The sequence below is a fragment of the Macaca mulatta genome, chromosome 11 (genome assembly GCF_049350105.2).
Source record: "Macaca mulatta isolate MMU2019108-1 chromosome 11, T2T-MMU8v2.0, whole genome shotgun sequence".
In the NCBI taxonomy this organism is placed as follows: Eukaryota; Metazoa; Chordata; class Mammalia; order Primates; family Cercopithecidae; genus Macaca; species Macaca mulatta.
The window spans coordinates 72,322,227-72,444,122 of record NC_133416.1 but is presented as its reverse complement, the minus strand read 5'-3'; the positions used below and the strand labels follow the sequence as shown (position 1 = coordinate 72,444,122).

General features: G+C 36.8%; 1 protein-coding gene and 1 long non-coding RNA gene across 3 annotated transcripts; one reads left to right on the top strand and one right to left on the bottom strand.

Annotated features, from left to right (window-relative positions):
* The first annotated feature begins 3,247 nt into the window (after positions 1-3,247).
* Positions 3,248-36,340, top strand: LOC107000914 (uncharacterized). 2 transcript variants are annotated; one of them, XR_003720690.2, is made up of 3 exons: positions 3,248-3,379; positions 6,433-6,588; positions 35,847-36,340. It is a non-coding gene; the product is annotated as an uncharacterized LOC107000914 (long non-coding RNA). The 2 variants fall into 2 exon arrangements; XR_003720691.2 differs by lacking the exon at positions 35,847-36,340 and adding an exon at positions 10,502-12,663.
* On the bottom strand, positions 28,594-107,205 carry LEMD3 (LEM domain containing 3). Its single transcript, NM_001258094.1, has 13 exons — positions 105,679-107,205; positions 65,746-65,783; positions 60,782-60,848; positions 58,206-58,273; positions 38,349-38,428; positions 38,117-38,262; positions 36,871-36,972; positions 36,641-36,743; positions 35,800-35,978; positions 33,407-33,488; positions 31,097-31,202; positions 30,932-31,010; positions 28,594-30,709 (listed from the first exon to the last, which is right to left on the bottom strand). The coding sequence occupies exons 1-13, from the start codon at positions 107,192-107,194 to the stop codon at positions 30,546-30,548; spliced, it is 2,730 nt and encodes a 909-aa protein (NP_001245023.1). The 5' UTR covers positions 107,195-107,205; the 3' UTR covers positions 28,594-30,545.
* Between the last annotated feature and the right edge of the window lie 14,691 nt (positions 107,206-121,896).

The window sequence follows — 121,896 nt, the reverse complement described above, 5'->3', positions numbered from 1 at the left end:
GGTATGTATGTATCTTTGTGCATGTTCCAGGTATTCACACAATACTGAGACAGATCTGGACTATCCAAAGCTGGACCACACCCATCACATTTGGCTATGGTAGACCAGTTTGACATGTATAGCAAGTCACAGGCTGACAATCAGAAGTTTGAACCACATGTAGTAGGTGGCTCTGCAGAGTTATATAAACAAAAACAATATTATAGGATCTTGGAGTTAGAAGAGACAGGGAAACTGTCCAACTTAATAATTTTACCAAGAAGCTAAACATGGGAATCAGATTCATCAACCAAATCCATAACTATGATAAATTAATTACACAGGTACAGAAAAATTAGAGGGATTGTGACCAGATTATGACAGAATCAAAAATGCAGTGGTGTGATCACGGCTCATCACAGTCTTGATCTCCCCGGCCCAAGCAATCCTCCCACTTCGGCTTCCCAAGTAGCTGAGACCACAGGAGTGAGCCACTATGCCCAGCTAATATTTTTTAAATTTTTGTAGAGACAGGGTCTCCCTATGTTGCCCAGGCCCGTCTGCAACTCCTGGGTTCAAGCAATCCTCCTGGACTGGTCTCCCACAGTGCTGGATTACAGGCATGAGCCACTACACGTGGCCTTAAAATCTATTTTTAATTAATAAGTGGCATATGTATTAGAAAAACTGATGAATCTTACTGTTGGGATAGTCTTTGGATATTCTTTTGAGTTGAGCAAAACAGTGAGGATTTCTGACTTAATGGACTACCATCTTAGTTAAAATACTGGAACAAGCACTTTTAAAAATAAAAAGCAATGTGTTGATTCAAAATCTCAATTACATTGTATGCTGCAAACTTGCCAGACAGTTTAGGCACTGTGACAAAATTCTAGATGGCAAAGAGCTACTTATCTTAATATAAAAATTTCCAGATATTTGTATACGACCCTAATATAAGTCATCAGAAATTAGACTGATATGTCAGCTGGGACCAAAATTAAAAGAATATATGTTTAAATGGCTCAAATATAAACTTGGTGTTCGAAATTACTGGCAAGGGGCCAGTACAGTGGATTTTGGTCTTCGAAGGCCAGTTCACTACAAGTATTAGATAAGCCAACACATCACTGAGGAAAAAGAAAGCATACATGTATTTCCTGGCAATAAAATCCACTCTTCGCTATCCAGCACAGTATTTTTTAGAAATCCATTGATAAAATGTGAAATTAGAACCTGTTGTATTTCCCAAGAAGTGCCATTAAAGTTACTTCTAAAATACGAATCTATAAAAAGCAGGGGTTTTTTGAAAAACAATACTATGCAGAAACAAATTTGAAACCGATATCACTGCTCAAGTTACTATTTACAAATTGCAAATTTAATAAAGTTAAATATTGTAAATATCTGTCATTAATCTGAACTGACAATTTTATAAGTTATATGAACCCTGAAGATTTTTTATAGACAAAATTGTCTTTGAAAATCGATTTTGCCACCAGCGCTGCAAATGAAAAAATGAAGAGATAAACCAGAGAGTACTGAAAATAATCTATGCTTCACAGAGTCAGGTTTCAACTAATTTATGAGTCCTAGTTTGCCATATCTTATTTGACAATTTAGTCTATTGGTAGCAAAAACAAAAGCAAACTGAAATCTCCTAAGTAATCTCAGCTCTAAGGAATTATAATTTATGTTCTTCCATTCCAGATAAAGTTAAGAAGCAAGAAGCTTTGACGACTACTCATCACAAATGTAAAAGTCCATGCAATTTCCCATTTACCTTTATCCCTACCTTTGTACTTTCAAATAACTGTTTTAAAATAATAATCTGATATTAAATTCCCCCCTAGTATTTTCCACATGATTCAAGAAGATTATCTTATGAAATCTTACTGTAACGACTTCAGAACTGCCACTTCCGATAGCTATTAGCCCTAAACCAAATAAGGCAGGAACAGCACTTTTCATTCATATAGTTTGACTTGAAATAGTCCAGTGTAAAACTTCAAAAATAGACTTGGATGCCATTTTCTGCTTAAAAACAAAACAAAACTGATACCTGGCAAACTAGGGGTTCTGTTCGATTTTGGCCTGTGAAATGCCAGCCGAGCCCGCGGTAGTCTGGCCCAGCAGCGGGGTAGCAGCGCACTGAGGGCGGGCGGGCGGCGGGTGCGCCCCTCCCTGCCGCCTGCCCGGCGCCCCTGTCCTCCCCGAGGCGCGCGGCGAAAAGCGCAGGCCTGGCGGGCGGGTTCCCACGCCCCGGGCCCGTTATCCGAGCGGCAACCCTGGCAGGGCCGACGCACGGAGCAGAGGGCTCCGGGATGGACCCCTCCCCTGCCTCCCGCGGGCTGCCCCGCCAGAACCCTCTCTCGGGGGCCCGCGCGGGGCGAGAGGCTCCCGCGGGTTCAGGTTCGCTCCCGGGACAGGATAAGGTGTCAGTGAGGCTGCCAGACGCCTCCCGTCGGCGGGTGTGGGGGAAGCCAGCCCTGACCTCCTTCCGTTCGGCCCCTCACCGCTGGCGCGGGGCGCAACCCTTCTGCTCCCCTTCTCGGCTGAGGCAGGGGCTGTCTCCGCAGGCAGCCGAGGGGGCGCAGCAGGCGCGGAATGGAATCCGGGCTCGGGGTCACACCCTAACGTGGCAGGGTCGGGATGGGAGGGGTGAGGCGAGGAGGGGAAGAGAGGGTAGGGGAGCCCGAACTTACCGGACTGCGCACTTCCCAGAGCCGCGGCCAGGCAGAGGCAGAGGCAGAGCGAGAGGGGGCGCGGGAGGGTCCGCCGCGAGCTCATGGAAAGGCCAGGCAGCTGCCGCCGCTGTCCGAACCTCGCTCCCTCCCTCCCAGGCTCCGGGCGACGGACGGGGCGGCAGGAGGCATGACGGGAAATTCCTGGGCACGGGCAGCCGAGTCCAAATATGAGCATAGGAGACGAGCGAGGGAGGACCACGGAGCGCGCCGGCCGCGGACGGGGCCCGCTGCCCGGGGCTCTGCGGCCGCCAACTCCCTCCTCCTCTGCCCTGTCCTCTTCCTCCTCCTCCTCCTCCTCCTCCTCCTCCTCTGCGCCGTCCTCCTTCTCCTCCTCCCCCTCTTCCTCCTTCCCACGGTTGCCGGCCGCCCTCTGCAAGGGGGCATCCCTTTCCAACTCGGGACCTCAGAGCACAGCCGAGCGCCCACCTGGCGTGTTCCACCTGAGACCGCTGAAGGAGTGGGAAACAGACAAATCAACACGAAGAGACCGGACAGCGAGCCAGGGACTTGTGGGAAGACGTGTCAGGAGTTGAGAGCGTTGGTGGTGAGGGGATAAAAAGTTGTGGGAGAGTGAGGTAGGAGCAGCGCTGCCAGTTAGTTACTTGGCCATCCTGTATATACCGAACAAGCACTCACTATAATACGCGTTCCAGGTGAGCTGGCCCTCTTTAGCAGAGGAGGGTGAGTGTGTGTGTGTTCTTGGCCAAAATTGCAAAGGGGCTCGTCCCAAACTTATATTTGAACACCATATATGGAGCCCAGGCAGGCTGGCTGAACAATAGTTTTTCACAACAAAATGCTTAAGTTTACACTGGTGTTTCTATCCACGTGGCTCCAATCTCTATTCATGTCCACCCCCCAACCCCCTCCACACACTTGTTTTGTATTTACCGTAACTTGTCTAAAATGCAATGCTCTAATTCATTCAGAAGGTGCCACCTCTGATGAACAAAACTTCAGTCCTATGTGTTTAATTACAGGCCCAAGCCTGTAATTGCCTGAGTTTTCCTTGGCACTGATAACTCCTTGGGTAATCAAGTCCAAATGGCCTTTAACTTTTCAAGACAACATAATTATGTCTTAATTACTATATTTTTTCCCTGAAACTAATGGGACAGGACCTGGAGATATAGGGTGTTAAGTAGTTACAAACATTTTAAGATGCTAGATGATACAGAAATGATTTATTGATCCAAAATACTTAAGGGGTAAATGTCAAACAGATTTAGAGTGTGGATTATTTCATCATGAACCAAAGTGATGGTAATTTGTACATCACACTATTTGTTTGAAAATGCTATATTTGAAAATCAAAAACCTTGTTTCAAATCAAACTCAATTCTGGCAAAGTATTAAAACACATACACCAAAAAACAGTCCATTGCAAGTGGCTCACCTCAAAACATCTGGCACTGAAAAAAACCACATCCTGTGAATTAAATATAGCAAGTGGGCAAATGTCATCCTTAATGCATTGGCAATTATAATGGGACTAAGGGTAGATGACCCAGATAAAGTAATGGTGAATAAATTGTAATGCAACGAATACAGAATTTAAATGACACATAAAATGACTAATTAGGAAGCTAGAACCTAGGTAGTTGGAAATACTGAAGAAACTCTTCAGTATTCCCTCCGTTTCCTCTTTTTTTATAGCCTTGTGTTACATAAGTGTCTGTTTTTCTACTTCCCCCACAACACCTTGCAAAGTTCTTTGCCCGTAGTCCAAATGTTTGTTTAAAAACAAAAATAAAATGGACACAGCCATTTGTAGAAAGGAATATAGGAGCTCCCTAAGTGTAAAACATATTCCAAAGGCTTGCAATAATTATGGCTATATTTAAAATATTTTAGTGAAGAATCTTACATGCAAAAATATAAAATTATAAATAATTATAAATAATACAATATCATTACAACCTAATTCATGTTAGTAAAAATACAGAGTTCATTGTATCAACATAGCTGACATCACTGTCAGCAATGCCAACTGCTAAAGGCTTGAATAAATATGCTAAGCGTGGCAGAAAAGAACAAAAGTTACTAAGTGCGTGATAAGAGCTAGACTGTGCTAGATGTTTTTTATACCTGATATCTCATTTAATCCTTACAACTATATCTGAGATTATTTTTATCCCTATTTTACAGCTAAGGAGGCTGAGCCATAGATAAGTAATATGCTACCAGGAAGAGGTGAAGTAGTATTAGAATTAAATCCTCATTCTAAGTGTATATATATTTTACCATACTAATCAGTCTTATTTTCTCTACATTAAAAAAAAAGTGGCGTTCAAAAACTGTATTCGTTGGGCTCTTGTGGTTTTAAGTAACTGGTATGCACTCAGGTTACCTCAAGTAACCGAGGTAAAGAATACATGTGGAAATAAGACCAGAGGCTTACCTGGCGTGTCAGATCATCCTTTGTGGGCATGGTGGGTGGGGCCTGTGCCTTTGATAGCTAGGGAAACAGGAAAGGTACCACCCCCTTGCCCACATTCCTATGAGTTTTGTAGTTTAACCATTGATACTTTAATCATATATTTTACAATGCTTTTTAAATGTCTTCTTTATTATAGCCTTAATAACAATCATGTTACCATATTCCGTTCAACATTGATTTTAAGGCAAAAGACCCAGAGGAGGTAGCTGCTTCTGGCTGCTTCCTGCACCATCCCTCCCCCAACCCAGTGGTGTGCTGGTAAACATTTAACAACCAGATCTGGATGAAAGGGGTAGGGGCCCTTATCTACAGCATTAACCAATTCACATGGTACAAATACTCCCACCAACCAGATGTCTCTGAAGGCAGGGTTGGGAAGGGATCCACACAACCAGTTTTCGGGGCCATAGAGCCAGCTCTGGCATACCACAGCTGCAACTCATGAAATGTCTTCAGAACACAGAATAATTCAAGTTGCATAACCACAGCTCTTTGTCTCTCTGCCTGTGTTTCCACTTCTGTTCCCACAACCAGGTGCCAACTCTCTCCATACATCTCATAAACAAATGCCCCGCGGGGGAGAATCTGATTCTATCACCATTCTTATATTGAGTCTGTCTTATAAGCCACTGAGCAGCCTATAGAATGGCCGCCCCCGATCCAGGTGCTAGTTCTTCAGTTGTGGCTAAGATGGAAAGGTCATATGCCAACAGAACATGGCCGCCCACCCTAAAGGCCTGTGTTGCTGTCTTTTTATAGGGCTGTGCTTGGGGCAGCCTCTTTCAAAAAGAATAGGTGAACATGACAGGCATCTAAGCTGTAACCTCCCCAAGGTGCTATTCTCAGCTCTTTAATAAAATCTCCTCAGACACTGCACAAAGCCTTGGGACAGCCCCCACTTCACATACCCCAAGAAACATCTTAGGTGGATGCCAACAACTGCAAAACAAGTGCCACTGTTCTAAACCAATTAATGCTCAATTGGACAGTAACAGTAATACCTCTTGGGGGATGTAATTCTTCAAACTACACTCAATACAAACTCCCCAAATTCTGTTTTCACACCATGAGTACTGACTGGCTAAGGGAGACGCCTGAATTTTTCTCTCAGATTCTGAAAAATGATCTCCATTGCCATGACACCGTCCAGCCCCCAGTCACCAAGTGCGTTAAAATAATAAGCACTCACTACCAGCAAATCAGGTAGGACTCATAAAGCAGAGAGAGAAGACCAAATTAAAGTGACCATTTTCCTTCTTTTCACAGTAAAGTGATGTGCCTGCATCTCCAATGATGGTATTTTCTGTTTGACACAGTCGAAGCTATCCCTTTTGTTGATAAATTCTGGAGAAAGTTGAAGTCTATACTCCCGTGATTGATGTGCTGCCTGACTCTGCCAGATTTTGCTTTGGATATGCTGCAGTAAGTAATAAATATTTAACAAGATTTTCCATATTATAGAGAATTAAGTAATCGTCTCTAGACCAACAAAGCTGCTTGGCTTTTGGCAAGGTTTTATAACATAAAGCGGAATAGGCAAAAATCAACTACACACACAGAGAATAGGGCAAGGGGAAGAATTAACTTTTTAAGTGGTACAGAAGCATTCACTCAGTCTCTGTTCCTAAGTGCTTCTTGTATTGCCAGCATCTCACCCTATGGGTATGTATGTCCAATTCTAAAGGTGTGTATTTTTCAAACAACTTGGCCCTAACTGCAGATCAGTTCTTTTATCTATTGTTCAGACAAAATGGCTACAATCTGGTCCAGTGGTAGAGGAAACTCTAGCTGTGTTAGGTTTTCTGGGAAATGGCATGTTGTTTTCCAAAATGATGACTCAAGGGATTTTCACCCTGCAAGCTGCTGTTACAGCTCAACGGCCACATAAGAGTCAGGACCACTCAGGAGTCAGGGACTTGGGCTTTGGTATCAGATACATCTATCCAAGTGTGGCTTCTACTATGAAAGCTTTGGGACAATGGGCAAGTAACTTCTCTAAAGCCTTGATACTTGTGTCTATAAAATGGAACAGTGAAGGTACCTACCACATACGGTGCTTAGCACTTAACCCCGTGCTAGCGCATGGTAAGTCCTTAATACATATCAATATAGTACTAATATTAATTTTTGTTATTGCTTCCCGACTTTCAATCACTACAAAGTCATTCTTTGCCTTTAAAGCCTTATCTGATATGATTTTCCTCTGTCTTAAATGAGTCATGACTCAGTTTCTCTTCACAGCTCAGAATCCTGCATTTGTATTCATAATTACTTCTTAAGGAAATCTGTTCAGATTTAGTAATCTCTTCAACATATTTTTCTTCAAAATTTCTTTTTATATTTACATCTAAAGTTACTAACAGTAATTATTTTTATAATTTTAAAAAATTTTTAACTCCTTCAAAGCAATAATATTAGAAGACTACACACACATTTAATGATTATTCAAACTATTTTGTGAAAACCACTTTAAGAATTGCCGTCAAAATATATGATGCAATTTTTAAAATATCTTCAACAAGGGAAATCATCTTTGCAGTCATTCATTCATTCACTCAAATATCAACCAAATATTTGCTATGTGCTAAATAGACAATAAACAAGATAAATCAGTAAAATATTTAGTAAGTTAAAGAGTAGTAACTACTGATAAGATAAATAAGGCAGAAAACATTGCTAAAAGTGCTGGGGAAGTGACAATAATGACCTGAAAGAAGAAAGCAAGCCATTCAAATATCTGGGAGAGGAGGGAACAGCAAGCAAAAGGCTGCACCCAAGGTGAAAGCAGGCCTGCTCCGTAGGAGGCCCATCCTGGAGGCCAGGTTAGGAAGTAGATGGTAAAAAGGGTAGTGAGGAGATGGGGAGAGCATTAGGAGCTGTGGTCTGGGAGGCAATCTTGTAGGATCTTATGGGTCATTATAAAGACTTAGGTTTTTATGGTGAGATGGGAGGCTATCACAGCGTTTTCAGTGGAGCAGTTACATTACCTGACTCACATTTTAAGAATAACTCTGGCTATTCTGATAAGGCATGTACAGACCTTGTTAGGAGGTCTTGAAATAACGCAGGTGAGACAGGAGGTGATTTGGAGTAGAGAATATTCAGTGGTGGTGGTGGAAAGTGATTAAATTGCAGATATATTTGGAAGGAGAGGCCCATTAGATTTGCTGACAGACCCAATGTGGAATGTGGAAAGGAAAACTTAGAAGTTTAAATTAAAAATTTTAAAATGTGATATATAAGTACATGCTGACAGAAAGTCACTTTGGAAAGCAATAGGAGTCATCATAATTTCTTGGGTGGAAGAGAGCTTAATAAAAGTAGCTTCTAGCCAGGTGTGGTGGCTCATGCCTATAATCCCAGCACCCTGACAGGCCAAGGCACGAGGATCACTTGAGTAGTTTGAGACCAGCCTGGTCAACACAGGGAGACCCCATCTCTACAAAAAAAAAAAAAAAAAAAAATTAATTAGCCAGGTGTGGTGGCATGTGCCTGTAATCCCAGCTACTAGGGAGGCTAAAGTGGGAGGACCACTTGAGCTTGGGATGTCAAGGCTGCTGTGAGCCATGATTGCACCACTGAACTCCAACCCAGGTGACAGAAAGACTCTGTCAAATGAAAAAAAAAAGAAAGAAAGAGAGAGAGAGAGGAAGAAAGAAAGAAAGAAAAGAAAGAGAGAGAGAAGAGAGACAAGAGAGAAGAAAGAAAATAAAGGAAAGAAAGAAAGAGAAAGAAAGAAAGAAAAGAAAGAAAGAGAAAGAAAGAAAGAAAGAAAGAAAGAAAGAAAGAAAGAAAGAAAGAAAGAAAGAAAGAAAGAAAGAAAGAAAGAAAGAAAGAAAGAAAGAAGAGGAGGAGCAGGAGGGAAGGAGGGAAGGAAGGAATGGAAGGAAGGGAAGGAAGGAAAGGAAGGAAGGAAGGAAAGGAAGGAAGGAAGGAGAAAGAGAGAGAAAGAGAAAAGAAAGAAAACAATTCTAAAAAGTGGGCTGTGGGGAAGATCGAAAGAAGAGTAATGTTGGGAAGCTCACCCAGGCTAGTATTGCAGATACCCAGACTTGAGATGATGAGGACCCCTAGACTAAATGGTAGCAGTGAAACTCAAGATGAACAAGGAGATATGGTAGGAATAAAGTTGTTGGATAAAATACAGAGTACCCAGATACATTTGAATTTTAGATAAAAATCAAAAACATTTTTTAGTATAAGTATTGCATGGGGCAAACTTACACTAAAACATTATTCATGGTTTACCAGAAACTCAAGTTTAACTGGGCATTCCATATTTTTATTTGCTAAACCTGGCAGCCCTAGTGAGAAACTGATAAACTCACTCCCACCCCGCAAGTCCCCATATTTCAGTCAGAGGCAAATTCTGAAACAAACAAAAAACTTGTGTAATGTGACCAGTGTGAAATGGAGAGAAATTCATTGTTAGTCCAGCTCTCTTGAAAATCTTGAAGAGATCAGTAAAGATGTCAATTTTCTTTACAGATCTGTTTATTTTCCAGCCAGAGCATGAGCCTTATTAATATTGTGGCTACACTCTATTCTCAATACAGGTTTGATACTATGCTGTATAATCTATATGAATGTGTATATGTGTGCACATGTGCACGTTTACTGTATGGGTTGATTAGCAAAGGAATTGTAGGGTCAGAGTTCCTGCTGGAGGGAATATTGAATAGGAAACATGGATTGGAGGACCCACAGTCAGCTCACCCATCATCCCCCAGTGTACACACACAAACACACACACAAACACACACACACACACACAGAGGCAGGGATATTTTTCCCAATGTGGTCCTCACAGGCCAAACCTGTGGCCTTATGTGATTGGACAGTGTATGGTATGGGTGGGAAGGAAGAAGGGCTCAGACTATAAGGCTCCTTTCAGTGGAGGAGTAGGGACAGTTGAAAGATTCAAAGAAGGGGATCCATTTGGAGTCATAACTTGAACCTAGAGGCAGGTCAACAGAAGCATTCAGGAAGGTGACTGTGTGAAACCATAAGACCCTTGGGTGATGCAAGGGGAAATTCAAAGTAGAACTGCAAAACTTTTACCCTTGTCTCTCCTACTTTGTAATTCCATTCTGGAATTGCCTTAGCGGGGCCTGGCATCTAATTTTGTGGAGACTGAAAGGTCAAAGCAGCAAGGAGAAGAGGTATGGTTTCCAACCACTTGTAGATACAGGGAAAGACTGTGATTCACAATTGATGATTGACAGTAACCAAGAATAGCCCACAGTAAAGCTAGAGGCCACAAAAGGCCTGCAGTCCACATCCCTGGGGAGTATTATTTCTTATCTTTCCTGGGTTTTTTTCTTTTTCTTGGCAGGGTCTGGCTCTGTTACCCAGGCTGGAGTGCAGTGGCATGATCATGGCTCACAGCAACCTCCATCTCCCAGGCTCAAGGGATCCTCCCACCTCAGCCTCCCAAGTAGCTGGGCCCTCAGGCGCATGCCACCATGCCCGGCTAATTTTTTTTTTTTTTTTTTTTTTTTGGTAGAGATGGAGTTTTACCATGTTGCCCAGGCTGGTCTCAAACTTCTGGGCTCAAGCGATCCTCCTGCTTCGGCCTCCCAAAGTGCTGGGATTATACCAATTGTGAGCCACTGTGCCTGCCCTGTTGAGGGTATTTTGGAGAAGACAAGTGGAAGAGAAAGTAAAGCCAACCTTCATGACTGGCTTGTGGCCTAATGAGAGCTGGCCCTGAGCAAAAGTGAGCCATGCTAACTTTTGGACATGTGGATAGTAGAGATATAGGGGAAAACTCGGCAGGACTTTGATACTGACTGAATTCTCAAGAGTAATAAAGAGATTTGCAAAGGAAGTGAGAGTCTGCCTCCTTTTGTGACTCCTCAAAGGGTAAAGGATACTTAATACATGCTGGTGACTGACCCTTTATAGTGGTAGAGGGAATGATTAAAGTGTAATTTATATGTTTCAACTCTCATAGAGAAAACAAATAGACCAAATAAACCATCAGCCACTTATCTTTTCATGATAACATAAAATGAAATAAAAATAAGAAACCTTCTAGAAACCATTTATACTCTGTTCCCAGTGATAACAGTTACAAGAACAAGTAAAATTGGCTCATGTTAATGAAAATATGTAACTGTATCACAACCAAAGCTCTGAAAAATTCAAGACATTTAATGGAAAGAGACCCAGAAGAGACATTTACTACAGTATCTGAAGTAAAAGCAAGGCATTAAAGCAATCAAAACATCTTCCAAATGAATCAAATGGAAGTCAGCTAATTTCATGTTACTTCATATCAATAAGGAAAAATATATTGGAAACTCCGTGTATTAAGTAAGCATTGATATTAGCAACATGAATGAAATAGTTCTAAACTATTTCCAACTTTGCCTCTAAAATTCCTTTGGCCTGATGGCATAACGTATTATTTCCTGTTCTTCTACTCTGTGGGAAGTAACACACCCATTTCAATCTTTGTCACTCTTTTTCCTATATCAACATTCATGGGAAGAATTATTTGGAGCTGCTCTGATGATCCTCCCTAGGTTGAGACCTCAAATCATATCCAGAAACTGTATGGCAGTGAGTCTCAAACTTAAAAATCAGAATTACTTCGAGAGTTCGTTAATATCCTGGGGTCTTTCCCAGACACAGTGATTCAGCAAGTCTGGTGAAAGGTTCAGGAATCTGCATATCTAACAAATACTCCAGGTAATTCTAAGACAGGTTGTCCATAGATCATTCTTTGAAACACTCTGGTTTAGAGTAACTGTAATAATTTTCATGTCTGCTTCCCAATGGGGATGAGGGCATAAGTTTTAATCTCTCTTTTCTGTAAGGCCCATAACAGGGGTAAGAAAGATTAATAGGAAAATACATGAGTGTATATATGACACAGCTTTCATGACCTTTCTGAAATACATGGCTTATTCATAATCCAACTAATCAGAAAAATCAAATAAGTAGAATTTTCAGTTTTATTCTACAATAAGTGAGGTTCATTATGAAATGAGGCGCTGTAAGTTTCTGAATTGTTTCCTAACTCATCAAAGATTAAATTAAGCTGCTTATAGTTTTTAGTGCTGTGAATTTTTTGAAATTATCTTTTAATTCAGTTATAACTGTAATATTAAATTTACCAGGACACATTTTTAATAATTATTCCAGGAAAATAGGAATTAACTATATCAATCTAATACTAGAATATGATATACTTTATTATACCAAAATATAGTACAAATTTTTTCTGAACACAATGAAAATAGTATGCCTTCTCTAAACATTTTTAATTACACAGAGAATATTTCTTCAACCAGTATCTATGTATGAAAAGGTTCTGTTTTATAGCTAAGTTGTGTTTTGAGTACATTGTGCTGTCCTTCGGAAACACCAAGAAAAGCAATTTTGATTTTTTGATGTTATTAAAGCATAGTAGAATGTGAAAATGATAAATTTTTATACAATTAGAGTTTTATTTAGATATAATACCATGTAATTTTTGAAAATGTGCTTTTATTTCAACGTTATGTATTAAAATGTGGCTAATATTAAATGTGAAACAATGTAGAATTCATAATAATAAATAAATAACAGAGTAAGTGGCCAATCAACGAGGTTCATGGCTAGTTCGTTGGGTCTGCAAACGGGATTCAACAACCCACATGGTGGCTTATGCAAATAATCGCTCTTGCTGTCTACTTCTCTCTTGTTTATATTGCTCCCTATTATTTTCTAGGGATGTCCGCCATACAATCGAGCCATATTGTTACAAGATGTAATCACATGAATTAATTTTTAAGACTCCTATGGTTAAAGATTATACTAGCTTATATGTTTAGAGGGACATTAAGGAACATTTTAATAACACAGGACTAATTGTAGACAGTCAGTTTCAAGATTTAATATCTTCTATTGGAATGCACAGACTGGTCATTGCAGTCAGATTGACACCTCTGTACTGAGTGACACTACCCTAGTTCCAGTGATAATAATTCTTCAACACTGCCATACGTGGTATCCGATCTCAATGTTATTCACATTGAGAAACAAGTTACATTTTGATTTTTGCCTTTTTGAAGCAGAAGCACCAAGCATAAAAGAAAGACATTATGAACACAATAGCTGAGGAAAACAATAAGATGAATCATTTAGCAAAGATGAAAGACAAGGTATATAATTTCAAAGCAAATGAAAAGGATATAGTAGTTTCAAAAGAACAAAAACAGTTAATGAAAAGCAACAAGTTTCAGAAATAAAGGAAAACATCAAAACTTCTGGGCATTCAAAACTGCACTCAAAAGGGATATACCAGAAAATTCACCACTAATGTGATGTTTGCTGTGGGTTTTTTCGTAAATATCTTTTATCAGATTTAGGAAGTTCCCTTCTACTACCAGTTTGCTAAGAATTACTTTTTACAAAAAGATATACAAATATTGGATGTTGTCAGATGCTTTTACTATATCTATTTGAGACGATCATATTATTTATTTCATTTGTTAGTGTGACAAATTATACTGATTTTCTTTTCTTTTTCTTTTTCTTTTTTCTTTCTTTTTTTTTTTTTTTTTTTTGAGATGGAGTCTTGCTCTGTCACCCGCGATCTCAGCTCACTGCAACCTTCACCTCTTGAGTTCAAGAGATTCTCTTGCCTCAGCCTCCCAAGTAGCTGGGATTGCAGGCACTCGCCATCACACCAAGCTAACTTTTTTTGTATTTTTAGTAGAGATGGGGTTTCACCATGTTGGCCAGGCTGGCCTCAGACTACTAACCTCAGGTGATCTGCTCGCCTTGGCTTCCCAAAGTGCTGGGATTACAGGTGTGAGCCACCATGCCCCGCCAGATTTTCTAATGTCAAACTGCATTCCTGGAATAAATCCAACTTGGCCATGATGTGTAATTCTCACTCTATTTGCTGAATTTGGTTTGTTGACTAATTTGGTTTGTTTGGGATTTTTGCTATTTTCTTTATTCAGTGAGATTGGCCTTTGAATTTTCCCTTTTTGTCTTGTATTTGCATCAAGATTATGCCAGTCAGGAGTGCACCCCTTTTTTCTATTTGCTGGAATAGGGAATATGTCATTTCAAAAGGAAGCACTGAAGAGAGAATACATTTTCACAAGTCTTATGTGTGAGCATCGTTAAGGGGCATCACAATGAAGAACAGCAAAGGGATGTTAAAAATAAGTCATATTATCAAGTTGTTGCTCTCACAGACCAGTTTAGAAATAGTAACAGTGATATTACATGGCAGTCATTTTGCATTATTTCACTGAGTTCTCTTGATAACACCATTATTACTGTTTTAAAAATGAAGAAACAATCTATTTACATAACTTGCCTAAGGTCACACCACCATCAGTATGTGTCAAAGCTGAAATCTAAGCATGGTTCTGATTCTAGAGACAATGCTCCTAAGCACTTATCCCTCTTTTCCCTGCCCCTCCTGCCACCCTGTCTCTCAATGGAAGGATTGGGTGTGTTTCAGAAGTCCTTTCCTATGTCTGCTAACAATAACAACTCATGGCAGGCAAAATAAACATAGCCCTTTTCCGAAGTGCTGAAGTTATAAAAATTCTCATTGTCTGAGATTAATTGCCAAAGGTTGGCAGTAATTCGAAATATATTAGCAGAGGAGATTAAATTTTACAAACAGAATAAAGACAATTATGAGAATCTCAATTAAGGTAAACATTTAAATACGTAATAAATATTCATGGTAAATTTTGTAAAATACGTATGTAATCCAACAGATTGGTCTCCACTGCTAAATTTTTGAGCATTTCTTTCCAATTGTGTGTAGAGAATACACTCAATTTATTTTAAACATATAATTTTTCACCTTTTAACAACTCTAATGTAGAAATAATACATTTCAGAATCAATGATATCTTAAAATTGTTGTCAAAATTACAAATAAGAAAAGTGCTGCCTACCTGCATTAAGGTTCATTTCTGCCAGAGGGATGGATGTTTTCTTCTTTCTGGAGGGAACTATGAACTGTGAGCACTTTATTTTTTTTTTTTTTAAGTTTTTAAATTTTTTTCAGAGCAGGAGTGAAAGTTTATTAAAAAGTTTTAGAACAGTAAGGAAAGGAAAGAAATGAAGGAAAGGAAGTACACTTGGAAGAGGGCCAAGCAGGCAACTTGAGATACCAGCCAGGTACACACCTTGACCTCTTGACTTGGGGTTTTAAATGTTGGCATACTTCCGGAATCTTTTGTTACTTCTCCCCGCTCCTGAGATCTTGGTGGGAAGCTGCTGATCAGTTTCAGGTGCTTTTCTTTTGCTTTTTGCTTTTTTTTTTTTTTTTTTTTTGAGATAGAGTCTCATTCTGTTTTCCAGGCTGGAGTACAGTGGTAGTATCTCAGCTCACTGCAACCTCCACCTCCCGGGTTCAAGTGATTCTGCCTCAGCCTCCCGAGTAGCTGAGATTACAGCCGTGTGCCATCATGCCCAGCTATTTTTTTTATTTCTTAGTGCAGATGGCGTTTCACCATAGTGGCCGGGCTGGTCTCAAACTCCTGACCTCAGATGATCCGCCCACCTTGGCTTCTCAAAGTGCTGGGATTACAGGTGTGAGCCACTGAGCCTGGCCTCAGGTGTTTTCTATCTATTAGAAAACTGCCTTTCCCTGGCAGTTATTACTTATTACTTTAACAATTATTCCTTTGAGAAATAGTTAACAACCACCTGACCATCACCTAATGATCACCCAACACTCCTGGCCTATGTGGCGGGGAGAACCCTCTCCTGCCCTGCTCATACCTACCAGCTACCTACTGAAACAATCTTTCCTGATGAGTCAAAAGTTTTCCACATCATTGAACACCATTTCCCTCTGAAAACACTTCTTTATCTTTCTACCTCACTAGCTCCTCTAGCTTAGCCTCATTTGCTGGCTCTTCCTCCTTCTCCCATCTTGAAATGTTGGAATACTCAATACTCTCCTCTGCTTTGTCTGCCCTGATTTCCTTGGTTGATCTCATCCAGTTATGTGGCTTTAAGTTCCATCTGTACACAGTGATTCCCAAGTGTATAACTCTATCCTCGTCTCATCCTTTGAGCAATGGCTTTCTGCTCTACGGCTCCTCTTGGATGTCTAACAGATATCTCAAACTTAATATACCCAAAACCTACTCTTTTTGTTTGTTTGTTTTTTGAGACAAGTTCTCTGTCACCCAGGTTGGAGTGCAGTGGATGATGCAACCAGAGCTTGCTCCTGTGAGCACTTTAAATTTTCTTTTTGCTTAAGCTTTTCAGATGATGCTGGTAGTAGCAGTTGAAACCACAATCTGAACAAGGACTGGTTGGTTTCTTTGCGGTTCCCTTCTAGAGACAAGTCTACTTCTCATTTACCCTGACCCTACCTTTATGCTAGGGTCTTCTACTACAATCTACACCTTGAATGTCATTTTTGTTGTTGTTTTCTTTCTTAAGGTCCAGAGAAAATAATGGTGCCTCTTACAACTGACAGTGTCTTATATGAAATATATTTGAGGCCAGGTGCAGTGGCTTATACCTGTAATCCCAATGATTTGGGAGGCTGAGGTGGGAGGGTAGCTTGAGGCCAGGAATTCAGACCAGCCTGAGCAATGCGGCAAGATCCTGTCTCTACAAAAATAAATTTTTAATTAGCTTGGCATGGTGGACATGCCTGTAGTCCTAGCTACTTGGCAGGCTGTTTGAGCTCTGGAATTTGAGGCAACAGTGAGCTATCCTGGAGCCACTGTACTCCAGCCTGGGTGACCAAATGAGACCTTATCTCTTTACATATAAAAAAAAATTATATATATATGAATTATATAATGTATATGTAACTTAAGCAGTTGATAGACACTATTTTCCACATCTTAAATAATCTTCAAAGGCACTATTTTGATGATTTTCCAGAATTCCATATGATAATCTGTTATTTACTTATTACCATATCTGTAGATTTAGTTGCTTTTAATTTTTAGTCACAATATAAAGAAAGTTGTGATGAAAATCATTTTCATCTATCTTCATGTTATCTCTGGTAATTTCTTCAGAATAGACTCCTAAAAATTAAAATATAAGGTCAAAGGGTATGAACGTTAAAATTTTTTTTGTTACATATTGCCAAATTGACCTTCAGAAATGCTCATCGCGTTACGCAACAACCAACCGTATGTAAAGGGCCTATTTTCCCTAAACTGAAGTCAAATTTATCCAGTTTCCTATAAAAAACACCTTCTCAATTGTTCTTTAATTTGCCTTTATTTCTGTGGCTGAATGTTTTATGTATTTATTGGCCATTTGCAGTTGTTCATTTGTGGCTCATCTCCTGATGTCATTTGACTACTTTTCATTGAGATATTGGTCTTTCTATGTTAGAATATTTTTTCAGAATATTTTTGCAATGGGCCAGGCGCGGTGGCTCACGCCTGTAATCCTAGCACTTTGGGAGGCCGAGGTGGGCAGATCATGAGGTCAGGAGATCGAGACCATCCTGGCTAACATGGTGAAACCCCGTCGCTACTAAAAATACAAAAAATTATAGTCTAGGGTGGTGGCCGGCGCCTGTAGTCCCAGCTACTTGGAAGGCTGAGGCAGGAGAATGGTGTAAACCCGGGAGGCGGAGCTTGCAGTGAGCGGAGATCACGCCACTGTACTCCAGCCTGGGCCACGGAACGAGACTCTGTCTCAAAAAATTAAATTAAATTAAATTAAATTAAATTAAATTAAATTTCAATTATTATTCAGCATTAGGTAAAAATATAGACAAACCTGACAAAAACAAGCAATGGATAAAGGATTCTCTATTTAATAAATGGTGCTGGGAAAACTGGCTAGCCATATGCAGAAAATTGAAACTGGATCTCTTCCTTATGCCTTATATAAAAATTAAGTCAAGATGGATTAAAGACTTAAATGTAAAACTCCAAACTATAAAAACCCTAGAAGAAAATCTAGGCAATGTCATTCAGGACACAAACAAGAGCAAAGATTTCATGACGAAAATGTCAAAAGCAATTGCAACAAAAGCGAAAATTGACAAATGGGATCTAATTAAACTAAGAGCTTCTGAACAGCAAAAGAAACTATAGTCAGCACGAACAGACAACCTACAGAATGGGAAACAACTTTTAGTACAACCAAACATGTAACATTTTTCTTTATCATTTCTTGATCTCTGTGCTTAGACCTATATCAAATGTTTTCCTCTAATTTTTCTTTTGCTTATTTTATGACTATTTCTCAAGTCTTTATTTCTACTGGAACTTACCTGGGTATATGTAGAGGAGTATTAACAAATAAAAGTTGCAAAAGTTTGTTACTAATATACATATCATATTAATGATATACAGTCTAATACGAAAATAGAATCGAAGTGATTGAGAGTCAGAAAAAAATCTAACTTGCTTCCTCATCCATTCTCTGCTGAAATCTGTGATACTCTTCCCTAAACCAAATGACTGTGTTTGCCTAATGGTATTATTCATGTTCTCCTTGTTCCCAGCTAATTGCTTAGAACAGTGCTTTCCCACCTTGTTTTAAACTTTAATGGCACTCAAAGAAAAGGATAATAATTGTACCATGCATTGGTTCAATAAAGGAAGCTGCTTACAACCTGCTGGAGGCAACTAGGCCTTGAGCTCCACTATCCCAAGTCCTGCCACCACTCTAAAGCTAATATTTGGGCAAATCTGTAACGCATTCATGGCATACCAGTTGGGACATTGTGTTCCAGAATAGTTCTGTTACTTACATGTTCCTAATAGGATCCCTGTTTCAGTGATATGTTACTGGGTTCTGTTAATCAAATGCTGGTAGTGGTATAGAAGAGCCCAGTGGAGATTATCAAACAAAATGAGAATCCTGAATAAAATAAGCATCAGGAAACCATTGTCCTTTTGTCCATTTGTCCTGTAAGGAGAGAAGCCTGCTAAGGAGAAGAGACTGAATTTCAAGAATACAACTAAATATTTGTTGTATTATTGGGACACAGGAAATCTTTGTGAAAGATATCCTCTGTCAGTCAAGTTTGTATGAGGAAATTGAGTGACTCTCCGTGTGGAAGTATCAATTCATTAAGATCTTCTAAGTTATTACAAGCCAAAGAGCCTGTGCCTCTTCTAAGGAAACAGTTGCCGGAGCCATAGGCCCTGGCAATAGTAACATTAGGGCTCTAACTTTCCTCTTAATTTTTTTTTTTTTTTTTTTACTTTTATTGAATGATTCACTTTTCTCACTAATTTTAAAAGCCACCTTTATCATATACTAAATTCTTACATACTAGAGTATCTTCATAATTCAAGTGTTTATCAACTATATAACCTCACATGGAGGTTATATGGTTATTTGTGGAATTACAACATAAAATACTCTCTTACAAAAGTGCCCTTTAAAAAGTCAGTGCCTCCTTGCATATCCTTGTCTGCTTCACAGTATGATCTATTTCTGCCCATTATATTAATGTCTATGTCAGTGTCTTGCAGATTGTCATTAAAAACACAATATAAGTTCAATGAAACTCCACTAAAAAGTGAACTAGCAAACTTCTCAAAATTTGGAGGATTTCACAAAGTCAATAAAAATGACTTAAAACTGCTCAAATTACAAGCATTACCAGAAATGTATCAGGGTCTGTCCAGTTAGCAATTTAAAAAAAGTTGGAAATGATAAAAAACAATGACAAGGAAGTCAGACACAGTGGCTCAGGCCTGTAATCCCAGCACTTTGAGCAGCTGTGGTGGGTGGATCACTTAAGCCCAGGAATCCGAGACAAGCCTGGGCAACGTGGAGAGACCTCGTCTCTAAAAAAATTAAAAAACTTAGCCATGCATGATGGCACACATTTGTGGTCCCAGCTACTCAGGAGGCTGAGGTGAGAGGATTGCTTGAGCCCAGGAGACAGAGGTTGCAGTGAGCCAAGATCACACCACTGCACTACAGCCTGATCGACAGAGCAAAACCATCTCAAAAACAAACAAACAACAACAAAAATGACCACAGGAAGAGCCGAAAGGAATTATATGATCAGAGAGAGACCGTTTTCAAAATGAAGCCTGGGATATTATGCAAAATGATTCTTTGATTATAGAGCAGAAATCAAACATAAACTGAAAATTATCGTTTCATGATTTCAAATAATTTGTCAAAATGCCAGCTGGCTTTTTTGCAATAATTGAAGCATATCCCACCAAAATTATTAGGAAATTGAAGGATCCAGAATAGTCAACACGATCTTGACAAAGAAAAACAAAGTTGAAGGACTCACACTTCTTGATTTAAAAACTTGCTAGAAAGCTACAGTAATCAAGACAGTGTGGTATTAGCATAAGGATGGACATATAAATCAATAAAATATAATTGAGATTCCAGAAATAAACCTTCACATTTACAATCAGTAGATTTTTGACAAGGGTGACAAGACAATTCAGTTGGGTAAGGAACAGTCTTTTCAACAGATAGCTCAGTGCTGGGATATCTCATGGGATGTCACAAATGGATACCCACATACAGAAAAATGAAGTTGGACTACTACCTCACACAATATTAAAAAATTAACTCAAAATGGATCAAAGTCCTAAATGTAAAAGGAAAAGCAATAGAACTTTTAGAAGAAAACATAGGTGTAAATCATTATAACCTTGGATTAGGCAATGGTTTCTTAAATACTCAAACCACAAGCAACAACAAAAAATAAATTGGACTTTATCAAAATTTAAAACATTTGTCCTATAAAAGACATCATCAAGCGAGTAAAGAGCCCACAAATAGGAGAAAATATTTGCACATCGAAATCTGATAAGGGACTTGTGATCTACAACATTTAAAGAACTCTTACAACACAGTAATGAAGGCTATACCCCAATTAAAAATGGGCAAATGATCTGAATAGGTATTTCTCCAAAGAAGATATATAAATGCCAATATGCACCTAAAACATGCCCAACATCACAAGCCAGCAGGGAAAATGCAAATCAAAGCAACACTAAGACACCATTTCATACCAACTAGGATGGTTTTAAAAAAGATCATCAGTATTGAAGAGTGTGAGAAGAAACTGGAACCTTCATACACTGCTGGTGAGAATGTAAAATGGTACAGCTGCTTTGGAAAACAGCCTGACAGTTCCTCAAAATGTTAATCATAGAGTTACCATATGACTTGTGGGTTGCCACAACCTTCACTTCCACTCCTACTTATACCCAAGATAAATGAAAACCTGTATCTATTTGAGAACTAGTATATGAATGGTCATACCACCATTCTTCATAATAACCAAAAAGTGGCAATAACCCAAATGTTCATCAACTAACAACACATAAATAAAATATGGTGTATCTATACATATTATTCAGCTATAAAAAGCAATAAAGTACTGATACATGCTACAACATGGATGAACCCTGACATTATTCTAAGTGAAAGAAGTTGGCCACAAGGGACCACATATTGTATGATTACGTTTATATGAAATGTTCAGAATAGGAAAATATGAGGACACAGAAAGATTAGTTGTTGCCTAGGAATGTGAGGGTTAAGAGGATTGGGAGTGATGGTTAAGAGGTATAAAGTTTCTTGGGGTGATGATAATATTCTAAAACTGATTGTGGTGCTGGTTACACAATTCTGTGAATACACTAAAAACTACTAAGTTATACACTTTAAATAGATGAACTGTATGATACGTGACTTATATCTCAATAAAGTTGAGATAAATACACCTAATATATCTCATAAAGACAAATTTTTAAAATTCTATTTATGAGTTGATTAAACCCAGCTGAACATAAAATTAGTGTACTCACAAATGGATGTGAAGAAGTTTCTCAGTATGTTGTACAGAAAGACAAAGAGATGGAAAATATGAAAGAGGGACTAAAAAAATGGAGTGATGATGGAGTAAGGAAGTCTAACAACTAACTCCCCTTACTAACTCTACAGAGCCCCTTGTAGGAGCAGTGCATCCCCAAAACCATCTCTCTGTATTTCATTATCACCCTTTAATCAACCTTTGTGCCCATATGCATACTAAGGTGTTTTTTTTAAAAAACTATCATCCAAACTTGTGATCAAAAACCAAATGCTGCAAGAATCTTTTCCACAAATCTATGTCGAAATTTCAAGCTAATGGCCACAGCTTTTTTTTTTTTTTTTTTTTTTTTTGAGACAGAGTCTTGCTCTGTCACCGAGGCTATAGTGCAGTTGCACAATCATAGCTTACTGCACCCTCTATCTCCCGGGCTCAAGTGATCCTCCTGCTTCAGCCTCCCAGATAGCTGAGACTACAGAAACACGCCACCATGCCCGGTTAATTTTTTTTTTTTTTTTTTTTTAAGTAGAGACAAGGTCTCACTATGTTCCCCAAGCTGATCTTGAACTCCTGAGCTCAAGTGATCCTCCTGCCTCAGTCTCCCAAAGTGTTCAGATTACAAGCATGAGCCACTGTACGAAGCCAGTCCACAACTCTTAGGAGGAAGACTAATTTCGCATTCAGAAAGAGACTAATTTCACCTACAGTGCAAAAGAGGTAGGAAAAAAGGAAAAGAAAACTACAGATGAGACAAATAAAAAATAAACAGCAAAATGACAGACTGAAACTTAACCAATGAATAATCACATTAAATGTTAAATGTAAATGCTGTATATACTCCAATTAAAAGGCAGAGATTGAGTGATTATCAGACCAGATCTTTTAAAAGGATCTAATTAAATACTGCCTACAAGAAACATAGTTTAAATATAAAGATATGAATAAGTTTAAAATAAATGAAAAAAAGATATACCCTTCTACCACTTATCAAAAGAAAGCTAGAGTGGCTATCTTAATATCAAAGTAGATTTCAGAGCAGAGAATATTATCCGGGATAAAGATCACTTCCATAAAGGAGTCAAAACACAGAGGATATAATAACCCTGATTATTTATATACATAATAAGAGAGCTTTGCAATACATGCAGCAAAACCGTCAGAACTGCAAGAAACAGGCAAATTCCCAATTATAGTCAGAGATTTCAATAATCCTTCTCAATAATTATCAGGTAGATGAAAAATTAGTAAGAATACAGAAGACTTGAATAATACTATCAAACAACTTCATCAAATTTACATTTATAAAACAGCCCACCAAATAACAGCAGAAAGCACTCTTTTTCAAGTACACATAGAATTTTTATGGAAAGTTTGTGTTGTGGACCATAAAGTAAGTCTCAGCCTTAAAAGGATTCAAATCATTCAATGGATGCTAAAGGAATAAAATTAGAAATCAAAAGTGTAAGTAAAGTTACCTGGAAAATCCTCGAGTATCAGGAAACTAAATAACACATTCCTAAATAACCCAGGGGGCAAAGAAGAACTCAAAAGGGAATTAGAATGTATTCTGGACTGAATGCAAATGAAAATACAACACATCAAAATCTGTGGGATTCTGCTAAAGCACTACTTAAGAAGAAATTAGGTCCCTGAAAGTTATATTGAACTCCCTAGAATCAAAACACAAACTTAATCTTAGATGCAGAGTAACAGAATAAAGTGTATGGGTTGATTCAAAAAATATATACTGAGCACCTAATTTCAGCCAGACACTATTTGGGGACCTAAAAATCAAGCAAACACCACAAAAATAAGACTCCCTATTCTTATGGGGATTGCTATTGTAGCAAGGGATATAGGTAACAAACATATAAGATACTTTCAGATATTAATAAGAAAATAAAACAGCAATTTAAAAGAGAAAGGCCAGAGAAGATCTCTATGAAGAGATGTGAGCTGAAACCTGAATAAGGAGGAGCAGGCCATTCAAAGATCTGGTCCCAGGGAAATAATGTTACAGGCAGAGATCAGCAAGTGTGAAGGCCCTGTAGATAGGAAGTATACAGGAGACATAGAAAACCAGTGTGGCTGGAGAAAGTTAAGTGAAGGAGGCATAATAGGATAATTATCAGTAAAGCCAGAGAGCAACATCAGAAAAGGCAGAATCAAGTAAAAGTTAGGTATATAGAAGACAGGCAAGCAGTTTAGTTCGACTGGAGCACAGGTAGATGGATGAGGACTGGGATTTGGCTAGAAAGGTACAGGTTGGTTTAGACTTGTACTCATGGTAGCCACTGTCTACGTGTGGCTATTGGCTACATGTGGGTAGTACAACTGAAGGACTCAAGTTTTAATTTGATTAATTCAAATTAATTTAAATTTGAATTTAAATTTTAAAACTTTTAAGTATTTGGGAAGAACTTGGGTATGTGAATCTACTGTTTCAACTGTAGATTTTATGATCTCTCAATATAGATCAAGTATTTCCAATTAAAATGTCAAATCTGGATTAAGATAGGCTGTAAATAAAGTTGCCCACTGTATAGGTTTTAGCACTTAAGTCATATATCCCAGGGTCACCTTAGCTATAATATATACTCCAGATTTTTGAAGTATGTAAAATAACATTTTTAAAGACAGGTTCAGATAATTTGAATATATAAGGTTAAACATACTAAAATTAATTTTACCCATTTTATACTTTTTTTAGTGTGGCCATTAGAAAACTATTAATTACACAACTGACATATTTCTTTGAAATAGCACCTGTCTAGATAAAGGCAGGCCTTGAAATCCAACTTGAATTTCACTATTATTTAGTATGAAATAGTCACTGAGATTTCAAAATTCCACATTAGTGTTTTGTTTTTTTTTTTTTTTTTGTCAAGAGAAGTATGGCAACATTTGGAACTATAAAAATAGTACTGCCCTTTAAAAGCTGTATTTTTAAATCACTTCAACAAAATGAAGTCACCAAAAAAAAAAAAAAGAAGAAAAAGAAAAAGGCTTTCAGGCCAAATGACTTGATTACAGTTACACAGGCTGTCTAACATAAAGCCTCAAACAAATTTCTAGTTTTGAGTGTAAGATAAACCATTTAAGAACAGTTCAAAACTGTTCTTAACAGTTGACAAAAGTCAACTTTAGCATGTATTCCTTCTTTTGACAGCCGCAGGTTTCTAGACCTATACAAAATCTCATTTTTCTACAAACTAGGAAAATTTCTAATCAATATCAAACAATCACAGACAATGGCAGAACATTTTAAAAGTTAATTCTGTTTTGCGGAGAGGAGAGATTCTCAAAGACAGTCCCCTTTTGCCCTTCCTCCAACAATGTTCTGCAGTAGACAAAGAGAAGTCAGAGGGATCATTTTGCCTTATTTTGTCAATTATAGGACATCTTATCTAGCACCATAACTGGCTTCCTGCTCCCCTCCTCTAGTGCAGTCAGCCCTGTGTATCCACAAGCTCTAAATCTGTGGATTAAACAAACTGCAGACAGAAAATATTCAAAAAAAAGTAAATAATAAAAATACAGTATAACAACTATTTAGATAGCAATAACACGGTACTAGGTATTAAAAATAATCTAGAGATGATTTAAAGTACATGGAAGGGTATGAGTAGACTGAATGCAAATATTATGCCATTTTATATATATGGGATTTGAGCATCTGTGGATTTTAGTGTCCACAGGGGTCCTGAAACCAATCCCCTGCAGATACCATGGGACAATTGTAATCTATAATTTGGGGAATGTCATCACCAGCCAACCAGCTACCCAAACCAGAAATGTGATGGTCATATTAGATTACACTTTAACTTCACATCATTGAAACACTTTCTCAAATTCTACCTTCTTAATTTAGTTCAAATTTTCCTTTCTACTTCACCCCATTCCCAATCCCCATCTAAGGGCCACACAGGTAAGTATGGCAGAAATGGGATTAACCATTTGGACTCGCTAGGTCATCTAACCCAAGGTCATGGTTCTAACTCCCAAATTGTACCTCCCTCAGACAGTTCTCAAAATATCTCAGAAATGTAGATCCCCCTTCACTTGCTAGAAACAACCACCTAAATGTTTTGTAGGCAGGTCAAACTCAACGTAGCCAAAACCCCAATTTATCATTTTTCCTATCCAATCTGTTCCTTAAAATGTTGGGATTTTAGATTTCCCATGCTAAATAATTAGATATCAGTTTATCTCTCAATAATTAATCAAGTCTTTCCCATTTTCTTATTCTTCAAATCTTTTCTCTATTTTTCATGTCAATAAATCCATATCATCCATTTCTTACCTAAACTCCCCTTAATATCCAACATCCAATCTTCATGTGACCTACAAAGACTTCCATGGTGTAACCATTGCCTACCCCTCTTATCTATTTATGTCCTTAAGCTTAGTGATTCAGTCATAAGAAACTGCTTATGGTTTTGTTTTTTTGTTTCGAGTGAGTCTTGCTCACCAAGGCTGGAGTAAAGTAGTGTGATCTTGGCTCACTGCAACCTCCACCTCCCACATTCAAGCAATTCTCAAGCCTGAACCTCCTGAGTAGCTGGGACTACAGGTGCGTGCCACCATGCCTGGCTAATTTTTTTTTTTTTTTGTATTTGTAGTAGAGACGGGGTTTCACCATGTTGGCCAGGCTGGTCTTGAAATCCTGGCCTCAAGTTATCCGCCCACCTCGGCCTCCCAAAGTGCTAAGATTATAGGCCTGTACCACTGTGCCCAGCTGATTTATTTTATTTAGATATGGGGTCTCATTCTGTCACTCAAGCTGGACACAGTGGCATGATCATAGCTTACTGCAGCATCGAACTTGTGGGCTCAAGCAACCCTCCCACCTCAGCCTCCCAAGTAGATGGGGACTAGGAAGTGTGAGCCACCACGCCCAGCTAACTTTTTCTCATTTAGAGATGGGTCTAAATGTTGCCCAAGGCTAGTCTTAAACTCCTGGCCTCAAGTGATCCTCCCGTCTCAGCCCCTCAACTAGTTGGGATTACACACATGAGCCAACACACCCAGTTCTGCTTTTAGTTTGTGCATAAACTGGGTTGTTTCTCATCAATATTTGTTCATGTGCTCTCTATACCTATATTGCCCTCTTTCCAGTTTCAGGAGCATTCTCAGGTCTCCAGTGTCTACCCATGAAAGAAAAAGTAAATCTGAGTTACACAGGCTCTGCTGGTTTTAAAATCTAAGAATCAATAAAATGTGTCTATCCTGTTACCCCTAGTAGAGGTTCTCAGGCATAGAAAACCACCATGAGAATGCATTTCTAGTCATAAAGTTTAACCAATGGGGCTTAAAGGTCAAGAGCATTCTGGACATTCAGTTTATTTAAAGCACAACTCTGGTTCCTAATCATCTCAGTTCTTAAGTATCTGTTCTTCAGCATCCTTCCCAAAAGAGTGATTGCCAAAATTCTGCTTGATTTAGCACCCTGTATGAGTCAGCTGGAAAAAGTGACTTGCCAAGGTAACTCTAGGGGAAAAAAAAGGCAAAAATGCCATGGAGGGGACTTACAATAATGTGATGTCAAGAGGAGCAGGGAGGAAGAACTGCAAGATAAATCTTATTAAAGGAAATGTTCTGGGCACACGACACATCAAAACACAGTTCACTTGGAAATCATAACTTACCATTCAAACTGTGAATACAAGGAAAATATAACAAAATCCAACATCAGCCTTCAATATTCACAAGATATTCATGAATCTACATATCAATGAGTATTGATTTTATAATTACACAGATCACATTGCTTTTCATGAGCTCACCACAGTAACAGAAGGGAAATTTTATCATTGTATCTATAGTAATTGTATACTAACTATAATTAATTGTATCTATACTAATTAAGAGTGTTCAACTGAATGAAAATAGGGCTCAGTTGTTGCCTCACCTGCCCTGAAGTCTTCTCTCTATATTAAGATGCATAAGGTGCCTTTCTTTACTCGCAGAATTCCTCTGCCTGTTTCGCTCTCACTGTATTGTCCACATTATCTTTTATCTGCTCTGTGTTCGTCCTCTAGACTGTGACCATCTTGAGGACTGGGTCATGTGTTTTTCATCTTTGTATCCCTAACGCGTAATAGTACTTGGCATTTGTTAGTAATCAGTAAGTGTACCACATGACTGACTAATCTAGTCTTCTTTTTACTTGATTAACATATCAAAAAGTCTAAACCAATGCTAAAGTAACTAACTAGCCTATGAACTGTTTGTTAATAGTTTATAATGCAATAGAATTCAAGCCAGAATGTTAAAAGAAAAAGAAATGCTTCCTTTTAAAGAAAGTCTTGCTTGAAAAAGTATCTAGCAGAACTAATGCTTTGTGATGCAGCTGATTGACATTCTTGCCCCATTTTGGTTCAAATACTTGAAAGTTGGATGAAGACATTTTCATGAGAAAAACTAAAATGCTAAGGGGATGGGTAGTTAAAATTAACTTTATGGTCTTCATTCATCTTTATAAGCACAAATATTCATAGACTGTCAAACTGATTTAAACTAAAGACACCTATTTTCAAGGGTAAAAAATAAACACAGACACAGGGCACTTAAAAAGTTTTTAAAAAGCCAAGACACATAAAAAAAAACTAATAAATTTTTAATTAGAATTTTTTCCTTTTTTTTAACAGGACAAGTAACAGATTACATCAAACTTCAGAACTTCTCAAATACCTAGTTATTATACACATTCCCATCTGTCTTGCAGGGAGGGATCTTGGTCGGCTTAACAGTTTCAGGTAAAATAAGTTGCATAATAGTATATATTACAATAATAAATGTACAATGTTTACATGAAATATGTTTTAGAAGCAAGAAAAAGATGCATCTGCATCAAAGGCGACCTTTTAAAATGCCACAACTATTTTTTACATTCATTCTTGCAACAGGTTACAAGATGGGGGTCACTAAACTCAGATAAATCACTAAGATGCACATAAAATACAGGAAGATTGGTTACTTTATATATTATATATATTTATATTTTCACACGTTAGCATCTGAGACATAAACTGAGAATTTAAAATTTATTCTCTTCAGATAACAAATCATTTTTTATTCTTCATAAACAAGGTGCCCACAAAAGCACATAGGTAAGGCACAATAGGGCTTTCTGTTACAGAATAGTGTGCATCATGTTTACTTAGCCAGAAAACGTGCATTATCTGTGCAAGTTCATGCTGCAAACCCAACGCATACAATAAAACGAAAAGGAAACTGAGCTTTAAATAAAACCAAAATTGGTACAATTCCAGCTGCTTCACATATTCATTTGGACTGACAATTATATATCAACAGGTTATTTTTAAAAAGCCAATTGTAGATTACAAGTAAAATTTACTCAGCAACTATTTTTATCTGAAATAATAAACAGTAATAAAGTAAGTTTACTGAAACAAACTAAATACTGAGGCACAAAGCAACGGTCAATCGTGCATTTACTATACTGCAAACTTTCATGACCCAAAATTGCAAGTATAATTTGTCAAATACACATTCTGCTGCAACAATGTGCCCTGCTTTAAACTTGACATACAACAGAGGCACTAACATATCATTAAATTATAAATAGATTGGGAAAATGACTTAATCCCAATGGTACTATGTCACAGCCCTGGTATCTATAATAAATACAGCTTTTCACAAAATATTTTTCCAATATCTGCCAATTTCTTCTTTATTGCTCACATAAATTTAAATCTATTACAACTGGTATCAGAACTTTCACACAAAATCATACTCAGACATTTTTATATAAAACCTATAAAAGATATTTTAAACTTGTATCTAATACTTCCAGGTGTTTGGCTGTTTGATCTATGCAAAAGTACAGCCATATGTGTATATCTGTGTGTGTGTATATATACACATCTATATATATACACACACATATACACATACATATATACACACACATTAGATTATGAATAAAATAGAAAGCTTATTTTACTGCTTTAATGCAGACATCTTCACAAAACAAGACTACTTTCACCACCACCAGCATTTATACATATATACAAAGCCAGTTTAAGTACATATACATCCACTTACACATATTTGTAACCACTAAGCCCAAATTAATTTTCCCATATTCCAGCTGTAGCAAATGAATCACTTATAAGCAACAGAAACCTAAGGTTAAATTGGGAAATCAACAGTTTTACCACATTAGCCTGTAGGAACTATGCAGGTGACTGCAAACAAAAATTTACAACATTAGTTCACAAGAAAGTATGGGACTACAAGAAGCCTTTTCATCATGCTTTTGTGTGGTTATCCAAACACTTCTTGGTGCAAAAATACAACCACCACATCTGAAAATGCTTAATAAAGTCAATGTTCCTCATGCAAAACTTTAAATGCATTGGCTTAACTGAGCTCCAAAAACTGAATGAAATAATTATCCTACCTACTCAGCATTGCTGCCTCACTGCTAAATCCCTTTGGAACCTTAAGACTTCTGGAACGTTCAGAGATGTATTCATCAATAAAAATATTACATACAAAAAGCACTTAAAAAGGAAGACAAAAAGCCAAACAGGAATTTTCCTATTATAAGTAACAGTCTTAGAAATGGAAGGAAATCTTTTCAGGAACTTCCTTGAGAATTGGTTAGGCCAGTCCGAAGACGAAGATGAGACATAGAGTTCATATGTTTATTTGATGGCTTCAATGGAGTGTTGGAAGTGAGAGCCTGGGGAAAGCGATGGTGGTATCTATCTAGACGTAAATATTTTACTGTAACCAATTTCCCTGTTGTAAGATAAAAATAATATTTTAGATCAGTAAAACTGTTTAATATTTGCAGAAAATTAACTGTGGTAAAAGACATATGAGCACAAAACATAACTAAAGTCATCTAAAATTATTACTCAAAAAAATGCTAACCTAAATTCTTTTACTTGAAATCTGGTATAGTTTAAAATTAAACTATAACTATCTTTTCAAAATGTTTATAATACTCAAATTTCTTACCATCAAACCAAGAGCCATGCAATGCTTTAAAAGCCTTTCCAGCATATTCTGGAGACAGACATTTAACATATACACAACCCTGGGATATTAAAAAAGAAAGAAAATAGTCTTAGTTTAATAGCAACAAATCCAAAACATGAAATTCAATACTAAAAGTTACTTTACCTCACGTGAATTTTTGTCTACTGCAATGTGAACAATGCCATCATTATCACTGCATTTTTCTAAAATTGCTTCTTGAATTGCCAAATGCCACTGATCCCCTATTTCCCTAAAAGTTAATGAAAACAAAAATCAACAACCATATTCCTACTCGGTAAAAATTCTTCATTGTCTCTTACAACATATATATACTACTAGAATTGGGATAGTTTTAAAACCACATATGATTTTAATTGGTATTAAGTAAATGTCTGTTGACTAACAGGAGGTGGATTTAAAAATAATAATTCAGAAGTCTCAGCCCTCCTCTCACTTTCCAGTAAAAGAGTGCAGAGAACTGGCCGGGTATGGTGGTTCATGCCCGTAACCCCAGCACTTTGGGAGGCCGAGGCAGGCAGATCACGAGTTCAGATTGAGACCATCCTGGCTAACATGGTGAAATTCCGTCTCTACTAAAAATACAAAAAAAAAAAAAAAATTAGCCGGGCGTGGTGGTGGGCACCTGTAGTCCCAGCTACTCGGGAGGCTGAGGCAGGAGAATGGCGTGAACCCAGGAGGTGGAGCTTGCAGTGAGCCTAGATCATGCCACTGCACTCCAGCCTGGGCGACAGAGTGAGATTCTGTCTCAAAAAAAAAAAAAAAAGGAGTGCAGAGAGCTGAGGCAATAAAAGACTAGCCCACCGCTGCAGAAAAAATGGATTGGGTCATTCCTACGTTTAAAAATCCTGTGTACTTACAATTATTTCTGTTTTCTTTCTAGTGTTAATAAGTACTTTAAATGAGTTGTGAACTTATTAAAGTTGTAAAAGTTAAATGTTATTTATTTTGAGACAGGGTCTTGCTTTGTCACCCAGGCTGGAGTACAGTGGCGTGATCTTGGCTAACTGCAACATCTGCCTCCCAGGCTCAAGCCATCCTCCCACCTCAGCCTCCCAAATAGCTGGGACTATAGGCGCATACCACCAATCCTGGCTAATTTCTTTTGTATTTTTTGTAGAGACAGGGTTTTGCCATGTTGCCCAGGCTGGTCTCAAACTACTGAGCTCAGGTGATCCACCCACCTCGGCCTCCCAAAGCACTGGGATTATAGGTGGGAGCCACTGTGCCCGGTCGAATGTTATTTTCTTTAATTGTAATGATATGTTCAAATTCCTAAAGAAAAATCTTAGTAAATACTATATTTGAGCTTCTCTTTTCCAAAATAATGATACAGGACTAACATTTTGTACAGTCACCTCACTATAACGACAGTTCTAAGGTTTTTCTGCTGTAGTAATGGACATTTGTCTTGCTTGTGAGACAAAGATGGTGGGAGAGAGAGGAAAGTGACTTCACTTTAAATCACAAATTTTCACCTTAGGTAATAAAATAGTGGACTTGTGAGTTCCTAAGATACGAGGTGAGATTTCCAACAGAGGTATCATCATACTGCTAATTGTTTCTATCTCTGCAAAATTAGAGGCGGTGTCTCTGTGTGTGTGTGTGTGTGTGTACGTGCGCGTGCAAACAGGTGTGCATACTGCTTCCTCACATTTCCAATTCCTCACAAATTCCAAATAAGCTGTCACTTATTTGGAATTTCATCAATGAGTGATGAGACTCTGGGGGTATTTTATACATACTGTAATTACCACTGCCGGGACTTTTAAAACAAAAAGAATTTGATCTGTAATATCACTCCACTGTCGAGACTTTTAAACAGAATTTGATCTGTAATATCACTGCATAGATAAGCAGTACCCTCAGGAAGCTAACTGTAAGAATTATTACAGCTTATATATGAAATACTATGAATTCTAAGATAGTCACTTTTGACTGTGCTATTCTCTGGAAGCATGTTGTTTGAATTATAAAGTGAGAAGTTCTTCAAATATTACATTGACAAGTGGAGACAGGACTTTGTAGAGAAGCAGGTGTATACATCTTTACAGGAAACGTTTTACAATTTGAGATTTGAAATTTTTAAGAAGCAGTGATTTTTTCATCTATATTTTCTACTGAGGCAAAAATATTGACAGTCATGTATAATGACATGAGTCATTAATTTGCCTCAAGCATTTATCTATTTATCTGTTATGGGGATTCATAGGGAATACAAAGATTTATAAAAGTGTTACAAATCTTTATACATTAGTGTCCTTTGGCCAAATCTTTGCTTGGAATTTAATGAAAGAGAAAAACATAACGTTTTTGTAGTAGAGATTCAGAAGAAAAACATTATCAATTACAGACACACCATTATAAGAATATCATGCATTTTCCAGCCAAATATTCAGAATAAGAGTTACATGTACCCCTGATCATAATACTTACATAACGGGATCAAACATATTCCGAATCTTTAGACACGGTGTCAAACTATTTGGCGGTGAATTTCTTCTATCTAAATGAAATGCTACAAAAAACAAGTTAGATTTACTATTTGTCATTGTTCCAATTTGTTGAAAGGTATTCACTTATTCAGTTCATTCGAAAAATATTCACTGCATGCTTTTACTAGGAGCCAGACCCCTGGTTAGATGTTAAGGTGAATAAGACAGATAGTCATTGCTATCAAAGAGTTTACAGTTTAATGGGAGAGACAGATGATAAAGTGTCATGCAAGAAAGTACCACTGTGATTATTAAGTCCTAAGAAAGGAAAGTATAGACAGCTTTTTAAAAGTAACTTAACCTCATATGAGAAAATAAAAGTTCCCTGAAAAAGTGACATTTATGTGGGAACTGAAGAGTAAAAATTAGCAGGGTGAAAAGGAGTGTGTAAAGGAAAATTTCAAGCAGAGGTGACTGCTTGTACACAGCTCCTGGGGCAAGAAGGAGCAAATGTGGCTGGAGTAGTAAGAATAGAAAGATAAATCTACAGAAGATGTCAGATTATTTAAGATGATGTAGGCTACAAAAAAGTATTTGGGCATTATCGTAAGAGTAATAGAAAGCCACTCAAGTGTTTTTAAGGAGAAGAGCATGAGATCTGTCTTTTAAAACTACAAATTTTAAAATACATTGTTATGTGGAGACTCGGGTAAAAGCAGAAGTGAATGCAAGGTGACCAGTTAGAAGGTTATTATTATATTATAGTTGTCTAAGAAGGAGAGGATAATGATGTGGGTAAGACAGGCCAACAGTGCAGGTGACAAGTGGATAGAATCAGGGCATATTATGAAGTAGACATGACATGACCTGTTGAAAGACTGGACAAAGAGGGATAAAGGAGAGATTAAGAATTACCCCTAAGTTTATGCAGAATCAACTCGGAAAAGGTATCATTAACTAGACTAGGAACACTGGAGAGATCAGGCTGGTGTACATGTTGAATCTGTGGTGCCCACCTCCTAGTAGAGAAATATATAGTTGGGTACAAAAATCTGAAAACCAGACTTCATTCAAAATAAAAAATTGGGGAGTTATCCCAATATGGTAAATTAAGTCACAGCAAGATGATCATCTAGGAAGAGATGGCACAGTGGGAAAAAAAAGATGGCCTTGAGAAACTCTAACACCTAGAGGTGAAGAAAAAGAGGATAATCTAGAAAAGGACTGAAGAAAAGTCTGAGGTAGGAGGGAAAAAAAAAAAGAAGAAGAAAGTGGCATCCCCAAATCCCAATGAAGAAAGTTTCAAGGAGGGCTGAACTGTCAAACACTGTTAAGAGGTCAAGTAAAATAAGGAATTCTCTATTTTCAGTTTATAGGGAAACTGAAATGCATGCATCATTTAGAGGAAATAGTATAATCGTTGGCAACATCAAAGCATCATTTTTTAATTTAAGTTCTGGGATGTATGTACAGGACATGTAGATTTGTTACACAGGTAAACGTGTGACATAGTGGTTTGCTGCACCCATCAACTCAAACCCATCACCCAGGTATTAAGCCCTGGATGCTTTAGCTATTTACCCTGACAGAGCATCACTTTTACGCCATGTTTAAAGAAGCCTCTTTTTCAAGCTTTTTCAAAGCGAAATTTAATGGGAGAATAAAAAAGGAATGACTGGACTTTGTATTGCATGTCCAAAACAACTTACTTACCTTTTCCACAAATACTGTGTTTAGCAAATATTGACATACTTTTATAGGAAAAAGTCATAATCTTCTGATGCACTGTTTTCTGCTTTTCTGTGTAGCAAAGGTTTGGGTACATATGGCAGCCAATCTTCAAAACCCCCTACAAACTTATCCCTTCCTTATTTATACATGTTTTTGAAACTATGTAGGCATTAAGAAAAATATAGAAAGATACCCACAAAAGTTACTTGGCAGGACGGATATATAAATAGAAAGGTCTTAGTAAGAGGAGGCAGGCAAAAATTGGAAAAAAAAAGAGCAGTTAAAAAGTTATAACTTCACTTATATACATACAAGTTATATATATTATACTGTATATATAACATAAATTATGTGTTATTTACATAAAGAAATTAGATGAAAAGAATGCAGTTAATATATATAATACTAAGTTGCTTTAAGTGAAATAGGCAAGATTCAAGGAATATTCATCTTTATTAAAGATAAACCATTTATGTTTGCATTAGCAAGGACAAAAGTGTGGAAGGATACTTAAGAAGCTAACACTGATTCCTTCTATGAAATGGAACCAGAAAGACAGCTTTGCCTTCATACATCTTTGAATTGTACTGTTTCACTTAACACATTTTTGTCATTTTGAAAAACTGGAAGAATATTACTTTTTTGATGTTTACAAATACATACCTTGACCTTGCCATACTTTAGAAGGTATAACTAATATTTTGTCACAGGATGCAGAAGGCTGGATCCACCGCCAAACCAGAAAATCTGCACCACCTATTCTTCGTGTTTCCGTGCGAACTCTAGACTCATTAGCAGCAAGGAAGTCAACAGCTCTATCCCAGACTTTCTTCATTTTTTTCCTATCAAGTGGACAAAATGGCAAATTTACTATCATCTTGGCTTATGTCATCTTTTTGAAATATTAGTATCTGAGGTAATGTTAACTCTAGCTGTTCTTACCACTACTCATGGAGTTTGTTCAAAGAAGATTTAGATGCCTATACCTCATCTCAGATTTACTGAGTTTCAATTTCCAGAGCTAGAGCACAAACATCTGTATTTTTTTTCCCCCAAAGCTCCACTGGCGATTATGTGCTGCTAGGGTCAAGATGCTGCTTCAGGATATGGAATTATCTATTATTTTCAAAAAGTTGTATTTAGTTTTTACTTTAAAATCTTCATTAATAATAAAATTAGTACTTAATAAACATTAGTAAAACACCAGCCACTGGCTATCATCTATTTCTTTATCAATATGAAATTAAAGGAAATAAGATGGAGACTAACAACAAAGAATCAAGAATGCCTAGGAATGAGAATGACTTAGAAATCCAGGTGTCACTCAAAATCAGGAGAATAATAGAAGAGAATTTAGAAAGAGAGTATAAAGTACAAACAAAACAAAACCTGTGCAGTAAGTCAGTCTAGTTGAGAAGGGTCACAGCTCTCAATATGATTTTCAATACTGCAGAAAGCACCCATATTTTCTGATTTACTTGAACTCATAATGCTTTGAACACACCTGTCATGAGGCTGTATTAAGGAATCGCGTACATGTGGAATAGGCATGTAAGGCTGTAAATCTTTGTTTTCCTGGCAGGCTTCATTATGACTTCGTAAAACATCTAAAAATAAATAAAATTTACAAAGGAATCAATAACTTGACATAATGTTGTAGTTTAATCACACAATGACTCTTGCAGAAATACTTGAGATTCTTAGAAATAGTTGAAATTCTTAGAAATACCATACCTATAATCTTCACCACCATATCATACATCTGTCTTGTTTCTTCCTCTTCTTTTGTCCATCGATATTTCATGTAACGCAGAACGACACAAACCATCACTACACCTGTAATATTAATATACTTTGTGTTTTAAAAATTGTGGTCAATATCACTCAATAATATTGCAGTGATTATTTTAACTGCCACAATGGAATGAATCTTCAAGACAGATGGCTGAATTAGCTATACGATTAAAACTACATAAAAAAATTTAATACTGAACATTTTCCAAAGTTTCACTTCTTTCTAGAAAAAAGCATTTCTTCCATTACCTTGACAAGTGAACATTTAAATTCTAACTACTATTTAAAAAAAAGTAAATATAACTATGTTTCACAAACTTTTTTCCTTTGTAGCATAAAATGACTAGAAAAGTGAATCTCGTAAGACTAAACATACTAAATCTTATAAAAATCATCTTAAAAAAGAAAATGAATTTTTCTTTTGTTGTTGTTGTTTTTGAGATAGGGTCTTGCTCTGTCATCCAGGCTGGAGGGCAGGGGTACAATCATGGCTAACTGCAGCCTCCAACTCCTGGGCTCAAGAAATCCTCCTACCTCAGCTTCCCAAGTAGCTGGGACTACAGGCACATGCCACTATGCCTGTCTAATTTTCAAAATTTTTTGTAGAGGTAGGGTCTCACTATGTTACCCAGGCTGGTCTTAAATTCCTGAGTGCAAGTAATCCTCCTGCCTCAGTCTCCCAAAGTGCTGCGATTACAGGTGTGAGCCACTAAAGCTGGCCAAAATGAATTATTTTTAAAGAAGAAAGAAATAATTAAAAAAAAACCTATCACCTAAATCCCTATTATCAATTTAAAAATGATAAAAATTTTAATTTAGGTAAATGACATTTTAAAAACTAAACATAATTTTAATAAACTTAATTTATAACACTATTATTTAAAAATAAGCTCAATTTTTATATTTTTCAATTCTACTTTCTAAAGTAGATTTCTATGTATACACTGACCACACTTGTTTTTTTTGACAGTCTTATGACAAAGTTTTATTCCTACCTCTCCTTATATTACTGTATTCTAAGCCCTTAGAATGATCCTGACATTATTTTTATTATATTTAGAGAAGACATCTAGCTGTGACTTATGTGGCAACAATCACAAAAATGAATTCTCAACTCTGGCATTTAGTGAAATACACACAAAAATTCAGACTGCAATTTATCTCCTTTCTTACCTTTACAACTTACCTAAGCATAACAACAATAATCTGTGAGTTACAGTAACAAAAGCACGTCGAAAACGACACCAAAAAGACATCAGTGGTCTTGTGGACTGTAAAAACTGCACATCAGTTATATTTGTCAATTCTTCCTCAGGGCCAAAACCAACACACCTATGTAAAAATAAGTAAGGTAGAATTTAAAGTCAAAATCACTTCTCCCAGTACAAAATGGTCAAAGTGGAAATCAGATCCTTTACCTTATTCCAACATCTTTTCCATTTTCTAAGATCCACTGCAATGAAGTGTTAAATATACCTTCATATTCAGGACCTAAATCCTAACAACAAAAATAGAGAAAAATAACTATTCTTAATCTACATTCGACTCTCTGTAAGGTATCCCTTATAACACACTCTATATAACATTTTATTTTAACTACATAACATAAAATATTCATTACTGAAAATTTAAAAAGAATGAGAAAAAAGAAAAAAAAAGTTAGCATTTTCCCACTACTCCAATATAATCAGTGTGAATATTTTGCTTTTTTTGTTTTTAATTTTACATATTTGGGAACTGAGTCTCTCTCACTCAGGCTGGAGTGCAGTGGAACAATCTTGGCTCACTGCAGCCTCTGCCTCCTGGGTTCAAGCGATTCTCCTGCCTCAGCCTCCCAAGTAGTTGGGATTACAAGCGTCAGCTACCAGGCCGGGCTAATTTTTTTTTTTCTTTTCGTACTTTTGGAGAGACGAAGTTTCACCATGTTGGCCAGGTTGGACTTAAACTCCTGACCTCAAGTGATCCGCCAGCCTTGGACTCCCAAAGTGCTGGGACTACAAGCATGAGCCACTGCGCCGGGCTTGGAAGTTCTTTATTATCATTAGTTTATCAGTGCCATCATAAGAGTGAATTCACCACTTTTTAAAATGCCATACTATTTACAAATGAACAAAGAAATGGCAAACTCTTCCAGATACGGATGTTTCACAGACATATTCTCAACACATAAAAGCAGTAAGCCTATCAACTAAAGAAAAACTGACTGGGTTACCAATTATAAGATTTGAGCATTCAAGTAAAAAGTAGAATTTTGAAAAACTAGCATTCATCTTTGTGATCTGGACAACTTCACAATATTTGAAGACCTTTCCAATGAGATTTGTGTAACATTCACAAATGCAGGTTTTTGATATGGAATAATGAAATGTGACCAATGCATTTGAAAAATTCTGATTTTTATAAAAACCAATCACGCATATAACATGCATAGGTAAAAGATCCATTCAAAGTACAAAATAAACAAAAGGATTTTATGAGACGAGAGTACAAAAAGTTCACTGATACAGTTTGACATTCCACATTGCAACTAACATTTAAGAAACTACTACTTATAGAGGTTTGGTATCATATCAAAGAAGAGTATCTATCTACAATTATCTGAAAAGGCAACTAAAATACTTTCCAATGTTTTGACTACATATCAATGTGAGGCTGGATTTTAATGACGTACTTTAACTAAAACATCATGACAGGTTGAATACAGAAGCAGATAAGAATCCAGTCTCCTTTTATTAAGCTACAAATTTAAGAGATTTATAAAATATATAACAATGCCACTGTTCTCATTGAATGTTTTCATTCTGGAAAAGTCACTTTTCATAAAAATACATTATGTTAACATATAATAGATTCATTTTTCTTATTCTAAATACATAAATTTTTTCAGTTTTAATTTTTAATATAAACATGTATTTGTAATACATATGTACCATTAGAAAGTAAATATATCTTTCTAATATAAACAAAAACATATAAAAATATATCTCCCACAAACAAAAGCCAGAGAGTCCTCAGTAATTACAGGGAACCAAAAAGTTTAAGAACTGCTCTGTGTGGGTAGAGTATTTTTAAATTAAAATAGTAAAAATAAATGTGGTATCATACTACACATACTATTGTTCTATTTGCTTTTTTTAATGGAACAAAATATTGTGTCAATGTCAGTATACATAGAAAAAATCCTATTTTTTCAACAAAATAGTACACCATTGTATGATTATTCTACACTTTTAATCAACCCCTTATTAATGAACATTTAGAGTATATCCAATTTTTAAAATTTATCAAATATAATACTGCTATAAACACCTTTACCATGTGCCAAGTACTATTTTAGAAACTAGAGGTGCAGCATAAACAACACAGTGAAAATTCCCTATGTTCATGGAGTTTGTATTATTAGTATGTCTTTATGTCCTTTTTAACCAAAAAATGAATTTATTTATTTTTTTTTTTCTGAGACGGAGTCTCACTCTGTCAACCAGGCTGGAGTGCAGTGGTGCGATCTTGCTTCACTGCAACCTCTATCTCCAGGGCTCAAGCAGAGTCTTGTGCCTCAGTCTCCCAGGTAACTGGGCTATTACAGGCATGTGCCACCACACCCAGCTAATCACTGTATTTTTAGTAGTAGCAGAGACAGGGTTTCGCCCTGTCGGCCCGGCTGGTCTCAAACTGCTGGCCTCAAGTGATCTGCCTGCCTCGGCCTCCCAAAGTGCTGAGATTACAGGCATGAGCCACCGTGCCTGGCTCATAGAGGAAAAAATGAATTTCTAAACACAGAAATAAAAAGTCATTACAATCTCTCTTAAAAAGAGATTCTTCTAAGAAGTGCCCTATTGTATTTTATCAACAAATTCTTCAGCAGCATTGGAAATTGTAAGGTTTTCATTTGATCAGTATAGTTTACTTCCTAATATAAAACTGATCAGTTATTCTAATGTATCAAATTTGCAAATGTAATACAAAGTTTTATAAAGCAGAACTAATCTTGTTAGGCATCGTTACATGAAACTACTATTGGGATTTTTAAGATCATGAAGATAACTATAGGCCATCTGTCTTTTTAAGCTTGGGTGTTTATTATAGCATTTACAAATATCAAAAAAATTGCAATGTATTTAATGATTGAAAAAAGGTTTATATATGAGATCATTTCAATGGATATTATGAACTTAGAAATAATCATGATGAGAGCTAAATAGCTATCTGCTTAAAAAAAATAAAACTACGTTTAATTTATATATATATAGTCATACCTCAGTATTCATGGAGGATTGGTTCCAGGATGCCCCATGGATACCAAAATCCACAGATGTTCAAGTTCCTGACATAAAATTGCATAGTATTTGCATATAACCTATGCACATCATTCTTATACTTTAAATCATTTCTAGATTACTTATAACACCTAATGTAACGTAAATGAATATAGACAGTTGTATTTTTTAAATCTGTATTTTTTCCATTGTATTTTTTTTTCTTTTTATTCCCAAAAAGATTTTTGATCCACGGTTGGTTAAATCCGTGGGTGCAAAACCCATGTACACGTAGCGCCAATTGTATTTATAATTATAAAAATATATGTACTCATATGAGTAGCATAAGAATGAGGATACAAGTGATTTTTATTCGCTTTAATATTGTATTAAAATATGCAATAAAGTTACACAAAAGAATTTCAGGCAGTTAGTTTAAATTACTACTAGAAATCACTTTGTGTATAAATGAAAATCTACAAAGGTTATCAGTGCAGCTGAAGACAGCATTATTGCATTTAGTTTTCTTTGTAATGTTGTCACTACCATACATTTTTAAAAAGGATTTTGTGTTCATTTGGTTCTTCAAAGACACAGATGTCACACAGTACCCTTGAAATGCATGCATATATTAAAAATGAATGAAATAAATGTTGTATTTACTTGTACTTATATACATGCTGTTCAGCTTGTATTACTATGATTTGCCTAGTATCATGGCATGCTTTGCATTACTACATATACTACTGGACAAGTTTAATCTAGTCTTCGAAGACTAGACTATAAACATAAGTTTCAGATAACATAAAAACAAACTCCCAAGGTTATTAGTTGCAAATTTTAAATATAAAAATTTTAGGAGGCTGACATTATAAATATTACTGTTCTCATCAAATATCCCTTAAAAATTAACAAGGACACCCACAGATCTAAAAAGTTAAGTACGAGGAGGAATGAAGGCCTTAAACCTCTTAGTTACAAAATAACAAGGGTAAGAAAAGACGATCTGTTGTTATTTTCCCTTTTTCTGTTTTCCTTTCCCTTGTTAATGTCACTTGACATCCACTCACTATCTGGAATACAACGAAACCACGGAATGTTCATTTTATGGGTACACATTCTCAATAAACAATTGATTATTTAAAACCTCATTAAGGATTTAATAGGCTGTTGAGGTCTAAAATATGCCATTATTTCCACAAATATATATATATAGCATTCTACAGTATTAGAAAATGGAATTTTTATAAAAGCAAAAATTGAATTATTTGCTTGTGCCAAATAGTTGATGCTAATACTGTAGCATACATAGCATATACCTGATTTTAACAGTTTAAACTGTTTTATTATTCACTTTTTGTAGCCACCTGGTAAGCTGTGGGTACGGCAGGGGTTGGTCAACTTTTTCTTTTTTCCGTGAAGGGCCAGAGAGTAAACGCTTTAAGCTGTGCAGCCATATAAATTTCTTTCTTTTTTAAAACCAAGCTTTAAAACTGTTGTAAAACCACAGCTCACAAGCCATACAAAAACAGGCAGGCTGGATCTGGCCCATAAGCCATGGCTTGCTAACCTCTGAGGTAAGGCATTCCAGCATCATAAAACAAACATTTTCCAATAACTGATGACAAAAATCAGGAGGAAACTAAGTTTTTAATTTTTAAGGCACAACTTTTATTACTATTGTTTATTACTATTTACTTATAGGCAAGAGCTCAGTCAGTATACCACTGACTGCTTCATGTAAATCTTTCTAAATTCGAAGTATATTTTCCCAAATCTTAAATCTAACACATGTGTGTACTCACACATACCCCCATGACCTCTCCCAAATGTTATTTTCAAAATAATGGGTCAAAAATGTGTAAACCCACATCAGATGCTCTGAACTTGGACTACAGTTTCCAAGTACAAAAATAATATTGTTTCATTAAATAAGGCAACAAAACTTTAGTTAGTAAGAAGGGAAAAAGGCACTGGTATAGGCAGAAATCAAGCAAAGACTAAAAACCTACTATGGATAATTTATGAAACTGATAATTTACATAGTAATAGCTATGCAGCTTTCCAGCTGGTGAATATTCTAGTGAACTGTGAGATGATATACACTATACATCAGATGGCACCTTTTAAACTTAATTAAAATATAACACACAAAAATCCACAATGCTGAATAGGATATCACTCCTGATTCAGTAAGAATTGTATGATCTTTCACCTGCTAGAATAACAGAAAAAAACATAGTCTTTAGAACCAAGTGGACCCAGGATCAGATGCTGGCTCCATTATAGATTAGCTATATGTACAACCTTAAATGGGACAAGTGAAAATATGCCACCTATTCAGATGTATCTACTTTGACCACCTTTTCCAATCCTAACCCTTAATAGCATCAGTTCACTGCCCACTCAATAGCTGGAGCTAAGGATTATGAATCCACTCCATCCATCTAAGAGGCAGAACAATATATAGAAAAGAGCAAGTACTCTGGTTCTATTCCCAGTTCCATCACATAGTAGCTGGATACTCTAGTTATTAGCCCCTCTATGGTTTAGTTTCTTTATGAAATTGGTCTAATACCATCTATCTTGTTGGATCATTCTGAAATTAGAATTAACATATAGAAAGTACCACATTGTACTTTATAAACTTTAATTATTATCATAAAATTTCCCCCTCACTCCACTTCTCAGAACACTCATTTTTCCACACAGGTTTTATTAACAGTAATTAGCATTCTAGGCCATAAAAGTCTATCCAGCCCCATAATTTGACACATTTGCAGCTGTCTACTTTCCTATTTTCTTCACAAATCTTAAACATATTCATTGTGTTAAAGGTTAAGCAGGTTTTGAAAGCAACCTAGGAACGTAACCCCCATTCATTACATCATTCCATAAAAAGTTATACAAAGTTACTACCGTTTAACTTAAAAACCAACCATGTATTTTCATGGAAATATAAACTATGTATTTCTTAAATGTTCCACCAGAGGGACCTCTTAACTTTTCACAAATTAAAATAAGCTTTCAATATCAAAAATGAGTTTTTTAAAAAGCTCAAGAGCAGCACTGGAGTAGTTAGAAAAATAGTGTTTAAATTATTTAAATTAGTTATTAAGTTTATTAAATTTCCTTTGAAGAAGAAAATTGGATAAAGTAAGAATTAAACATAAATAAATTCAAGAAAACAAAAAACATGTTACTGAGGCTTATTCACTCATTTTCTCCATCAAACATTTACTACACTTATTGTGCTTAAAATGTACTAGAAGTTGTGAAAAAATTAGCTTATACCTGTAGGGACTCTACACATTCTTTGCTTTATTTATTCCTCAATCTAAAAATTAAATGTGTTGCTGGTGAACCTACAGTGCAAATATATGAAAATATGTAATAGATCTCTTTTTCCATAAGCAGAAGCCCCTCCACATAGATATTATAATCCTTGTTTGTTACACCTTTGTAAAGAGTTTCCTCCATATTTATGCCAGAATATGGACAAAATAAAATAAAATAAAGGCTAGATTGTGCTAAAGCAGTTATTTCAAATTGGGAAGTAATACAGCAACATATATCAAAAGCACTTTTAAAAGTTCATGCTGTTTGAACAAGTAATTTCCTTTTTAGGATTATTTCCTAAGAAATATTAGAAAATTACTATATGCAAAGATTAGAGTGATTTCATAATATTGAAAAACCACAAACCAATAAAATAAAATCATATAATGAAATATTCAATGATAGAAAACATTTTCAAAAATCGTTCAGTGGTTTTTGAAATACACACAATAATTTCAAGGGAAAGACACATGAATATTTATAGTATAAAATATTTATAATAAAGTAATATTAGCTTTAGAAAAAAAAAATTATTTCTTTATTTTTGAGACAGGATCTCACTCTGTCAACCAGGCTGGAGTGCAGTGGTACAATCAAGGTAATCCTCCCACCTCAGCCTCCTGAGGAGCTGGGACAACAGACGGTCTACAGAGTCATGTGCCACCACACCTAGCTATTAAATTTTTTTTTTTTTCGTAGAAACAAGATCCCACTCTGTTCCCCAGCCTAGTGTGCAACACTTGGGCTCACATGATCCTCCTGCCTTGGCCTCCCAAAGTGCTGAGATTATAGGTGTGAGCCACGGTGACTACCCGGTATTACTTAATTTTACGTTGAAAAAATAAGCATTATTAAAAATAGTACTTTAAGACTTTTATATAGACCTTAAAGCTATATTTTTGGGGGCAAAAAACCCTGTTTAAAGCTCTCTCTGTTTTGCTTTTGGCAGTACAAACTGCGTCTATGGTGATGACAAACCACAGCAGGTTTTATAGCATTTGAAAAACATGAAAAATGAGATTCCAAAAAGAAAAGGTAACAAAAACACACAAACATAAGCCTAACTACATAAAAAGAGTATTAACATTTTACATAAAATAATTCTTTAATTAAGAATGAAATTAAATTAATCCACAATCTTGTAAAAATATGCAACAGAAATTCTAATAAATAAGACAAAATCTAATATGAAACATAAAATAACTCAAGACATAAAAATATTCTAAAGGCTACAGAGTTCACTGGAGAAAAAGCATTTAATATAATTTAACATCTCTTCATGATAACTCTCAACGAACTAGGTACTGAAGGACACAATAAAGGCCATATATGGCAAACCCACAGCCAACAGCATACTGAACGAGAAAAAGCTGAAAGCTTTCCCTATAGGAAATGGAATAAGACAACAGTGCCCATTCTCACCACTCTTATTTAACATAGTATTGGAAGTCCTAGCCAGAGCAATTAGGTAAGAAAAACAAATAAAGGGCGTCCAAACTGGAAAGGAGAAAAATTGTCCCTATGTGCAGATGACATGATGTTAATGTAGAAAACCCTAAAAGTTCCACCAAAAACCTCTTAGAACTGATAAACAAATTAAATAAACTTGCAGGCAGAAAATCAATGCTCAAAATCAGTAACATATACCAACAAAAAACTAGCAGAGAAAGAAATCAAGAGAGCAGTTCTACTCACAATAGCTACAAAAATAAGTAAATGAATAAAATACTTACAATTAAATTTAATCAAGAAGGTAAAAGATATCTAAGAAAAACCACAAAACACCAATAAAAAAGACATCCCATGTTCACGATTAGAAGATTATGAAAACAACTACACTACCAAAAATAATCTATAGATTCAATGCAATTCCTATCACAATACCACTGACATTCTTCACATAAGTAGAAGAAAACAATTCTAAAGTTCATATGGAACTATGAACAGTCAAAGCAATCCTGAGCAAAAAGAACAAAGCTGGATGCATCACACTATAAAACCTCAAAATATACTACAAAGCTATAGTAAGCAAAATAGCATGGTACTGGCATAAAAGCAGACACACAGACCATCGGAACAGAATAAAGACCCCAGAAATAAATCTACATATTTACAGCCAACTGATTTTTGACATAGGTGCCAAGACCATTCACTGGGGAGAGGACAGTCTCTTCACTAAACAGTGCTGTGAAAACAGGCAGAATGAAACCAGCCTCCTTATTTCTCACCATACACAAAAACCAACTCAAAATGGATTAAATAATTTAAGACCTAAAATTATGAAAGTACTAAAAGATAATACAGGAGGAATGCTTCAGGACATTAGTCTGGACAAAGGTTTTTATGGAGAAGACACAAATGCAAAAATAAATGGGGTTATAGCAAAATAAAAGATTCTGCACAGCAAAGGCAGCAACAGAGTGAAGAGACGACTAGTAGAATGGGAGACGTTTGCAAACTATTCATCTGACAAGGGAATGATATCCAGAACACACAAGGAACTCAATGGGCAAATGAGCTTAACAGACATCTCTTAAGACATACAAACAACCAACAGGTATATGAAAAAATGCCCAACATACTAATCATCAAGGAAATGCAAATCAAAACCACAATGAGATATTCACTCACCCCAGTTAGAATTGCTAGCATCAAAAAGACAAAAAATAACAAATGCTGGCGAGGACAGAGAAAGGGGAACTCTTATCCACTGTTGGTGGAAAAGTACAGTACAGCCATTGTAGACAATAGTATGGTGGATCCACAAAAAATTAAAAATAGAACTACCATATGATCCAGCAATCTCACTACTGGGTATATATCCAAAGGAAAGGAAATCAGTAAGTGAAAGAGGTATCTGTACTCTCATTTATTGCCACATTATTAACAACAATATGGAATCAACCTAAGTGCTCATTAACAGATGAATAAATAAAATGTGGTATATATACAATGGAATACTATTCAGTCATAATAAAGAACAAAATTATGTGATTCACAGCAACACAGATGCACTTGAAGAACATTACGTTAAGTGAAATAAGCCAATCAGAGAAAGACAAATACCGTATGTTCTCACTTGCGGAAGACAAGTGAGTTAGAAGTCCAAGTTAAGGACTACTAAGAACTTGGCTTATTTTACCTTTGGGGAAGCTAAAAAGTTGATCTCAGGGAGCGAGAAGACAATAGTGGTTACTAGAGGCTAGAAAGTGGCAAAGTGGCAGGAGGAGGGGGTGTAGCCAGAGGTTGGTTAAACAAAATTATAACCAGGTAGGAGGAATAAATTCTAGTGTTCTACAACACTGCAAGGCAACTATAATTAACAACAACTTATTACATATTTTCAAATAGCTAAAAGAGCGATTTTTGAATGTTCCCAACACAAAGAAATTATAAATATTTGAGGTGATGGCTATGCTAATTACCCCACTGGATCATTACACATTGTATACATGTATCAAAATATCACACTATACCCCATAAATATGTACAATTATGTTAATTAAAAATAATAAAAGTGGCTGGGTGCAGTGGCTCACACCTGTAATCCCAGCACTTTGGGATGCCAAGGCGGGTGGATCACGAGGTCAGGAGATCGAGACCATCCTGGCTAACACGGTGAAACCCTGTCTCCACTAAAAATACAAAAAAAATTAGCCAGGTGTGGTGGCGGGCACCTGTAGTCCCAGCTACTCGGGAGGCTGAGGCAGGAAAATGGCGTGAACCCCGAAGGCGGAGCTTGCAGTGAGCTGAGATCGCGCCACTGCAATCCAGCCTGAGCGACAGAGCGAGACTCCATTTCAAAAAATAAAAAGAGGAAGAAAACAAAAAAAGTTACAGTTCATTAATAACTTTTTTTTTTTAAGTAGATATAAGCAGTTTCCAACTTAACTCATGAAAGGGTGCTTCCAGTAACTTCTTTGCTGCCAGTCTCTAGTAGAACTAATCTTATACTCTACTGCTGCCTGGCTTAGACTTTGACTTACCCCAACCCCACGCCTGTGCCCCTTCTTTTTAACATGTACTATTACTGACCCACAGCTACAAGAAAATGGTTGGGAGAAGTGAAAAAGAGGTTAATAATTCTACACTAATCCCTCCTCTTCTTCAGTTCTACCTTAATTACTAGTCAGGTCCTATCTTGTCCCCAGTCCCTATCCCATTTCTTCAGTCCTTCTAACACAATACAGTCAGTCCTTTTATCCATGGGTTCCACATCCATGGATTGAAATACTGAATAGAGTCAATATAGTCTATCATGAATCAAAAATATTTGGGAAAAAAACAGATGATTATGTCTACATTAAACTTGTACAGTCCTTTTTTTTTTTTTTTTCCTTATTATACCCTAAACCAGGGGTGTCCAATCTTTTGGCTTCCCTTGGCCCCATTGGAAGAATTGTCTTGGGCCACATATAAAATACATTAACAATAGCTGATGAGCCAAAAAAAAAAATTGCAAAAATTCTCATGTTTTAAGAAAGTTTACAAATTTGTGTTAGGCCACATTCAAAGCCGTCCTGGGCTGCGAGTTGAACAAGCTTGCCCTAAATGATACAGTATAATAATAACTATTTACATACCATTTACATTGTATTATCAGTAATCTAGAGAAGATTTAAGGTATACAGCAGGATATGCATAGGTTATACATAAATACTACAGTATTTTATATAAAGGACTTGAGCATCTACAAATTTTTGTGGCCATGGGGTCCTGGAAGTAATCCCCAGATACCAAGGAAGAATTAATTATATTTAATATGCCTTAAGAGTCTCAGGATTCTTCTGTAAAGCAAATGAAACTTGCTCCAGGAATTTATGACCAATCATAACACAGATCTGTGGTATTACCTCTCAGAGATCAAATCTCAGAGGTTTAACTACATAACAAAAAGAAAATAGGAAAGAAACACTGAATGGGATAAGACAGTCCTACTATTAGAAGTAAAAACCCATTCAATTATTTTATAAGGAACAGTTTGCTTGCTTTGGATTCCCACTATGCCTTTCTTCATGGAATATTTTATTCTATGTCTCCTTTAGCCTCCTCAATCCAATCCCTTTTCTTGCCTGCACCCTGACATTCGTCCATCCTATAACACTGAGCCCTATAATCATAACTCCTTCTTAGTCAAGATCTTTTTGAATTCTGATTCTTTAACTGTCTAGTCTATTAGCTATTACACTATCCATAAATTTTACTGTCATTAATGCTCTCATCTAGGTCAAAATTGAAAATAAAGACAATAAACAACCTTAAGCAAAATTTCTGTGGCATGTTATTAGAGATTACTCGCTAGAGTGGCACTGATTTAATTAGAAAACACAGAAACTGAGTTTATTGGGAAGCTACTATAATCATCAGGCACTGAGCTAGGCATTTTACATACTCAAGCCTCCCAACAACTTTGACAGGTATTAACAGCAGTCCTACACTCACAAAGAAACGGGTTCAGAAAAGTTAAAGAGACTTTACCAAAATGCAATAGCTTCTACTGGCAGTGTCAGAATTTGACTCCAGATATAATCTCATTATTAAACTGTCTTAGGATCTTTTTGGTACCTACATATAAGTCATGCATTAAGTTAAAAACTCAGTCAATATTTCTCTTTGCTGACGAGCATATCACAGGAGATTATTACCAAAACTTTGCTGAAAGCCTTAAAACATATACTACATTTTTAAATTTTAAAAAGTGGAGGAGTGACATCAGCAAGATGGCAGAATAGGAAGCCCCAGACCCTCCTTCCCTCAATGAGACACTGATTCAACAAAAATACATGGACCAATTCCATTTAAGAAAAATCCAGCAATTAGTTAAAAGGTTCCTGCACCTAGGCAAGCACAAAACCACCTGTATCAAAGCTGTTAAGAAAATTCATGTCACTCACTTCCCAGACACTCCCATCACCCTACAGGGCAGTGCAATAGAGAGGAAACTGCCAACTCATGGCTTCCCCCTCAGAAGGAAAACAGAAGACTAGAATATACATCTAATGGTCTAACTTTTGGAGGCAACTGGTTTCTGTCGTGTCTGAATCTAATAGTTGAAAGATACCAAGTTAAGGACTACTAAGAACAAAGGCAACAGCACTCACTCACCATTGTCCCTACCCCCAGCTCGGCATAAGAAAGTTGAGAAAAACCCCAACTCCTGGCTTCTCCCTGAGGAAGAAAAAAGTTAGACATGCATCCAAAGTTCTGACTTCACAGGGGCAGGGAGCGTTGCCTGGCTGTCTTCTGCCTCACCTGATTCAAAATGCTGACAGGACTCAGTATACTCTTGACACCTGGGGGCCCCTAAGAAGAAAAAGGAGCTGGGCCGGGCACAGTGGCTCACGCCTGTAATCCCTGCACTTTGGGAGGCCGGGGAGAGTGGATCACAAGTTCAGGAGATCGAGACCATCCTAGCTAACATGGTGAAACCCCATCTCCACTAAAAATACAAAAAATTAGCCGGGCATGGTGGCGGGCACCTGTAGTTCCAGCTACTTGGGAAGCTGAGGCAGGAGAATCGCTTGAACCAGGGAGGCAGAGGTTGTAGTGAGCTGAGATCATGCCACTGCACTCCAGCCTGGGCAACAGACCGAGACTCTGTCTCAAAACAAACAAACAAAAGAGTTGGATAGCTTATGGCAGCTCCAGATAATCTACAGACACCAGGGATAATCTACAGATACCAGGGATCAAAAGATTACAAGCTATGAGGAAATAAAACAGCAAAATTTCTCTAATTGGAAATTCACACACAAAAATCCAGAGAGGACACAACCACAACCACAGAAAAGATATGTAAGAAACCCAGAATCTCTACACAGACATATTGGTAAAAGACTTTCCCTGCACAAAGTCTACAAAGGTGGCTGGGTTGTTTTTTTTTTTTTTCTGTTGTTGTTAAATGCATGAATCCCAACACAAAGTAACAAGGCACATGAAGAACCACAAAAACATGGTCAAAGAAACAAAATACACTTCCAAAACATATCCTAAAGAAGTAGAAGTCTAAGGATTACATGACAAATAATTCAAAAAAAGCCATCATAAAGATACTCAACAAGATCAGGAAAACAATGCATGAACCAAGTAAGAATATCAACAAAGAGACAGAAAGTATTTTTAAAACCCAGAAATTTTGGAGCTAAAGAATAACTGAATTTAAGAATTCATTAGAGGGGTTCAAGAGCAGACTGTATCAAACAGAAGAAAGAATCAGCAAACTCAAAGAAGGTAATTTGGAATTATTCTGTCAGATAAGCAAAATGAAGAAAGGATAAAGACAAGAAGGTCTAAAGAACTTAATGTGACACCATTAAGCCAACCAATATAAGCAATATAAGTAACATAGAACTTTCAGAAAGACAAGAAAGAAACAGGCAAAAAAAAAAAAAACCCATGTATTTGAGGCCCAAAACTCCCCAAACCTGGAAAATGGGCATTCAGACTCAAGGAAGCCAATGAATCCTAATGAGGATAAACCAAAATAAGTCCATATTGAGACATGTTATGTTCAGATTGTTGAAACCCAAGGAGAGGAAAGCAGCCAAGATGCAAGCTACTCATTACATACAAGGGAGTCCCCAAAAGACTTTACAAGGCAGAAGAGAGTGAAATAACATATTCAAAGTAATGAAAGAAAACAACTGCCAACCAAGAATACTGTGTGTGTGGGCGAGGGGGTCAGGGGAGTAGTATATCATACTATTAAAAATGGCATACAATGTGAGACTTATGAATTGTTTATTTCTGGAATTTTCCATTTAATATTTGCAGACCATAGTTGACTGGGGGTTACTGAAACTGTGAAAAGCAAAACCATGGATAAAGGGGACTACTACGTATCCAGAAAAACCACCCTTCAAAAATGAAGAAATAAAGACTTTTTCAGAATAAAAGCCAAGGGAGTTAATCATCACTAGAATTGCTTCATAAGAAATGCTAAACTGAGTGCCAAGTTAAATGAAAGGATGCTACCTAGCAATGCAAAAGCATATGAAAATATAAAGCTTGCTGATAAAGGTAAATATATAGACAAAATCAGAATATGTAACACTGTAATGGTGGTATGTAAATCACTTAATTGTGATATACAATTTAAAAGACAAACGTGTAAAAAACTTTATAAAAATATGTTGATGATACACAATATGCAAAGATGTAATCTGTGACATCAATAATATAAAGAATGAAGAGAGATATAAGTAGAGACTTTCCATGTGACTAAAGTTAAGGTGTTATCAGGTTAAAATATCATTGTGAATATAAGATGATTTATATAAGCCCCAATAGTAACCACAAATGCCTACAAAAGACACAAAAAAGAAAATGAGAAAGAGATCACAGCTTGTCACTATAAAAACAAACAAACAAAAAAAGACACACAAAAGAGTAAGACATGAAAAAGGGGACAAAAAAAGCTATAATACAGAGAGAAAATATTTAATAAAAAAGGCAATATAAGTCCTTCCCTATTACTAATTACTTTAAATGTAAATGGACTAAACTCCCAAATCAAAACACACTGAGTGGCTGAATGAATTAAAAAAAAAAAACCTCCAATTTTATCATGTATACACCTTAGATTTAAGCACACACACAGGCTGGCAGCCAAAAGATGAAAAAAGATATTCTATGCAGATAATAACTAAAAAAGAGTAGGGGTAGTCATACTTATATTAGACAAATTGTTGACTTAAAGGCAACATGGTGAGATCCTGTCTCTACAAAAAGTTTAAAAATTAGCTGGGTGTGGTGGCACGTGTCTGTAGCCCCAGCTACTTGGGAAGCTGAGGTAGGAGGATCACTTGAGCCCAGGAGTTTGAGATTGCAGTAAGCTATGATCTCACCACTGCACTCAAGGCTGCGTGACAGGCCTAGACTCTGTCTCAAAAAAAAAAAAAAATCATCACATGAGACAAGGAAGGACATTCATTATATAAATGACAAAGGGGTCAATTCATCTGAAAGATTTAACAATTCTAAACATATATGTATCCCACATTAGAGTACTTGATTATATGAAGCAAACAATGACAAAAGTGAAGGGAGAAATTACAGCAACACAATAGGATGTTTCAATACCCCTCTTTCAATAATGAATAGAAGATCAATAAGGGAGCAGAAGACTTGAACAATGATTATAGATCAAATGGATCTAACAGAAATATACAGAAAATTCCATCCAACAGGAGTAGAATACACATTCTTATCAAGTGCACATGGAACATTCTCCAAATTAGATCATATATTAGGCCACAAAAATTTTAACATATTAAAGACGACCAAAATCCTACCAAGTATCTTTTCACACCACAATGAAATGAAACTAAAAATCAAGAGCAGAGAAAAACTGAGAAATTCACAAATATATGTAAATTAAACAACATTCTCCTAGAACAAGCATTGGGTCAAAGCAGGAATCAAAAGAAAAATTATAAATTTATTAAGATTAAAAAAATAAAAAACACAACCTAACAAAATTTATGAGAAGCAGTAAAAGCAATACCAAGAGAGAGGTTTACAGTGGTAAGACTATGTTTAAAAAAAAAAACTCAAATGAGAAATCTAACTTTACATCTCAAAGAACTAAAAAAAGAACATACTAAGCCTAAGGTTAGCAGAAGGAAGGAAATAGTAATAAAGATTGGAGCAAAAATAAATAGAGAATTTAATGAATCAACAAAACTGAGAGTTGGTTTTTCGAAAAGATCAAAATTGACAAACCCTTAACTAGACTCAGAAAAAAATCAGAATTCATTTCTGAGTTTATTATCTATTTTATTAAAGAAGAATTAATGCCAATCCTATTCAAATTCTTCCGAAAAATTGAAAAGGAGGAAACACTTCCAAACTCATTTTATGAAGCCAGCATTACTCTGACACCAAAGCCAGACAATGATACTATAAGAAAATTACAGACTAAAATCCCTGAGATACAAAAATCCTCAAAAAACCCTAGCAAACTGAATTCAAAAGCACATGAAAAGGATCACACACCAGGATCATATACCTCAGACACAAAGATAGTTCAATATACAAAAATCAAAATTGAGTATGCCACATTAATAGAACAAAGGATTAAAATCACATGACCATCTCAATAGATTCAGAAAAAGCATTTGATAAAATTCAATATCCTTTCATGATAAAACCATTTAATAAAGAGGAATAGAAGGAAATTATCTCAACACATTAAAGGTCATACATGGAAATCCTTAGCTAATATCATACTCAATGGTGACAAACTGAAAGATTTTCCTGGCCAGGCACCGTGGCTAATGCTTACAATCCCAGCACTTTGGGAGGCTGAGGTGGGTGGATCACCTGAGGTCAGGAGTTCAAGACCAGCTTGGCCAACATGGTGAAACCCCATCTCTACTAAAAATACAAAAAAATTAGCCAGGTGTGGTGGCACACACCTGTAATCCCAGCTACTCAGGAAGCTGAGACGCATGAATCACTTGAGCCCAGGAGGTGGAGGTTGTAGTGAGCAGAGATCATGCCACTGCACTCCAGCCTGGGCGACAGAGTGAGACTCTGTCTCAAAAAAAAAAAAAAAAAGATTTTCCTGTAAGATCAGGAAGAAGGCCAGGGTGGCTATTTTTCCCATCTCTATCTGTCATAGCACTAGATATCCTAGCCAGAGCACTTAGACAAGAAAAAGAAATAAAAGACATCCAAATTAGAAGGAAGTAAATTTATCTCTCTAAACAGGTGACATAATCTTATACATAGAAAGCCCTAAAGATTCCACCAAAAAAATCTTGTTAGTTGGCTGGGTGCAGTGGCTCATGCCTGTAATCCCAGCACTTTGGGAGGCCAAGGCAGGAGGATAACTTGAGTCAAGGAGTTTGAGACCAGTCTGGGCAACACAGTAAGACCCCTGTCTCTACTAAAAAAATAAAATAAAATACATATATATATATATATCATATATATATATATATATATATATATAATTAGAATAAATAAAGTCAGCTAAGTTGGAAGATATAAAATCAATATACAAAAATCAGTTACATTTCTATACACTAACAACAATCAATCTGAAAAGGAAGTTAAGAAAATAATCCCATTTACAAAAGCATCAGAAAGATTTAGATATTTAGGAATAAACTTTACCAGGGAGGTGAAAGACTTATACACTGAAAACTACAAAAAAAAAGCTGACTGAAATAAAAGACACAAATAAATAGAAAGACATCTCATGTTTGTGAATTGTAAGACTTAATATTACTCAAATTACTATACTACCCAAAGCAATATAGCAATACAAAATCCCAAAAGCGTTTTTTGCAGAAATAGAAGACATAATCCTAATATCCATATGGAACCACAAAGGCCTCACGCTGACTTTAAAACATATGACAAAACTGCAGTAATCCAAACAGTATAGTACTAGCATAAAAACAGACATAAATGGACCAGTGGAACAAAATAGAGAACCAGAAATAAAGCCACTGATGTATGATCCAACAATCTTCTACAAGGGTGCCAGACTACGCAATGGAGAAATGACAATCTCTTCAATACATGGTGCTAGGAAAACTGGATTTCCACATGCAAAAGAATCAAACTGGACCTTTATCTTACACCATACACAAAAATCAACTCCAAATGGATTAAAGACTTAAATGTAATACCTGAAACTACAGAACTCCTTGAAGAAAACACAGAAGAAAAGCTTCTTGATGTTGATACAGGCAATAATTTCTTGGACATGACACCAAAAGCAAAAATAGAAAAATGTGCAGTAAAAGAAACAGTGAAAGAGTGAAAAAGTAACCTATGGAATGGGAGAAAATATTTGCAAACCATGTATCTGACAAGCGTTTAATATGCAAAATGCATAAGAAACCCCTACAATTCAGTAACAAAATAACCGAATTTAAAAATCAGCAAAGAACTTGAACAGCACTTCTCCAAAGAAGATATACAAATGGTCAACAGATAGGGTATTACATATATGTTGTATATATGCTATATGTACACACAGATGTATATGTATAGAAATGGTATATGAAAAGATGTTCAACATCAGTAATCATCAGGGAAACATAAATCGAAAATACAGTGCGCTATAAGGCAAATAAATGGTAAGGATGTGGAGAAACTGGAATCCTACTATACTATTGGAGGGAATGTAAAATGGTACAGTCAGTATGAAAACAGTGTGGAGGTTCCTCAAAAAATAAAAAGTTGAACTACCATATTATCTATCAATCCCACTTCTAGGTATTTGTCTAACAGAATTAAAAGTAAAGTCTCAAAGAAGTATTTGCATTGCCATGTTCATTGATGAATTATTCACAATAGCCAAGAGGTGGAAACAATCTAAAAGCCCATCAACATGACTGGATAAAGAAAATATGTGTATACATACAATGAAATGCTACTCAGCCTTAAAAAATGAAGGAAATACTGTCATGTTACAATATGGATGAAATTTGAAGACATTATGCTAGGAGAAATAAGCCAGTTACAGGACAAAAATTGCAGGATTCAACTTATATGAGGTATCTGTTAATCACACTGATGGAGGCAGAAAGTAAAATGGTGGTTGCCAGGGATATGGGGCAGAGGAAAATGGGGACCTGCCATGCAATGAGTATAGAGTTTCAGTCATACAAGATGAAGAAGTTCTAGAGATTTGCCATACAAGAATGCACATATAGTTGTACTGTATACTTAAAAATATGTTAATAGATTTCATGTTATGTATTTTTTACCGCAATTTTAACAAGAGAATGGGAGGCATGAAATTTGTATGGCATGACTTGTCCACATTCAAATGCCAGCCACCTTCCAGGGATCAACATTTCCATTTGCAAGAACTCATATCTTTATGAAATTATCTTTATGGAACTGGACTGACAACAAGCTTTCCTATATGGTTTTCAAATTCCACTTTCCACTTCTGAGAAATCAGAATGACATTTATCCATCTTTAATCTTCTAGTACCTTTCCTTTCATTAAGATTTTCCAGAAATTATTTACAGTACTTGAGAAAATTGAACAGCAAGTTCTCTTAGTATTCTGAGAAGAAACTGATCTGGGACAGAAGATTTTAAATAAATGGTTAGATGTTTACCTGCTTTCTTACATGCTACTACTCACCTATCTCAATTTCCCTCTGACCAATGTTTCTTTGTACCCTTTCCAAATTAATATGCATTCTCTCATAGAGAATGTTCTAAAACAAATTAAAAAAAAATTGAACAGGTGGCTCACGCCTGCAATCCCAGCACTTTGGGAGGCCGAGGCATGCGGATCACCTGAGGCCAGTAGTTTGAGACCAGACTGGCCAACATAGTGAAACCCCATCTCTACTAAAAATACAAAAAACATTAGCTGGGCGAGGTGGTGGGTGCCTGTAATCCCAGCTAACTTGGGAGGCTGAGGCAGGAGAATCGCTTGAACCCAGGTTGTGAACGTTGCAGTGGGTCGACATCAGCCATTGCACTCCAGCCTGGGGAACAAGAATGAAACTCTGTCTCACAAAAAAAAAAAAAAAAAGTTGCACAATTTCACCTTCTCATAACTGCTCATATTACACCAAACAGTAGGTCCAAGCTTTTAACAGTACAATTAAAATAATCAAATATATGATTCTTACAAGTAGCAATGATTTATATAATTTTTTAAAATATAGCTATTAAAATTCTAATTTCACTGCTTACTTTTAAATACGCAGCTGCCTCTTGAACAGAAAGCGTTCTTTGACTAGAACTGCCACATTCATGATCTCCTGGAAAGATTAGCATATCATTAATTTTGAATCAGTACTCTCTTAAACACAAGAAAACAAACAATTCAAATATTTTATATATTATACAATTATAGGTTATATTATTATAATCAGTAAACAAAGAACATGAACAATATTATTTATACTTTCTAGAAGCGATTCCAGTAAGAATATAAACAAAGAAATTCCAGTAAGAATATAAACAAACAACTACCCTTACATTAACTACAACTTTTAAATGCATTTCAGTCCAAACGGGAACATATCTTTTTCTTATAGTCCCAACTAAATTGTAAGCTGTTATAGGAACTATGTCACACTGATGCCTATCCACAGATCTTGGCACACAAGACGCCCTCCAGAAATATGTATTATTCCTAAAAGGGAAAAAATTCAGCAAATTCATTGTGCTAACTTATTTTACGCATCTATTCTTAAAGCTAATCATTTAAAGGTTCAAGTAAGTTTGAATTTATTAATGAATTAAAGTATGTGCATTTTCAGAGTATAACTAATCCTATCTTTAGCAAGGGGTGTACATGCCTTAAAAATTGTTATAACATAGCCAGGTGTGGTGGCGTGCATCTGTAGTCCCAATTACTCAGGAAGCAGAGGCGAGAAGACAGCTTGACTCCAGGAATTTGAAGCTGCAGTAAGCTGTGATCACCCTACTTCACTTCAGCCTGAGTGACAGAAAAGATCTTGTCTCAAAAAAATCTTAAAAAAAAAATTGTTATAACAGATCAACAGGGAAATCAGGTACAAGTTTCCACCTATGATCTGGTTTCTACAAAGGGATGTGCTACATATAAATCACTGGAAAACTACATTTATCTTTTATTTTAATTGTTGATAAGAAGAGAATTCAGAGCTTTTTCTTTAGACTGTAAGCGGTTATTAGAAATAAATTATCCTCATATTGAACTCCAATTGTCACGTTTTCCCTTCCCTGTGTCTTTCAAGTAGTTTTGTTAACATGAAAGTAGAATAATTAAAGTAAAATCCTTGGCAAATGTTTCTAAAATATAAGTTGCCATGTTCTTATTTCAGTTTTGTTCAAGTAATTATTTTAATATCAGTAGCTATAAAAAGGGGAGAAGTACCTGTTAAATGAACAAGTCTTGAAAGTTTATTAGTGCATCCTCAGAGATGTAGATCCCATAGATTTAGAGCAGAGGTCTGCAAATTACAGCCCATGGGTCAAATCTGGCCTACTGCTGGTTTTTATAAAGGAAGTTTTATTGGAATACAGCCAAGCTCATTCACTTATGTAGTATTTATGGCTGCTTTCATGGTATAACATAACTGAGTGGTTATGACAGAGGCAAACTAATCTACAAAGCCTAAAATATCCACTATCTGGCCCTTCACAGAAAAAAAGCTTGCTGACCCTTACTCAAGGGGAAGGAATCTTATCTTTAAAAGCACACCAGATTATGCTGATTTAGCTGGCCATTAACCATACTTGATAAAACAATGCTACAGAGATACCTGTAGAAGCCTGTGTTAGCAATATCCCTGGCTAGCACAACTAGCATATACTTAACCTATCTCTGAGTGCTACAGTATAGCAAATAAATGTCATTAGCTTGCAGTGTGTGAATGACAATCAAAGCAAAGAAGGCTTTTGGCAATATAATACAGAATTAAAAGCTTAAAAAATTGACCAGAATTAAGCACCTAATGGACAAAACAAAGATAGATGAGAGAATGGGAAACTGTCAGGATCCTAAATACTTCCATTCAACCAGAAAAGTTCCACATTTACCTATAGGCTGCTACCAATAATCTGGTTTACACAAAAGATCTGCTACATAGAAAAGTTTGAAAACTGTATTTTTCTTTTCTTATGACTGCTTACAAGAATCCAAGTCTCTTCTTTCAGATTATATGTAAAATAAAAATTTAAAAAGAACTAAAAAAAGGCAATAGATAAGCTGCTACTGCAGTTTATATGTGCTAAACTTGATACCAATTCATCTATAATAAGTTATTCCAATTTCAGACAAGCTCACTACCTTAGAGCTCTCAAAGAATTGCTACGAGCAGAATACGAGGAAAATGCAATGAATCAGGAGAGAAAACTGCAGGAGAATAAATTTACTTTATCCAACAGAATGATACCTATACAACAAATAAAATCTGCATTTGTATATTTAATCCAATATTTTAGTTAATTCATTGCTTACCTAATTCCTCTGATACTTAAACTTTCAGGATTTTTTGTTACTATTAATGCAATAAAGAATTTTATCAACTTTATAACTATATGATATATATAAATATGTATATATATATATAACCTCTAATACAGATGGAAGACAGGAAAAAAGCCTTGATTAAATACACATGTAAAAATCAAAAATCACTTTGTATAGGTAATAAAAACTTCTAAAGAAAAATATTCCACAAATATAACACTGGACTTGGAAAAAGATTTTCTACTAATAACATGCTACATACATTTTTCAAAACATTTTTAGCAACTACAAAAGTTAAAACAATTACCTGCAAGCTGTGCCAATCGATCATGAAGCTTATACAATGTGTTCATCATAAGAATTTTTTCACTTTCCTAAAATTAAAAGAAGTTATTATGAAATACCCAATTCCAAGAAAAAAAATACACCAAATAATTCTTATTCAAAAAGAAAAAGCAGTAAAATTTAAAATCATAGAAGCCACACAATCTGAAAGGCAAATTCATATTTAAGTAATGGGCACCATATTTTTAAGAAACCTTAATCTAAGACTCTATTGCTCTAAATATTTCACTTTCTGGAGAATGATTTAAAAATTGGCATAAAGTTAGTGCTAAAAAAGGTCTCACAGACAATAAACTCCATCAATCACCAAAGCAATGTTCCCAACCCCCTCTACACAATGTATTCTTATGTAAACTGCTCATATGAGACTGTTTTCTTCATCAAGGCTGCCCCCCTTCATGTCTTGTTTTAATCTAACTCAACCACATAAAACTAAGGGAATGAGGTGCCCCTGTATAAACTTATGAACCATTAAAATGAAACAAACATTCAACAAACATCTACTAGGAGTTAAGAACTGTTCTCTCAGCAAAGCGAGAGTCCCAGTGAACAAGATGGTTCCTGTTCTCAAGGGCAAAAGACATATTAAAAACTGTAAAGTAATACAGAAGATTCTCTTCCCTCCTCCTTCTGTAAATACAGAGGAAGGGAGGGAGGGAAGAGAATCTATTGAACAGAATATGTGAGTTTGGTTTCAAAGGAAAAAATAACAGATCAGCATTCTAGGCAATCGGAAAGACCCTTAGCAAGGGCATGAAGGTATGAAAGCATTAGTTATATTTCTTACATAACCAGTAGCCTAGTTTGATTCTGCAAACTACTAGAAAAGTTGTTTAGTATTAACTACCAGACAGCCTTGGATAGGAACACAGAGAGTTTGACTTCATTCTGAAAATTTAGCAGGAGAGTAAAACAGACTTGTACATCAGGAATACTATCCGGCCAGAATGTAGAATGTATAGACTGGCCTGGAAGCAGAAATAATTGTATAAAGAGTCTAGATAGAGAATTATTGCAATGGTACAGCCTAAGCACCTGCCAAGTAGTCTAAAGCAACAAGACCCCCAATTTAAGAGCAATTACGATCAAGAGGGACTCATATAAATGATGGAGGAGGGTAGGTTGGGGAAGGGGTAATAGCTTATTGCACTATCTAAAATAAATCCATGATTCATCAGGGGGCTCTGTCTTTATTATTTTCTGTCTTCCTGAAGTTTCCAACAAAACAGATTTACTGGATGAACAGATTATGGAGCAAATTGAAGCAAGATATAAAAGGCTGGAAAAATAACATTTATATGTCTAATAACATGCAACCTCATCCACTTATTTTGTGGTGTATGTTCAGGGACAGAAGAGAACATGTTTGCACACTATGGGTGGCATGCTTTTGTCATTGCAGATTTAATCAGTTATACTAAGAAGAAAACTCATCAAAAGTGCCAAGATCCTACCACCAGAATAGCTGGTTTTATGTCAGATGGTTGACTGAGATAAGTTACTTATTCATTCAGTTTACTACTTGCCTTCCTATATATATATATATATACACACACATACATATACACATATATATATATATAGCCTCAACTTTATCTTATTCAGATTCTGAATCAAGCCAGTCCTTACCTTCACATAAGAACAAAAATTCAAACTGCAAAAATTAGATATCAAAAAGTAAGAGTAGGCCAGGTGCGGTGGCTCACATCTGTAATCCCAGCACTTTGGGAGGCTGAAGCGGGTGGATCATGAGGTCAAGAGATCAAGACCAGCCTGGCCAAGATGGTAAAACCCCGTCTCTACTAAAAATACAAAAAACTAGCTGAGCGTGGTGGCATGCACCTGTAGTCCCAGCTACTCAGGAGGCTGAGACAGAAGAATCACTTGAACCTGGGAGGCGGAGGTTGCAGTGAGCGGAGATCAGGCCACCGTACTCCAGTCTGGTGACAGAGCGAGACTCCGTCTCAAAAAAAAAAAAAAAAGTAAGAGCAGGGGCTGAAACTCAGGATTCTGAAATCTAAGCATTTTGATACATTAAACCACAAAATCATTTTTAATAAATAACTTCAACATAACAGGATGAGTAGGTGTTCCAATGATAGTGTAGCTTATGGATTGTGACACATAAAACCAAGGTGAATCTAGTTAAATTTTGGGATTAAAGTAACAGAAAGTTTCTTTCTTTTTGTTTTATATGTCCTATCATACCCTTCCTCACTCCCCTTTCAAAAACAAAACAAAATTTAAACATTTGGCATCTGTCTTCTGATTACATCTTTAATAAACATAAGAGGGACCTGGGAATAAACTTTAGCTTTTGATTCACAGATATTACACAGGACTAGATAAGTACAAGCAACAACACTTAACCAGATGGAACTGATCTCATACTGGATAACACACACACTGTTAAATTCTCATACAAATAACGTAAGAGCTCAGAAAGCTCAACTATAGTTTTTTACAAGAATTATCGTTCCAATGAAAATTTATTTAAGGCCGGGTGCAGTGGCTCACACCTGAAATCCCAATAGTTTCAGAGGTTGAGCCAGGAGGACTGCTTGAGCTCAGGAATTTGAGACCAGCCTGGGCAATGTGGCAAAACCCCATCTCTACAAAACAATGCAAAATTTAGCTGAGTGTGGTGGTGTGCACCTGTAGCCCCAGCTCCTTGGGAGACTGAGGTGGGAGGATAACTTGAGCCCAGAAGGTTGAGGCTGCAGTGAGTCGTGATCATGCCACAGCACTCCAGCCTGGGTGATAAAAATGAGACCTTGTCTCAAAAAATAAATAAACAAACAAACAAACAGAGAGTTTAAATGACCATGTATATACTAGAAGGGCCTTAACTGCTATCCAAATGGCCAACTAAATTATAATCTAAATAGGTGTTTATGATATATATATATACACACACATACTATTTACTATCTATCTATCTATCTATCTATCTATCTATCTATCTATCTATCTATCTATCTTTACAGTCTTGCTTTGTCACTCAGGCTGTAGTAGAGTGCAGTGGCATGATGATATATGTTGTTAAGTGAATGAATACATTTTGAGAAAGAAATAGAAAGGTTTTGGTTCAATTATCTTTAGTACAAGTACACTAAACTAGCAGTAAATCTGAAAAGTATACAAATCAACTTTTAAACTTACTTATTGGTTTACAGTTTGATTATACTCTTCTTCCACTTTGACTGCTTTTCAGATTGTCTCCTAATATTTCAGCTTAATGTCTAACTACTGGCTTCCCTAATCATTCTGCAAACTAGTTAAAGTTCCACAAGTAAATACATAAAATAAGCTTTCGAATAATCTTTCATTAAATAAAGGCAATTTTATAATTTGAATTAGCTACTTTATAATTGTCTGTTTTAGTAAGGGCCAGATTATTGTTTTTCATTTTAGAGGGAGAAAAATCCATAGGGTGACTCTATCCAATTTTCTCATATATTATCACCATTAAATATTTCCCTCTTTAACCCTCAGCCAATTTTCTCTTCAAGGATATTTTAACTGTTTGCATTATGTCTTTGATTAAATAATAATGAATTTTGACACTTGTGATATGGTTTGGCTCTGTGTCCCCACCCAAATCTTACCTTGAATTGTAATAATTCCCACGTGTTTTGGGAGGTAGTGGTGAAAGGTAACTCAATCATGCATGGGGTGGCTTTTTTCCCCATGCTATTCTCATGATGAATAGTGAGTAAGTCTCACGAGATCCAATGGTTTTATAAAGAGGAGTTGCCCTGCATATACTCTGTTGCCTGCCACCAGGTAAGATATGACTTTCACCTTCTGCCATGATTGTGAGGCCTCCCCAGCTGAACTGTGAGTCAATTAAACCTCTTTCCTTTATAAATTACCCAGTCTCGGTAAATCTTTATTAGCAGCGTGAGAACAGACTAATACAACTTGGCAAGGGGCCCTGTACAGAATGAGCATTTAATATAAGTAAACAGCCACTATCTTCATTATAATTATTACTATTATTCAGAAGTTCAGAACTTCAGTTTCCTCCTTGGGGAAAATTAAACAGAAAAAATAGTCTTCTATTTCCAATGTTCAGTAAGTATACTGTACCAAATTTAAATTATGACACTGTAGCACTGTTACACTTAATAATGCAACTGAAAAAGCCAACTTTGTTTTAAACAATTATCACCACAATAGAATATTACTAATCATTTCAGAGTTCCACTTTAACAACAGAAAGTAATATTCTATGGATGTGATTACACATTATTACACATCCTTCAGTACAACAAATAATGTTTTCTATGCAAGTCTACATAACAGTTCCTATAATTAAAAATTAACAACTAATTACGAGCTTAAACATCTTAATCTCTGAAGTCCCTGTAATGATGGGTAAGTGAAAAATATTTTTACATAAATAAGATTTAGGTTAAAATTAGTATTATAGCACTCTTTAAAAAATTAAAGAAATAGCCTGAAGGACATGCTGTCTTTCTAAGTCCTTTTGATGGTCGAATAGGCATGCCAATATGCAGAAGATCCAAAGAGATAAAATGAGGGCAAAACGGACAAAAACTGCTAAGGTATCCAACAACTACAGGCAATAGGTATACTTTTAAGTGTAAGATAAGATCCACTGATGATATGCCACTCCCATTTTACTTGGCAGTTGTCTTTTACAGTAAAGCGATAAACAGTTCAGCTCTTAAGAGAAAATCTGTGTCAGATTTAATTATACTACAGTTAAGGAACACTCAGAATAAGAAAGCCTATTGTTTTAGACTAAAATAACCCTAAAATTACTATTTTTTACTTGATAAAACCTATTGTTTTAGACTAAAATAACTTTAAAATTACTTTTTTTAGTTGATAGTATTCTAATGCTTTTATCATATAAAACATGACATGAAATTATCAGTACTATGATCATTTACTTACTTGTATTTTTCCAAATGTTTCACCAAAGGGGTTTTCTACTATCAAGGAAAGAAAAAAAGAGAAGTATTAGCATCACTTAAGAATTAAAATCCCCCAAACAAACTCTCTGAAATGCCAGCATGTACTTTGCTAAAACTGGATATAAATATGCAAACCAAATGTAAACAAACTGGTGATAATAATGGTTTGGGAAGTAATTTTTCAGACTTACACTTATCATTCTCACTCTGAATTAGTGGTTTTTCTCATAATCACTGAGATCAGGTGCTCTGGTGTCACAGAAGCTGAGTTCATGTCCCAGCTCCACCTCTACCACTTATTAGTAATGTCTCCTTGAACTAACATCTAATTAGCTACTCTAAATTGTAGTTTCTTCTTTAAAGGAGTATGGATAACAATGATACCTACCTTATACAGTTGTTGTCAGAATTAAATGAGATAAACAAGATAAAATGTTTGACACAGTGTCAAGCACTTAATATGCACTCAATACACACTATTCATTATTATTACTGTTAATGACTATATCATTTGTTTCCACCTTAACTTGATTTCACTTCAAAATATAGAGTAAGAAGCAGTTAACTACTGAAAGAAATCTATAAGATGCTTTAAAACTGAATAATTCATTTAGAATTCTGACTTCTAATGATTTTTTTAAATCCACCTTCCTAATCCTTGCTAACATCTGAAAAAGTGGCAAGAAAAAAAAAATACAGATCGAAGTAACTAAGCATTAAGTCTCAGTATTAAACAATTCCAAATGCCCAATAAAATATTACATAATAAGGAAAGGATTTACCACTTTCTATCCAACCCCTATGCCCCTCCTTCACCTCTAAATTAAGATACAAAAATGTTTATGGCTGAATATGTAGCACCTCTCAGGGTTTTTATTCAGAATCTTCTCCTTATCATTTTGTTTATTTTAATATCACATACAAAAATATTCAAAGCTTTCAGATACCTGTAAACTTTTATATTTTATATAGACTATATATCTGTATACTCCAGGTTACGACTAAGACTAACTGATCTCACAAAGTAGTTCACACTGACCAGGTTTCCTTTCTGAGATGCTTTTCTATTTTTATTTGAGAAAACAGGAAGTCCCATAGGAACCAGGAACTGCCTGATTCTAAGAAAGTTCATGTGAGACCAGCTTAACAAGGTACAATAAAAGAGCAAGGAAAAAAAAATGTATCCTGTTATCATCATAAGGGATCTTGCTAATGGATTTTTAAACGATGTTTCTCTATACATCAAAGGATTTTAATGTTGGGAAAGAAAAAGTTTTGAAAGATATTACAGAAAATCAAAAGTACTCAAAAGGGGAATATGGAGAAGAAATAATATAGCTTCAAGATTAAACAAAATGTTAATGATCAGAACACATGGACTAAAAAGATACCCTTTTTAATAATACTAATTTTTCAATGTAAACATTGAACAGCTATATTTAGCTCAATATACTACCAAAAAAATGCCTTATCATTTGGCCAAATGACAATAAATTAGCCAAACAATATGAAGTGTAAGAAGTATTTGCTCTTTATAAGAACAATTCTTAAAAATATAAGTGTGCAGTTCCAAAAAGAAGTTTTAATGTCTATGAAGAAAAGCCATGCTAGTATTGCTTTTTTGATTATATGCAAAATTACTTTTTGTTAAGACTATCAAATGGAAAATCAGCTCTCTGAGTAGCTCCATAAAAGCGTAACTGTAAATTATGAATGTTCACCAGACTGCTCTACTGTGGGCTTCTCAAGACAGGGAGTGTGTTATACACATGTGCATGCCCAGAACCAAGCATAGTACTAGACACACAGTTAGTGCTTGAAAAATGCTGGTAGTGCTATCTAGGCACTCTTCTTTATTTCACTTTGTGCTTTAACACTGAAGCAAAAGTGTTAAATTCTGCAGGAAGCTGGAGGAGGGTATGTTCTGAGCTACTAAGAAGGGAGAGGGATAGGATAACACAGAAAGCTGAAGAGGAGGAAAACAATTTTGCTGAAAATATTGCTCTGCTCCTAGTATCCTTCTAGATTTCTGCCTCTTGCCTTGTAGTCTAAAATACCTGGAGTATAACATACCTAAAAAAGCCAAGAGTATACTTTCCGCCCAACAAAACTTCCGTTAAATTTTTTTTCCCAAAATGCTCATGATAATCGCCACCTATTAAATGAACAGAGACCTATTAACAACAGCAGAAGTAAAACATGTCATTGGGGTTAAGTTTTTACAGGAAAACACCACCCCAAAACAGCAACTCTAACAAATTAAAAGCCCTCAAAGTTTTCAAAGTATCTTTACACATTTTTTTCCTTTCCCCAAATCATTTCAGTATTTCTAAAAACATACCAATATCTTCTATCACATTCAAATTACCTAGTCTTTAATGGAAACAACACATACTGTTACCCCTAGTGAAAATATGTAATACCCTATCCCAATTAGGTAACTGAAGAGAAGAAACCTTGTTTCAAAAGCATCCCACAGCAAAAATTTGCCACTTCATTCATTATTCAGTCAACTAGGGAGAGAAAACTAGGGAGGGACCTGAGAGTGAATTACAGCTCTTATCTCTTATCCTAGAGCAATGATAATGACGAGATGGTACTTCAAAATTTACTCTTTCATCCCCTAAAGGCAAAGCCTTGAAGCCATTTTTGATCTGTTGTCCTCCTTTAACCCTACACTCCCAACAGTCTCACTATTGCTTTTTTGGACCTTTCTTCTTCAATACTTTAATTCAGATTATTTCAAGCCTCAAATATACCAAACTTTTCTTTGTAAATGTCCTTAATATTTTGACTTCTTTTCCCTTTAAACTATCCTAATAACTGTAAAAATCAAATTCCTTAAATGTTTCATTAGAACCCTCAAAATTTTCCAATGGTTTCTAATCACACTTTGTTGCAAGGAACGAATTCTTACCTTGTGATAATTGCTTATAAGACACACAATGCTTCTCCTCCAAATCCCTCCCTCCACACCCCAACAATTCCAAAAATGTTACTAGTTTTACTGGTCTTTTCTCAAATGTAAACAGGTTTCCATCCTCTTACATAGAAATAAAATTTATCATCTGTTATGAATTCTCAGATAAAAAGGAAAAACTTGCGAACACATCTATACTTTTATAAACTTCAAAGTATATGCTTTCCTAGCTTAAGAGTCCCAAGCATATGCAGAATAAATGATATGCTACTTATGACTCAGGAAAACAGGCAACAGTACATCCAGGATGCTTTCCTACGCTTTCTTCGGGTCAACAGAGCCAGCTTCAGTCTGCTATGACAATTTTTTGTTCTGTATACATGGAACCACTGTCAATTATAGCACACAAAAATATTCTCTCAGAAGACTGAGCATTTGATCTTTCTGGTCTTCTTTAAGCCTGAATGTTTTCTCCATTCTGCTTTGAAGGTTCAGTTTGCAGCTATGCTACAACCATGAAGGATGCCTAATCACTGCAGTTTATCATGACCTCCCTCTCAGAACCCCCCTTCTCAGAATCTCAGTAATTTACTACCTTTCATCATGATTTCAATATTTGTTGTTCAACTCCTCACCCCCAACCCCAACAAGACTGCAATATCGCCACGTATCTCAATGCCTTTGCAGATACTGGGTACTATGCACATGCTGAACAAATAGAAACTTGAGGGTATACTACAGTCTCCGAGATGAGTAGTTTCGTCAATGCCAGAAAAGTACTAGCCTTGATCACTACAACCCTCTTCTCTGAATAAAATGGAAATTATGTTTATTGAGTTCCTAATACGCACCAGGAATAATGCTGCTGCCATGTACTCAAGAGGTACCTCATTTCATCCTCGTAACACTACCATTCAGAGTAGATATTAGCCCCATTTTTGCAGACAGAAATATTGAGACACGTTGAGGTTAAGTTGCTTCCTTGAGGTAAACAGTTTAATAAGTTGTGATTCAAAAATAAGCAACTCAAACCTCTTTATGTCTGACTCCAAAGCCTACCTAACTCTCATCATAGAAATAACTATAGAAAATAAAACATTGGTTTTATATAAAGAAAGCATGCTCTAAAACTTTCCAATTTTGAATCATTAATTTGGTTATTTATATAATGCATCAAAAATGACAAAAATGGGGATATGGGAGGAAAACACTGCTGTTGAAAAATATATTTTCTCTTAGATGAGGAAAAAATTCTCTTCAAAACAGATTCTCCAATTGTAGTCTAGGGAAGTATTTTCCATGATATATAAAAATATAAAGTATTCCGTGACTTCCATGGACAGAATTATTCACTCTCCTTCTCTCTGAGGCCATGGCACTCTGTTCATATGACTACTACAGAGTGTACCACATGGCATCAGTTTAAAAAAATTACAATTTCTGATTTAGTACCATACTACATCTAAACGATATTTTCATTTGGCTTCATCTTGCAACATAAAATATTCACAAACATATAAAGTGCCTACTATGTCCAGGTATTATGCTAGTTACAAGAGATTTAAAAATAAATACATATAAGCCCTGTCCTCAGACATTCAGTCCTAGAGGGCAGCAATTCTACAGACAGGAGTTTTAAAGGCAGTCTCTAAAACTCCATGACCTTAAGGCTAGTGTGACCTTAAGGACAGTTTCAATAAAGTCATCTAGGCAGTTATATTCAGATGCCTGAATGTGCAGTTATCTCTCTGTATTACATCTTTATGTAAACAGACATTCAAATTCTCAAATCCCATCTTCTAGCATTAATGGTGTCAGCACCGCATAATTTTATGTGAAGAAAGCAAAGGGGTTGTGGGTGAGGGGGAACATTTCCAACAGCTGCAAAACATTGCACCTGTGTGGCAAACAGTTCTGCATTTCACTATTATCCAGACCAATCTAAAAATGGACAGGATGAACAAGACAGGACATGTTTTTGTAACACAGCATTTTGCCCATTTGTTTTCTGAAAGTTCTCTAATTGTTTCATGGCTTTATTAAATAGATGGTCATTCTAGATGACAGGAACAGTTCACTTGATGTATACTTAACATATGAATATTGAGTTTACGTAATCAAAATAGGAAAAGTTTTATGGACAAAATTATCTATTACTGTCTTCCATAAAACTTGCCTAAGGTAAACTTTTGTACCACCACCCTTGTATTCATTAATAACCTTTCAATTGTAATCCCACCTATTGATCTGAATTTCGATATACAAACCTAGATGGGGATAATCAGATATAGAGAAGGGAAAGGGCAAGAACACAAAAGCTTCTCCACTTCTGCCTTCTGCTCTCCTACAGAACTCCCAATTTTCACCTGTCCTTGTTTGAGAGGCAAAAATCCCATGCTGTTTTCAAACAAACTATGCTTAAAAATAACAAAGTACACACTGATTTTGTAAAAAAAAAAAAAACTTTAAACATTGCTATCAAAGTACTAAGAATATAAAGAAAACTGAAAACAATGTGTCTAAGGAAGTAAAAGGTCAAAACTCAGAGTCAAATTTTCCATTATCCTTATTACTTAGCTGGTTCTTAGTCTTTATATATGATAAAAAAAAATTATGGTCTCTTTCAATCTTGTAATCATCTGAAAGTCTCACACTTGCTCAACATAAAAATGAAGATTCTTGGGGTGGGGGGGGAACTGATATCAGACTGATATGGTTAGGCTCTGTGTCCCCATCTAAATCTAATCTCAAATTGTAATCCTCATGTGTTGAGGGAGGGATCTGGTGGGAGGTGATTGGATCATGGAGGCAGTTTCCCCCATGCTGTTCTTGTGATAGTGACTTCTCATGAGATCAGATGGTTTTATAAGCGGCTCTTCCCCATCTGCATTGTCTCTCTCCTGCCACCTCCTGAAAAAGGTACTTGCTTCTGCTTCTCCTTCTGCCATTATTGCAAATTTCCTGAGGCCTTCCTAGCCTTGCAGAACTGTGAGTCAATTAAACCTCTTTCCTTTATAAATTACCCAGTCTTGGGTATTTCTTTATAGCAGTGTGAGAATGGACTAATACAGAGACTATAACTGAAATTACTTATATTTACTCAAGCACTAATTCCACATGATAATTGTACCCTCAGTTTGAGATCTCTGTAACAAAAGCTGTAAGAAAGACTTCTAACCACAGGCTTTTCAACAAGTCTTTATGAAGTATATTCTGGCAAGGTGTGCAGAAAAAGGAATGCTTTTACACTATTAGTGGGAGTGTAAATTAGTTCAACCACTGTGGAAGACAGTGTGACGATTCCTCAAAGATCTAGAGGTAGAAATATCATTTGACCCACCAATCAATTACTGAATATACCCAAAGGAATAGAAATCGTTCTATTATAAAGATACATGCACACATATGTTCACTGCAGCACTATTTGCAAGAGCAAAGACATGGAATCAACCTAAATGCCCATCAATGAGAGACTGGATAAAGAAAATGTGGTACATATACACCATGCAATACTATCAGCCATAAAAAGGAACAAGATCATGTCCTTTGCAAGGACATGTATGGAGCTGGAGGCCATTATTCTCAGCAAACTAACACGAGAACAGAAAACCAAATACTCTATGTTCTCACTTATAAGTTGGAGCTGAAAGATGAGAACACACAGGCACGTGGAAGGGAAAGACCCATACTGGGACCTGTCAGAGGGTTGGGTGGGGTGAGGGAGAGCATTAGGAAGAATAGCTAATAGATACTGGCCTTAATACCTGGGTTGACAGAATGATCGGCACAGCAAATCACCATGGCACACATTTATGTAACAAACCTGTGCATCCTGCACACATACCCCTGAAATTAAAAAAAATAAAAATGAAGAAAAAAAAGTGGCAGTTTCTTAGAAGCTACTGATGACATTAACTCTTACTTTGAACATCAATAGTTCAAATGCACTAATTAAAACATGAGTGTGGATAACAAAACAAGACCCAAGTATAAGTTGTCTGTAAGAAATCCACCTCAAATGTAAAGACACATGTAGATTAAAAGTAAAAATATGGAGAAAGTTATACCATGCTAACACTGATAAAATAAAGTAAGAGTAGCTGTATTAATTTCAGATACTGCAAACTTCAGGGCAAGGAAAGTTACCAGTGACAAAGAAGAGCATTACATAATGATAAAGGGGTCAATTCTCTAAGAAGATACAACAATACCTAACGTTTATGTACCTAACAAAAAAGTACCAAAATATGTGAGGCAAAAACTGACAGAAATGAAAGGAAAAAAAGAGGAATCCACTAACATAGAGACTTCAACACTGCTGTACCAGAAATGGTCAGATCCAGCAGGCAGAAAGTCAGTAAGCATAGGTGAACTCAACAAATCATTAATCACCTGGATATAATGAACAAAAGACTACTTCATCAAACAACAACAGAATACACAGTCTTCTCAAGCTTACATGGAATGTTCACCGAGACAGACCACATTCTGGGCCATAAAACATGCCATAACAAATTTAAAACAGAAGTCATACAATGACTGCTCTCACACTGCAACTAAATTAAACAAGAAATCAACGGAAAGATAGCTGCAAAAATCCTAAAATACTTGGGGATTAAACAACACATTTCTAAATAACATATGGGTTTACAAAGAAATCTTGAGACACTTTAAAATATTTTGAACTAAATGAAAACAAAATATACCAAAATTTGTGGGACATGGCAAAAGCAGTGCTAATAGGAAATTTATTAAATTTATGTCTAGTGTTCCATTATTGGAACACTAAGCATGTGGGAGTTATTAATACCCTACTGCACAAGATCATCGCCAAGGCCTGATTGCTAAAATTCAAAAAATTGCAACCTAAGGCATAAATGACTTAATGAATGCATAAATTAGGAAAGAAAGACCTAATATCATTTATAAGCTTCCACCTTGGAAAATCAGGAAGAGAGTAAATTAAATCCAAAATAAACATAAGAAAGAGTAAGAATTAGAGCAGAAATCAATGAAATTAAAAAACAAGAAATCTACAGAGAAAAATCAATGAAACCAGAAGCCGGTTCCTTGAAAATGTTAATGAAATTAACAAGCGTTTAGGCAGGCTAGCTAAGAAAAAGAGAGAGGAAACCAATTACTAGTATCAGAAATAAAAGAGGACATTACTATGGATCCCACGGATATTAAAAGGATAACAAAAGAATATTGTGAACAACTCTATGCCCACAAATTTGACAACCTTGATGAAACACACCAATTCCTCGAAAAACACAATCTGTCAAAACTCACAGAAGACACAATCTGAATAGGACTATACCTATTAAAGAAACAGAATCAGTAAGTAATAACCTTCCAAAATAGAAAGCACCAGGCCAGATGGAGAATTCTTCCAAAGATTTAAGGAAAAACTTATACCACTTCTCTACAATATCTTTCAGAAGACAGAAACAGATATGAGTTCAGCATTACCCTAATACCAAAACTAGACAAAGACATTACAAGAAAATTTCAGAACAATATCTCTCATGAACACAGATGCAAAAGTCTTCAACAAATAGCAAATTCCACAGTATAACAATATATTACAACCAAGTGGGATTTATTGCAGCTGTGCAATCTGAAAATAAATTAATGTAGTCCATATCAAGAGGCTAAAGAAAAAAAAATCACATGATCTTATCAACAAATGCAGAAAAAGCATCTGACAAAAGGTCAATACCCAGCCAGGCATAGTGGCTCACGCCTGTAATCCCAGCACTTTGGGAGGCCAAGGCAGCTGGATCACCTGAGGTCAGGAGTTCGAGACCAGCCTGGCCAACATGGTGAAATCCCATCTCTACTAAAAATACAAAATTAGCCAGGTGTGGCGGCACACGCTTATAATCCCAACTACTCGGGTGGCTGAAGCAGGAGAATTGCTTGAACCTGGAAGGCCGAAGTTGCAGTGAGCTGAGATTGCACCATTGCACTCCAGCCTGGGCAACAAGAGCAAAACTCCATCTCAACCAAAAAAAAAAAAAAAAAAAGTTCAATACCCACGCATCAAAAAAAAAAGACAAAAAAACTCTCAGTAAAATAAACTAGGAATACAAGGGAATTTCCTCAACTTGATAAAGAATATTAATTTAAAACAAAATTAAAACAAAAATAGAAACACCTACAGTTTACACCATGCTTAATGGTGAGAAACTCAAAGCATTCCCATTAAGATGAGCAATGAAGCAAGGATGTTTTGTCTTCTCTCACCACTGCACTGCAACATCATACTAGAAGTCCTAGCTAATGCAATCAGAAGAGAAAGAAAAAGTACAGAGGTTGAAAGAAGAAATAAAACTTTGTTCACAGATAATATGACAATATATGTAGAAAATCTGAAAGAACTGATCAAAAAAATTCCTGGAACTAACAAGCAACCATAGCAAGGTTGCAAGATGCAAGGTTAATAGACAAATTCAACTACTTTGCTATATGCCTGCAAGGAACAAGTGGAATTTAAAATTTAAAACACAATAATGTTTACATTAGCATCCTCCCAAAATGAAATAGGTAAATCTAACAAAACATGTACAAGATCTACATGAGCAAAACTATAAGACTCTGATCAAAGACATCAAAAAGAACTAATTAAACCGAAAGATAGTTCATGTCCATGGATAAGAAAGCTCAGTATTTTCTAGATGTCAGTTCTTCTCAACTTGATCTGTAAACTCAATGCAATACCAATCAAAATCCCAGCAGATTATTTTGGGGATACTGTTAAACTGATTCTAAGGTTTATACGGTAAGGCAACAGACCCAGAATAAACAACAAAATATTGAAGAACAAAGGTGGGAGACTGACAGTGTCTGACTTCAAGACTTACTCTAAAGCTACAATAATCTAGATAGTGTGGTATTGGTAAAAGAACAGACAAAAAGATCAGTGAAACAGAATAGAGAGCCCAGAAATAGACCCACATAAATACAGTCAACCGATCTTTGATAAAGGAACAAAGGCAATACAATGGAGCAAAGATAGTTTTTCAACAAATAATTCTGGAACACCTGGATACTCACATGCAAAAAATTTAATCTAGACACAGATCTTATACCCTTCCCAAAAATTAAGTCAAAATGGATCGCACACCTACATATCAAACACAAAACTACAAAACTCCTAGAAGATAAAAGATAAAAGAGAATCTAGATGACCTAGGGTTTAGCAATGACATTTTAGATACAACACCAAACACATAATCCATGAAAGAAATAAGCTGACATTCACATTAAAAAATTTCTGCTCTATAAAAGACACTGTTAAGAGAATAAAAAGAGAAGCCATAGACTGTCAGGAAATATTTGCAAGACATATTTGATAAAGTACTGCTATCCAAAATATATGAAAAAAATTCAGGAAAACAAATCCTATTAAAAAATGGGCCAAAGAACTTAACAGACATCTCACCAAAGAATGTATACAAAAAAGATGATCTACATCATATGTCATCAGGGAAATACAAATTAAAATAATGAGAAACCAGGCCAAGGCGGGCAAATCACGAGGTCAGGAGATCGAGACCATCCTGGCTAACACGGTGAAACCCCATCTCTACTAAAAAATTCAAAATAATATTAGCCGGGCGTGGTGGCGGGCGCCTGTAGTCCCAGCTACTTGGGAGGCAGAGGCAGGAGAATGGCACGAACCCGGGAGGCGGAGCTTGCAGTGAGCCGAGTTCACGCCACTGCACTCCAGCCTGGGTGACAGAGCGAGACTCCGTCTCAAATAAAAAAAAAAAAAAAAAAAAGAGATATCACTACATACCTATCAGAATGGCCAAAAACAAGAACAATGACATCATAAATGCAGTGAGGATGTAGAACTATTACTGGTGGAGGGTCTTGACTACGAGTCATCCTGGTTCTTGGTGTTTTGAACAAAGAATTGGACAAAACACACAAAGCAACAAAAGAATGAAGCAACGAAAGCACAGATTTATTGAAACAAAAGTACACTCTACAGAATGGGAGCAGGCTCCAGCAAGTGGCTCAAGGGTGCTGGTTACAGAATTTTCTGGGGTATAAATACCCACTAGAGGTTTCCCACTGGTCACTTGGTTACACCCTATGTAAATGAAGTAGTGGCTCACTACCAGTCTGATTGATGGTGGAAGGTGACCAATCAGAGGCTTAAGTCACAAAGTTACACCCTTATGCAAATGAAGACTAGGCCAGTGATCAGTCTGATTGGTTCCTGGAGGGGAACAATCAAAAGTACTTTCCATTTCTCATCTGCAATGCAGAAAGTGGCAGAGGGGCTGGGGGTACAGGGGTTTCAAAGGGTGTAGCCTCTGTTCCTTTGTTACTTGGGTGTGGAAAGTTGGGGTTTTCTTTTTGATTCAGTTCTAGGAAGTCAGTGTGAGTCAGTCTTAGGTTCCCTGCCTCCAGACGCTACTCTCCTGCCTGAGAACTCTCATTCATTACTGGTAGGAATGCAAAATGGTATAGCCACTTCGGAAGACAATTTGTTGGTTTCTTACAAAACTAAATGTAATCTTCCCACATGATCCATTAATCATGCTCTTTGGTATTTACCCAAAGGAGGTGACAACTTTATGTCCACAAAAAAAACTTGCACATGGATGTTTATAGCAGCTTTATTCATAATTCAATCTAAACTCTTTATAAATTGAAAACTGAAAAAGAAAAGTTCCCTCTCTTTTGCAAATACCTAGAAGATTCATTGTAATGTAACAGGTTTTTTGGTTTTAGAATGATGTTTAATATAGCCTTATTTTTAGAAATTCATAAAATTTACATTAGAAATAAGATTTTATTTTTACTAAAACAATGTCAGAAACAGCATATTGAAAAATAGCTAAAATGTAAGATCTTAGTGTCTAGAAATTTTAAAAATGTGGCTGCAAATATTCATAAATTATTTTCTAAAATGCTTAACCTATTGAATTGGAGGTGATTCATCCATCAATGATTTCGTAAGTCTGGTTTCATTTATTTAAATAAAATATTACTAAATTAGAAAGTTAGATCATTAGCAAATCCAGAAAATACCAAAATAGACATTTAAGACTTTAATGACAGTCTACTCCTTCCAAAGATGAATTCTGATATCTTTATAGAGCATCCACAACTCAAAAAATATTGTTTGATAGAATTATTCTTCCTGAATCTGACTAGCAACTAAAATTGAAGTCCTCATTCAAAGAAAGTTTAATCTAAGAGAAGACTCTTAGATGTTAAGTAAGTATCAACAATTTACTCTAAGATAAACTACAAAGTTAATAATGAATTCCCTGCTTCACCCCTCCCACAAAGACACAAACTAAGTCCCGGCTCAAAACTCCAGAGGGAAACAGTTAAGGTGCTGCCTCTATCTAATTTGTCAGCTAAAGACACCCCTGTAGTTTACCACAATGTTGGGAAGAAAGGTAGTGGTGATAGCCCTCTGTATCCATGTGTTCTGCATTCAAGGACTCAACCAACTTGAGATCAAAGATATGTGGGGGGAAAAAACAAAACAATAAATGCTAACAATATAACTACAAAATAATACAAATTTTAAAAACAACACAGTATAACAACCATTTACATAGCATTTACATCATATTAGGTTTTATAAATAATCTAAAGATGATTTAAAGTAACAGGAAGATGTGCATGGGTTATATGCAAATTCTACACAATTTTATATGAGGGACTTGAGCATCTGTGGATTTTAGTATCTGTGGGGGTTCTGGAACCAATCCCCCATGGATACCAAGGGATTAATATACAAGGGGATCAGATTCAAATAAAGACAAAGCAATATGTCTACTTAAATTATGGGAGCTTAATCTTACTATATTGCTCAAGGTAGAAAAGTTTGACTGACCTACCTCTTAGGAGTTTCAACAGATCTCTTCCTGAAAACTACTTTTGTACATATGACACTTAAATAATTATGCTACTGCCTACTGCACGGTGACAAGTGAACAGAAAAACAAAAGCAAGTCAACTTGTAAAGGTTAGATACAAATCTATAAATAATACAAAGCATCCGTGCAATAGTTAACTTGGCACCCAAAGTAATTTATGCTAATGAATACTATAATTTATTAAACATGGTGACAGCTCACTGTAGGAAGAAATTTTAAATATTAACTGTTACACACTGGAGACTATAACAGTTCCTCTAAATTTACATTAAAAGATACAAGTAAAACTTTATTATAACAAAGTCAATTCTGAAGGAATTGTGCTAAACAAGAGTCTGGAGATCCAAAAGGGATTTGTGATGCACTGGAGATGTGCAATGCAATAAAGTAATACGAATTTCACGTACAATTAAATACAACAGGTCTTCCACTTTGTAACATTCAAAATTACAATGCATGTACTTAACATCTTCAACGCTTATCTCCAGTTGTAGTTTTGAGTGGCACAAAAACAATATGCAAATAAGAAAACTGGAGACAGCAAATGCACAGAGGAATAAAGTAAGTAAGACTTAAATAATAATAGTTTCCCCTCCATTCACTGAATGGGAATAAAGAGCAGAGGTATGATAAAAAAGGAAAAGGACATTATACATACAGACAACATATAGAGGTGGAAGTATGACCAGAACGAACATACAAACTAAATTTGAAGAAGTTCCCATCATTGACTTTATAAGAAATGTGCTTAAAAATGATATATATGTTTGGATTTTACCTCTGGAAGAAAACAGACACAGATGAAAAGTCATTTAGGAAACAGAGACACTTAAGTATGTCATCAAGTCAAAAACAAAACTGCTTGGTAAAATAACAATTTAAGCAGTTATAATATGTGGTAAAGTAGGCTAAAGACTTTTTTGTTGATTATAATATATGGAACCTTAAGAGTAAAAACCATGCTTCCCCATGAATACAATGGACAGAATGTTCAGCATATACTGTAGTCATATCAGATTCTCACTTAACATCTACTCTAACTTCTACAACTTCTACTTGTAGTGGAGTGAGAGAATATACACGAATATGTGTGAGTGAATGCTAAAAAAATGATACCTACAATTTCCCACAACCATTCTACTTGGCTATTACACGTGCTTCAGCCACATCTTGAGATGGGAAATATGACTACTATTAAATCAGAAAGAAGCCATTAGATTGAGCTCTGTAAAATGGAACTCCTACGTTAAGCAAACCAAAACCCAATTCAACGTAAACAGGATAATGAACGTAACCTCAACCAATCAGAAACCATCAACTAACCTCTAGCTAGGATCTTGCCACTCTAACCAAATAAATTTTCTTCATCTTACTTCTGTGTTTAGGCTATAAAAGTTCACTGCCCACATGCTTCAGAGTAGAACTCTCTCAACCTCTTCTGGTTCTGAGTGCTGCCCAATTCATAATTCATTCTTTGCTGAAATAAACTCTATTAAATTTCTTTTGTATAAAGTTTTTCTTTTAATAGTTCTAGAGTGAGAAATAAGGGTCTGAAAGAGATCCCACCAACGATAACCCACAGAAGCAATGAGTAACAGGCATAAGTGCCCCCACTGAGCCCCTTGAGTTCATGGCTTTTTGCTGCACATTTGGAGGTCACCATGGTAGGTCCCTCTCAGGATACAAGCTTCACTACTTGTTTTGAGTTCTCTTGACTATGAGCATTTCTGATCCAGACTGGGCCTGTAAGTCATGACAGAGACTATATTGGTCTAGCAGGAGGCCCAATATAGTCTTATATAAGGTAAGTTAGGTAAGTTTGAGAAGGCAGTGAATCATGGGTTCATCTGCAGGCAAGAAGTCTAGAACTCTGCCATCTGGAACGTCAGCCAATTTTATGTTTAAGAACTAAGGGCTCAGAACCTGTGATTTTTTAGAGAAATGAGTGAACCTTACCAAAAGTAACTCAAGAGTTCCAGTGGCCACAGTGATAAAACTTAATTTGCAAGGCACATTAGAAAAAAAGGATCCAAAATACCTCAGAAACAACAGAGTTCTGTTTGGGGTTTTTTTGGTGTGCAGAGGCTTCTAAAAGACTCAAAAATTGCCTCTCTCAAAGACTCCCTACAAAAGGCAAATGAAAAGCTTAAGCAGTTGATTTTTTTTTTAAATTACATGTTGACTGACTTAACTCTGATCGCACCTCCCCACCCCATCCTCTGCCTCCCCACCCCATCCTTATTTAGCTAAAAAGCTAAATAAGCTTTTAGCTCAGCTATTTTCCCAACCCAAAGATGAAAAGAAAGCTAGACAAATGTTTTATAAAGTTAGGCCTACACATCAACCAGGTCTGTATCTTTAACCACCTTTATGCCTTGGTCAAAATCTTGAGCTCAGATCAAGCAAAGGTTTCTCTGTCCCAAAGGAAAACCCCCAGAAATTTGCTGAGGAATTCAGAATTCTCATTGGAGCACAAGATCCAGGACTTCTTGATCCTTCTAGCCAAATTAGTCTCCAAAATATGCCTTACTGGCATAAGGACTATTTTTAACCAGTTATTTTTAGACCGTTTTGTAAGGGAAATTTACATCTATAAAAGAAATCTCCCATTTGTCTCTCTACACCAGAGAGAGAAGTAGGACTGAATCACTAGAAATTCTTACAATGGAGAAGACAATGACTTAAACCTATATAACTAGCTTTACCTAAGCATTTAAGAAGCTTTTCCTGGTCATCTTGTTGTAACTGGGGCTTTACCTACAACCTTCTTTCCTTGTTTCAGTAAATGACAGTACTGAAGCCTGAAGCCTTAGCTCTGTGCCTTTGAGATATAAATGCTCTACCTAGTCTAACCTAAGAGCCATCCCTTTAGACATGTAAATTTAGGGAAGATGACTCATCAGAAGAGGAAAACGGGGGTACAACTATTTGGAAATTGGCAAATAAAAAATCTTCAGTCTTTTCATAAACATCAGTAAGAAGCGTAGCCATCTGGCCAGAGACACAATTTGAAACTAGCTATTTTTTTAATAAACAAGTGAGTTCTGTATTTAGACGTCACACATGACTAAAATTTTAAAATGAGAGCTATATGATCTGTTTACTTCTGCCTATATATTTATGTACATGTGTTATATTTGTGTGATATTTTTCTACCTCCGGATGGTATTGCCAAAGACAATTTATAAAAGAGCTCTATTTAATCGGCTTAAAGAAAAACAAGTGCTTATGTAAATTAAGTATAGCTGGTCCACCATATCCACAGGTTCTGCATCTGCAGATTCAACCAGCCATGGGTCAAAAATACAGTGTTTGCAGGTTGGAGAACCCAAGAATGAAACCACCTTTGCAAAAATTGTAACGGTAAGAAAATTATGACATTGAAAGGGATCTGATCTTACCAACTCCCATCTTGCCTTTAACCTCCAAACTGTCCTTAGTCATTCCTGGGGCTTGGGCCAAGCTAATTTTGGGAGAAATTTAGATTACAATTCAATAATTTAGATTATAATAATTTAATAATTATTTTATAATTATAATTAAGATTATAGTTTAAATAATAACCATTCTCCAAAACGAAACTGCCTATGTAAAACTAATGAAAGACCACAAATTAGGAGGATGAGAGAAGCCCGAATTCTGCTAAGGTACAGACATCAATTACCAGCCATTATCCCGGAGATCACAAGATTTACAACTCCCCCAATTACTTCTACATCAGTATTGTAGAGCCTAAGACTGCCCTTTTGAGATGTCCTTTAAAGCTTTTATGTTTCTGACCACCAACAGCTCCATCCAGACCCATGACTCTTGATTCAACAGGTCCTGTGGCCCCTACCTAGAAGCAGACTCAGCACACAGGGACCATTTCCACACTGCTATGACTGCATCCACAACCAATTAACAGTACTCATTCCCTTGTCCACCACAATATCCTTGAAAAACCCTAGCCTCCAAATTTTTAGGGAGGTGGATTTGAAAAGTAATAAAACTCCAGTCTCCCATTCAGCTGGCTCTCCATGAATTAAACTCTGTCTCTGTTGCAATTCCCCTGTCTTGATAAATCAGCTCTATCTGGGCAACAAGCAAAACGAACCCAATATTGTTGGTTTAATAAAAACAGCTGTGTCTTCTCAGTTACCAGCTTTAAGCATAATACGAGCATAACATTTTATTTTACCTGCTTTTACTCGTCAAATAAGTTTGTTATCTTTACTAGATGTTTAAGATTATAGAACTATGGGTTCAACCTAAGAACAAATGTGCAAGTGAAAGTGCAGTGTCCAGTTTCCAAGTGCCTTGTTACAGTAGGTAGCTAGTCAAGTATGAGCAAGGCAGGAGAGGCCCCCTCCCCCAAAACACACACACACACGCCAGTTATGTTAGGTGACCATCAGGTGATGGCCAAGCAGTTGTTAATTGTCTCTCTAAAACAATAATTAGTTGCAGCCAGCGCCAGGGATAGGCAGTCTACCAATAAACAGAAACACCTGAAACTGGTGATCAGCAGCTTTCCAATAAGATCTCAGGACTTGGGCGAGCGGGCTCCAGCATATGCATTAAGAAGCAACATGGAGGATTTTAACTGATATATGACCTTTCAGGGACATGTGAGTGATAACGGAAAAACACCTCAAATGAGCATGCATACAACTCCAATAAACACATTGCATATGCTGGCCCCTTCCAAGTGCTAGCAGGCCACTGCACATAAAAACAGCCCACCCCAAGGGAAGAATCATGGGAAAAGGGATGCAAGACCCCGGAAGCATGCCACCATATAAAACCCCAAGTCAAAAGCTCAAACCGCACACTTAATCTCTCAAGTCACCCACTTGGCCCTCTTCCAAGTGTACTTTACTTCCTTTCATTCCTGCTTCAAAGCTTTAACTCCTGTTCTAAAACTTGCCTCCATCTCTCCTTCTGCCTTATGCCTCTCAGTCGAATTCTTTCCTCTGAGGAGGCAAGAACGGAGGTTGCTGCAGATCCATATGAATTCGCCGACAGTAACATACTTTGGTGCCATGTCTCTGATATGTTCTGCTGCTAACAGCAACATGTATTATACAGCACAGCAGTAAAACAAACAAACAAACAAAACAGGTATTTAACTTTTTTAAGATTCTTGCTTTCATGATGACTGCCTAACATGCACATGCTGTAAAAATAGCTAACAAGGAAATAACTTGATAATGGCTAGCTTTGTTTTATGTTATAATACATCTACTTAAAACCAGTTTCCAAAATCTCTGGTAACTTACACCATTGGAGTTTTGCTAAGTTAAAAATAATAAGGGAAACAACTCTGTATGGAGGAAAGTAAGACATGTTTTTGGTTAAAAAAAAAAAAAAGCTATTAAGGTATAAAAGATGTGTTTCTGTTAAGGGAAAAAGTAATTTCCATCCTAAAGAAGAATGACTGGTTGTTCACAATGGGAAGGAAGAAGGGTATAGGGCAAAACTGAATGCATACGAGAAAACTGCAGACATGTAGAAAAGCAATCGTGAAAAAGGAATTTTATGTGTGGTCAAAGTGGCTAGAAGGTGAATGAATTTTATATTTAAAAGTTATTTTAAAAATGATGAACCTTAATATCAAAAGTACAGTGGTAACAAAGTTTTCTTAAAGTATTGGTCTGTTTTTGCTTTATTAGGTCTTTGCTTAAGAAAACTGAATTCTCCTAAAAGAGCTAAGGTGCTTTTTTTTTTTTTTTTTTTTAGCAACTATGTAACTTCCCGTATTTGCCTCTTAATTATCACTCTGACTAAATCAGTAGGTATTATTTCAAGTGATCTGTGATCTATTTTAATCAAGTATTTTAAACCTTTGATATTTTTGACAAACTTTCCCAAAATTCTATTCCATTATTCCGTCTTTTTCTTTTTTTTTTTTTTTTGAGATGGAGTCTGGCTCTGTTGCCCAGGCTGGAATGCAATGGTGCGATTTCGGTTCACTACAACCTCCATCTCCCAGGTTTGAGCGATTTTCCTGCCACAGCCTCCTGAGTAACTTGGACTACAGGCGTGCAACACCATGTCCAGCTAATTTTTGTAATTTTAGTAGAGACAGGGTTTCACCACATTGATCAGGCTGCTTCCTGCCTCAGCAAACATCTGTCTGCCTCGGCCTCCCGAAGTGCTGGGATTACACGTGTGAGCCACCACTCCCGGCCTCCATTAGGTCTTTTTTACCTCAAACTAACTTTGATAGTTTCCAGGGGATTCCTAGAATATCTCAAAAGAATCTGTTCTCTCTCCTCATAAAAAGGGAGATGTTAAACTAATTAGCCTTAGTTTAAAGGTTAATTATGCTAAATTTACATGGTAAGCACTGTCAAACAAGTAATGATGTTTAACTTTCCTTCAGTTATATTTGCCTGGGTATGTTACTGAGTGTTCTAGAAACGGTATGGAATTCCTACAAATCTGATATGTCCTGTTACGATGTTACCAGTCATAATTTTGATTTTTATGTTAAAATACTGATGTCACAAAAAATAAAATTTCCTTGTCAATTGAATAATAAATTCTTATCATAGCCATTTTAACTCCCGTCATCCACAGAGTTAATTTTTACTCTGACGCTTTCCTGAAAGCTTTTGCAAGCAACTATACTCCTAAAGTGTTTCATCTTCAAGGAGATTCATGGAAAAGACTCTGAATAAGTACAAGTTTCTTATAACTGTAAGATTATATCGTTGGTCTGGCTAAGAGTTTCCACAACACTGATGAAGAAACTGGTTCATAAAATTGTTAACCTGACATCAAGCAGAACAGGAATTACATGAGACTGAACGACTAATGAAGAAAAATTATAGGTTTTTTTATGGCCTTTTTGTTTAAAACATTGCTGATTCTGCAATGTTGTGCTTTGCATATTTAAGGAAACTTTTCTCTTAAGCTATCTCTACAACTTTCAATAATTTGGTAAAGTATAACTTTGTGAACGAAGATGAAACACCTTTTCTCAACTATCTGATCCCTCCAGAATTCAGAAACTATAAGCAACTATTTCTATTTTTATGGCAATACAGTGTAAACGAAAAAGTAACTGAGACAAGTCTCAATCAATTTTGAAAGTTTATTTTGCCAAGGTTAAGGATTGCCCATGACAGACACTCAGGAGGTCCTGTTAACATGTGCCCACGGTGGTTGGGGTACAGCTTGCTTTTATACATTTTAGAGAGACATAATACATCAATTGAAACATAAGATTTATACTGGCTGGATCTGGAAGATGGGGAAAACTCAAAGCAGGGCTTCCAGGTCATAGGTAGATTTAAACATATTCTGATTGGCAATTGGTTGAAAGAGTTATGACATATAGAAAGGAAGCAGTTGCAGAGACCTAGGTTTTTATCATGCAGATGAAGCCTTCAAGTAGCAGGCTTTAGAGAAAATAGACTGTATATGTTTCTTATCAGACCTAGAGTCTGTGTTGACGTTAATACTGGAGAGGTATAAATGAGGCACATCCAACCCCAACTTAAATGAGGCATGTTCAACCCCCACTTCCCATCATGGCCTGAAGCAGTCTTTCGGGTTAAATGTTAGGGTTCCCTGGCCAAGGAGGAAGTCCATTCAGATAGTTGCAGGGGACCTTCAAATTTTATTTTTGGTTTGCAGTAAATTACTTGCGAAAGTTCAATAAAAATCTGTTCTCTTTGTAACAAGTTATAACTGGAAACACTGGTTATAATACCAAGGCTTTTAGCTGGAAAGTCCTATTTGAAAATGTGCGTAGAGCTGGATATGGCCAGTTTTAAAGAACTAAGGTTTACTTTATGAAGCCATGAAAGCCCCTTGGAAAAAAACTGGTGCAGCATGAGGCTTTAAGGGTTTCCTGGCCTTAAGGGTTGCATAAGGCAGGCCCAGTAACTTTAAAAATATTTTGAAGACCTTGAGAAGAGAGGAATTCATCCAAATCTATAGGTAGTGCAGGCAAAGTCTACTGGTAAGTCTTTGGCATGGCTTCATAGCCTAGAGAGGCTTTTAAAGTCTAATCTGACATGCCTTTAAAATTTCCAGCAAAGCAGATTTAGACAGCCTATATGGTCCATCACTACTCTTGCTGCACGTATGTGAATAACCAAGCCGAGTTTAATGAGACTAGACCTATTATGCAAACAAATTAGCCTTATTGTGATTATCTTTGATAGAAATGGGAGCAGCTGTAGAGAGAAAAATTAGGTTTCAGTAGAAAACTACAGGGCACCCTTGTGCATATCAGATTCTAGTCCTGTTCATTGTCCTTGACATCGTACCTATAAACTTCTTGGTTTCTGACGCCCTACAGGCAGGTATTGGGCAACACTCATCCCTGCTGATGAATGGGCCACTCAGGGAGTTTACCAAAATGCCCAATGCCATAACCAGAAACATTCAAACTGCAAACCAGGAAAATATGCTTTGAGCTCAAATCGAGAAACCTTGACCAACTGCCCTCTGAACACAGAGAGTGAGTTTATGGTTTGTTCTAGCCATCAACCTTTTTATTTTACTTGGTTCTGTGCATGGAGGCCTTGGCTAAAGAGCATACACCAGTCCTTTGATGACAGTAGTCCCTCCTCCCTCTTTATGGCAGTTTCACTTTCTGCAGTTTCAGTTACCCCTGGTCAACCATGGACCAAAAACAGATGAGTACAGTAAAATAAGATATTCTGAGAGAGACCACATTCACATAACTTTTATCAGTATATTGTTACAATTCTTCTACCATTGGTTATTGTTTTTAATCTCTTAACTGTGCCTAATTTATAAATTAAACTTTATCATAGGTATGTATTATAGGAAAAACATAGTATATATAGGATTTGGTAGTATCCAGTTTCAGGCATCCACTGTGGGAGTAATGGGGGTCTTGAAACATATTTCCTGTGGGTAAGAAAGAACTACTATTATCCTCCTGATAGTGCCCATTGTCATCTTCCTGATGCACTGTATTCTTTCTAGTGTCTTAAATGAATGTTTGCAGCCACCAGCAATATGCCAAATGGTCTCACCACAATTAGAAAAACAAAAATAAGATGAACCAAAAAAAGGAATATTGCTTCCATGAGCCTGCCATCATGACTTATGTATTCCATACTGAGACCAAGTAAGTCTGCTATAATGGTGACAGAAAGTGTCATCAATGCTCAAAGTTTTAGTCAAGCACTCAAGATTGAGAGGCTGACAAAAGGAGAGAATTGTTAAAGCAAGTAAGGAGGAAGCCATTAGCCTGAAGATTTTCTCTGTGAACAGAACTCCTCTGTAAGCAAACCAAAACCCAATCCCGTGTAAACAGTAAAACAAAACTTAAGCATACCCAATCAGAAACCACCAACTAACTTCTAACAAGGGCCTTTCCACTTAAGTTTTGTCTTACTTGCACATTCAGCCTATAAAAGCTCACTGACCATCACTGCTTTGGAGAGGAGTTCTCTGGACCCCTTCTGGTTCTGAGTGTTGCCCAATTCATAAATCATCCTTTGCTCAAATAAACTGTTTAATTTATTTTGCATAAAGTTTTTCTTTTAACACTAGGCTACCTCTCCCCGCCTTCAGCTGCTCTCAGTTTCCACGTAGCTTACATAGTGTACTTCAACCCCTGAGTATGATTTTAATGTTTAAAATGTTTAATGGTCCCTAATCCTTTATCCAATATTAACAGAGTCTTAATACTACACTGGAGGGGTGAAAAAATTGGCCTTTTTTAGAGACCCTATTGTAGACTCTAAATGTTGAATTTTGCTTTATTCTCTGATTTCAAAAACCTGACTTCAAAAAACTTGATTCATAAAATCTGAATCTGCCAGAAAACAGTTTTCTGGACGAAGTCAGTAAGATTGATCCTTAATACCATTTTAAATAAACACTGAAGGCATCTTCAAATTCCAGATTAGGACTAAATTCAAACTGATTTTCCTACATACCATTTCTATTTGTTAAGGTCTCTTCAACAAATATTTACTGAGTAACCAAAAACCAGGTGCTAGGGAATACAAAGATGAGAACTCGGAATCTTCCCTAGAGCTGCTGGTAGTACAGTGACTTACTACCTTGGAGGACAGAGATCCTTTTGAGAATTTAATAAAATTTATGAACCCTTTCCCTGCAAAAATGCATGCATATTCAAATATGTACATATAATTTCAAGGAGTTACTGCTTACCTGGAGTCCATTTATCTCTTCCTTAAGATTGATGGACCACTGTTTTAAGAACTCCTGGTCTAGTAGAATGTGAGACTTTTTTTTTTTTTTAAAGGGGGGAAGTGGGAATAATTCCAAGGGAAATCTAAAAAACAAATACATGAAATAATACAAAATTGTGCAGATAGTACAGTATAGGGACAAAGATCCCATAGTGGGAGTCAGATTATCTGTACTCAAATCAGTTCTGCCACTTACTGACTTTGGATGAGTTTCTTAACCTCCCTAGACCTCAATTTCAAGAATTAAGTGAAATAATCCAAGAAAAACTTAGCACAGCACTGAGAGACAGAGGCACACACACAAGCACAGACCTGGAATCCCTTGAACTGAATTGTTAATGTCTCTACAGTTGAAGTCTACATACATCCTCATAGTAAACACTCACTTTCTTAAAACTGTCCTTATAACCAAAAGAGCCCAACTAAAACATTATCTCCCTCAAACCCCTGAAGTAGCTAAAGTAGCTAATATGGCTTAAAGTAGCTAATGGCTTCTAAAACCCTTTTAAACCCTAAGATTATCATATATAGCAAAACCATTGGTTTCATCTGCTTTTATTTATTCAGTGTATCCTCCCTTCCTGCAGAACAAGGATTAGCAAAAATAAATGAAAAGTATGGCAACAACCCTGTAATAAACTGGTAAAGCTGATTGTGTTAGAACATATGTAAAAGGCCTTACAAATTAAAGCACAAGTAACTTATTTATATTCATATCATGTCTGTCCTAGCCAGCATACGGTCTTAGCAGAATTTTGACTTGCCACTTTAAGTTGTTTTTTTCTTCCAAATTTCCAAACATACTACTATAGCCTATTTAATCTTGCTTTTTAAACATCAAAACCCATACACCATGCTTATATATTTTCACTTAACTACTGTGTTTGTACTATGGTTCTTTATCACTACACACGTACTGATGTAACACCAGTGTCTTTTATTATTTTAACCCTTGAAGAATTTATTAGCCAAAAGGAATTTTAAAGAAAACAGAAGGTGTCAGCAAAAAAAACAAAAAACAAAAAACAATCTAAACCAATCTTACAGAGTATTATATTCCTATTTTTTTTAATGCATTTGGATTGATATTCTTCCCAAAACAAAATTCAGGAAAAGATCCTCCTAAATCATCCTAGTTTCTCTCATTTCCTAACTCAAATATTAGAATTTTTTAAAAGGTACTGAATATTTTCAAAGTCACTGAGTAATATTTTTATCCTTTTTCCTTCTTAGATAAGATGGCATTAATATAATTTATAGCTATTTTGTATTAAGTTCAACCTTGTACAATTTTTTAAAAATTAAAGAATTTAAGTAAAATACAAATTTTCTTTTAAGTAATGCTTGCTCCATAAGTTATATCATTTAGATGAGTAAGTATCTCTTCATAATAAAAAGCAATGGGCGAAATTTAAAAAAAAAAAAATCTGAGGCAAGGAACACTAGCTCCAAAGTTTATGACTTACAATCTTAAGCAAGTTACCCTCTCTGGGACTCTTAGTTCCTCAATGTAAAATGGGATGTTTTGTAACCATGCCCAGCAGCATGGAGAGAGATAGACTCATGTATCTTAGATAGATTAATAAGTCATCTTTTCCCAATCCTAGCATGAAATAAAAAATAGCACGTTTATAAAATAACATAATATACTGCAAATCCAACCTTCATCTGTCTCTACCACAGAGCTACTGGGATAAAATTACAGTTCTTAGGAAGATAGACTTCAAGGCAAGGCTCCCCAAGTCTTTTATAATGCCTGAATTTTTCACTTACTGCCAAAAATGTTTTACCAATCAAAGATATTAATAGAATCTGAGTTAATCAAGATCTTGTACAATCACCTGTGAGATTAAGGGGTTACCAGCTGGTAAGTCAGTCATTTCAACACCACAACTGATTCTCTGACATTCAATATGAATGTCTTGAAAATAAATGCTATATATATTATATATAAAATTTATATAAAATCTCCTTGTAACATTCTTTAAGTAATGATTCTCCACTCTTAAAGCAAAAGGACCTCTTCATTTATATCAAGATATTCAGATTCCCCATAACGGTACTTTTGATATCCACTTATTAAGAAAATATGACCAAATTCTACCATGCATACAATATTTTATATTTTAACCACAGCAGTATTGAAATACCATTGAAAAACAATAGCACAGTATGAAATGTAAATTATTTATTAGGTCTTCAGACAAACTTTATAATGGGCACAGTTCCCAAAATGTTCTCAGTCCACAGTTGAAAACTACTGCCATAAATTCTAACAGAAAATGTAGAATTGTAGGCAATCCAGCTACTATACATTTAAGGATAAAGAACAATTTAGAGAGGCAGGGCTAAACTCTTGATTCCATATTGGCTCAATCCTCACTAAAGATAATCACATTACCAAATTTTATCATAAAATCATACAATTTTTATGAACAGAGCTCCGCAATATTATATTATGAATTCATTCAATCAAACGGCTTACCCTAACATTTAAAGTAGATGACTGCCAGGCTTGGTGGTGTGTGCCTGTAGACCCAGCTGCTCAGGAAGCTGAGGTGGGAGGATTACTTGAGCCCAAGGCCCAAGTAATTACTTGAGGCCAGCCTGGGCAACATAGCAAGACACGTCTCTTTCAAAAAGAAAATAAAGTTTCTGAATTGAGGGAATAAGGGAAGTTGGGACTTAATAAAGAGAGAAAGGAGAAGAGGATATGTGAAAGAGGAAAACAGTATGTACAATGGTTAGTGGATGAGCTTTCAAGTCATGTTGCTAAGGTTTTTACCCAACAACATAACTCCATAACTCCTCTCCCTGCCCTATAAACTTGGACAAAGTGATTAACCTAATCCTCAGATTCCTCATTAATGATGGAAAACTAGCCCCTACCTCATAAAACTCTTAAAAACTAAATGAGATACAAAGGAGCATAAAATGTTTACTTGCCAAGCACTCAACAAGTAAACCTATTTCATACAGAAAATGTTGAAGTTATTGAGTACTTAGAAGTTACTGAACCTTTTAAAGTTATTGAGCCAAGATCATATTAAAACAGCAGAAAGCTTAGGCCAGTATAAGTTGGAAAACAACAAAGTATAAGAGAAAACATTAAAAGCCAAAAATAAACTTTCTTTCTCCTCCAACTCTCACAGAACACAATCCATTGCTCTGATTCCCTAAACTTAAACCAATAGTATATTAATGCTAAAATAGGATGTGGTTTTAAATAGGCTTCTGTGGGCTAGCCCAGGAACTTAAAACCAGTGTAGTAAAACATGCTCGAAGTTCAAACAATTGTTTTACACACAATCTGGAAGACAACATATTCAAAAATCAGGGACTGCCTATTTTTCCTTTTGAAATGAAAAAGCTTGTCTTTGTGAGAAAATATTCTCTAGGAATCCAAATGTAATTCAAAGAAATTATTCAAATTAAATAGAACAAGGTGCTAAGTATTAATCCACTATATAACATCCTGTAAAATAACTGAAAAAATATTTACAATTCAAAGAGCATGATAAGAACTTCTCAATTCTTTCTCAGAATGAAGTACTGAAACCCTCAGAAAACTTCTTCATCCAGACATAAGTTTTACTAGACATTAGTTTTCACTTTTGCCAATACAAGCTGAGTTTTCCCTTATCTGTCGCCACGGTCCTGTAATAGACTCAAAGAGCCATCTCTCCATTCTACATGTTTCAAGAATTGTAGAAAGCGGTTTAATGAATGGGAAATGGGGAATGAGTATAAAGGAACATTCTCAATAAGTAACATGAGTAAGGACTTAAAAGACATCACTTCCACTCTAAGCTAAGACGTCCTTTGTGCCTAAAAATAAGGAGAAATTAAATCACAAGTCACTGGCTGAGCAGTGCCAGAACAATAGCTCACTCACCTACCTGCCCAAACCCTAAGTGGCAGTGCTTTAAAACAGCGCAACAGAAACAGAAAACAGGACAGGGGTTTTAGGGTCAGATTTAGCTTTAAATCCTGCTCCTCTACAGACTACCTGTTTAATCTTAGGCAAATTAATATCTCCATACCTCACTGTCTATGTCTAAAATGATAACAAAACTGACATCATAGAGTCATTACAAAGATCTACTGAAAATACTATAGAGAACACTATGCATGGCACATTACAAACATTCAAAAACTGACAGTCATCAGGTCTCATTAAACCAATAATGTAACTCCATAACTCAGAACGGTCCAGACTTGCCTAGTCTGAATCAAGATACACCACGAGTGCAAAATACGTATCGGATTCTAAAGCCTTAATTCAAAAAAGAGCATAAAATATTTCATCAATAACTTTTGTATTGATTATAAAACAGTATGTACAATGGTTAGTGGATGAGCTTTCAAGTCATGTTGCTAAGGTTTTTACCCAACGACATAACTCCATAACTCCTCTCCCTGCCCTATAAACTTGGACAAAGTGATTAACCTAATCCTCAGATTCCTCATTAATGATGGAAAATTAATGATGTCAAAATAATATTCTAGGTATACCAGATTAAATAAAATTAAATAAAATAAATTATTAAAATTAATCTCAACTTTTTTATGTTTTAATGTGGCTACTGTGTCTGGACGGTTCTGGTCTAAACCATCACCGATAACAGTTTCAAATGCAAAATGGGATGGAAATTTCATTATGTGCTTCATATGACTTATCTAAGAGACTGAAGATCCTAATGTACTTTAAATACCTTCTAATTTAAGTAGCATTAATATTCACCTATTGCGCATTCATGGGGACACACGTCATCTTCCCACTTTGATAATAACAGTACTCATGGTATCTTACAAACTAGCTGAAGAACAGCATGTGACAAGTCACCCTTCTGTACCAACTGTATGCATTGTCTGTTCTTCACATAATATTCACAGAATCTTACTCTAAGACCCATCCTCATTCTTAAAAAATGTTTTTCTGTCTCAAATTCAGTACTACATTTTGGATTAAAGCAATGTATCCCATCTCTGACTTTCCTATCAGCAAATCTACCTTTTAGTGAATAGCAAGGCTACAATCCAGTTTCAAGTTGTGTCATCACCTGTTTAATATAGCTGCAAAAAAAAAAAAAACACATTATTTTTCAGTCCTGGAGATAAGGAAGGCACTAATTATGTAATGTGAAAAGATACTCCCTTTTATCTGCTCAAATGGCTTGAGAGAAAGGTTTAAAAATACTGATAAGGACTATAAATTTAGCCAACTCTATTACTTATTAACATTACTGACTGGACATGTCATAGTGCTGAACATGTGTTACTTAAACTACTATAGATGTTAAGTCCTAACTTATAATATTAAAATTACAGTTACGTATCACTCCAAATTTCTCCAAAGCATTTCTACAGACATTATCACAGCAGTTCCGTACAAAAATCACTGGCTGGAAGTAAAGTTGATTTTACCATACCCTCATTTAACAGACACAAAAAACAAGGCCCAGAGGTTATATGTATCTTGCTTGCCCAAATAAAGCTTGCAGCTAACAATAAGATAAAGTATAAAAAAATTCTACTGCTGCCTGGTAGTTAATACTGTGAACTCTAAAGTTAGATCTTGGGTTCAAATGCTGGCTCCAACACGTAGTAGCTGTGGGACCTTGGACAAATCACTTGTAACCTTATTCCCTCTATCTTTCCATTTTCTCACAGACATAGTATGAGTAGTTACCCGCATGAAAATTAAAATAAAATGCTCACACACACTGAAAATTCTCAATAAATGTTTGCTCTTATCACCTAAGGCTTTAAAATCTGAAAGAAGGGACATTTAGAGATGAAATTTTTAAAAAACCAAAATAACACTGCTGTCAAAAGGATAAGAATATTTCTAGAACATCATGAACCATAATCATAAATGTTCAGATTTTATAACATTTTCATTTTTGGCAAATTCATTCTTCATGTCTCTTCCTTTTTTAAAAATTACTCCTAAAAACCTGCAAGAAATAATAAAACCTACATTTATTAAAATTGTGTGGTTTTAAAGGTAGAATTCCCAATTGAGAAAATGGTAATACAGAAAAGGTGAAAGGAATGATCAACACACATTACTTCAATTATCCAACTATTTCTTTTGTGTACATATCCACTGTGGTAAGCTTTACCAGATGGTATACTCGAATTTACAGAAACTAATTTTTAAAGTATGTTTCCTAAGTCACAATATATAAAAATCTGATATATTGTTGCATGGTAACAAAATCCCAATCTGAAGGCTAGCTAGTGCAGAAATATTTAGGAGAAAGGAGAGAATGCCAGCCAAAGTGTGGGGAGAGTGTCACTCCCATAGTTCTAAAAAGTATGATATATACTTATCTTCTGGTATTACCTGGTACATAGTATAGGTGCTCAATAAATAATCTGAGTGAATGGGTGACTGAATGAATAAATGAGTAGGAGAAACTTAATGTTTCTTCAAATGAACTAAATCAAACAAGAAAGCATTTGTGATCCCATGGGAGATACACTTATAAAGCAAGGAAGTCATTAATAAGGCTGACCAAGGTTCCAGGTCATAGCTCAGAGGCTAGAAGTAGATATTCCAAGATTCCCCTCACCTCCTAATTAATTTCAACAATCCTCTTCATATGCTTTGAAAATTTTACCTTGGTGAACTCCTACAGAGCAAAAGCATCCTTTGTAAGTATAGCGTGCTTTCAGGAATTAGCCATAGTGAGCAAATTGTGTGTGTGTGTGTGTGTGTGTGTGTGTGTGTGTGTGTGTGTGTGTCTGTGCGTGCGCGCGCGCGTGTGTGTACATACTCAGATATATATGAGCTAACTGAAAAACAAAATTAATTTTCTGCTATGTGCTAAAATACTCATTTGCTACTAAAGGGTTTTTTCTATTCATGTCACATTCAGGGCAGGACAGCAATTGCTGGTGCATACTTACTACCCAATTAGTTCAGGAGAGCTGAACTAAACTCTTGCATAGTTTTACAACCAAGCCTTGTTTTTAAACTTTAGCTTGTCATTTGATAGTAACATAGCTGTAAAGATGAATTCAGAAGTCATCTTGCAAAAGCGTTTTAAGTAAAAAGGTGTGCAAAAGCACAAAGCAATAAATCTGCTACCCAGGAAAAATTAAGTGGTATAATTTTAAACTATACCTCGAAATAAAAGAAAATCAAGACATATGAAAAGTAATTCATGATGGCTTCCATATGATAGATGCATTATTCTATTTTTAGAGATTACCTGTTACAATAATTTTTATAACCTTTTTGAAGAGCTAATTTCCTTAGAAATATATTTTTTAAATAATCACATTAAATGTGCAAAATAAATTATTACGATCTAACTTTTCTTCCTGATCAACTCTTGTTTAAAAAAATTTTGGTAGTATTGTTAATAAATAATATTATTAACTATATATATATGATATAATGTATAAACTGATGCAGTTTAAACCACAGATTATTAAAACAGTGAAATCCAAAGGTTACTGGTCAAATATACTGCTACTGGTTCACTTTAAAATCTATGTTAAGGCCGGGCACTGTGGCGCACACCTGCAATCCCAGCACTTTGAGAGGCCAAGGCGGGTGGATTACTTGAGGTCAGGAGTTTAAGACCAGCCTGGCCAACATGGTGAAACCTCATCTTGACTAAAAAATACAAAAATTAGCTGGGCATGGTCCCATGTGCCTGTAATCCCAGACACTTGGGAGGTGGAAGCAGGAAAATCACTTGAACCTGGGTGGTGGAGGCTGCAGTGAGCAGATACTGCACCACTGCACTCCAGCCTGGGCGACAGAGCGAGACCCTGTCTCCAAAAAAATAAAAAATAAATAAAATATATGTTAAAAATAAATTCTAAATATGAAAATCAAAATCCAAAGTTATAAGCAAATAACCGTCATAACAATTTCCACAATTAATATTAAGCTATGTTCCCAAATTAAATGGCAGCAATTTTTAGTGTATAATCAATACAAGATTAAAATACATTTTTTAAAAAAACGTTATTTTAAGTTCTGGGACACATGTGCAGGATGTGCAGGTCTGTTACACAGGTAAACATGTGCCATGGCGGTTTGCTGCACCTATCAACCCATCACCTACGTATTAAGCCCAGCATGCATTAGCTATTTTTCCTGATATTCTCCCCACCCTTAGAATATATCTTTATTCTAATTTAGATTATATCATTAGTAATAAAATTTTCACAAAGAAGTTAGTAGTACTTATTAACTAACAAGTATATTTTGGAGGAGAGTTCCAACAGTTTAAGGTGTCTTTCTCTTTTAAACAACTTATAAACTATATAATTATCTTTGCACTGAGGATAGAAATTTCCTTTTATTTATATAACGTATTTTTCAGATAGGTAAAGTTAATACTGAATAACCAATGAGCAAGGAGAAGCAAGCTTTAAGAACTTCCCAACTCTTAGGAATCATGAAAATAATTTTTTAAAGTGTCCCTGAAATTATCAAACACATCCTTTCCATTAAAACGAATATGAGTATAAAAGGAAAATACAAAGTTTATTTAAAAGGAGCAAAAAAGGGGGAACAAATGTACAAAAAGGTCTTTATATCCTAAAAATGAACAATGGAAAGAACAAGTTGTAAGTGGTAATACAAATCAAAAGATCACTTTCCCTACCAGTTTTGAGACTGTGCAAATATTTTAAAAATTAGAAACAGTTTTCATATTGTATTATTGTTCTATGTATTACATATTATAGTTTGTATTATAGCAGATGCCCCCTCCCCTTTAATTAATCTAAAACCTTAAGGATAAAAAGTTCCATGTGATTCATAATTGTTGGATGAATACCGCTTTTCCTAAAGTTGTTAGGTTTCACAGATTATTCCTGGCACTTCTAGGATTTTATGAATCTATAATCTTCACAGTTTTCTAATAACAATAATAGTAGAGAACATATATCAAGTCCTTATTTATACATATTAAAAGGCAATCTAGAAGAACGGTTAAGAGCCACTATCTGAGTTCAACTACTGCTGCTTCACTTACTAGCTACAAGACCCTAGGTGAGTTACTTCTCAGTTACTTCTCCATTTACTTATAAAATGGGATAAGTACCTACCTCATAAGGATTAAATAATAATTGTTTAGCTCAGTGCCTGGTACACAGTTAATGCTACATAAGGGTTAGTTATTATTATTACTATGTGCCATGTATAAGTTTTACTTTACACACGTTACTTCAATAATTCTCATTTAACCTATTTTCCAGATGAGGATACTGAAGTTTACAACAGCTAAGCAACTTGCCTTAGTAAAAAAAAAACCTAGCAAGTGGAAGCGCCAATACTGACATCTAGGTTCTCTGATAGCTATGCCAATGTATCCTCAAACTAGTCTCCGTGGATATATCTGTAGAGATTCACAAGTTTTTCCTCTGATTATTTTTAATTTTAAATCATTCTAGGGAAAATTTTCAAATGAAAAACATCTTCATAGAGTAGACTTTAATTTCTGAAATCATCAAACTGGTATACGCAAATCCCTGGCATTCATGGGAATATTCTCATAGATCTAGGATTTTTTTTTTTTTTTTTTTTTACAAAGCAGTCAACTCGTAAAACTTCAAACATAACACAGAGCTTTCATTCTTCAAGAATGAGAGAATAGGCCAGCCACTATGGCTGACACCTGTAATCCCAGCACTTTAGGAGGCGAAGGTAAGAGGATCGCTTGAGCCCAGGAGTTCAAGACCAGCCAGGACAACAAAGTGAGACCCTATCTCAACAAAAAATACAAAAAATTACCAAGTGTGGTGGTGCAGAGCTATAGTCCCAGCTACTCAGGAGGCTGAGCTGTGAGGATTGCTTGAGTCCTGGGAGGTTGAGGCTGCAGTGACCCATGATCACACCACTGCAATCCAACCTGGGTGACACAGCAAGACCCTGTCTCATGCTGGGAAAAAAAAAAGAATGAGAGCAACAACTATTTTTCAAAATGCTTATTCCCCATATTCATTTTAGATACCAAGTTCGGTTGGGACCTTTTGGCTAGTCTAAAAAGTAAAAGTATTTTTTAAACGACAATGACATAAAACATGTTACCTCTTTGTAACAACCGGTCTTGGTTTTAAAGAAAACAACAACACATTAAAAGAACAAACAAACATTTAAAAGTATTCCTTTAGTAAACAGTACTAGTACTCACATTCAGCACCAGTCTCTCATCTTCACTCCAATTCTGTATCTACAAGAGCCTTCAAGAATTTTTCACTTGAACAACTCAAATAATAAGTCCTAAGTAAACTCATTTTCCCTAGACCACTTTTCCCCAAACAAGATCCCTCTTCAACATCTCTAATTCCTCCAATGACATTAACATTCTCACAGTCATCCAGGTTCATGGCCAGAATAATCTTTGACTCCTATCTCTACTTTATTCTCTATATTCAAAACCATATGTCTTTCTTCAAATGAATTATGTCGTTCAGAGGCCCAACTCCATTCCCACTTATCAACCTCCTTCAGGTTTCATCACCCTACTCCTTCCCTCCAATCCTATCACTATCTACACCATCACCTGTTTATCCTTCTTAAAAGACCAATTCGATCATGCTTGTCCTCTGCTTTATAACCTCTATGAACTCCATTACTCAACCTACAGAATAAAATCCAAATGTTGAATTTAGAGCTTCTGATCATATAAGACCAATCATTTGAGAATTTACAGTGAATTCTCCCCTTTTATACAAGTGTGTCACCACATAATATCCCGTATGTTTCTTAGCCATTTCCTATTACTGTTATTAGTGGTGTGGAGGCTTCTACAGAAATAAGATTTCTTTTACATATCCTTACAAGACACTAAGTAGATAACCAATTACTGAGTTAGATATTATGAGTTAACAGTGCATATATACTGGGTACCTGATATGTGATCATTTATTCAACAGATATTTGCTGAATAATGAATCTGTGCTGAAGATACTAATGTGACTACCATCTACTAAGAGATTTCCACGTGCCAGACAACACTAGTTTAGATGCATTATCTCACTTAATACAAGTCATCCTGAGACAGTATTATCAATCTCATTTTTAGTATGAGGCAATTATATCTCTAGTATAGTCTACTTTAAAAAGTAGAGCCAAAATCAGAACTGAGTAAAAAGTCTGTACTCTTTAACACTGTATTCTACTCCTATAGAAAGATTACTCTAAAGAGAGGAGCTGTAATCTATTTGGCATGATGGACACACAAATATAATACTTTGCCCTAAATACTATGAAGGATGCATTAATGTCTTATTTGAGCACAAAATGATGGGCCAAACCCTAGGGTAAAAAGACAGAGAGTCAGAGATGTCTGGAGATGACATATTTAAGAATGAATCACAGTTACACAATAAAGAAACAACATTCCCAAAAAAGGGGATAACTTGTGCAAAGGTAGAAAAGCACAAATTTCATTACTTAGAGAACATCAAGTAGTTCAGTTTTCTAGAAAGTAAGTGTGATAAGGGAGACTGGTAGAAAGGGCAAGTATAGTCAGATCTTGAACAGTTTAGCCAAGGAGTTTAGATTCTGGCCAATAACTAACAGAAAGCCATTGTGTAATTTTAAACAAGAGGGGATGATCACATTTGTGCTTTAGAACTACTGCTCTGTACTGACAAACGGACTGGAAGAGCTAAAGCCTAGAAGCAGGGACACCATTTTAGGTTACTAAAAGAGTTCAGCCAAGAGACTAACCTAGAACAGTGGCGAGGAACAGAAAAAGACTGATTCAAAAGATACACAGGAAACAGAACTACAGGACTTGGTAACCAATTAGGTTGGGGGTTTGGAGGAAGGTGAGGGAAAGGAAAGAATCTAGGTAAATCCAAGGTTTCTCTCTTGAGCTCTGTCTGGGTGGATGGAAGCACCATTAACTAAAACAGGGAAGAGTAGCAAAAACAAGATAAATATAAGGAAAATGTCAGATGGTATTGGTACATACTTCTAGTATACCCAAAACATGTCTAGTAAACAAATAGGTATACCTAGATCTCAGGAGAAATCCAAGGTAAAAATACAAAACGAAGATAATGGCCAGGAGAGTGAATGAAACTTCCTAGAGAAATGTGTACAATAGGAGACAGCCAAAGATCAAGCTGTGGAGACCACCAATATTTAAAACAGGCAGACAGGAGTATGAAAACTAAGAGAGAGTAGTGATACAGAAGCTTAGAAAGGAGAAAGTTTCATGAAGAAGGGAGCTGTCAATGCACTAAACATACCAAAGAGATGAGGATTTGAAAATTGAGTAACTGGTGACTTGAAGAAGAGAGGTAGCAGAGGAATGGCTGGTGAAGAAAGCTAAACTAGACAGGGTTGAGTGAATGGCAGGGAAGAAAATAGAGGTAGAAAGTTTGAGAAGAGAGTAACAACTAGAGAAGAAAAGAGCATTGAAGAGCAACATTTTTAGAATGATAGAGATTTTAGCATTTTTATACAATGAGAAAGGGACTAGTGGAAAATGAGATTTTAAAGTTATACCTCTGTACTTAAAATTAGTATATGGAAAAGTTACCCATAATACAATGTTAAGTGAAAAAACAAGTTGCAGAACATGTATGCTATAATGTCACTTAAAATTCTGACTCCTTTCAACGCCCCTCAAGGTGTTTAGGTCTTTACGATCTGGCCCATACCTACCTCTAACTTCACAGCATGCCATTTTCCCCTTCATTCATTATGTCCCAGCAACACTGGCCATTCTTTTTGGTCCTTCAACACACAAGGCTGTTCTCGCCTCAGGAATTCTGCACTTGCTGTTACTTCTGCCAGAATGCTCTTCTCCTGACCAAAGGCTAGTTCCTTCAAGTCATTCATATCTCAGTTCAAACATCCTTCCTCAGAGAAGTCTGCCTACCTTTATGTAATATTGCATATCTCTTCACCTCAGCCCCAAAAAGTTACCAGCAATACCTTGTGTTAGCAACTACCATTATCTGAAATTCTTATTTACTTGTCCATTCCCCTCCTAGAAGTGTAAGCTCTGTAACAGAGATTTCATCTTCCACATATGCAACATATTGTTCGCCACATATCCCTGCTGCTTAAAATAGTACCGGGCACATAGTAGACACTCTGTTTTTGAATGAAAATCTGTACGCACACACATATACACACACACACACAGATGTATTTACATGAAAAATATTAAGGAAGGTCAGAAAGGATCTTAATACTTGAACTTATTTATATGGGGGCAGCATGAGGCTAGGAAGAGAGGCATACAATAACCATTCACTGTTTCCTTCATCTCTATTCAAACTTTCTGTAGAAGTCATGTCTTTTGTAACTGAAAAAAAAAAATTAATAATGATCATATGAGCCTAGGACAGTTGATCTACTCTGCTTCTCTATTTTCGTTTGGTAGGCTATAATGATTTAATCGCCTGTGGAACAAGTGACTACTCTGACTGCAGGTTGATCCTTGAGTTGTTTTGGTATGGCAGTTCAAAGTTAGAATCGTAAACCTTGGAGCTGGAAAGAGCTTAGGGATCATCTAATCCAACCCCCTAGTTTTATAGATGAGGAAGAAGAGACTTACAGCAATTCAATTAATAAAAAATAGGGTATTGATGAAAAAGTTTCAAAGACTATATGATTAAGAACAATTTAAAAGACTAATCTATTATATGTTATATGTAATTTAAAGAACTAATAAAAGCCTCCTAAAAGTTACTCTCACATATAACCTACAATCTTCTGGTGAAAACTATTGCTCAAAGTACAAGGATTTCCCTAAGCATATTATTTGACCAACGAACTCCACGGTTAAAGCATCATAATATAACAAAGGATATCGAATACGTGTGTGTGTGTGTGTGTGTGTGTGTGTGTATACATATATATATGGAGTGAAAATATTATTCACTCTTGATACCCTAACACTGTTAGGTGTGCAGACTAACTGAAGTTAGGCACTTCTTTCCACAGGGTAGACATACAATATGTCAAGTATATCATACATTAAGGATTCATCATACTTTGATTCAAATTTCTGTATTAATTTCTATAATGTGTATTTAATGGGATAAAAACCAAATGTTAAACAGGTAAGAAATGCACTACTATATCATTTATAGAAATGTCTTAACTATTTCTCTCTCTAGTTTACCAGGAATACAACAAATTTTGTCTAAACTTCTGAATAATACCACCTTATGCTTAACACACTGTCTCACTTGACCCTCACAACCCCACAGACAGCAGATATTGTTATTTCCATTTAGTATATAAAATGAGGCTCAGAGATTAAGGAGCTTGACCACAGTCATTCAGACAAGTCCTAGAACCTAGATCCTCTACTTCTTTGTTCTTTCCAACACCCAGATTACTTCACATTTACCATTTACTAAAATGTAAATATAATTTCCTTCCTTCCTTATCCGTGAAGGTGAAGAGTACCAAAATCCTAGCATTCCTATCCTATTCTACCTGAACTTTTAGTACATCACATTAGTCATTCATCTTAATACTGATGAGAAAGATGTGAAAGTCACCTTAACTGAGAATTGTGCTTATCAATAATTCTGTATGAAATCCTACCAAACAGTCAATTACTTTTTTTTTTTTTTTTTTTTTTTGAGATGGAGTCTTGCTCAGTAGCCCAGGCTGGAGTGCAGTGGCGCGATCGCCCACCACCACACCCGACTAATTTTTTTTTGTATTTTTAATAGAGATGGGGTTTCACCATGTTAGCCAGGATGGTCTCGATCTCCTGACCTCGTGATCCACCCACCTCGGCCTCCCAAAGTGCTAGGATTACAAGCGTGAGCCACCGTGCACAGCCGTCAATTACTTTCTTAATCATAATAAAGGTACCCACTTATTTAGAAAGTTCTCTACAAACAATACCCAAAACTGTTAAAATGGTCTTTATAGTTGGAAATAAAATCTGAAACCAAATCTTAGCCTTACTACTAACTGTTCAACACTCAGTGCATTTCTTAACTTAGTATCATCCTCATCCAAAAAATGAGGATAATACCACCTGCTTCTGTGAGATGCTGGGAAGATGAAATGGTACAATAGATGTAAAACAATTAGCTCTTAGAAAATGGCCAGATCTGCTAATATGGTGAAACTCCGTCTCTAAAAAATACAAAAAAGAAATTAGCCAGGCCTGGTGGCACGTGCATATAGTCCCAGCTACTAGGGAGGCCGAGGCAGGAGAATCGTTTGAACCCGGGAGGCGGAGGTTGCAGTGACCAGAGATCGTGCCACTGCACTCCAGCCTGGCGACAGAGAGAGACTGTCTCAAAAAAAAAAAGAAAAAGGCCAGATCTTATAGCTGTTAGAGACACAGATGCAGATAGCTACTGCTGATAGGTAATGTCATTTAATTTATGTGAACTTTTACTAGTTGAACTTCTAGTGTGCCCTTATTTTTTTTCTCCCCAATATTTGGGGCAGGACACAATACACTCATGCTCCCAGGGAACAAATTAAAGTGAGAGCTGAATTTCATTCTTGTTCTAACCCCTGTAATTAAGCAATAGAGTAATAATCTATTATTTGACTGTCTTGGAATTGGCTATATCAAAGCTTACACTATTTTGACTCCTATTCTTTATCTGAGTTGGCTAAATGCATCTTTCACTCTATTTTGAAATAAAACTAATAAGCCAACTTTATGAATACAAATAAAAATACAGTGAATTCATCTTGGGTGAAAATAGGAAGGCTTCAGGGGAATGCAGAGAGAGACCTAACACTGAGAAATTATGTATTCAGAAGTCCATTTTGTACTAATTTACTTTCTCTTTTAATCTTCACAAACATCATTCTAGTCAATAGAGGCCTCATTTTATAGATTAGGAAAGTTCAGAAGCTTTAACTCTTACTCTCTCCCTTTTGCTCAAGGTGCTTAACCACTTTAACCTACAAGAAGGCTCTCTTGCTCAACTCAAGGTCCTTCCTCTTACAATCTGCTCAGAATGGTCTCCTGTTTCTCAACAAGGCTGTCTCCTGCTTCAGGTCTCACCTCAAACAGTACCTCCTCCGTTCAATCTAAAGCAGTGTACACCTACGTCAGTGTAGTGTGGTAAGTTTTTTTAAAAAAAGGAAAAAAAAATAAAGTTGTGTACTTCAATTACTCATCTTTATTTCCTTCGCAGAACACAAAATGGTCTGTATTCATCTTCTTTTTGTGTTTAAGGGCAGAAATACTTTGATAATGACAATGAACACACCTACCTACAGTCATTTAGCAAGTAAATAACAGGACCTGGAAACCAATCCAAGGAAATCTGACTGCAAGCTCCTGCACTGCCCTACCACTACTTTTTGTACAGATGACAGGGAAAGTGCTTTGGGCTGGGAAATAAATTAAGAGGTGTGCCTTGCTGCTTTTTTATATTCATTCACTATTAAGAAATTATACATATAGTTAATACGACAAAATATTTAACCCGAATTTATGCATACAGTTAATACTACAAATAATTCGAATTTCAAGAGCCACTACATTGCCTACTAGAATCACAACTCAATTTGAAAAAACACTACATTTATAATGTGCCTTATCCTAATACTTCAAATTTGTTGAGTGATTGGCATCTGCGCAAATATTTAGGGCTAAAAGAAAACTGTCACATATACAAATGAGTTTTACTAACAAGCTTATAATATTCTTTTAAAAATTGTTTTGAATTTCACAATACATCATGCAGAAAACTTAACACCAGTCATATGATATCATTTCGATAATGGTGTTCTTTCTTAAAGAAAGATGACACATGCACTGACTGTTGCGTTTTTGCTGTCAAACCATGTTCTTGCAGGTAAGTCAGTTCATGTAAAACGCTAAGCGCGGCTAAAGCGGACCACTAACAACATTCCCTTTGTTACCTTACCCACAGGATTTAATACTTACTGCTGAGTTTTCCATCCTCAGATACTCCTGTCCCTCTCATTCCTAGGTATGTCAGTCCCAGTATTAGGAAAAATAAGCAGGCAGCAGTTAAGAGAAACATCGACAAGTAGTGGGCACTGAAACTCCCTGTTGGGGACACCTCCTCCCGTTTAAATTGCTGGAGAAGTTCCTCTTCGGGTTCGGAAAGCTTCGGTTTGTTGTATGTGTTTTTCAGGTAGGTATGATTGGAGCCCGTATGATTGGCGTGGTTGATCCTGAGTGAACTAGCGGCGGCCACCGCCGCACTGGGAGGGAGGCTGTTAGAATAAATCCTGGGAGAGTCCACATTGAAGGCCCCACCGCCAATATGATTATTGGTTTTCAGAAGGGAGCCTGTTGACGAATCCAAGGTTGAGTCCATGTCAGTAAGTGGCGGGGGCAGGAGTGGGGTCAGTTTCTTAGCGTTAACACGGTATCTAGGAACCGGGCTGGAGTCCACTTGATCACACCCTCCTCCCTGCTCCGCCGCCTCTTCGAGGTTTCGGCTCCTGTCTAGACTCCCGGCAGCCGCCGCCCTGTCATTCATCGCGTGTCCTCCCCCTCCCTGAACTGAAGTCTCCAGCCTGCCGCCGGCCGATTTAGCAGTCAGCGGGGAGAGAGGCTTACTATGGGTTCGTCTGGGCCGATGCCGGGAAACGGAGTCGTCCTTTAATACCTGTCTGCTGGAGGCCACGTCGTCGTCGTCCTCTTCCTCTGAGTCCGAATAGTTTTCCCGGCAGCTGTAGGGGACAAGCCGGCTGCCATTCACGGTCCGGCTCGCCCAGAGCGGCTCCTCGGCCTCCGGGTCCCTCTCCTCACCGTCCTCTCCCTCCCCTTCCTCGTCCTCCACTGCTCCATCTTTCCCCGGCGGGGTCTGCAGGTCGGGGCCCGCCGGCCTCCTGGCCCCCCACCACGAGTGGGGCTTCCTTCGCTCGGCAGAGTTGCTGTTAGTCACCTCGCTGGCGGCCAGGGGCGCCGGCGGCGCTTTGAGCCCGCGGTACTGGAGCGAAGCCCGGTCTTTCCTCCCGCCGCCGCCGGCCTGGTCCCGGGGACTGGCCTCCACGTCCGACTCGTCCGAGCTGAAGCCCAGCAGCACTTTGCTGCCAGCCGTGGGGGCGGCGGAGGCGCCCCCGGGCCCTCCCAGGAGGTTCTCCGAGCCGGAGGCCGAGATTCGGCACAGGCCCCCAGGAGTCCGTAAGTAGGAGAGGTCGCCCGCGACTGGCCGGACCCCCATCCCCGCGGCTGCTGCCGCCGCTGGTCCCGCGGCTACGACCGTGGCGGCTGCCGTGTTATTGTTATTACTGTTCCGCGTCTTGTTGCCGCGGCCCCCCGACCGGTGCTGTTGCTGCTCTTCCTCTCGAAGCTTCTTCAGCTTCTTGAGGTAGACCGGGCGGGTGCTCTCCGTCACTGGTCCGGGAGACAGGCCGTAACGGCGGAGCTGAGAGAAAAGCTCCTCATCCGAGAGCTGCTGAGGTGCCGAAGCCGCTGCCGCCGCCATTTTCTCTCCAGGGTGTTTTACAAGCTCCGCGCTACCGGAAGTGACGCGCCGCCCTAGACCCTGAACTAGACCGCGCGGCGTCGCCCTCCCAGCGCCGCGGACGTCTCGGCCAATGGGAGGCGCGGGAGGAGCTCACCTGAGCGGGAAACAGCCACCTGAGCAGCGCGCGGCTCCCACGGCGGAGACTGTTTCTACTCTCTCACCTTGAGGTGTCGGCGCATTCTCCCCGCTCTTCTCTGTCTCATCTCCAGCTGTTCTCCGCCCTGCCCTTCCAAGCGCCGTTCCCAGGAGCTGTCTCTTACTAAACCACACCTTGACCTCTCCTTCCTAGGTTCCTGCCACCGGGCAGTAATAATTGAAATTACCTTGAAGTTCATGGCATAAGTTTTCTTTACATCTGGATTCCCACTGCCAAGGAAGCCTAGACCTACTGAAAGAAATTCTGCTGGCCAGACTAGATTGGCAGCTTTCCCGTCTGACTTCAGGTTGTCTATTTTCAGTTCGTCTTTCGCTTGACTTACCAAAAAAAAAAAAATTGACTTTCTCTCACTGCTCTTGAGAAGCCTCACCTCTCCCATTCTGAGAAGATACAGAGTACACCAATCACAATACAATTTTCTTCTAGCGTAATGGCTGTTCATATTCATTAGTTAATTGTAAGATATTATCTTATTTTTTCCTTTTTTGAAACCTAATGACTTCCCTACGTGAGCACTTTTGAAAGTGAAAGCTTATCTGCTTCATTTTAAGACTCTCAAAGACATAACACATGATCCTATTTATTTCCTTCTTAGCGCCTTTCCAACCAATTTTATTTATTAGTTATTAATAAATATTTGTATTTATTTTCGAAATTAGTTATTGTCCTATCCTTTTGGACTGTAATAAGCTCCATGTGTGGAGGAACCTTGCTTCTGTTACGATACTAGTAGAAGCTCAATAAATATTTGTTGAATTAATTAAAGAATTGCAAACAAAGGATAGTATGAGATGAATATTTTGAAATAAGACTAGTGCCAGGTGAGGTGGAGAAACCTTCACACAAAGTCAAAAAAACAAGGACGAGACCTGGAAACCCAACTCTCCCATTTACAGAATAGGAAATGAATCCCAGAGAGGTGAAATATGCCCAGTGTGGTGAAGATCTTTTCCCATTTTCCCATTTCCCCAAACCTTGGCAGACAGACAATTCTTTATTACTTCAATCCTAGTAGCTACAAAATACTACAATAATTTTTTGTTGTTGAATGAGCTATTTTACCTATTACGTTACATTATACACCTGTACAGAAAAATGTTAGTCAAAAGCATAGATACCGCCGGGCACGGTGGCTCACCCCTGTAATCCCAGCACTTTGGGAGACCGACGGGGGGGTGCGGATCACGAGGTCAGGAGTTTGAGACCAGCCTGGCTAACATGGTGAAACCCCGTCTCTACTAAAAATACAAAAAAGAAAAGAAAAGCCGGGCGTGGTGACAGGCGCCTGTAATCTCAGCTACTCTGGAGGCTGAGGCAGGAGAATTGCTTGAACCCGGGAAGGTGGAGGTTGCAATGAGCCGAGATCGCGCCACTGCACTCCAGCCTGGGCAACAAGAACCAGACTCCGTCTCAAAAAAAAAAAAAAAAAAAAAAAAAAAAAAAAAAAAGCGTAGATACTAGCTTTTAAATAACCAGAATCAAACAACAGAATAATACCTCAATTTTTCACTTTTCCTAGCAAAAGGTTGCCATCTTCTCAAAAAAAACTTTTCTGTGGAGGACACTTCCTCACTTCCTTGTCCTTTATCATTGAGACTTTAAGATTTACAAATGTTCCTGAATCTATGACCGTTACACACTTATAAGACAGTTTTGAATGGTAAATTATAATGGCTATGATGATGATGACCTGGACTTTATTGCCATAATTATCTGGGTGGCAACTAAAATTATTATAAACTTAGCGGACTTGTGTCTCCATGTAGCAGAGTGCTTAAGCTGTGAACTTTGGAGTTAGACAAAACTATATATGGACCCAGCCCTTTCTTACTTTCATTCTTGGTTCAACATTTGCTTTATGCCATACTGGCTCCTCTGATAGGAATCATAGAGCTCTGTTGGTTCAGCCTCTGATTTTCATGAACCTTTAAATGACCTCCTATAAGGACTGTTGAACCATTTATGTTTCTGCCTGTGACTTTGGACAAGTTAATTCATCTTTCCGAGCTTTAGCTTCTGTACAAACAGAAGAGGGATGAAAAAAATTCCTCAGAAGGCTGTTTTTAAGAGTAAATAAAACTATATATCTGCATAATGCCTAGCACCATACGTAACACACAGTGTGCACTCAACAAATGTTCGTCAATATATAAAGCTAAGTATTGTGTGCAGCCATTTCGGTAGCATGGCCCCTAAGAACGCTATGTAATAGCAATTAAAGAAAATGCTACTCCATAGACAAAAATGGAAATGGTCAAACTTCCCTCAAGGCATTAAGTAATTCCAATGAAGAGTTAATGAAGATGGGCCGGGTGCGGTGGCCCATGCCTGTAATCCCAGCACTTTGGGACGCCAAGGCGGGCGGATCACCTGAGGTCAGGAGTTTGAGACCAACCTGGGCAACATGGTGAAATCCCATCTCTACCAAAAAGTTACAAAAATGGCATGATGGCGGTCGCCTGTAATCCCAGCTACTCCGGAGGCTGAGGCAGGAGAATGTCTTGAACCCGAGAGGCAGAGTTTGCAGTGAGCCGAGATAGCACCGCCGCACTCCAGCCTGGACGCCAGAGGGAGACTCCGCCCCCCTCAAAAAAAAGAAATACAAAAAAAAAAAAAAAAAAAAGCCAGGTGTGGTGGCGCATGCCTGTAATTCCAGCTACTCAGGAGGCTGAGGCAGGAGAATCGCTTGAACCCAGGAGGCAGAGGTTGCAGTGAGCCGAGATCGTGCCACTGCACTCCAGCCTGCATGATGGAGCAAGACTCAGTCTAACAAAAAAAAAAAAAAAACTTTTAAATGTGGAGGATATTGCCTGCCCTACCTGGCAGACAATTCAATCAATATTTGTTGAGAATGATGAATGAACACTGTATGTGAAAATGTTGTTCAAATATGTTGTTTACAGGTTATTATCAGATATTAATAATAATGACAACTATGATTGATATGCTACTTTATACTTTTCAAAGAATTTTCCTATACATGACTTTGTTTGATCTACAAGAAACCTTTCCACTCTGAAGATACTGAGAGCGTGATTTATTTCATGGAACTATATGGGTTTATAATTACCCTTTGTTTGGTGTTTGAGAAGACCCAACACTTTTTCAGGAGAACCTTCACTACCTCAACACTGTCACTGCTCACTTCCAACATTCTCCTCATTTGCCAGTGGATCTTGCTCCTGCTTCCAGACTGGCTAACACTTAAAGTATGAGGCTCTATTCTTGACTACACCCGAATACTTGACAGGAAGTGCAATGTCAAACTCAGTCCCGCTCCATAACTTCCAAAAATCTGAGGAAAACATTTATGATGGATTCTGGTCCAACTCTTCTTTGGGGTGTTTTTATTTCTGCATTAAGCCTCCTTATGAAAGACCAATGTAGCTTGGGCCACACTACTAACACGCTATTCCTCCTACTCTCTTTCCCTACCCACCCTGTTCCCAATAGAATACCTTTCACCATGTCACCCATTTAACCTTGACATCAGTTTATATTGAAGAATGATATGAACGCAACATTTCGTTCAAATAAAGATATTGCTGAGAGTTCATTTCCTTAAAGAATGTCCTGTCTGGTCTCATTATTAGAAATGGTTGTATATTTCCAGAGCAATTCACTTGTTTTAATTTTTACTGAAATGACATTCATAAAATATAACATTAATTGTTTTATTTTATTTTATTTTTGAGACAAAGTCTTGCTGTGTCTCCCAAGCTGGAGTGCAGTGGTGCTATCTCAGCTCACTGCAACCTCTGCTTCCTGGGTTCAAGCAATTTTCCTGCCTCAGCCTCCCAAGTGGCTGAGACTGCAGGTACACACCACCATGCCTGGCTAATTTTTGTATTTTTAGTAGATACAGGGTTTTGCTATGTTGGCCAGGCTGGTCTCAAACTCCTGACCTCAGGTGATCCACCTGCCTCGGCCTTCCAAAGTGCTGGGATTACAGGCATGAGCCACTGCACCCGGCAACATTAATCATTTTAAAGTATACAATTAATGGCATTTAGTACATTCATAATGTTGCACAACCATCAACTCTATCTAGTCCCAAAACATTTTCATCACCCACAAAGTAAACCCGGAACTCATTAAGCAGCCACTTCCTATTTTCCTCTCTCCCCAGCCCCTGACAAATACTAATATACTTCTTGTCTTTAGGGACTTAACTAGTCTGGCTATTTCATGTAAATGGGATCATACATTACATGACCTCTTGTTTCTAGCTCCTTTCACTTGTTTTCGAGGATCATATGTGTTGCAGCATGTATCAGTACTTCATTTCTTTTTATGACTGAATAATATATTTCATTGCATGAATATGCCATATTTTATTTATCCATTCATCCATTGATGAACATTTTGGTTGTTTCCACCTTTGGTTATTGTGAATAATGCTACTATGAACATTGGTGTATAAGTATCTGTTTGAATAGCTGTTTTCATTTTTTTTAGGTATGTACTTCAAAGTGGAATTGCAGATTATATGGTAATTCTATGTTCAACTTTTTGAGGAATCACAAGACTACTAATTTGTTTTTAACTTTATGAATGTGTTCAAGCAAATAAGGAAGCCATTAGGCCTGTGAGGTGCCTCACACCTGTAATCCAAGCACTTTGGGAAGCCGAGGAGGGATCACTTGGGGTTAGGAGTTTGAGACCAGCCTGGCCAACATGGTAAAACCCATCTCTACTAAAAATTCAAAAATTAGCCGGGTGTGGTGGCTTGTGCCTGTAATCCCAGCTACTCGGAGAGCTGAGGCAGGAGAGTCACTTGAACTCAGAAGGCAGAGGGTGCATGAGCTGAGGTCGCACTACTGCACTCCAGCCTGGGTGACAGAGCAAGACTGAGTCTCAAAACAAAAAAGAAAAAACAAGAAGGAGGCCATTAGCCTAAGGTTGTCTCTGCACCTAAAACTCTTATATAAGCAAACTGAAACTGAAGTGGAAGCAGTTCTTGTAATTAACTTAAAAAAAAACCCACCAGCTTTAGCCAATCACAAACAGCCAATCAGCTGATTGGATACATAACTAGAGACTTCCTATCAGACCATACCCAAATAAGGCCAATGCATAGCTGTAGCTAATTGGGTAATTTCTGTACTTTGTTTCCGTGTCATGGCAAACAAAAAAAAAAAAAGAAAAGAAGAAAGAAACACCTCCCTGCTTTGGCTGCTAGAGTGGAGCCCATAAACTCTTTTTGGTTTTGATACTTCCCAATTCATTAATCATTATTTTCCTTAAACTCTGTCAAATTTATTTTGTCTTAAGTTTTCCTTTTAACAGATGGACACTGTCTGGTGACTTGCCATGTTTCCCCCTTTGAGATGACAGCTAAGAAGTTTATACTCAAATTTGCAATCCAGTCAGAGCAAGTGTATAGGACTATGTAGCCTATATTTTATACATTAACCTTCTTGCTGAGTCCATCTAAATTTCTTAACTTTATTTTTGTGTGTCTCATTTTAAAATATTTTTATTTTATTTTATTTTGGTCAAGCATGGTGGCAGATGCCTGTTATCCCAACCCTTTGGGAGGCTAATCACTTGAGCTCAGGAGTTCAAGACCAGCCTGGGCAGTGTAGCAAGACTCCATCTCCACAAAAAGTTAAATAAAATAAAACTTAGCCAGGCATGGTTGTGTGCACCAGAGTCCCAGCTACTTGGGAGGCTGAAGCAGGAGGATCGCTTGAGCCCTGGAATTCAAGGCTGCAGGGAGCTGTGGTTTCACCACTACACTCCATCCTGGGCGAGAGAGCAAGAGCTGTCTCTGAGATAAAAGAAAGAAAGAAAAGAAAAACAAAAAAAAACTTTAAGATGTTTTTAATGTTTACGTTATCTTCCTAATATGCACCTTTTTAGCTGCCTGAAATCATTTAATTTATATCATTTTATATAATTCATCTGACAATCCAATGGGTAGGTTTTCTTAGTCTTTATCTTCTACAGATGAAAAAACTGATGGCTGGCAAAGTTACTTGACTCAAGTCTCAATAGACAAATGAGAAACTGAAACCCAGGACCTCTGAGTCCAAATTCCTTGTTCTTTCTACTATACCATACCAACCTTGAATACCTTAATTGAGTCATACAGTTATATGGTGGTAAAAATAAACTTAGTTCCCTCTTTTCTTATCTACCCTAAAGAGGAAGGTGTCTGTAATGGGGTGAAGGAGAGGACAAAGGCTTTTACAATTAATCTGTTGCTTTGTTTTGTTGCTACATGTAACAACTGGAAAGAAAACTTAAAAATACAAAACTGATTATATCACTTACCATTTTAGCAGATCAAATAAGTAACACAATATTATATTGATGTTATCACTTCACTCTGTTGCCCAGGTTGGAGTGCAGTGGCACAATCTCAGCTCACTGCAAGCTCTGCCTCCCAGGTTCACGCTATTCTCCTGCCTCAGCCTCCTGAGTGGCTGGGGACTATAGACGCCCATCACTATGCCTGGCTAATTTTTTTGTATTTTTAGTAGAGACGGGGTTTCACCGTATTAGCCAGGATGGTCTTGATCTCCTGACCTTGTGATCCATCCACCCCGGCCTCCCAAAGTGCTGGGATTACAGGCGAGAGCCACCGTGCCCGGCCAATGCTATCACTTCTGTTAAAATGCCTCTAGGATGTGTTCACTAGTTTTGATCTACAAAGTTCCTGATATTTATTTTTCTTTTTAATTGCTCAACACTAACACTGCTTATAAGGAAGAAACCAGAACAAATAGGCTGAAAATACAACACGGTATTGAGAAATGTTGGATAAAATTTTTATCCTATGTTACTGTAAGAATTAGCCAAGAAAGTTTTGTAGTGAGAGCATCTGCTTTATTTTTCTATATATAACTCAGACAGGTGGGGAATTGTCATAGGATTCAAGTAAACAACATATGTATGCGATGATTGATAATTATATTCTACTCTAACTATGCAAGTGAGTGAATTGCCTAAATTGCTAACTAAAAGTCATGGAAAAACATTTCACTTTAATACATGATGGACAAGGGTCTGAAAATTTGGAGGTTTGGGTTCTATTCCCAGTTCTACAATTGTAGTAATATTTTACATTTTTATTTTGCCTCATAGTCTATAAAATTCTTTTATTGTCTCATTTGATCTTTAACCAGGATAGAAGCCTCTATCATTTGTCCTTTGTGAAAGCTAGCACGGACTGAAATTCAAAATCACTCTAGGTTCTCTGACCCGTAAGTCCACTGTTCTTTCTAACCCACCGTGCTGTCCCATACACTGCATGAAATGAGTCATTTAATCTTTTGGCTTTCAGTTTCTTCATGTCTAAAATGAGTAAAGCTACTGTACCATTTAGATCCCTTCCAAATCCAAAACTTTCTGAGAGTACTTTCTTATAGTACTTATTATTGTACTTTTTATTATAGTTATACACTTGCTTTATCTTGCCCCTTAGACTCTACATTCCTTGAGATAAGGGTCTATACCTTTTTGAAATTTGCATCCCTCCCGTCTCCTAGCTTATTGTCTTATGCACAGTATTCTGTACAAATGTGTTGCCTGAATAGTAAAGAGATACCACATGTAACAAAATGGCATTAGGAAGACTTTGAGTTACACACCAAGAAATACATTTGGAGTAGGCCTCCTGTAGGATTATCTAAAAATAAGAGAAAGATATGAGTCTACAAATTAAGCGTGAAATTTAAGGAATACACCTGCAAAGAGGATCATGGTCCAGGGTTCTCTAGAGGTTTGGTTTCATTAAGCAGCAGAAAGCATTTTAATACCAATGTTTTCCTGTCCCACATCATATGAGCAGTGGTGTAAACAAAGAGGTCTGAGCACCTCCATTTATGAGTATGCATTCTTGTTAACAGAAACCTTTCTTTAAATGTCATCTTATTTGTTATAAGAGAAGTTCATATGAAACAGGCATCAAGAATCACCAGGTTTTGGTTTAATAAGACTTTTAAACTTTGATTTATTTATCCCTTGATGTTTCTTGTCTGTTCTTCCCAGAAGCTTAAGCCTTCTTAAAGGAGAAAGGGGACAGAAGGGGAGAGGGCCGACGTTAGTTTTTGTTGATGGACTAGAAAGCATCCTTTTCCATTGCCCGTGGCTGAAACCTGCTCCTGACCTCTGCTGCTTGACCCTAAATAAGAGAATTTTCTGCCCATCCATACAAGAGGAATGTTTCTGAGTGTCATATATCCTTTCCTTGTTCATTTGACCCTAAAGAACAGGTTTACAATAAATGGCAATGGTCATTGGGCTCCTCCTTTCTGGTACACCGCCTGGAACTTCTCTCCTAACAATAAATGGGGGCAATCTTAGCCTCACCTTATTTGTTTCCCCTCTCTCGGAGTCACTATCCTTTGTTGCTCATTGTCTTGAAACTTGTTTCAGGCTACAGAGTAAATCCAGTCCCTCTTATTCCATTTTGACAGGAAGCAGAAATCCCAGTACATGGGGGTTTAATGTACTAATCTCTCTACTTTTTTACGTGTTTGAGATTTCCCAAAATAAGCTGTAAAAAAAAGGTAGAAACAAGATGCCTGGTAGTGCAGAAGGTTTTTGAAGCAAAACAAAGGTGTGTAATGGGAATTTTATTTGGTTCTATTATGTGAGATATAAATTATCTTTTGTGACCCCCTAAGAAGTCTACAGTATGGTCTATATAACTAATTTTTTTGTTTTGACTTTCAAAACATTAAGAGTAGTATCATTATATGTCTTCATTACCACCCCCTCAGTTAACAACCATTCATTTTGTAGTATGATTTTGGTATTTATCATTAATAAGGATCATCTCTTTCCTCTCTCTCTCTTTCCCCCTTTCAGTCTCTCTCTCTCTCTCTTTCTTTCTCTCTCTCTGTCTCTCTGTCTTGTGCACACACACACACACACAAAATATGTATATAAAATGTTTTGATATCACATTTTATATATACAGTTTTCTGCAACTTATATTGTCGCTCAATATTTTGTGAGATTTAGCCATATATAACTCTAGTTCAGTTGCTTTCACTGTATTAAATCAATGAATAGCATGTTTACTTTTACCTTCCCCTGTATATTTTGTCTAAGTATTTGGTTAAGACTATCTGGTTCGTTTATTCATTTGTTCAACAAATATCTACTGAGTACTTACTTTGTGCCAAACATTGTTCTAGGTGATGGGGATACAACAATGAACAAAATAGACATCCTAGATCTTACATTTTAGCTGAAGAAGATAGATATTAAGTAAATAATATGTAATATGTCAGAAATAGGTGCTAAGGTGAAAAATGAGGGAAGGTAAAATAGGATACAGAGTGAAGGCTTCAGGCAAATGATGCTATTTTATTTGGGTGATTAGGAAGACCCTTCTGATCAGGTGATATTTGAGCAGTCATCTGAAGAGAGTGAGGGAGTAAGCCAGGTGGATATCTAAGGGAGAAGGGAATGGCAGGGGCAAAACCCCAGTGTGGGAATATGCAAGATGGGATTATTCTTAGAACAGAAAGGAGGGCAATATCACTGGTATAGGATGGGAAATGGGGCACTAGCCATAGGAGATAAGATCAGATCAGTGGTGGAGGAGAAGTGTAGATCTTGTAGGGCCTTTTAGGCCATGATAAGGACTTTGAGTTTCACTCTGAATAAGATGGCAAGCCTTTGTAGGGGTGGGTAGGGGTTGAGGACTGGAGCAATGTGATATAGTTTACATATTGTTTCCAAAGTAGACCTGTTGTTTCCAAAGTAGACTTTAGAAAAGGAAAGAGAAAAGCAAAGAGACAAGTTAGAAAGCTATTGCAACAATCTAGGTTGAAAATATTATGATTTGCAGCAGGATGGTAGTGAGAGGAAGTGAGAAGTATTGGGATTCTGAGTGTATTTTAAAGGACTTCCTTACAAATTAGATTGTGAATGTGAGAGAAAGGAATCAAGAATGATTCCAAGGCTTTTGGGCTGAGCATCCAGAAGAACAAAGTTGCTATTTACTGAGATATAGCAGCCTGGTGTACAGTAAGTCTTTAGAGAACTCAGGGGATTCATTTGAATATGATTTTTGGGGCTTTCAAGAAAAGGAATTTGGGAAAAATGTATACATGAGCTTGGAGTTCAAGAGGGAACCTCTGGGCTAAAGTCATAAATGTGTGTCAGCAGCACAGAGATGAAATTTAAAGCCATGGAAATTAGCAGGATAGAAAAAAGAAAAAGTCTGATAACTGATCCCAGAAGTACTCCAACATTTAGAGATGGAGGAGATGAGAAAGAGCCTGCACAGGAGGCTGAGAACAAGATGGCAGTGAGATGGAGGAAAAGCAAGAGAGTGATACCTAGAAGCTGCTAAGCTAAGTTCCCGAAGACTCTCCTCAATCATATACTCTCCTTATGGATAATGGACACTCTGTACAAAGACCTAAGGGTGGTGATTCTCAACAAGTTAAGGAACACAAATATATGTCTATAAGAAGTAATAAACAAAATTTTAAAAATAGCTGTATTACCATAGTGGGGTTATAAATATTTATTTTAATTGTCAAATATTTAATCATGTCTTGTTTTCAATAAAAATATGCTTCATAAAACTGGAATTAATATCCCAAGTTGTCATTCTTTTCTATTGCTCATATTAACTTAGGTTCTTTTCTTAGCATTTGGATTTGTTTGCATAAAAGTTCAAGTGGTACATTTTTTTCTAAAGGAAAGAAAAATAATTGATTGCTACTGTCTACATCTTTTAAATTTCATATTAAAAGGCTGTTTTTATTCAAGCAGGATGTATTATTGTTATTAAAGTCTTTAGTACCATAGGTGGTGACCTGAGCTATAAAACTTATATTCAGTGAGTAAAAAATTCTTTCTAGTTTAGCACAAGTGGTTGTTTGAATTACTTGAACTAAACCTTGTTGGTTTCATTTTGGTATTTTAGGACTCCTTGAAAACCCTTTTGCTCATATAAGGATGGCACCATTGCTCCTATTTGAAATGCAGCCTAAATATTATATCATAAATAAAATAATCATAACCATCACTAGAGATGTACCTTGATAAAGTTAAATGGGCAAATAAGATTTATGTGATTCTTGAGTGTGGGCCAGCATGACAGATTTTTAAAAATTCAGGGAGCTGAGAGGCATCTTAAAAAGTATGTAGATAAATCCTATTATTTTTTAGGTTAAGGAAATAAAGCCTATCAGGTTGTGTTATTTGTCCAACATTACTCAACTAGTTAGTGAGAAAATTGGGGTTAGAACCCAGGTATCCTAAATTCCAGACCGTTTCTCTATACTGTTGAACTATGCTTTAATGAAAAAAAGTAGCAGAATAAGAGGAGCTAGTCTGATTATAACTCAATTTAGGGTCTCTGGTCATTTTTCTTGTTTTATATCAATACTCCTTTGGCACTTCTATGATGTCGCTGAACTTTAAAATAACCCTATTCAATAGTAGATGCAAGTTATCAACATTCACATTTTATACAGGTGATGAAATTGAAAAATAGAGTTTAATTTCCTTCTGCAACATCACAAAGCTAGTAGATGGGATAGTACTCAGGCCTTCTGAATCCTATTTAACTTTTCTTTCTACAATTACAATATTTTTCAATTTTCAACACTTTGGGAGGCCGAGGCGGGTGGATCACCTGAGGTCAGAAGTTCGAGACCAGCCTGACCAACATGATGAAACCCCATCTCTACCAAAAATACAAAATTAGCCAGGTGTGGTGGCACATGCCTGTAATGCCAGCTACGTGGGAGGCTGAGGCAGGAGAATCACTTGAACCTGGGAAGCAGAGGTTACAGTGAGCAGAGATCGCGCCATTGCACTCCAGCCTGTGCAACAAGAGCGAAACTCCGTCTCAAAAAAAAGATAACCTCGGCTATAAAATAAGAACAACAACAACAACAACAAACTTTCGTGTTACATGACAGTTGGAAGATAGGAAGGAAAAGTTGATGAGAAAATGTAATGGCTGAAAAAATAGTAACAACTAACAGTGTTGCCATAGTAGCAAAACTGAGCAATTAAAGGCATTGATGCAAATTTCTGTGAACAAAAATAATTGAATTCCATGAAAGAAGATAATTTTTTGGTCAGTCCTTCCATAATTTCAAAACACCAACTGCCTAAGTGTAAGGGTAAGTAGATTTGAATTAACATCAGTTGCTGAGTGAAGAGGCAGGAATTTTCATTAACTAGAAACAGAATGTGATCCAATGTTATGACACAGCTTCCAAAAAAGCTAATGCAATCCTAGACTGCAGTGATAGAGGTATGTTTGGAGTAAACTTTGCTGGTTATACAAAAGTTGAGGCCAGGCAGGGTGGCTCACAGTTGTAATCCCAAGTGCATTTGGGGAGGCTGAGGCAGGAGGATTTCTTGAGCCCAGGAGTTCAAGACCACCCTAGGCAACATGGTGAAACCCTGTCTCTACAAACAATTTTTAAAAATTAACAAAATAATTAGTTGGGTGTGGTGACAGAAACCTTGTGCCCAGCTACTTGGAAGGCTGAAGTGGGAGGATCGTATTGAGCCTAGGAGGTTGAGGTTGTAGTGAGCCATGATTGCACCACTGCACTCTAGCCTGGGTGACAGAGCAAAACCCTGTCCTCCAACCAAAAAAATAAAAGTACTATGTTCCCATCTTGTTGCCACATTTTAAAGACACTCAAAAACTAAAATTCATATAGAGGAGGATGACCAGAATGGAAGTCTGGGAGCCATTTCCCAAGATCGATGTTTGCCAACTCAACCCACAGGTTGTGTTGCAGCACAGCCTGTTCTGAAGCTGTTGTTCTGGTTCCTGCTAACTAGGATAGTGCTTTCTTTTCTTGTAATGGAGACTCTGGCACACCTGTCTCCCCAAAGGCTTAATTTCTTCTCCCTAAACTAACTGTTTATCTCTGCCTCTGCTGATCTGCTGATTACTGTCTACTGAGGCCATTGTCGAATGTCTGTCCCTACCATGTGTATCAGGCAGGGTTCAATGCTGGAAAGAGAAACCATCTGAAGTATTTAAAACAGATTTAATACAGGGTGTTAAGTCATTATAAAATCCCTGGAAGGGCTGAAAGAGTGGGTTTCAAGCTGAGTTCCAGGAGTGATTCACTGAACACCATGAAACTGACCTCCTAGAGGAGTTACCTGCTCTGCCATAATTCGGGAAGGTTGGTATTCGAGAATCTGCCATAGAGCTATTAAAGTTGAAACAAAACAAAAGAAACAAAACACTGTAGCTGTAATTCAGAGCTCGAGAAGCTGATGCCACTGCCACTGCGACTTCCTCTTAATAGCTCTGAAACTGGAGATCAGACACTGCATAAAACCCCCACATTTCTATAACCATGTTTACCATTAGTAAATAGTCAAAAGCAGAAGTAAGGAGACTTCCTGTTTAGGACCACTTTTCCAAATGTGTGTAGGTGTATTGAATTGGTGTAATCTAACCAAATGTGGAACCCTGGTGGCAAGGAAGTCAAGGAAATTTGCTATTTTGCTTTCCATCTACTTCAGTACAGAAAGTCACACTCAAAGAAAGTGAAAATAAATACCAAGTCATTTGTAAAATAGGAATGAAAAGAAAGAAAAAAGAAAAGAAGATTCGGCCTCAAGCAATCCTCCCATCTCAACCTCATAAGTGACTGGGACCAGAGGTGCTCACCACCACACACAACTAATTTTTATTTTTAATCTCTTACAGGGATGAGGTCTCACTACGCTACCCAGGTTAGTCTGAGCTCAAGTGATCCTCCTGCCTTGGCCTCCCAGTGTGCTGGGATTATAGGCATAAGCCACTGTGCCTAGCAAAAGATTTCTTAGATCCTGCATATTTTCAAAGATTCAAAGGGCTTTGGAGTCAGGTAGACTTTATCTCTGCCACTGATGATGTGTATGCTTTTAGTATAATAACTTTTTTACTCTAAATCACAGTGATACGGTTTGGATCTGTGTTCCTGCCCAAATCTCATGTGGAAATGTAATCCCCACTGTTAGAGGTGTGGCCTAGTGGGAAGTGATTGGATCATGAGGGGGATTTCTCAGGAATAGTTTAGCACCATCCCCCTTGGTGCTGCTCTAGTGAGTGAGTTCTCATGAGATCTGGTTGTTTTAAAGTGTGTGGCACCTCCCTGCTCACTCTCTTGTTCCTGCTCCAACTATGTAAAACGTGCTGACTTTGCCTTCATCTTCCACATGATTGTGAGTTTCCTGAGGCCTCCTCAAAAGCAGAAGCCACCATGCTGCTTGTACAGACAGCAGAACCATGAGCCAATTAAACCACTTTTCTTTATAAATTACCCAGTCTCAGGTTTTGTTTGTTTGTTTTGTTTTTGATTTTGTTTTGATGGAGTCTCACTCTGTTGCCCAAGCTGGAGTGCAGTGATGTGATCTTGGCTCACTGCAACCTCCGTCTCCCAGGTTCAAGCAATTCTCCTGAATCAGCCTCTCGAGTATCTGGGACTACAGGCACATGAAACCATGACTGGCTAATTTTTTTGTATTTTTAGTAGAGACAAGGTTTGGCCATGTTGGT

Excerpts from the sequence above, each read along its gene's own strand:
- LEMD3 (NM_001258094.1), bottom strand. The coding sequence starts at position 107,194 with ATGGCGGCGGCAGCGGCTTCGGCACCTCAGCAGCTCTCGGATGAGGAG. Across the intron at positions 36,744-36,870 it reads TATGGTGGTGAAGATTATAG|ATGTTTTACGAAGTCATAAT; the intron begins GTATGGTATTTC and ends ATTTATTTTTAG. Across the intron at positions 31,203-33,406 it reads AATATGTTTGATCCCGTTAT|GGAAATAGGGGATCAGTGGC; the intron begins GTAAGTATTATG and ends ATTAACTTTTAG.